General features: G+C 34.3%; 2 long non-coding RNA genes across 3 annotated transcripts; one reads left to right on the forward strand and one right to left on the reverse strand.

The window, feature by feature from the left end:
* Window positions 1-12,157: 12,157 nt before the first annotated feature.
* On the forward strand, window positions 12,158-57,960 carry LOC120220085. 2 transcript variants are annotated; one of them, XR_005525456.1, is made up of 3 exons: window positions 12,158-12,217; window positions 13,136-13,315; window positions 57,904-57,960. It is a non-coding gene; the product is annotated as an uncharacterized LOC120220085 (long non-coding RNA). The 2 variants fall into 2 exon arrangements; XR_005525455.1 differs by lacking the exon at window positions 57,904-57,960 and adding an exon at window positions 15,630-15,774.
* A 12,008-nt stretch (window positions 57,961-69,968) lies between these two features.
* Window positions 69,969-95,015, reverse strand: LOC120220083. Its single transcript, XR_005525454.1, has 3 exons — window positions 94,899-95,015; window positions 72,197-72,362; window positions 69,969-71,190 (listed from the first exon to the last, which is right to left on the reverse strand). It is a non-coding gene; the product is annotated as an uncharacterized LOC120220083 (long non-coding RNA).
* Between the last annotated feature and the right edge of the window lie 49,164 nt (window positions 95,016-144,179).

The raw sequence follows: 144,179 nt of genomic DNA on the forward strand, positions 1-144,179 counted from the left end.
ATTATGCTATATTCACTTTAAGTTAGCTACCATATATTCCCATACATTGCTATTATAATGTCATCGACTATATTTCTTATGGTCTGCCTTTTATTCTCATGATTTATCATGCTGTAACTGGGGGCCTGTATCTTCTTCTCCCTTTCACCCATTTTACTCATCTTTCCACTTCTCTCCCCTCTTGCAACCATCAGTTTGTTCTCTGTACTTATAAGTCTGATTTTTTTGCTTGTTTATTTGTTGTGTTTTCTCTTAGATTCCACTTATGAGTGAGATCATATGGTATTTGTCTCTCATTATGACTTATTTCACTTAGCATAGTACCCTCTGGGTCCACTCATTTTCTCTTAAATGACATAATCTCATCAGTTTATGGCTGTGTAATATCCCTGTGTGTGGCATGTGTGCATGTGTGTACACACCACATTTTCCTTATCCATTTGTCTATTGATGGACATTTAGCTTGCTTCCATATCTTCACTATTGTAAATAATGCTGCAATAAATATAGGCATGCATATATCTTTTCAAATTAGTGTTTTCATTTTCTTTGGTTAAATGCCAAAGAAATAGAGACCTCCATTAACGGAGGACCATAGGGGAGGAGAAGGGGGAAAATGGGGGGGCAATAGGAGAGAGGCAAACCATGAGAGCCTCTTGAATGCTGAGAACAAACAGGACTGATGGGTGTGGAGGGGAAGGGGGGAAATGGGCATGGAGGAGGGCACTTGTGGGGATGAGCACTGGGTGTTATATGGAAACTAACTTGACAATAAACTATTTGTAAAAAAAGAAAGACTAATAACACATTTAAATAAAAAATTATTAGTTTCAAAGCTAGTATTACTGTAACTCTGTTTGGTAACTACAAATCTTGTTTTCTACGTAATTTAAAATACTAATAAATTTAAAAGAATTGTTAGTTTAAAAAAAAGAGTCTGCAAAATAAATAAATGCCAAAGAAATAGAGGACTTTCTGGGTCATATGGTATTTCTATCTGAATTTTATATTCTGGGTGCTGCTGAGATCCAAGTATGTCTATTGGTCTATTAGCAAAGAGATGGGAGAGATAGAATCTACAAAAAATCAGGAGTACTTTACAAACCAACCTCCTCAAAGGGAGCTATTAAATTTCGGCAGACAAAAGAAGATTCACCTCCTGAAATGGACAAGAGGGCTGCAAAGGATGCTCAGCAGCATTAAGAACTCATGTTCTCTAGCTTCATAAGACTCCACTAGTATGTCCCCTATCTCAATCAATGCCCTCAAGAAAAGAGGTGCTGAAAGGCTGGAAATTAATTTTTGCATTAAAATTCAGCCATGTGCCGCACTAGGCTTTTAGTTCAGTTCCCAGAAATTTCAGTCTTAGAGCCACAGATATTATTTTTAGGGCAGTCATATAAGCTTTCTGGGTGCTCACTTGAACTTTAAGCTGAGGACTTAAAGCCCTGAGCACAATCCTCTTCTTTACTCAACTTCTTCAGTGTACTTGGATGCAACCAACCAGGCCAGTTGTTCTCGTTACTATACTAAGTGTTTTACTTGGTACTCAAAACTCTGCCTTGTATAGGCACTTGATTGGAAGTAGCTATCAGTGATAAGTAATTGTTCTGTCACTACTTGTCATCAGTTAGCAGTCTTTATAAATGCAAGGATCACTAATGCCTTTAAATCTAACAAATCAGACATTCACTTATAGACAAATTAGTGTAATTTTGGTGAATTGTCTGAATGTTCCAAATGGTCAGCCCTTGAATGGTTTAATTTTTTAAAAGGATTCCTCAATGGTATGATATATTTTGTAGTTCTGACTTCAATATATTATAATACATTTTTTATTCTTTTTGTATTTTTTTTAATGTTTATTTATTATTTTTGAAAGAGAGACACACACAGAGCATAGGCGGGTGGGGAGGAGATAAAGAGGGAGACACAGAATCCAAAGCAGCCCCCAGGCTCCAAGCTGTCAGCACAAAGCCCAACAGGGCCTCGAACTCACGAACCTCAAGATCATGACCTGACCAACATTCAACGCTTAACTTACTGAGCCATCCAGGCACCCCTAGTTTTGTATTTTTATTATTATTATTATTACATTTTTTAACGTTTATTTATTTTTGAGAGACAGAGAGAGACAGACAGATAGAACGTGCGTGAGGGAGGGGCAGAGACAGAGATGGAGACACAGAATCTAATGCAGGCTCCAGGATCCAAGTTATCAGCACAGAGCCCGATACAGGGCTCAAACCCATGAACTACAAGATCATGACCTGAGCCTTACCCAGTTGAGCCACCCAGGAACCCTCCTGTTTCTGCATTCTTAATTGGAGCTATTTGAGAAAAATCAAGGATAATTTTGACTACTATTTCTCCTATTGTACCTAATTCAGAACTTATAAGCGCTCTAAGAATCATATCCTCATATATGTGATACAAAGATGTCATTATCTGATAAAAACAACGTTCATGAAATGTTTAGTAGTATTTTAATTAGTAGAATCTAATTATTAATCTACTAAATCTGTGCCAAAACTCCATTACACCACTCTCCTACAGAAAGTTCTTTCTTTTTTTTAAAGTTTGTTTGTTTATTTACTTAATTTTGAGAGAGAAGGAATGAGAGTGTGAGCGGGGGAATGACAGAGAGACAGATGGGGAGAGAGAATCTGAAGCAGGCTCTGAGCTGTCCGTGGAGAGCTCAATGCTGGGCTCGAACTCACAAACCATGAGATCATGACTCAAGCTAAAAACAAGAGTCAGACCATTAACCGACTGAGCCACCTAGGCGCTCTTCACACAACTTTCAATAACCTTCCAGATGATTTCCCAGTTAAAAAAATATAAAATCTAAGTTGAGATGAACTGGAGGGAATAAAATCCATCTGAAAAGAGAAAAAGCTTTAATGTCATTATTGAAATGCTATAGCTAATAGTTTGCTATAGATTTTTTTTCATTCACCATCTTTCTTTGCTTTTTAGATTTAAACATATCTTTATTGTATATTTAAAATAAGCACATAATCATAGTAAAGGAGAAAAGATTAGAAACATGAATCAGATTTCCTTCAAATTGTCAGTATTTAATATTCCATGTGTACACTCAATAAGATAATTGAGGCTCAGAATTCTTACAGATAATGAACAGAGAGATGGGAAATATAATTTGAGGCAAATAACATTTGAGATTACTTTTTTGTACATCCAACATTTAACTTTTCCCTTTAGATTTTATTTAAATATTTGTTGAACACCTGGGCCATATTTTTGTCTCCGCTTTTGTGTTTAGTCTTTAGATTATAGCCACAATACAGGGTTCTGTCCTGAGCACATTCTTGTGCCTAACATAGGATGATTCTACTATTAACCCAGGATCTTGTAATTCCATTTCCATATGATGACTTCTATTGGTATCAATGTTCTTCTATTGCCACTATATTTCTTCTGAGTTTCAGATCTGCACTTTCAACTGAACATTTAATATGTTCTTATTCAATATGTCCAAATTAAACTTATCAACTCAGTTTTGCTTACAAACTTAAGAAATAATATAATTATGTGAATAGGAATATTTTTTTTAAGTTACAAACTCAAGTCTTCTATTTTGAATAAGTAGAAAATGTAATCTGCTGATCCACTGCAAAATAATATTTATTCACTGCAAAAAATTCTGTATTTTATCAAAGATACTTATAACTGCTAAATGTGAGGTAGCCATATAATTTCAGTTATGTAATAATATAGAAAACTGCTAGAATGTCAGGGCCTATCAATGAGGAAACTACATGTCCATTATCAGTCAATATCTCCTTGGAGGTATAACTGTTTTCTAAATAATTTGTAACTTATGTTTCACATTTGAGATTCATTTTGAGTTCATTTTGTATATGTTCATTTGTATAAGTTCATTTGTGTAACTTTTTTTTTTTTTTTTTGGCCTATAGATGTCCAATCTCCAGAACCAGTTGTTGAAATACCCTTTGGTTGAAAGTAATCCACTGTTGAATGAAAGTAAATTCAAAGTCCCATCCTGAGGCAATGTTAATTTTGTTTATACTTAAAAGAAAATGTAAATATTTAAAAGCTATTCTACTAATATCAATGTTAACTCATCCATAACTTTGAAAATACATGTAGTAATTTTGAATATCCATTAGACACATTTTCTCTTTTTCATTTGAAACACATAATCACAAGAATTCTGTTGCTTAGATAATACTGCTATTAGGTGATTAATTACGTTTAAATTTTCAAACATAGGCTTCTACTATTAAACTTTAACATTTACCTTATTTTTTAACCTGCCCTAAATCATTTTAATAGAACACCAAAATCTTTGCATTTATGCCACTATTTTAAAAAGTAATAAGGAAGAACAATAAGTAGAAACATGAACAATTTCTATAAATAATTTTTCTTATATTGTCACTTTTTCAATCACCTTGCCACTACTCAAATTGGGAGTTCATTTACTGTTAACCCGAGCCTATGTTATACTTATACACAGGTCTCTTTGCACCTCTCTCTCTTTTCCACATCTGTCTAATAATCATTGAGTCATCAGTGTAGGACAAAGCCTTTCTTCATCTTTGTGTCACTATGGCTTTTGCAGAAAAGTAGTCACTGTTTTAGAGATGGGGATTAAATGAATTTCTGAAAACTGAATTGAGAACTTCTGCTTTTAGTAATGGTAAATTGGCATATTGAGCCAAATAATCTAATGAAAACAACCAGAATATGCATTACATTTTACTTCCAATTGATATAGGTGCACACAACTACCATGTTGAACTATTATGTGTTTTATATAAGATAATCTTAAATTATATAAGTGATTGGCATATAAATACAAATTAGCTTTAATTATCATATCATCCCTTCATATGTTCTTTTTTCTTTTGCAAAGGAAGTTTTACTTTTATTTTATTTTATTTTATTCTATTTATTTTAATGGGGTCCAATATATCAATTTTTTTCCTCTTTGTGGTTCATGCCTTTAATATCAGGTCTAAGATGTTTCATAAATAGACTTTAAATGTGTATGAGGTTTATATCCTTTTATATATCTAGAGTGAAACTAAAAATGCAGTGTCATCTCAGCAAAGAACTTAATGATTTTCTGCCTTGTTATCACTTTCTGAATAAATGAAGCACTCTATAGAGTTGAGTTGCAATATTCCTGCCAGATGCCTACAGTGTCTTATTGAGCCACTATAATACAGCATTCTGTACCTATTTAGGTTAATTATGATTAAATTTAAAAGCTGAGTTGGTTGAATTGCTTCATCATTTAATTACGATGGAGACAAATTAATTGTTTTTATATGCTTCTTTTTTGAAAGCCTGTGAGTTTCTGATTGTTGGCTAAGTTTAGTAGTACTTAAGATTTAGAATTTAAAGCTTCAAGTGGAAAATTTAACTACTTCATGATTTCAGAAAATGTGTCTTTTGTGAGAAGATTCTTTAAACATTCCAAAGATGATATCTCATCTCAGGGATTAAAATTATTAGTAGAGAAGTATTCATACCCCCTTTTTACTAACACAACACACATGCATACACCCACATGTGTGCACTCACACACACACACCTTCTATGGATGATCATTTGTTTGATTAGCTTCTCTGTTGGTCTTCTATTGAATTGATCTTGATGAAGTCTAGATTGGAGTTTAAAGAAGGCAAGAAAGTAAGAATTTGTCTGCAAGAAGTAAGTGAAAATATAATGAAGAACAGAATGAGAGACGGTTTTGAAAAACACACTGGGGTTAGAAGGGGTGGGTGGAGAGAATTATCAGTCACAGAAGGGAGTGTCAGTGAGAAAAGCTTGCTAAGAAAGACAATGTAGATTGGGATAATAAAAATACCACTTAGGATTGAAAGGGTACACTTTTCTCTGAAATACTGCATACTGATGGGTCTTGAAATAAAATCAAGGAGGCCATTGTTTGTTGTTTTCCAATTGAATTAATTATAACTTCATTGACAAGAGTTTGCACATTTTTATCTCCTATAAACAAGTAGTGTCAATAAATACCCCCCTTTTTTTTTTTATTATTACAAGAGCATAATATTGGTATTGGTTCTTCCCAGAATACAAAGTAACACTAATTGGTAGTAGAGGGAAGAAAAGGTGAGTTCTTTATCTCCATTTTTTTTTTTTTTTAGGTTCTGTTCCTTTTAGATTCTAATCCCATCTTTTTTGCTACCTTAGCTTCTATAAGTTTATGGGGTTTTTTTTGCATTATAAAAGAGAACTGTTCCACAAAGTCCCAAAATCTTTGGCTAGGCAAAGCCAATATTTCTAATAGTAATGGTCCTCTGATAATGTCCAAAACTGCATGGCTGGCTCTATCTGCCTGGTAAACTTTAGTCTCCATTTTCAATCTTTTTCTGAACTCTATTACCAGCATCTTAAGCTCAATCTTTTCAAACTTAACTCACTCAGTTAAAGTTATATTTTACACTTCCCTCTTATACAGCCCCACATTTCACCAGAGAAGTGTGTGATTTATTTCCTCTGTTGATATTTACTCTATTTAGCTCTTGTATTTTCTTCCTTTCTGCTAAGGTCACATTCCACAAGACCATGGTCAGTCACCTGAATTACCTTAACAGCCTTCTAATAATGAGTCATTTAGCTGTTCTGGCCCATTCTGCATATATCAGCCGGAGTGATTTTGTGAGTCTTTATTAAATCACCTCTCTCCCTTACTTGACAATTCTCTAAAGGCCTCCCTCGCCATTACGATGAAGTCCACAGCCCCTACTCTGGCACACAAAATCCAGTGTAATCTGTCTGGCTAATCTCTCCAACCATCTCTCCCATGGATTTCTCACTTCCTTACTGTGTTTCAAGCACACAGACCTTTTCTTTTTTGATTCTCAAATTCAGAATCATGTTTTGAAATATTTGTTAAGGCTTTTGCACTTGCTTTAATTCCTGTTTGGAAAGCTCTCTCCTAAAATACCTGCATGATTACCTCCTCCTTGTTAGTTTGCTCTCAAGTAAAATATTATCCCCTCAGAGTTATCTCCCAATAAAGATAGTTCAATGCAGCTTTCCAGATCCACAATTCTCATAAGCCATTTATTCATTTGCATCTTTATTGTCTCTTTCCAATTCTCACCCCTAAAGTAGCATGTAATTTTGAATAAAAGACTAGGTATTCACCCAATCTGCATTGGAAAGGATCTGCAAAGCTTGAAATTATTAAAGACCTCTTCTGATATCAAAAACATGTTTCTTATCTATACCTATAGCCACATCTGTGGCTATATCTGTCTATATAATTCATTTATTTGTCTACATTCCAGCAAAATGAGACTAGTTTTCTAAACATATCTAATGTTTTGATTCCATGTATGCATTTTCAAAGTAATTTTTCATAGGGATTTGAAATGTAAACATCCCTGTGTGATTGCTAATCCCTAAATGCCATTTTATATGAATTTAGATGAATTTTGTTTCTTCTGTTCAGTGGCTGAAATAATTATCTGAATAATGCAAAGATTCCTATACCACATGCTGTTCATTTTTCAGAATCGTGTTGTCATTAAATTAAAAGGTTTATAAAATAGGTTATACTTTAAAGAATATTAAAGGAAAACTGACAGAAAATTCTAACTTTATTCTTTATATAGATGAATAGCTATTTTTAGAGTAATGTAAGCTTTAGATTTATATATGCCTATCTGTTTTATATGTCATCTGGATAGGATATGCTATTCCTTTTTTTTCTGATGACAAGATAATAGCAAAACAAAGTAAGATCTACATTTACTGTAGCCTTCTGTTATAGGAAGAAGTATAAGTTACAAACTTCATGTGTTCTTTTATCAGGCTATGTTTGATTTTATCACATGTTTCATAAGCAATAAATATTTGCTTTACATTTACCAATGACTATATTTCAGGCAGTACACAGAGCAGGGAAAATAAGAAGGAGTCTAAAAAGTGTTTTTCACTTATAATGTGGTAGATGCCGTGCTATACAATTTGTTTCAATAAATCACTTAATTCTTATAAAGCCACATAAAATAAGAAGTAATTGGTCATTTTCCAATCTTCTTTGGCCACTTGGGAAAACAGCAGAGTACAACAGAAGGAGACAGACAAGTCCAAATTTAAATTGTTTCTATCCCTTACAAGGTGTGTGACTTTAGGACATTTATGTATTCTATCAGTTTGGGATAGGGCTTATTCTATACTGGTTAGGGCGCTTACCTTAAAGGATTGCTCCCTCTTGCAGCAAAACTCCTTAGAAGAGCTGCATATATTAAATTTCTCCAATTTCTCTCTTTCCACTGTTCTCTGAGATCTGTAATCTAAGGTGCTTCCGCACCTCCTATACGCTGCTCTTGTCCATTTCATCAGCGACATCCACATTGTTAAATCAATGATTAGTTCAGTCTTCATTTCAGTGGATCTTTTAAGCAGCACTTCACACAGATTCTCACGCTCTTTGATACATTTCTTCACTTCTCCTCTAAGATACCACTATCTGTTGTGTTTTCTCCTGCATCACAGGTATCCCTTCTTCATCCTGGCTGTTTTATCCTAATTTCCCTAATCTCAACTGGTAGAAAATCTCAAGGTTCATAGTTTGGTCTTTTTTTTTTTTTTTTTCTTCTTGAATGTCCCTCTCTTGGTAAGCTCCTGCAGTCTCATGACTTTAAATACCACGCATGTTAATGGTTCTCAACTTATATCTTTAGCCTGATATTCCTTTTGAACTTGAAACTTGGTTATCAGCTTCTTACTAACATCTTTATATGGGTGTTTATTGATATTCTCAAACTGAATATATGCAGTATTGACTCTTGTTCCCCTCCCTCCAAAATCTGCTTACACCCAAGTGCATCTCTGCAGTTGCTTAACCCCAACATTTCTGGAGTCATTATTTATCTCCCCCTCTTACCAGTGTCCTACCCACCCCACCCTGCAATGTTGGCACTTCTAGAATCTGGCAGCTTCTCTCTTGCCTTGCTGATAATTCCTTCCAACAAGCCTTTACCATCTCTTACAAGGATGACCACAATAGCCACCTAACTGGCCTTTCTGCTTCTACTCTTAGTCCAATACAGTTAATTCATATATAGAAGCCAGTGATGTATGTGTATGTGTGTGTGTGTGTTTGTGTGTAGGAAGAGGAGGGTTCCTGCTAAACCTAAGTCAGACTATGTCACCCCTGAGCTCAAATCCTATGATAATTCACTTGTTCATTCAAAAGTAAAAGCCACAGCCCTTATACAGTCTATAAAGCCTTAAATAATCTCATGCCCCACCAGTCCCCCTTAATGCTTTGATTTCTTTTTTTTTTTTTTTAAGTTTATTTATCTTTGAAAGAGACAGAGAACAAGCAGAGGAAGGGCAGAGACAGAGGGAGAGGCACAGATTCCAAAGCAGGCTCCAGGCTTCGAGTTGTCAGCACAGAGCCTGATGTGGGGCTCTAACCCACGAACCGTGAGATTGTGATCTAAGCCGAAGTCGGACGCTTAACGGACTGGGCCACCCAGGCGCCCCTTGATTTCATTTCCTATTCTTTCTTCCCGCCTCCCATCAAGATACTGCAGCCATGCTGGCTTCTTTGGTTCCACCATAAAGACTGTGCACTTACTGTTCAATTCTTCTGGAAAGAATCCAAGAACTCAAATGACTACACCGCTCATCTTCTTAGATCTTTGCTCGAATCACATCATTTCAAAGAGAATTGCCGGATCACTTTAATATTACAATCTGTACCTCCCTGGATTAAGAGTGCCCTGATACTCTTAATCCCATGTATACTGATAAACTTATTTTTAGTCTTCATACTTATAAATACTAGATAATTCATTCTCTATATCTATTTTTATTATCTATCTCTCCTTGCTAAAATATAAGCTCTATGATGCATAAATATATCCAAATGCCCAGGAGGATTTCTGACACATTATATCCACTTAATAAATACTTATTAAATGAAGGATGTTATCTAAAAATTATAAGAACATGGTAAGGCTTCAGCCTGTATCTATTCTGATTTTTTTGATATGTGTAAAATAGGTACTGATTCTATCCAAAAACTATATACACACACACACACACACACACACACACAGAATAAGAATATATACACATACACACACACATACAATGTTCTCCTATAAGGAAATATTAATACTGTTGTCAGAAGAAATTTGACATTGAACTGCAGTGCGTGAAATGGGAAGTTGCTAGTTTTTCTATTCTGATAAGTAGAAAAACAATAATGGAAGCAGGCTAGCTGTTCACAGTTTTTATTTTACTTGAAATTGGCATCTGCCAAAATAAATAAACAAATAAATAGCTAAGTTAAAAAATCAAAAGGTTCTCCCTTGGGTTGTCAAGAATATCAGTATTAGAAAATGGCTTGAATGCAGTGTTAACTAAGAGGTTAAGTTAGTAGCCTAATACAGACAGAAGGCCTCGAAGGAGTAAGTGGACACCACAGCTCCTAATTCTCCTTGGAAGGCAGAAAAGGGCAGAAGGCAGTGGTGTTTTAAACAGACATCTTTACCCCTATGAGAAAGAGCAGCTTAGGCATTTTTAGTAAAGTAGCTAAGGAGTTTTGCTATGTAAGTCATGCATAGGCCAGGATCCAAGAGGTTTATAACCCTGAACCTTCGAAATCAGTTCTCATTTGCTATGGATGGACATCAGTTAAAAAATAATTTACACTATTTTCAAAAAACTATTTTTTCTTAATATTAACAGGTAAGTAAGTATGGCTATGATTTAATCAATATGGAAATTGTTAATATAAAAATGTAGGAGACTAAAAAAAGCTACATCTAATAAAACAAAATACACTGTTTTGAGTCAAAAATTAAATTTACTCTTCCTGAGGAAAAAATTAAATTCACTCTTCCTGGAAAAGGCCTAAATTACTTGTTCAACAGTCCCAGTAAAACAACTGCTACATGTTAAACAAACTACCTAAACTTCACCATGAAAACTTTGCTAAGGGGCGCCTGGGTGGCTCAGTCAGTTAAGCAGATGACTTCAGCTTAGGTCATGATCTTCTGGTTTATGGGTTCGAGCTCCGCATCGGGCTTTGTGCTGACAGCTCAGAGAGCCTGAAGCCTGATTCAGATTCTGTGTCTCCCTCTCTCTCTACTCCTCCCCCACTTGCAATCTTTCTCTCAAAATAATAAGTAGACACGAATAGAATAGAATAGAATAGAATAGAATAGAATAGAAGAAGGTTCTTCTGAGTCCTATCATCTCTCTAAAAAAATCACTGCTAAAAACATTCATACTTTTGTATACTGTATTTTCCTGAAGTATAGAAAGCATGTCCCAATAATTTTGTATCTTTACTGTCTGGCAAAACAACAAGCACTTTAATAAGTTGGTCTAACAACATGAAGATTGAATATATCTTCCTTACTAAGTACTATATCGATATATTTAAGAGAAAAAAAATTATCCCTTATGCATATTTATGTCCACTCTCTGTATCTGAGGAAAGTTGACCTAATATCTATCTGATTAGAGCATGAAAGGTGACCGAGTATCTGACAGAATGAGTTGATTAGTTATCTTTCTGGATACACACGCATACATACACAGTCTGGACAGCTGTGCAGCTGCCTCTGAGGCAGTACGAGAGGATATGAAAATACGAGTCTTTCTAAATCCCAATCCCCTGGGTAGTTTCTAAAGGCAACTACTGCTAACAGATTTCAAATTTCCATATCTGTAACTATTAATTTATCATATGCTTAACTCTTTGTCAGTCTATAAATTTAGGTAATAGTGTAGTCCCTCGTTTCCCATGGAGGATATATTTTCAAGACCTCCAGTGGATGCCTGAAATTGCAGATACTATGCATACTATGTGTTTCCCCCATTCACATCTATGATAAAATGTCATTTATAAATTGGGCACAGTAAGGGATTAACAGCAACAGCTAATAATAAAATAAGACAATTATAACAATATGCTATAATAAAAGTTTCATGAATGTGGTCTCTCTCTCACCTGAAGTGTCTGACTGCACTGTATTCACTCTTCTCATGATGGTGTTGGATGATACAAGGCCTATGTGATGAGATGAAGCGAGGTGAAAGACACACACATTGTTATGTAGTGTTAAGGCTGTCACTGACCTTTGGACGATCTGTTGGAAGGATGATCACCTGCTTCAGGATGTAGTTGATGCAGGTAATGGAAACTGTACCAGTGAGACTGCAGGTAAGGGACCCATGTGTCTATTTTCTTTACTCTGTTAAAAAAAAAAAAAAAAAAGATAAGAAAAATGTTAGTGCACTTACATTTCACTTTCCTTCTACTTTTCCCTCTCAGTCCCAACTTCTGCCTAGTGTGTTAACATTTTTCTATTGACAAGCTTTAAAATGGGAGCAAGGCTTTAACTGGGAATTTTCATTTTATGTCTAAGGCACCAAACCTAAGATAATGGGTGGAATTACCGGCACATCTTTAAGTATAGTTGCAGAGCTAGATGCCAACCTTGCAGGGCATAATAGAGACAGTAACAAAAGCCCAGCACACATAACTCCCAATAACCCTCAGAAGTTACATATTCATTAGAATAATGTTGACTAATTGAAGAGATTCTGTAAGGTTTCAGGGTGCTATAATGTTACCAAACTTAAGGATACTTCCTCCCTCGCAGACAAATTGGTAGGAGTCAGAAAGAAAAACAGACATTTCAGATGTCCCTGAGAAGGAGAAGGCTGGCTCTCGGCTCCCACTAGGACATATGCTAGAGCACAGAGATTGTAGGGCTGGTCCATGCTATCGTTAAGAGAGTGTGGGAGGGCTCTTGTGAAAAACTCCCAGGAGTTCCAGGAGTGCAGAGACAGGTGTGAAAACAGGTACTGTGGCCAAACTCTCATGCCCAGAGAATACGGACAGCTGGAGTCCACCAGTTGGACCAATGCACAGCAGCAGTGGAAGAAGAGGGAGGGAACTGCTTAGTTTTGCAGACCAACTATCTATGATATCAGTAATCAATCTATCCGCATCAATTCAACGCAGTTTCCCATAGAAAGGTGGTCTTCTCACATAACACTCAACCTTTGTTCAATTATGATAGTGAACAGCCAACCCATGCATGATGCTATTTTCCTTTTTGGTTATTATGCCTAGTTCCTATGCTCTGATCCTGGAAGAACCAGAGGCAGCATAGTGAGGGAAGATGGAGTGTAATAGAAAAGTGGCAACATGATGAAAGAACAGATCAGCTCCTCCTTTCTCCATTCTTGGTCCCTGGTTCAAAGCCACAGGCAAGACCTCAACCACAGGGACAGGAGTAGCATTGACCCAAAGGTGAGGATGTAGTTATGGAGTCATCTCTGGAGCACCTTCCAAAATGTGTTAATTTGGTGTACTTTTTTGTTCAAGTCTCAATAAGATTATATTGGATTTCCAATTAATAATGAATTTAAATTATGTGAATATTATCAATCATTTTTTTCTAAGAAATCTAAGGACTGTAAGTAAAGCAATGGTCCTTGATCCCCAATTTAAATATAATTTCTTTTCTGAGACTTTGGTGACACATCTGATTTTTTTTCATTTATATTTTTCTAATTCTTTCTACAATGCACTTATTTATTTGAACATGTAGAAATGTATTTCACAAGAGCTCCTAAGTACTTCTGATTAAAAACAAACAAGCAAAAGTCCCTCTCCCTAATTGATTTCTAGTAATCTCAGTTTTCATAAGTTTTCTGCCATTGAAACGGATCTTCATAATAGTCAATGTATACATATCCTGAACAAGAACCTCTTGAAGTCATTAAAATATTTGTACACACTCTTCAAGTTAACATCTTAAATTTTAAGCTTCTAAATGGTAGGTTTTTGTGTATCCTCACTCAGTAGCTTTCTGTATTGTTCCCCTTTTAATCCTAGAACTAGGCATATTAAAAAATAATTCTGCATGTACTTTCTCTCTCAAAATAAACATTAACAAAATCTAAAATAATTTTGCCAGTGCCACATAAATATAAAATGATAAAAAAAATAGATGATTCATAAGATGGACATTGAAACTTTGAGAAGTTGACTTGTTTCCTTTATCTTTCCGATTCTTCCTTTCTTTTCTCTTTCTTTCTTTCTTCCTTTCTTCTCTCTCTTTCTTCTTCCTCTTTTACCCACCCACCCTTCCTTCCCTTCCCTTTTTCCTTTCTCCTCCCTTACTCTAAATCCTTATTCCATTATTTTTCCCAGGATCATAGCATTGTTAAAGATAGGAATGACTGTCTTGAAGAATAAAATGTTAATGGCTACCTTGAATATACTGGGAACTTTCCTGGGAGTAGATTTTTAAGTGATGCAAAACATGTTGCTTTCCTGAGCACAGTTTTGGCTTAAAGTATTTAATAGATTTCAATGTTGTTGTAGTAGTTGTTGATGTTGTTGTTTTTCCTTTATGCCTTCTTTTACATAACCTCTTTTTCTTGCCTGATTTTTCTTAAAATAAATACATATGTTGAATCTTACAAGTCATAAACCCTAATGCTGGCTTAGAGATTCAAATAAACATTGATATGCCCAATACTATTTTACAAAAGTAAAATATAATTAAGTAAAACATATTACACTATAAAATCATATTGATATATCTAGGAAAAAACACAGTAACCCAGCTATTGCTAAGCCCCATGTAATAAATACCTAGATACATAAAAATGATTCATAAATATTTACCTTTGTAAATCCTGCTAATAAGTCTTTGTTTTGACATGGAATCAGAAAACTGTCTGGCAAAATTTCATTTTGCTGAGTAAGTAAAAAATTTAAGAAAATAACCAAATCTACTAACATCATTAATAAGGCTTTATTTCTTTAGATATGGGGCACCTGGGTGGCACAGTGGGTTAAGCGTCTGACTTCAGCTCAGGTCATGATCTTGTGGTTTGTGAGTTCAAGCCCCATGTCAGGCTCCGGACTGACAGCTCAAAGGCTGGATCCTACATTGGCTTCTGTATCTCCCTCCCTTTCTGGCCCTCCCCCTACTTATGTGCTCTCTTTCTCTCTCTCTCAAATAAATAACCATTTTTTAAAAATTAAAAAAAAGAAATACAATTTGTATCACACATCAATAACATTATTTGAGGTCCCATCAGAATGAGTCCATTAACAGCATATTTTTGTAAAACAAGCTATTTTAGTTTACAATTCATCTTTACCCTGTTGATAATAGCATACGATTGTAAGTAAAAATGTCTCCTATTTTTTCCCCATTAGAGGCTTTATTTAGTTCTCTCTTTGTCACTGATATAATGTCATCATTATGTCAAATGTCACAAATATTGTATTAGCTCTGGAATACCAAAGCATAGATCTCCTTCATGACTGTTGCAACATGGAGAGGTCCAATATCTAAGAATGTGGTGTCCAGAGAGGGTTTGAGAAGTTTTAGTATAATCCAGGATAAGATACCAGCCACTGTGCATCCTCCCTGTATTGTATTCTTAAATGAGGAATTTAGTTGTCTGCAAAAGTTACTTGTGTTTTAAACTGACAATTTCTATTTCCAAAGTTAAGCATATAGATTTGTGGACATCAATGTGTACATTTTTCCCTCTCTCTCATTCTAGTATCAAGTAGTATCAAGTAGTATTTCTCGTTCTAGAAAAAAAATGCTCAGCTTGAGTAGCAGAGACCAGGTGGAAGATTGGGGGAAAAAAGGACTTGAGATATTATCATCTCAAAGTTATCCATCAAAGAGGAATTTCTTCTCTTGCAAAGAAAGTTTTTGCTCTTCATGTTAAAATTTCAAGGACTAGTAAGAATAAACAATTCTTAAAAAAATAAAAAGAATCAACAACTCTTGGAAACTCTTGAAATTCATAACTCTTTGTTGTAACTGAAGGGTAGTTAGTTGATTGGAACTGTCGGAAAGTTAAGCATCATTAAGTTTCTTGGTTTGGCCAAACAGATTATGCCTTCCTGGTGAAATCATCAACTATTCAATTTACTTATTTCATGATTACCAAAAAATAGACAAAAAATTACTGCTTTTACCGTATAAAGTGAGTGGCTAATATATTGCAACTGGAGGAAAGCAGGCTTGACTAAACTTTTAACTTCTAACAGATTTTGGGTAACCATCTATACTACTTAAAACAGTGCTACTGAAAGTGTATGGTTCAGTCTTTTTTTTCTATCTCACATACATGAAATACAGCCAGATCAACACTAAACCATACCATCCTGCACACCTAGAAAACTGACGTGAGGATGAACACAACAATCTGCACAACCTGAACCACAGAACTCAGCAGGTACATGACATGGAGAGATGAACTGGGGAGGAGAGGAGACCCAGAGGGCTGGGAGCTGTTTTTGCTTGCGGAGAGAAGAAGGAGACCGGGAGAGTCCAGGAAAAGCACTCTCCAAAAAAGCAGCTGGAGAAAGTGGGGGAAAAAAAGGTGGAACAATCCGCAGGGACTGAACTAAAAAGGGAGAAAGGAGAAAGGAGAGAGTTTAAATTCCATTAATAATCTATGAACAGGGGGAGCGCAGAGTCCGAAACTCTGCGGCTCAAAATACCTGGTGAGAAGGGTAAATTCCCAGAAGAGTGGGTCTGGGAGGTCCTCGGCCCCCGCGACTTTTTCCACAATCCAGGAAACGCTGCTGCTGTGCAATCACCTGAATTTTTTCTGGGTCAGGCTGACACCCAGCCACAAGAATCTGGACATAGGAAGCAACAAGGTCTCGGTAGCATTCCCGGGTGCTGCTGGCACTCGGCCATTGCTCAGTGAGACCCTCCCCCAGAGGATCTCAGCCCAGCAAAGCCTCGGTCCCTCAGAAGTGAGGGGTTGGGAAATATAGCCACATCTCAGATAAAACTCAGGAGAGTGGTGCCGCCTGGCAACCTGACAGCATGGCTGCAGACAGTGCAAAAGCAGGGAGTGAACTGAAACCGAAGGCAAAGGACGGGTGCTCGAGTCCCGGTCGGAAAACAGAGATGTCTGACGCAAGCCTGAATATCTCAGTGACGCCATTTTCGCCCGACCCACGCATGCGCATACACAACTACAGGTGCCTCGATAATCTACCCCAGTAAGCTAAGCATCGCCATCTAGTGGAGAATGGAGCCATTACACTAAGCCCTGCCCAACGGGACCAGCCTCGCTCTTCAGGAACACCACAAATCTCTCCACCTGGTTACTTCAGGGACTATAAAGTGCTTCATAGTTTGATTTCTAGAGTAAAACGATGCAATATCAATCGTATCTCAGTCTGTTTGCTGGCCCATCTATTCAATTTTTTTCCTTTTTTTTATTCTTTCCTTTCCATTTCTTGTCTTTTACTTGAATACAGAAAAATAATTAAAATAATTATTTTGGAGGCACCTGGGTGGCTCAATCGTTAAGTGTTGGATTTTGGCTCAGGTCATGATCTCACAGTCTGTGAGTTCGAGCCCTGTGTTGGGCTCTGTGCTGACAGCTCAGAGTCTGAAGCCTGCTTTGGATTCTGTATCTCCTTCTCTCTCTGTCCCTCCCCCACTTGTAATCTGTCTCTCTCTGTCTCTCAAAAACATATAAATGTAAAAAAAATTTTAAATTTTTATTTTCAATTTTTTATTAAAAATAATTTCCTTTATTGTTTCTTTTTTCACTTGATTTTTTACTTTTTGTAAAATTTTCAATTTCTATCTTACTTCCATCATTTCAAGTTATTCTATTTAATTGCTTTCATTTTCTCAAATTTTCAAACGTTTTTGTTTGTATGTTTGTTTTTCGTATTTTGTTTTTGTTGCTTCTGTTTTGTTTCCTTTTTTCCTTCTCTTTTTCCCTTTTTTTCTCTAATCAATCAAGCTCCCTTCAATAACCAGAATAAAACACACCTAGGATTTAGCATCATTTATTAGATTTGTGCGTGTATGTGTGTGGTTTTTAATTTTTTAATTTTAATATTTTCCCTTTTTTCTCTAATCAATCAAGCTCCTTTCAATAACTAGACCAAAACACACCTAAGATCTAGTATTTCTTATTTGATTTTGTGTGTGTGTGTTGTTTATAATTTTTAGTGTTAAATTTTTCCCATTTTTACTCTAATCAGCCAAGCTCCTTTCAATAACCAGACCCAAAAACACCTAAAATCTAGCATCATTTATTTGATTGTGTGTGTAGATGTGTTGTTTTTAATTTTTTTAATTTTAAAATTTTCCCTTTTTTTTCTCTAATCAAGCTCTTTTCAATATCCAGACCAAAGCACATCTAGGATCTAGCATCATTTATTCGCTTTTTCTTTGAGTGTGTTGTTTTCGATTAAATTATTTTTTACCTTATTAACTCTTGTTCTTCCTTCAAAATGACAAAATAAAGGAATTCACTCCAAAACAAAGAGCAAGAAGAAATGTCAGCCAAGGACTTAAGTAACACAGATACAAGAAAGATACCTGAACCAGAATATAGAATTACGATGATAAGAACACTAGCTGGGGTCAAAATTAGATTAGAATCTCTCTCTATGGAGATAAAAGAAGTAAAAGGTAGTCAGGATCAAATTTAAAAAAGGCGATAACTGAGCTGTAGTCTAGAATGGATGCCACAGAGGCAAGGATGGATAGGCAGAGGAGCAAATCAGCAATATAGAGAACAAACTTATGGAGAATAATGAAGCAGATAAAAAGAGGGAGAGTAAAACAAAAGCACTATTTAAGAATAAGATAAATCAGTGACTCATTAAAAAGAAACAACATTAATCACAGGAGTCCCAGAAGATGACGAGAGAGAAATAAGGTAGAAGGGTTATGTGAGCAAATCATAGCAGTAAACTTTCCTAACCTGGGGAAATATACAGATATGAAAATCCAGGAAGTACAGAGAACTCCCACAAAATTCAACAAAAATCAACCATCAACAAGGCATATCATAGTCAAATTCACAAAATACTCAGGCAAGGAAAGAGTCATGAAAGCAGCAAGGGAAAAAAATCCTTAACATACAAAGGAAGGCAGACCAGGTTTGCAGCAGACCTATCCACAGAAACTTGGCAGGCCAGAAGAGTAGCAGGATATATTCCATGTGCTGAATCAGGGAAATATGCAGCCAAGAATACTTTATCCAGCAAGGCTGCCATTCAAAATAGAAGGAGAAATAAAAAGTTCCCCAGAAAAACAAAAATTAAAGGAATTCATGACCACTGAACCAGCCCTGCAAGAAATTTTGAAGGGGACTCTCATAGGGGAAAAAAGACAAAAAAAGACCAAAAGCAACAAAGACTAGAAAGGACCAGAAAACACCACCAGAAACTCCAACTCTACAGGAAACATAATGGCAATAAACTCTCATCTTTCAGTACTCACTTTAAAGGTCAACGGACTAAATGCTCCGATCGAAAGATACAGGGTAACAGAATGGATAAGAAAATAAGACCCATCTATATGCTGTTTACAAGAGACCCACTTGAGACCTAAAGACACCTTCAGATTGAATGTGAAGGGATGGAGAACCATCTATCATGCTAATGGGCACCAAAAGAAAGCTGTAGTTGCCTTCCTTTTGTCAGATAATCTAGACTTTAAAATAAAAACTGTAACATGAGATGAAAAAGGACATTGCATAATAATTAAGGGGTCTATCCACCAAGAAGACACCACAATTGCAAACATTTATGCTCTAAATGTGATAGCACCCAAGTATATGAATCAATTAATAACAAATATAAAGAAACTCATTGATAAGAATATCATAATAGTAGGGGACTTCAACACCCCACTTACAGCAATGGGCAGCTCATCTAAACAGAAAATCAACAAGGAAACCATGGCTTTGAATGACACACTGGACCAGATGGACTTAACAGATATATTCAGAACATTTCATTCTAAAACAGCAGAATATACATTCTTCTCTAGAGCACGCAGAACTTTCTCCAGAATAGACCACATACTGGGACACAAATCAGCCCTCAACAAGTACAAAAAGATCAATATCATACCGTACATATTTTTAGACCACAATGCTATGGAAATCGAAATCAACCACAAGAAAAAATTTGGAAGGATAACAAATACTCGGAGACTAAAGAACACCCTACAAAAGAATGAATGGGCTAACCAAGAAGTTAAGGAGGAAATTAAAAAGTAAATGGAAGCCAATGAAAATGGTAATCCCACCACCCAAAACCTCTGGGACACAGCAAAGGCAGTCATAAGAGGGAAGCATATAGCAATCCAGGGCTTCCTAAAGAAGGAAAAAAGGTCTCAGATACAAAACCTAACCTTATACCTCAAAGAGCTGTAAAAAACACAGCGAATAAAACCCCAAACCAGCAGAAGACAGGAAATAATAAAGATTAGAGCAGAAGGCAATGCTATTAAAACCAAAACCCAGTAGAACAGATCGATAAAACCAGAAGCTGGTTCTTTGAAAGAATTAACAAAACTGATAAACCACTAGCCAGTTTGATCAAAAAGAAAAGGAAAGGACCCAAATAAATAAAATCAAGAATGAAAGAGGAGAGATCACAACCAAAACAGCAGATATAAAAACAATAATAAGAAAATATTATGAGCAATTATACTCCAATAAAATGAGCAATCTGGAAGAAATGGACAAATTCCTAGAAACATATAAACTACCAAACTGAAACAGGAAAAAATAGAAAATTTGAACAAACCCATGACCAGTAAAGAATTCAAATTAGTAACAAAAAATTCCCAAAAACCAAGAATCCAGGGCCAGATGGCTTTCCAGGGGAATTCTACCAAACTTTTAAGGAAGAGTTAACACCTATTCTCTTGAAGCTGGTCCAGAAAATACAAATAGAAGGAAAACTTCCAAACTCTTTCTATGAAGCCAGCATTACCTCGATTCCAAAACCAGACAAAGACCCCACTAACAAAGAGAACTATAGACCAATCTCCTTGATGAACATGGATGCAAAAATCATCAATAAGACATTAGCCAAGTGGATCCACTAATACACCAAAAAAAGTATTCAACACGACCAAGTGGGATTTATACCTGTGATGCAGGGCTGGGTCATTATCCACAAAAGAGTCAATGTATTCATCACATCAATAAAAGAAAGGACAAGAGCCACATGATCCTCTCAATAGATGCAGAGAAAGCATTTGACAAAATACAGCACCTTTTCTTGATAAAAACCCTTAAGAAAGTAGGGATAGAAGGATCATACCTCGAGATCATAAAAGCCATACATGAAAGACTCAATGCTAATATCCTCAATGGGGAAAAACTGAGAGCTTTCCCTCTAAGGGTAGGAACAAGACAGGGATATCCACTCTCACCACTGTTACTGAACATAGTATTGGAAGTCTTAGTCTCAGCAATGAGAAAACACAAAGAAATAAACGGCATCTAAATCAGCCAGGAGGAAGTCAAACTCTCACTCTTTGGAGATGACATGATACTCTATATGGAAAAACCCAAAAAATTCCACCGAAAACTGCTAGAACTGATCCAGGAATTCAGCAAAGTGGCCGGATATAAAATCAATGCACAGAAATCGTTGCATTCCTATACACCAATAATGAAGCAACAGAAAGAGAAATCAAGGAATCGAAACCATTTAGTTACAACAAAAGCCATAAAGTACCTAGGAATAAACATAACCAAAGAGGGGAAAATCTACACACTGAAAACTACAGAAAGCTGATGAAGGAAATTGAAGAAGACACACAAAAAAATAGAAGAAATATTCCATGCTCCTGGATAGGAAGAACAAATATTGTTAAAATGTCAATATTACCCAAAGCAATCTACATAGTCAATGCAATCCCTATCAAAATAACACCAGCATTCTTCACAGAATTAGAACAATCTTAAAATTTGTATGGAATCAGAAAAGGCAAATAGCCAAAATGGCTTTCAAATAGCCAAAGCAAACTTGATAAAGACAACCAAAGTAGGAGGCATCACAATCCCAGACTTCAAACTGTATTACAAAGCTGTAATCATCAAGACAGTATGGTACTGGACAAGAACAGACACTCATATCAATGGAACAGAATTGAGAACCCAGAAGTGGACACACAAACATATGGCCAACTTATCTTTGACAAAGTAGGAAAAAATATTGAATGGAATAAAGATAGTCTCTTCAGCAAGTGGTGTTGGAAAAACTGGACAGCAACATGCAGAAAAATGAACCAGGATCACTTTCTTACACCATACACAAAAATAAACTAAAAATGGGTGAAAGACCGAAAAGAAAGGCAGGAAGCCATCAAAATCCTCGAGGAGAAAGCAGACAAGAACCTCTTTGACCTTGGCCACAGCAACTTCTTACTCCACACGTCTCCAGAGGGAAGGGAAACAAAAGCAAAATGAACTATTGGGACCTCATCAAAATAAAAAGCGAAGGAAACAATCAGTAAAACTAAAATGCAGCTGATGGAATGGGAGAAGATATTTGCAAATGACATATCAAAGGTTTGCTATCCAAAATCTATTAAGGATTTATCGAACTCAACACCCCCCAAAACAAACAAACAAAAAACAAATAATCCAATGAAGAAATGGGCTAAAGACATGAAAAGCCACTTCTCCAAAGAAGACATCCAGATGGCCAACAGACACATGAAATGATGTTCAACATCACTCATGATCCAGGGAAATATAAATCAAAACTTCAGTGAGATACCACCATTCTGATTTTACTCAGCATGTCTAAAATCAACAAGTCAGGCAACAACTGATGCTGGCGAGGATGCTGAGAAAGAGAATCTCTTTTGCACTGCTGGTGGGAATGCAAATTGGTACAGCCACTCTGGAAAACAGTATGGAGATTCTTCAAAAAATTAAAAAAAGAACTACCCTAGGACCCAGCAATTGCACTACTAGGTATTTATCCAAGGGATACAGGGGTGCTGTTTCAACACATGCACCCCAGTGTTTATAGCAGCACTATCAACAATAGCCAAAGTATGGAAAGAGCCCAAATGTCCGTCGACAGATGAATGGATAAAGAAGATGTGGCATTATTATAGAAAGGAGTATTACTAATCAATCAAAAAGAATGAAATCTTACAATTTGCAACAATGTGGATAGAACTTGAGTGTGTTATGCTAAGCAAAATTAGTCAGTCAGAGAAAGGCAAATATCATATGATCTTATTCATATGAGGACCTTAAGATACAAAAAAGATGAACACATAAGGGAAGGAAAGCAAAAATCACCTAAAAATAGGGAGGGGGCAAAAACATAAGAGACTCTGAAATATGGAGAACAAACTGAGGGTTACTGGAGGAGTTGCGGGAGGGGATTTGGGCTAAATGGGCAAGAGGCATTAAGGAATCTACTCTTGAAATCATTGTTGCACTATATGCTAAGATGTAAATTAAAAAAAATTTTAAACCAGTAAAAAAAAAGAAAAGAAAAGAAATATCATACAATTAGTGACTAGCTGGTGTGACTGAATTTAGCAAGCAGAGATTCTCAGCAAGATGGAGCACCCCCTGTTCTCTCCTGTGAGTCCCTGAAGCAGATTCAACCCCATTTAATAAACTTATTACACCTAAAAAAAAAAAAAAAAAGAAAAAGAAAAAGAAAAGAAAAGAAAAAGTGTAGTTCCCAGACCTGCAGGATATGCTTCACCTGGGAGCTTGTTAGAAATGAACACTGTTGGCTCCTACTCCAGACCTGCTAAATAGGAATTTCTGGGAGAGGGGCTAAGGAATTAGTGCTTTAAAAAGCTGTTTAAGTGGTTCTTATGCATGTTTGAGAACTCACCTAAGAGTTAGGTAGGAGAAATATTTGAGAACAGGATTTGATTTTTAGTTAGGCAGCTGGTATAAGCCAGAAACTATCTGATGAACAAGTTAAAAAGGAAAACACTGGGACTCAGGTCAGAAATTGATGACTATGGGGAACGATAAAATGAGATAGAACCCAGCCATGCAAAATACGGACACTAAGGGAAATATTCCTTCATATGTTGATGTTACTATTATTCAATATAGTGACGTCATTATGAAGCTTAACTGAAGCAAATTAGTCTTCACAGAAAGTTTTTATTTTACATTAAAACATGTCGTATCTACAGAAATTGCCCCAAACCTCTCTAAAACATATTTGTTAAGATTTCTTATGCTCTAAGACTATGTGTGTCTTTTACCAACTTACAGTAAGGGTGTCAGCATATTTATTTATTAGTAAATGTGTAATACATATAAAATATAATAGTGTATATATAGTATCATTTTGTTACATATTTTAAAAGCTTAATATATATATATATTTTTTTTCAATTAACAATTGGGTCACATTATCCTGCTTTTTTAAATTTACAAAACCAGTGAGACAATATAATGGAAATGATTCTGGAAAACTGTCAAGTATTGGCAATGAGCCACTTAGAAGACATAAACTGACCAGCTTTATATAACAGTGACTGAATATTATAATAAGCCACTTTATTTAATAAAATAACTTTTATTACTTTTATTCTGAGATCTAGTATATTAAATAAAGAAGAGGATATTTTTAAAGTAAAAAAAAATAAAGAACTGAATTTAAGAAGAGAAAAAAAATTTAAAGTCTTTATTACTGTCTAATTTCAAAGAAACAACACATAATTTTAAGATTGGAGAGAGATTAATCAATGTCAACACGATAAGTACCAGAGAACTGAAATCTAGGTAGATCAAGTGCTTTCAGGATTCATGGGTTTCCTTGCCATATTGAATGTCCCTAAATACATATCAAAACTTATTTAAATTGTACTAGTTGTATGGTTTATTACACACATTTCAAGGCAAAACTTCACTTGATACTAATAGTCTTTCTTTGACGTTCTCTACAGAAAACATAATTAGCACATGTCTAGAAGTTACATTTTCTTTGACATTGTAATTTGAAAAGCACCACTATAATCTTAACCATTATCACTTTATTTTTTTAATGTTTATATATTTTTGAGAGAGAGAGAAACAGGGTGCAAGTGGGGGAGGAGCAAAGAGAGAGAGGGAGGCACAGAATTCAAAGCAGGCTCCAGGCTCTGAGCTGTCAGCACAGAACCCGACGTGGGGCTCAAACTCAAACTGCAAGATCATGACCTGAGCTGAAGTCCCACACTTAACTGACTGAGCCACCCAGACACCCCCTCATTTCTAATTTTATTGAATTCTTATCCATGATCTACAAAGATCACCACCAGTTAACTCTTTTTTTAAAACTGAATTATAATTCACATACAATGTTGAATTGGTTTCAGGTATACAACACAGTGATTCAACAACTATATACGTTACTCAGTGTTCACCACAGTAAGTGTAGGCACCATCTGTCACCATACGACATTTTTACAGTATTATCAACTGTATTCCCTATGTTGTACTTTTCATCTTTGTGATTTATTTATTCCATAACTGGAAGTAGCCAGGAAAGATATTAAGAAAACAATCCTATTTACAATTGCACCAAAATACCTCAGGATAAATTTGACCAAGGAGTTGAAAGACCTATATCCTAAAAACTCTAAGACACTGATGAAAGAAAATGATACCACCTCCAGTTAATTCTTGCCTAAGATTTTTCTGGGACTTGCCTTTAAAACCAAATTAAAATCCGAACTTTTCTTAATGATTTACCAGGCCTGCATAAGTTAACAGCCTGTTTACCCAAATATATTTTACCTCATCCCACTGATGGGTTACTTGGATGCCCACCTGCTCTACTCTTTGTTCTCCAGCACGTCAACTTCTCTCACTCCTGAGTTGTGCAGACTGTCCCCTAGTCTCTCCCCCAGTCTTTATAAAGTTTCTTCCTGGTGTCCAAAGCTTAGCAGGTAAACCTCTTGAAAAATTTTGGTTTTCTGAACGTCTAATATATCAGAGCATAGCAAGAAAGAATAGCTTAAAATGAAACTGGAGAGGGTTGCAGGGGTCAACCACAAAGTCAGTTTGGGGGGTGAACTTTGTGTGAATGTTGGGAGATCATTTCATATGAAATATGATTCCCTTGTTCACATAAAAGTATGCATTCCTATAGATAATAGTTAGAATGATATCTAATGAAGGGTACGATAATCTTTTATGTCATTTAGCCAGAATAGAAAAAAAAATACTTAGGCAGAAAACTGAGAGCATGCTTGTGAAGAGGACTTATTAAGTGTATGTTTCTTGGCTTAGACAGTTGGAAGACCAAGATGGAGATGTTTCAAGTAGTTGTAGTTGCATTTAGAGAGGTTATGGTTACATGTGGTTACCATGTGCAGGAAGATCAGGAACTATAAACAGGGACCCACCCCCTGCCCCTTATTCTTATATCAAGGTAAGTGTCACCTAGAACAGTGGAAGAGCAAGACAATAAGAGTAACCTTTGGTTATCTTATCAAAATTATTTTTGATACTTCCACATGGAATATTGTATATTTTTAAGGACCAGGCAATACACTAATTCTTAGGCACTTACATGATTTCTGACAGCATCTATGTGAAATAAGATGGCAATTTTACGGTTGAGAAAATTGAGGCTCGAATCTATTGAAACATGACCAACATCACATAGCTATAAAAGATATAATTTTGGATTTGTCTGATTATAATTCCTTTATCTTTCTAGTAACTTTTTCTCCCTTTTAAACATAATAATAATTAGTATTTGCTCTTGTTTATATGTTAATGAATCATTTTCCATACAACCTTTTTAAAAATAACATTTTGAAACTCCACCGATTGTAAGAGTTTTACTGGAAAGCACTGAATAAAAAAGCAAGTTAATTGCTATGTGTCTGAAGCATTATATGGAACACAGACAAATATATAATCATGTACCTGCTTTTACTTCCTATCTTGATGTCCTTCTTATCTTCTGCTCTTTGCCAATGCTAACTTAGCAATTTCACATCTCTGTTTCATACACTATGAAGGTCATTGTTTATTGGTGGTTTGATGTTGAGCTTGCATATTTTTCTGCATAACAATATCTGACTGCTTGTATCTGTTGATTTTTCAAGGCAACTTGCTTTCTCTCTCTCTCTCTCTCTTTTTTTTTTTTTTAGTTCCTAGTCAATCCTTAACCATATCTTACCTATAGAAATACATCTATATAGTCACTTGTAGTAACTTTTATGCTGCAATGTAAAAGGGAGAGAAAACACACCTCTACATTAGCCACAATTTCCATTTTCCTGAACACCTACCTAAACTTGGATAGTGAATTCATAAACACTGCTACATTTATATATCTCTTAACTTTATAAAGTTTAGCATATGTACCACAAAATATACATGAAAATATACTGTAAAACTCATTGTAAGATTAAAAATTAAATACCTGTGAAACCACCACCCAGGTGAAGAGAGAGAATGTTATCAGCACCCCAGAAATCACCTCAGCCATGGCCAGTCATTTCCCTCTCCCTCCTGTCCAAGATAATCAATAGCCTCAAGTAATTATTAATTAGTTATATCCTAACTAATAATTCTAAACTAATACTGATACTACTTTTGCCTTTAATTAAGAATCATAGGGGCATCTGGGTGGCTCAGTTGGTTAAGCATCCACAGTTTGTGGGTTTGAGCCCCACATCGAGCTCTGAAATAACAGCTCAGAACCTGGAGCTTTGGATTCTGTGACTTCTTTTCTCTCTGTCTCTCACCTGCTTGTGCTCTGTCTCTCTCTCAAAAATAAACAAATGTTAAAAAAATTTAAAAATCATGAATTATGCTACTTTTTGTGTTCTTTTACTTGGGATTGCCTTTGTAAGACCCATCCATGTTGTGGCATAAAGTTGTATTTCATTTATTTTCCTTGACAGACATTTGAGTTATTTCTAGTATCTTAATTCTGAATAACACTGATTAAAACAACCTTAAATAAACCTCTTTATGTACACAGTTCTATTGGAGATAGACCCAAGAATAGAATTATGGAGTCATATTGTATGGATATATTGGTGGTTTATAAGTTAATAGTCCTCTGAAAGTATTTGAGTGGGCCTACTGCTCCTTATCCTTCCTAATAATTGACATTATACTTTTTGTTTCCTTTTATCAGTCTAGTAGATTTGTAGTGATATTTCATTGTGATTTCAACTGGAATTACTCTAATTTCAGGTGACTTTTAGGAATGTTTTCAGATGTTTATGAGTCACCTGGGTATTGTTTTATAAACTACCTATGTCTATTGATTATTTTTTTCTACTAGGTTGTTCGTCATTTTCTTATTGCTGTTAATGAGTTACTTATAACTTATTCATATGCAGTGACTTGGCTCCCTTTTTTGGTTACATGTGCTAGAAAGTCTTTTCTCACTATTGTGTTTACTTTTTCTTTACTTCAATGGTTTTTAATTTTCATGTAGTAAAACTTGTCGATATTTTCCTTTACTTTCAGAGATATGTGTGTTCCAATTAAGTAGTTGCTCAATGGGGTACCTGTGTGGCTCAGTTGGTAAAGTGTCTGACTTTGGCTCAGATCATGGTCTCACGGTTGATGGGTTCAAACCCTGTGTTGGGCTCTGTACTGAATGCTTGCTTAGAGCCTGGAGACTGCTTCAGAGTCTGTGTCTCCTTTTCTCTCAAAAATAAATAAATGTAAAAATAAAAATTAAGCAGTTACTCAATACCACAAAATCATGAATGTATTTTTCTGTAGTATGTTCTAGAAGCTTTATGTATGTATATATGTATATTTGTATCCTGTATTAATTTATTTTTTACATTTATGATCAGATATTTAGTGTACTTGGTATTTATGTTTATATTTATCTGTGAGGTAATATTCATTCCAGTTTTTTATAGAGATAAATTTTCAGAGTACTTTTTATTAAAAATATTGTCCTTTATCCCAGATCAAAATGTTTACCATTTTCATGAATGATTTGACTATTGTAAACCCTTTGCATTTTTGTATAAATTTAAGAATCAAATTTTAATTTACACACACACATACATATATAAAAACAAAGCTGCTGAAACTTTTACTGTAATTGCATTCAATGTAAAAAATTGGATTAGGAGAATTGGTATCTTTGAAATATCTTGCAAACACAATATACTTTATTTATAACTTATCAATGGTTCTCAAAAAAATGTTTTAAAGTTTTCTTATCATCCTGATATTAGCTCTATTCCCAAGTATGCCAGTATATGGGAGTGTTGTTATGGTGAACAGTAACATTTTAAATTTATTTTTTTGACTTTTGCATATAGAAATATAATTAAATTTCATATAGTGACTTTGTGTCCAATGACCTTATTAATGCTCTTTCTCTAATTATTTTTCATAATTAAATACTGGTATTTTCAGGTTATCTTCTTAGTTTTAGCTTAATTCTCTCTAAATAGAAAATACACTCAGAATTTCAATTTTTAAACATTGCTTGATATTTCCTTTATGGCTTACATACAGTCGATTTTTTTTTTTTTTGAGATGTACGTGTTTATTTCAGAAAGCTATTTGGAATTTATTTTATTTTATTTTTATAAATAGTGTATTGTCAAGGCGGTTTCCATATAACACCCAGTGCTCATCCCAACAAGTGCCCTCCTCCATGCCCATCACCTCCCTTCTCCTCTTCCCCACCCCCATCAGTCCTCAGCTTGTTCTCGGCACTCAAGAGTGTCTCATGGTTTGCCTCTCTCCCTCTTTCCCACTATTTCCCCCCTTCTTCTCCCCTATGGTCCTCTGTTACGTTCCTCCTAATCCTCCTATACGTGCAAACATATGGTATTTATCCTTCTCTGCCTGACATACAGTCAATTTTTAATGCACTGACTTTTTAAAACATAAATATGTGTTAAATTTCGTAACAAGGTTGTCCAAATCTCTGTCCTCACTCTGTCAAACTGTCCATTGTCAACTATCCATTGTCACTATTTTCTACCCAGTGTCACAGATGCTGGGAGCCACAATCCCCAAAATTCCCAATCAGAGTCACTTCAGTGAGCTGCAGTTCCTCGCAGATTTCAATGACACTGCCTTACATGCTCCTTTACCTGCTCATGTCTTGCTGGGTTCTGGGAACCATACACAGTACATCATAGATATTATCTGAGCCTATAACTATCAAGAATGGCAGCTGGTCAAGAGTTTCACAACTCTAAATGCTCATGTTTCAAAACTGAGTCATCACTGCAAAGGTCAGTATTTGCCTACTCTATCCTTAATCCTGCCATTAGGCTCTACAAAGTCACCCAAAAGGATGTGTACGATTCTCAGTTGTCTCCTCACCTGACAGACCCTATGCTTCAAAACTGATATCCATAGTTCTTCAGGGCTCTTGCCGTCCAGTTCATCTCTTCCAGACATGTGATATGCTCTTATTGCAAAAGCAGCTAGCAAGCTGGGCTCACTTAGCTGGATTTCTTCTCTTCTTATGTCTTATAACCATACATTTTAGGAGATTGCCAGATTGTCAATGCTTTTAAGTGAATTTAACAAAATTTTCCTAGTTTATTCACTGAAAGACAGAGTCTAGATAGACCTAGTCTGACACTATGGGGAAAGGGGAGCCATTTACATGTTCCGTTCAATATACTGTTGAATACCTCAATGAAATATTTGTTTATCATTATGGAAAAAAATTTTTTAAAGAATATGTTTTATGGAGACACAGATTATGTCATTATTAGTTACAGCTGTAGATACAATGCCTAGCAAAGATAAAAGAATAAGAATAATTCATTGTTTTATGTAATTTACATTATGTAAATTGCATTATGTAATTATATATATTCACCTGAAATAATTAGTATTTATTAACAAGTTAGTAACAAAAGGTATGCCTTATTTATGATATCTAGTGTATTATATTCATCTTCCTGGTTTATCTTTTAATGTTAATAATTGGACACATATATACAAAACTCAACTGTCCTCGATTATTTCTGAGTGTGTAAGTCCTACTAATGAAATTCTCCAAGGTATAAGGATATGCCAAATTACTTCAGCCTTACAGTTTAAAAATAAGGACAAATGGGGCGCCTGGGTGGCTTAGTCGGTTAAGCGTCCGACTTTCGCTTAGGTCATGATCTCGCAGTTCGTGGGTTCGAACCCCGCGTCGGGCTCTGTGCTGACTGCCAGCTCAGAGCCTGGAGCCTGTTTCAGAGTCTGTGACTCCCTCTCTCTCTGACCCTCCCCTGCTCACGCTGTCTCTCTCTCTCTCTCCTAGAAATAAATAAAACATTTAAAAAACAACAACAACAACAAGAATATCGGACCCTAATTTTCTTCTTGCCCAGCATTTAGAGATTATTCTGCATTGGTGCCTATGGATCTGTCTGCCTCATTCCCTTCANTCTGTGACTCCCTCTCTCTCTGACCCTCCCCTGCTCACGCTGTCTCTCTCTCTCTCTCCTAGAAATAAATAAAACATTTAAAAAAATAAAATAAATAAAATAAAAATAAGGACAAATGATCTCCTTCCTAAATTTTCTTGAAAAATAGACTTCCTTTCTCAAAATATAGTCCTCATATCTTGCCCTCTCTACTATTACTGATAAATTACATATCTTCTACAGTCAAAAGACATTGAAACATTTAGACTTACTTTATAAGATCATATTTTTATCCTAGCATTATTATCTAACAATAAAACATCTTGCTGCATTAACCTACAAGGAGATTAGAAAGTCAAAATAAATTTCCCTGAGAAGAAAAGGAGCTTATGAATTGACTTGTCCTATATTGAGACAAACACTTAGACTCTGTATTAGAAATGAAACATGGTTATAAATTTCTTCAAACATTTTTTTTTACATCTGTCAGTGTTCAAATAAATTGCTGAGTACTACATTTCACAAAATCTCGAGAAATGTGAGTAAAATGGTTGTCATTCATTCTGTTTGATAGTGAAGTGACTGCACTGAATGAAATATAGACACATAGGAAACAATCATTCTTTTTTTAAATCAGCCACACATTTGTTTAAATTCTACCATCTTATTCATGTAGAAATATGTTCTAAGAAAGGATATCAATCTATACTGGACTGTGCTAATGTTCATTTACAAGTATTCTTAACAACTCATCTAGGTTATCCTTCCATTTTCACTTGGTCTCAACCACCCTTACTATCTGGCTGCTTCTCCAATCAAATACATTCTCAAATCCACATCAGGTATTTTTTGTTTCCTCTGCCTGAAGGGTGCATTACTCAGAAATACTTCTGGATCCCTCTATACTTCATACAGACCCCTCCCCTGTCATTTTTTACCTAATTTGAAAGTTCTTCACCATTCACCTCCTCTAACTTAGTGCTTCTCTTCCTTTCTTCTGTTTTATTTAACTTCTTGACTGTTATCACTCTTTATCATGGTTTACATGTGTTTATTGTCTGTGACCCTACACTGGAATGCAAGTTTTATGAGAGCAGGTTTTTTTTTTGTTACTGTTGTTCTAAATCCAGCACCTGAGTAGTGTCAGGTTCAGAGCAGGCTCTGAATACATATTTGCTCTTCTGTGAGGCTTGAATGAGGCTCTTGACTTCACAGTCAGTCACCTCTCCAAAGTGTGGGTTCCTGCCTCATTACTGCCAGTCTTGTTCTTATAGTTTCCTCTGTCATTGTTATACAGAATGCCTTATAGTTTATGCTTTGCCAAAACCTTTTTCTGTACCTTTTCTTCCAAAAGAGGGCTTTAATCTGTCCCCATGGATTATAATCTCCAAATAACCTTATGCCTAGGATTTAGATGCACTGATTACCAAGTTGGATCTGGCATTTCTTGGGTCTAAATTTCTCCTATGCTCCATACCCGATGAATAACCAACAAATCACCATAGACCTAATGTTTGCATATAGTTACTACTATTAAATATTAAATTTATTTCCAAGCTAACTCTTGAAGGGTCAAAAAATTACACAAGTAACATGCCTATGACAAAAAGAAGCAAAATAGTGTATGTCCTACACTTTAAAAACGTGTATTACATTTTTTATTTAAGAAACTTTGAACCACATTAAGTAAAATTTCTTTAACAAATGAAAAACAAAAATGTTCCTTGCATGATTATGCTTTGTTTGATCTGAGGTAAAGATTTGTCTTCAAGTTTAGTTGTGAAATGTGATTGGGGATTTAATGAGGTAAAGACATAGAAGTGGTTAGAAAAAAATCAAGAGTATAATATGTGAATTATGCCCTAAGAAACATACATCTTCCATATGTACATGAACTTCATTCCTGGAAAAGGACAGCATGAAAAATGACACAGATGTGAAAGTGATTTTGATTTGTTCAGCAAATAAGATCTAATCCAGTTTTTCTGGCAAGTTGAATGATGTGAGAGTTGGCCAGGGAGGATGGGTGAGAAGGAAGGATCATATTCTGTCTATATCACAATGTAAAGGATCTTGAATGCCAGCTAAAAAACTATATCTACAGATTTGGAATGGCATCAGAATCCCTCAAACAAAGAAAGTTATGGTGCTTTTTAAGATGAAATCACAATGTCAGCTAAGTTGTATGAAACAACATTGAATGACAACTTCTTCCAAAATATATAGTTTAAAGAAATTGAGAAAGACTGACACAAGTTTAAATAGCTGTATAGTAGAAAGAACTTAAAGAAGAAGTTCCGCTTTTAATGAGATTTAGAGTGTGTATTTAACAAATAAAATATTTATAGTTGGACATAAAATAGGTTTATATTTAATACCTTTTCATTTATTCCTGTTATAATATTTTGGAGTCATGTTATGTCTTTTCCTCTATCCAGTGCTCAAAATCTTCTCATCTTTCTGTTGCATTGTACTTAAAACAGATGGGTAAGATGAAGCAAAGTTGAAATAAATATTTCACTACATATATATGGGAAATGGGTAGATGTGTTATATAATGAAGTAACATTAGGAATAAAGGCTTCAGAAAATATCACATGATATGTTTAATAGTTATTAGCTTCATGTAAATTGTTTTACATTAAATTTTTAAATTTTTATGAGAAAAAAGTAGTCATGGCAATTCTTTCTTTCAGTATAAATACTGGTCCCCTAGATTTGGGGGATTCCTTTGGAAATTTTTACTTAGGTAGACATGAGCAAAAAAAAATTTTTAATTAAAATAATAATAAATTAGATTACAATTTCATGAGAACAAGTACAATGTTTATTATATTCACTTTCTAACATCAGGTTCCCCAAATAAATATTCTTGGAATGTCTACATGAGTGAATTGTTGATATTTGTTATGGACAAAATGTGTCTCCCCAAATTCATATGTTGGAGCCCTAACCCCCAGTATTATGGTATTTGGAGATAGTGTCTGTTGGAGATAATTAGGGTTAGATAAGGTTATGGGCCCTGGTCTAATGGAATTTATGTGCTTATAAGAGGAGACAACAAAGGGCTTGCTCTATCTGTATCTGTGCATGCACAAAGAAGGGGTCATGTGAGCACACAGAGGTGGCTGATGCCTATAAGCCAAAAGACGAGGCTTCAGAATGAAACCTATGTTACCAGCACTTTGATTTTGGAGTTCTCAGTTTCTGTCACTGTAAGCCATAAATTTCTGTCACTGTAGTCACTTCATCTATTTTGTTATGGCAGTCCAAGCTCACTAATATCACATTCTCAGCTAATTTTGAATTATCACATTGCATTGCATACTCAACACAACTGAATATTGAGATACAACTTAAAATTATATATATAATTATACACACACATATATTTCAACAAACCGAAAAAAATATATCTGCATATATCTTTAACAAACTGAAATGGTGAACCCAGTACATATACCCAGAATTTAGAACTATTTATTTCATAGTGTCTCATGATAGCATTTAACTTTCCTGTCAGAATTTGCAAAGCCTACTGTTTGGACTACCCAGATTTTCCACATGAAAATAAGCTATATTCTTATTGCACAACTAAGTGCTTTATGGAAAGATTAAATGTGCATGTGGGAAACATTTTCTGAAAATATGTTTTCTACCTCAGTGATAGAATTGGAAAACATAATTAGAATGATTGTTAGATGTTAAAATAATGTATCACCTTTATGCTATGTTTTTAAAGGTGTTATTCCTAATGGAGCTTCATTTTTTTTGTTACATGTTGTATAAATAAGTTGCTTCTTGTTATTCTTTAGGAGCTAAGTATGCTCCTAATTCCAGATGCATTCATTACACTTAATAAAAATAATTCAGGTATTTCAAAAATGAGAAGATTTGGATACAGTATGGGAGGAAAAGTGCTGTATTGGGAGTAGAAAGGGATCTTTCTATTCTCAGTTATTAAAGTGAAGAACATTCTGTACGAACGTGTTTATTGCGAAGGACCATGGCTTTGTTTTGTCTTCCATAAGATATGTATATAAAGTAAGGCCTCCATCACTTTGGTATGAATGGGTTTCTTGCAACAAGTCATTAGTTTCTTACCTTTGGACATATATATATATATATAGAGAGAGAGAGAGAGAGAGAGGGAGAGAGATAGATCCTACTCCTGGTTATATTTCTAAAGATTTTTTTTTTAATGTTTTATTTTTGAGAGAGAGAGACAGCATGAGCAGGGGAGGGTCAGAGAGAGAGACAGAGGGAGACACAGAATTGGAAACAGTATATTTCTGAATCTATGCATCATGACTTCTGCTTCTATAAAATTATAACATAAATAATATTAATTCATAGACTAGTCGTGATGATAAATTGAGATAATTAGGAAAAGTCCTTTCACAATGCAAGACATAATGCAGGATTTCCAGCAGCGATAGATGAAAGATGTAGGCAAAACTTCTCCTAAAAAAGGCAAGAATAAAACTGTGCAGCATTGTTCAAAATAACCATGTCAGGCTTCTAAACATTGATCAAAGGCAAAAACAAACTGAGAAGCATTTATTGATTAAAAATAAAACAAAACAAAACAGAAACCGAAAATCAAAACCTACTGAAAACCTCTGATGAAAAACAACCAGACTTTCTGGCCTCTTTGCTTGGGGCTGCTCCTGTGTTGCTCTTCCCCCTCCTTACAGCTGTCACAGTGACTTTTTAACCAGGGTGTGGCTGGCCAAGAAAACTAGCAACCTGTTGATAAAGGCAGCTGATTGGATTTGGAGCAGAGTGAAAAACTATGCTGCATAGTCAGGAAAGTAAGTAGCAATCTAAGGAAGCATGGGTGGAAACCTGAAGCTCTGCTAGCCTGACTGAGGTTATGGACTGGACTGGGGAAAGTGGCAGACAGCCAGACTTTTCAAAGGAAGAATCTAGAAATAAAAGAACCCTGGAAGTAAGCAATGGGTGAGCTCTCCGAATATCCTTGGCTAACTCGAAAACAATAGGCATGCACAGAGGAGACTGAAGTGGGCCACAAGTAAAAGCTAAGAAAGCTTTGAAAATTGTTCAAACCCAGCCAGCCCCAGCCCCAGATCCATCATATGACAGTGGAAGCCTTAGAAACAAAGAGTTAGAGCACAGTTTCTGTCCAATCATTGCCTGACAGGTAGGCCACCCAAACACAGGATATCTGGCCTTATGATAGAAGGAAAAGAGAAAGTAAGAGAAATATTTAGTAACACTTTTGTTAGTTTTAAGATATATACTTTTTGTTGATATAGTTTTGTTTCTAAGGTGGGAGACCTGGGTTTTTAAATTTTTATTTAATAGGATTCTGAAGGTGTTCAGATGAACTATGAAGTAGTTTAGTCACTGTCTTTAAAATAATTTAATTTCTAATGCCCCAAAGAAATATATGGGGATCAGCAAAAAAAAAAAAAAGACAGAATGAAGTTAATCTTACTCATTTTTACAATCACTGACTTTAATTTTTTTTATAAATTTGAGATAGTTAACCAGTAGACCACTATCTAAATGTTGAACTGTACACTGCTTTAGGTTATTAAAAGTCATGGTGTTCTGTGACTGAGTAAAACAGCTGGTGAGAGCATCAAGATCATTACTATTCACTATGTGGGTTAGTTTACTTTTGCAATGTCGTGGTTATAGATTTGACTCCAGCCCAACAATTGCCTTTTTTTCTAAGGATAATATAACTAAATGTCAAAGCAATCTCAAAATTCTCCCAGGAGACTTGTGTTATCCACATTCATAAAGAAGCATGCACATTTTTATATACAGTCAAGAAATCCTCATATTCAATATTTTATGCTTAATTGTGTACACAATCTTACTTTAAGCAAGTACCCTTCTTTCCCCCCATATAACCTGATATTGAAGAGCCAAAAATTAAGTCCTCCATTAAGAGAAACCTCGGGCTGCACATAGCCCCAGTCCCAGTCCCAGGAAAAGCCTCAGACTGTTCAAGGCTAAAGCCATCCTCAGACCGCCCTCAGTTCAGCTAATCAAAAAGAAAAAACAGACACATTCCTATGGTCTGAGTCAAGGCTGGAAACTGCAGATACAAACTAGCCAATTTCTCACTGATTGTCTGAACCCCATATGGGCCCTTTAAACTCACCTCACAACTGGTCATTTTCAAAGGATTCTCAAAAGTCATGATTGGGTCCTGAGGGGCCTAGACAAACTAAACCAAAAACTCAACCAGCTTTTCTGCTTCTGTACAAGTGCTTGCACTATGGGAAACTAAAACCTAACTAGCTCCTTCCGCTTCTGTACCATTGCTTAAGGCTTGAGTTTCAGCTTCCCCGGAGCTATCAGGCAGCAGCACACTGCCCAAGGCCGGAGAAACTGGCCACCACATCACTCCACCACACTACCTTGGCAACACCTAATCAGGAAAGGCCAGCAGCCACCCTCCGCCTTACTGAAGGAAGGGCCTAGGGAGAGAGAAGTTAACCTGTTAGTTGCCGAACAAGACTCTAGACTCGCTCTATGATTGGCTAAATTCAAAGTATCCTAAATGTTGTAATTGGATCCCGCCAAAAACCTGATAGCGGGAACCAATCAAATATGGTATATATTCACATTTAAATATTAACCAATGACAAACCTGTAACCATAGAGATCTCCTGTCCCTCCCCACGACTTGTTTACTCCTGTCTATAAAAAGGCTGCAAAGGCTTTGTTCAGGGCCTCTCAGTGTCACCGGCGACGAGTGCGCCGAGGTCCGGGTTTGAACCTGCAAATAAACAACCCTTGCCGATTGGTTTTGACTCTGGTCTCTGGTGGTCTGTTTTTGGGGTCTCTCGAACTCTGGGCGTTTCAATATGAGATGTTCATACAGTATGAAAGCCTGGGGTCTTTAGATTTCAACCATGACATTCGGGAAAAATTTTCCCACTGTGAGACCTAAATCTATCTGACTCCATTTCAGAAAAAGCCTCCATCTTGAGAGTGAATTAGGCCCGGACCCAGTCCCAGGAAAAACGCAGGAAATACTTGAGCAGCCTCAGCCTGCCCTTAGTTACTCCCCTAGCAACAGCAACAGCCAATCAGTTTAAAAGAGGTGCCTATGTCCCAAGATGTTTCAGTTGGCAGTTTGCGATCAGGCCAGATGGGCCAAACCAATCGGGTACTGACAAGACAGCCTGTACCTATCAGGAGGCTGCCAAGCTGGAACGCCCGAATTCCACTGTAACCGCAATAAAAATCCCTGCGATCACGAGTTCGGGGCTCCACACCATCACCACTCCGTCGAGGTGCGTTGGAGACCCTGCTCGAGCTTGAAGAAAGACCCTCGTGTGCTTGCATCAGAATTGGCTCCTTGGAGGTCTTTGGGGTTCTTGCAATCTGGGAATAACACCACTACACAGCATAAGACTGACATCAACTTTATAATTTCTCATCATGCCCCCAAAAAGTTTTGTATGCAGAAAAGAAAACAAAAAACAAAATCAGCGAGAATCCTGCTACAACTGGGGCACCTGGGTGGCTCAGTTGATTAAGCGTCCAGCTTCAGCTCAGGTCATGATCTCACTGTCTGTGAGTTTGAGCCTTATGTCGGACTCTGTGCTGACAGCTCAGAGCCTAGAGCCTGCTTCAGATTCTGTGTCTAACCTCACTCTGACCCCACACCCATTAATGTTCTTTCTCTCAAAAACAAACAAAAATAGTAAAAAATAAAATAAAATAAAATCATAATAATTTATGAATAAGCCAATGTTGCATTCCCAGATCAATGTATTTTCTTTCTGGCATCCTTCATTGATAAAAGCCACTGCTAACATTCTGTGGTATTTCTTATGCAGAGGATACACTTGAAATGCTGGCCTCTGCCTCAGTCTCAGAGAGTTTGATCTATATATCACAACTCCAAGGGAAAAATTTGGCAGGGTACACAACAAAATTGGTTCCCATTTTCCAGAAGTTTACAATCTTATGAGAACTTAAGACTTTTCCAAGGAGGTAAAAGAAACAAAGAAACAAACAGGGTTTCAGATGGAAGCAGGTGACTTGAAAACATTATGGTAGAAGGATTTTCCCCAGATTATATGGAGACTTCCTTGGTGTGAGAAGAGAAAAAGGGAAAGATTTTCAGATCTGGAACAACAGGAAAGCAGAATCTGCTTTACCGCAGCACTATCGATGGGCAGTCTGCTGGACATATAGGCACCAAGGTTTTACAGAGAAATGATTATGCATTGAAGAGCTTGAAATTAAGGCCTCCATTAAGAGCAACCTTGGGCTGCACGTAGCCCCAGTTCCAGTTCCAAGAAAAGCCTCAGATTGTTCAGGGCTAAAGCCATCCTCAGACCTCCCTCAGATCAGCTAATCAAAAAACATTACTATGGTCTAAGTCAAGGCTGGGAACTGCAGACAGTTATTTTATACAACTAGCCAATTTCTCACCGCTTCCCTGAACTCCACGTGGGTCCTTTGAACTCACCTCATAATTGGTCATTTTCAAAGGATTCTCAAAAGTCATGATTGGGTCCCACCAAAAGTAATGAACACCTCACAGATACTAAATGGTCAAAGCTGTTACCATGGGTGCTGTACAATTGTAATTGGTGCTTATGTGATGTTGCTATACGTACTGTAACACCCCCATCCCTTACTCCTTAAAAACCCTGTTCGCTATTGTTCTTCAATTCACTTTGCTGCCACTACACTGGTAGGCGGGTGAGCCCCTGCTCAAGCTTGTAATAATGACCCTTTTGTATTTGCATCAGTGCCGGCTCCTTGGAGGTCTCTGGGACTCGCGATTCGGGCACAACAGCATTACTTCAGGCTCTAGGCATAGAAGTTCAAAACTCAATGAAGATTTCCATGTACAAAAAAACTTCACCACAATGACAAGACTGCCACCAGACCTAAAGAGAATTTATGTGTAGGACATTTGGTGACCAGTGTAGATAACTAAAAACCAGAGCCATCTCTGATAATGTACTAGTGTCTTGGAATCAGGATAAAAGAGGGGAGGGGACATAGCAATTACTGAGCTCTATTGCAAGGCCCATCCAAGAGTATGGGGGCTCAACTGAAAAAAAGTAAAGTTGTACAAGTAAGTAAATTACATTTCTTTTATAACAGAGCATACAGACTGATAGGTATACCTGTTGTGTCTTTTTAGCTTTGATTTTATCATGGATATGTATTAACTTATTAAATTACAAAATATCAACTATATAAATTCCATGTGAATACCAAATAATAAAACCCTTTAGACTAAGCATATATTTGTTCCTCTTTCTATCTATGATATTGGAGCCAATCAGTTCTTTGTTTTTTTTTAAAATAATATTTAAATGAATTTTAAAAGCACTATAATGAAGGAGATAGACTCTCATCTTAACCCTTATAGTTATAGTATTTCCCACACAGATTAAAATTTGACAAAATGGCAAATGTCTTTTCTTAGAGGAATACATGTGGCAAAACAAAAAAGGAAAAGGACAATTTGGATATGATGAAACATATTCTTCACATCCTGAGTATTTGGACAGATGGAGGAAAAATTAACATGAAAAGAGTGAATATTCCTAGGACAAAAATGCTTTCAATCAAGCATAAATTCATAAGCCTCTAAAAATTTGAAGATGAATTCACTTCATTACTCTCATCAAATAATTAGAAATGGTACAGTGCTCTCTAGGAAAGAGCTCACTTTAAAAAAAAAAAAAAAAAGGAAGACACTTAGGTACAATAGTATGGATTCATACAATTAACTATTTTATAGGAACAAAATTTTGTACTAGGCAACCAAAGTTAAGTTCCCATATGGCATTTTACTATGTTATGCAGATGTCCTTTGGTAGTAACAATAAAATTCAGGAGACACACTGCCATTATTATATTAGTGAAGACCTTGTTACCTCTCACACAGACTATTTTAACAGCCTTCTGATTGCTTACTTCTAGACTCTTCTAAAAAGAAAAGCACTTTTCATCTTACTGTCAAATAATGTGTTAAGAGGTTTATCGCTCTGGAGATGGTCCTGTCCTGCAAGAAGACTCCCATTAGATGTTAAATAAAAATCACATTTCCAAGTTTGACATTTAAGGACCACAAATTTAATCAATCTAAGCATGATTTACTGTACAGCACTACAAAATACATTTTAAGATTTATTGAACTTACTAATGCTATACTACTATATAATAAAAAATTCTTCAAGAGGAAAAGTTCTACATGAAAACCATACTACACAGAGATCAATCTTTAACACATTACAAGAGATTTAATCCTAGTTCTATAGAAATGAGATGGATGACATTCAGTTGTGTGCTGGGAAAGCGGCTCCCTGAAGAGAAAGCTCTGATTTGTTTGTAGCATTTGCCAATTTCTGTGGTGTCAATAATCCCACCATGGCCATCAAGAAGCTACCATCCTTGTCACAAAATTTAACAACTGGCTCCACAAGCTGATACAAGTTCACTCAAGCACATCATCAATCTGGTGGATATTCTTAGGACTAAATTGACCAAAATTTATTTTACTTCTTAACAGGTTTTTTTTTAATTCATAAAATTGGCCTAACAATCTCTATATTATAGTATTGTTCTATAATTTAAATAAGATAATATTTTATGAAGTAAAATTACTCCATACTATCTCAAAATAAAGACTAAATAGGTATTTATTTATATTATATCACTGAAGGTATATTAAATGTATCGAATGCTAGGGAAAGAAAAATTAATACTATATGGCAGGTACATTTTTTAAAAAGTAGACTTCACACCCAGCATGCAGCTCAGTGCAGGGTCCAAACCCACGACCCTGAGATCAAGAACCGAGCTGAGACCAAGAATTGGAAACTAAACCAACTGAGCCACCCTGGTGCTCCTAGTCTAGTGAAGTTCTAAAATGTAATATAAATATGAAGATTGACTATAACTTGATCAAGGCAGAGACCAGGAAAAGAGGAATCACAACATAGTGGCTAACAAATTGAATTTCTCTCCATAAGTGAGTATGAAACTTCCAGTTCATCTCGATATCCACAACTCCTTATACAAGCAGGACACCAAACCTATTTAGATGTATACATGGTTACTTTGTCTCCTGAAATTATTTGAATTTGTTGCAACTGGTAGAATTAGATAATGTGAAAAGGGTTTTGTTTTGAAGTAAGATTAGAGATTAAAGAACAGAAACTAACAAATAGCAGTGCTTTAATTTTTGCCTATTATTACTAGAAAAATATGGGGTATTTATGTATTTTTTCATTACTTCCAACTACAGGCATCCTGAGCTGTATGTAACTGTAGGGAAAAGAATCTTAAAGACTGTAATCCAGGAAAGGATTCAGATTTGCATTTCAAACTTTGAATTAAACAATAATAACTTTTTCTTTGCCCCTTAACTGTTAGAATTCCAGTAACACCTTCATTTACAAGAGAAAATCTGTGTTTTCAAAGATTTCTGTCTTTTTTTCTTTTCTCTTTTCTTTCTTTTGTTCTTTCTTTCTTTCTTTCCTTCTTTCTTTCTTTTTTTCTTTATTTTCTTTCTTTGCTATTTGTATCAGCTCTCAAGTTAAGACTCACCACCTAATACGTTGCAATCAATAGCCAAAGTACAGAGTGAACTGGCCTGCAAGGTTTAGAACTTGTGATCTCATTAACATTAAACTCCCATAAGGTTTGCTTAGTAAAATAAAATGATAGGTGTGATGCTGAATTAAAATAATTATTTTGTTTATATGAAGTACTGGACAATACCTGATGTCATTAATTTTGGCCATTTTTCTAACTGTGTATACAATTGTATCAATGATGTTTACTAGACTGAAGACTGTTATGGGAATACTGGGGAAGTCTGATTCAAAACATTATTGAGGGTAACGGTATGATAACTTTCTTCTGATTTTATGTTTCAATTTATCAGTATTATTAATAGAAAAATTTTATTAAAATCTGTTTTAAGGATTAGCAACTCTTGTTTGACAAAATAACACATATTTTTTAAGAATTAGAATAATCACTAAATTTTTATATAGAGACTTCATTTTTCTTTCGTTTTTGAAAGTGTGAAGTGTTTCATACTTAACATAACCATATGTAGAATAATACAATTAAAATTCTGGTAATTCTACAGATTAAGAAAAAAACTGAAAGTACTATTCATTCATTCATTCAACAAATATTTTTGAAAACTTCCTTTTTGCCTACTTCTGTTCAAGGAACTGTGGATGACACAGGGAATTGAACATTTTGAAAAATAACCTGTTATTGAGTTATTTTCTTGATATCCTTTGTACCTTCAATAGGAATCCATTGTTCTGTTAGGGAGCTTATCATTCTGATGCATAGTTTATGCACATCCACATCTATTTTAAATTATTATTTTGTAGAAACTTAGTAGCTTGGTTTTTTTTCCCCTCAATATTATACTTTTGTGGTCTCTTTATGTTGAAAAAGGCACCTCAGTTTATTCCATTTTACTGCTAAAAGAATATTTAATTACATATCACTACTAAAATTTAGGTATTAATTCTCTTATAAACAAAAGTGAATTCAATATATTGGTGTTACAGAGGTGCCTGGGGGTCTCAGTAGGTTGAGTGTCTGACTCTTGATTTCACCTATGTTATGTTGCAGTTTGTGGGTTCAAGCCCTGCATCAGGCTCTGCTTTGACAGTTCTCTCCCCTCCCCTGCTCTTTCTCTCTTGCTCTCTTTCCCTCTCCAAAAAATATATTGCTATTACAAACAATATCACAATGAATATTCCTTTATGTTTTCTTATTAATATGTTCAGAAATTTTGCAATTCTTGGAGGAAGGAGGTGGGTGAGAAGTTCTAAACATTTTTAATATTACTAAATAGTGTCAAATTGTTTTACAAAATTACATTGCCCAAGTCCATTCCTAACAGCAATGTCCCAGAGTTTCTGGTGCTTCATATCGTCCCCAACTTGTGGGAATGTCAATCTTCTCTAATTCCTTTCCTTTTCTTCTTTCAGTTTTCCTTTTCTTGTGTTTCCTTATCCATTTCCTTCCTTCTTTCCTCCCTCTCGCCCTCCCTCCTTCTCTCTTCTCTACCCTCCTTTCTTTCTTAATACTACATTTTTATTCAAATATAATTAACATACAGGTGTACAATATAATAATTCAACAATTCTATACATTGCTCAGTGCTCATCGAAGTAAATATACTCTTAATCCCCTTTATTTATTTCATCCATCCCCTAGACACTTTTCTTTTACTGTCCAGTGAATTTGAATCTTATATGAATTAATATTTTCAATATGATACCTAAGGCAGAGCAAATGTTCTTGGTCCATTTTTTTTTTCCTCTGAATTGACTGTCAATATCTATTGATTATTTTTCTACTGGATTCATTATTTTCTATTTCTATCTAGATAATACTGATAGATTTACATCTATCAGAAAGATAGGTATAAATATAAGCTAAAATCACAGAATCATATGCCAAGTGAGAACAGTATGCATTATGAGAATTTTCCCCTTTGCTTATTAGTAGGAATATATTTATATGTCTATTTGAAAACTTTATTTCCTTTCCTTCCCCCATCATTTAGCATGATATCTGTTAATAATAATGAACCCTATATTTTACTATGTATGTTATAAAATATCAAAGAAGGAGAAGGAAAGCACAAGGAATTTAATTTTTCTGAGGAAGCAGACCTAGTAAACAAGACCAGTTTAACCTAGGTTATATGGTCTCAGGGTACTTGTGCTTACCTATTTTGGCATCCATCTTTGAAATTCTCATGGAAAACAATTTGAAATACCTCAGCCCTACAAGTCAGCTTCTCAGTCATTTTAACCCCAATTGAAAACACTCATCGGCATAAAAGACTTCAGATTTCATGCCTGCCTCTTTTAGCCTTACCTCTTCTCCATATAGCATGGCAGAAATTCCTCACATTCTTACAGGCAGCCTAATGCATTATATTTGTCTAGCTTTCCTAATTATTCTCAGTGGGAAAGCGGTCTGAATTACTTGATATTCATTACAAGAAGTGGGAGACCAGAGTCAATTTTTGAACATCTACGTCTTAACATCAATTTATTTTTAATAGTATAGATTTCCTTACACATTTTAAAAATATAAATCTGGATTTGCACATTTGTACCTACATGTTGATGAATATACATATATATAGTCTTATGCTTTCATGTGGTATGTATGCACGTGTGTGTATGAATTTACTTATTATGTGCTGTCTACTAGAAAGTTGCCATTATCACTTACCAATCTAAAAGTGAAAATTAAGTAAAATGATGTATTATTTTGGATCACATATACTGGACTACCTCAATCAAGATAATCAATGCACCATCATTATTATGTCTAAACTAATTTGCATCTCTAAGACATAAAATATGCATATTAACTAATTAAGTAAGAATATTAAGGTTCTGGATGTTACATATGAAATAGGTGGCATTGAATTTGCTTTTTCTTTTTTCATGTTTTTTTTTTTTTTAAATTTATTTCTAGGAGAGAGAGAGAGAGACAGCGTGAGCCGGAGAGGGTCAGAGAGAGAGGGAGTCACAGACTGAAACAGGCTCCAGGCTCTGAGCTGGCAGTCAGCACAGCCCGACGCGGGGCTCAAACCCACGAACCACGAGATCATGACCTAAGTGAAAGTCGGACGCTTAACCGACTAAGCCACCCAGGGGCCCCTGAATTTGCTTTTTCAAAATAAGTGTTCATATTGTTTATTAGTCATAATGTAGAAAAATCCTTATCAAGCCTGATGAATAAATTAATAAGTGAATTTAAAGCAGAAAATGTTTTTAAATAGAACTATTTAAATTACTCAAAGGTGATGCATCATTTATTAACTTAGTACAAATAGTATATAGCTTTAAATATTTTGCCCAAATCCAACATCTATCAAAATCTCAAAATACTACTTTTATATAATAACAAAAAGCCATTTGACAAAATAGAAATTTCAATCAACTAATTATTCTGTCAGTGATCTAAATCTATTTTAGTGAATATTTGATTAAAAAGCTAGATTAGCTTTACCAATAACCTCAGGTTATTTGGTAATTATGTTAAAGTTCTATCATAGTTTATTCTATGCCTGATTTGCTAGTCATAAATTATGTATACAACTTCTGTAGACTTTTAGTTCCTTTTACTAAGATTGTCTTCTCTGTGGTCTGCACATTAGTTTTGATGAGCAAATTTATAATTTAACATTCAGATTACAGTCTTCGTTCTGGAACAAGTATATTGGTTAGAAAATCACAAATCTGTGCTTGAGTTTCGGTAGACTTAAAATCATTAAAATAATCAAACTTTAGGCAGTTAGTATATATCTCTAAGTCAGTTAAGCAGAATACCATGAAATTGCATTTCTGCTACTTTGAAATGCAAGAGCCCTTTAGATTTGATGTAAACAATATAAAAAGTAAAAAGTCTAATTAACTCATTCTGACAGTAGCTTACTCAGTATTCAGAGATACTGCTTATTCTGATGAAAAGAGAACTTTTGACTTATAATGAAGCATTTTACCACCATAATACAAATACAATCCCCAGAGTTGTACCATTTACAGCCAAGGCAACTGATTTTTGTTTTATGATTATGCTATGATATACAACTGATATCTGAATTTGTTGACCAAACTGTTTTCAGTTGATGTATAATCTTAGATTCTCACAGTTGACTTAGGCCTTTAAAACGAGAGAAATAAGATTACAGGGACAAATATTCTTAGATCCATATTCAATATCCACCGTTTCTTATTAATAGAACACCGATTTTATTTAGATGCCGTATACCTCATTAAAAATGTTCATGTATGCACAGGACCTTATTGATGGGGTATCACAATCATTGCTAATGATACATGACAGATATCTACTAGCTTCCTGTATTATTTTCCTTGTAAAAGCATAGATGCAACCAACTAACCTTGTGCCTTTACCTTCTTCATGCCTATAGGACATACAGGTTATTAGGAGCTGTAGCAGCTGTCTTGCATCTGGAGGGATAAAACATTCATTGGAAGGGTGCTGGATTGTGAAGATACTTGGTAGTGTTTTGAGTAGTTAGTTGTAACTTGGACTGCTTATCTCTGAACTTTAAAAAAACAAAAATCACAGCCTTACATGGAAACCCATTGTAATCAAATTTCTCTTTAATGTGATCAAATTTACTTTTAACTAACATAGTCATAACTAGTATAGCATAACTGGCAGGACTTGAACTCAGTACTCATAAGTCCTAATAAAATAGTTTTCACTTAACTGTACTGTCTATAAGCATTTCTCTCAGTGGTCACACTTTTACATAACATTGATGATAAAAACTAAAAGCCTAAAGCAAAAATCTTTGTAAAGTAAAATTAAATTATAATAATGAAACTACAGCTTCTATATACTTTTTGAAGAAGACAATAGAATGGAAAGATAAATTTTTAAAAGCTCTTTCATCAAAGATACATAATCATTATTTTCTAGTGTTCTCTTCCTTATTTTTAGTTTTTCTTTCCCCTAGACTGATAACACCAGACCCCTCCCTGACTCCTATTTTTTAAGATTTATTTACTTATTTTTGAGAGAGAGAGAGAGAGAGAGGAAGGAAGGAAGGAAGGAAGGAAGGAAGGAAGGAAGGAAGGAAGGAAGGAAGAAAAAGAAAGAAAGAAAGAAAGAAAGAAAGAAAGAAAGAAAGAAAGAAAGAAAGAAAGAAAGAAAGAAAGGGAGAGAGAACCAGTAGGAGAGGCATAGAAAGAGAGGGAGAGAGAAAATCCTAAACAGGCTGTATTTTGTTAGCACAGAGCCTGATATGGGGCTTGATCTGTGAGATCATGACCTGAGCAAAAATCAAGAGTCAGCCACCCAGGCGCCCCCACCTTTAACTTTCTTAACTTATCCAACAATTTACTTTCTAATCCTTTTATTTATTTCTCAGTTTTTAAACATTTTTAATGTTTATTTTTATTTTTCAGAGAGAGAAAGAGAAAGAGGGTCAGAGAGAGAAGGGGGCACAGAATCTGAAGCAGGCTTCAGGCTCTGAACTGTCTGTACAGATCCCTAGGCTCGAACCCATGGACCACAAGATCATGACTTAAGCCGAATTCTCTCAACTGCCTGAGCCACCCAGGCATCCCTCTCAGTGTTTTTTTAAATGGGTGCTATCCCCTTTTATCATGTTCAGTCAAGTGGTCATTATTAGTAAACTAGATCATTGAATTTGTCTTGCTTCTGAGCTTCCTACATTCTATATTTTCCTGAGCTAATCTATTTTGCACAATTCTGCCAACTAAAATATCATCTAAAGGTTTTTATTATGTCAATAGGTGCACTGACTACACCCCATACTCAAACACACGCAAATATACAACACACATAATTAAATTGAAATTAAAATCTAATGTCTAATATCATAGAACATACACTTTGACCACTTTAGAGATATAGTTACAAATTTTTCCTTTCACAGTCACTGATTTATCTACCATTATTCCTTTTCATCCACTCTATAATCCAACCAAAGTAGACTCCTCTTCAATCTGAGTATATTTTTGGATTTTTTATCTCTTTTCCTAGGCTTATTCAATTCCTCTGCCTAAGAAACACTTTCCTTCATTTGCATATGTTCAAATTGCCCATCTATATCAAAGATGGAACACAAATGATATCTCCCTCATAAATCATCTCAATTTTTATATTCTGATGATGAATAATACATTCCATCAACAAATTTTATTAGCTTTTCACACTCAATTATTATAGTTTATTTGGTCTGTTCATTTTATTCATTTATAAAACTAGCATTTTGCAACGTGTTTAAGGAGCACTCAGAAATCCATAGCGCATTTAGTTTTTTACAAGAAGCTTTAGAAATCTCAGTAACTATCTTAAACAAATACTGTCTAAACCTCTTAACATTTTATAAAAGATGTATTGACATCAACAACAAAAGGTGCTTATCAGATACTAAAAAATATCTGGGTGTGAAGTAACTTTTTCTAGCTCTAAATTGATGAAAAAATTAGATGGACTCTGACACATATAAACTGTTTTCCATTTTCTCTTTGAATAAATGGTGGCCACAGATGATAAACATAGAGATAGCATAGTAATAGAGGCTTCAAGCCTAACTGGAGTGCTGCTGGTAAGGGGCAAGAGAAAGACTTTCTCTTCCCACCCTCTTTCTTCCCCAATCACAAGGGACTGATTGCTTTTTGTTTATTTATCTTCAAAACAGGAATAAAACAATATTGAGGAAAATGCTTTCAGAAATGGAGGAAGCAATTTTCGTCAAAAGGATTGGTATCTCTTCTCTGTACGTTATAATGCTTTGTGTTTAGGATTGCTTTTCTATATTGTCCATTGCTTTGTAAGGATCATAATTCATCAGTTATGCTTTTATTCACATTTTTAACTTATCTCTAATTGAATTACTGAACTAGGTCCTATAATAATAATTAGAAAAAATAGTTTTCATCATATTATACGAGGGGTACCGTTTCATTGATGGTGTTGTCATTGACTTCATCTGGTTTAACTTGGTAAAAATTGCTTAACTGATCACATCACTTGAATTATTTTCTTTTTTAAAAAATTTTTTAAATGTTTTATTTATTTCTGAGACAGAGCAAGAGAGACAGTGTGTGCAGGGGTGGTTCAGTGAGAGAGGGAGACACAGAATCTGAAACAGGGTCCAGGTTCTGAGCTGGTAGTCAGCACAGAGCCTGGCACAGGGCTCGAACCCACCAACCGTGAGATCACGATTTGAGCCGAAGTCAGACGCTTAACCAACTGAGCCCCCCAGGCATCCCCTGAATTCTTTTCATCTATAGCACTATATGATGTCTATCACTAAATTAAATTTGAATTCCTATTTGTAGCTTAAAATGTTTTTTTAATGTTTATTTCTGAGAAAGAGAGAGAGTATAAGTGGGGGAGGGATAGAAAGAGAGAGGGAGAAACAGAATCTGAAGCAGGTTCAGAGATCCTGCTCACAGGCTACGAGATTATGACCTGAGCTGAAGTCAGACATCCAACAGACTGAGCCACCCAGGCACCCCTAAAATATTTTTAAAAAGACATTATAAGTGAAATATTAATTGGTACCATATTCCTAGAACATTATCCAGTTGTTGGAAATGCAATTGATGTCAAATAAAATTACACATCTCTTTAAAGAAATCATACAATTTCCAGAGTTAGAAGAGTTAGATATCACCACTCATGAATCAACAAGGGACATCCTTTAAGCACTGAAGTAAAATCTTTTGAGAGATGTTATTTAGCTTCTATACATATATGAATATTACAATTTTAGCCAAACAGGAAATGCAATAAAAAAATAACCATATGGTATTTCAATCCCAAATGTTTAAAAAAAGTAACATAATATAATAATGATACTATAAATTCCCACCAATAACTAAAGAAATTGAAAAAAAATAGGTTATAAATGTGCAAAAATCTTCGATTTGAATTCTGATTTGGATACAAATAAAAGTAGTATAGTAAAATATACGTGTTTTCATTTAGTTAAAAAAATATACTTTAACAGTATGTCTTCTCTGCTCCTAATATGAATTAAATCAATGCTGAATTTTAAAATAGGTCACATGTGCTATTAAAGTGGTTTTAATGGTCTTGGGGAAGGAATGTGTCATATTCTTTTATGTAGATTTGAGGCCTAAAGGCACATGAAACATAGTCAAAAAACGTCGTTTAAATGAACACAAAATGTTGGAGAAAAACAGTAATTTTATTGGAAAAAGTGTTATTGATTCATCTCAACATTATTTTTATTTATTTTTTGTGTATGTGTGTGTATTTTCCATTAAAATATTTAATATAGTTATCCCCTCCTACATTTTCTATGTCCTTTGTCAGGTATTTTAATTTTTAACAAGCCATTCTTCTTCATATTTTATATTTTCATTTTATTTGAATTTACCATATTTTTATTCTTTCCAATGTTCTTTATTCCTTTCTTCATCACTACCAATACAATTGAGATACTTTTTTCTTCTGTCTTGAGAACTTCCTTCAATATTTTTTTTTTAATGTTTATTTATTTATTTTTAAAGAGAGAAAGAGCAAGTGGAGGTTAGGCAGAGAGAGAGAAGGAGACAGAGAATCCCAAGCAGGCTCCACACTGTCAGTGTAGAGATGGACATGGGGCTCAATCTCATGAACCATAAGATAATGACCTGAGCCAAAATCAAGAGTCAGATGCTTAACCAACAGAGCCACACAGGCGCCCCAATCTTTCAGTATTTCTATTAGTGCAAGTTGGCTATCTATGAATTCCTTTTTAGGGAGATGGGGGGATCTTAAGTATAATTCATTTTAAGTATGAAATATGTTTTAGGTGGATAGCAAATCATAGCTTAATAGTTATTTCTTTTGAAGAATTTTAAATATATCATCCATTATCTTCTGGTTTTTATCATTTCTGCTTCAGAACTAGGTACCATTATTATTGCTGCTTACCTGAAGACAATGCTCTATTTTTCTGTGACTGCTTCTAACATTTTTCTATTGCTGACTAAATTTTAGTGATTTTGCTATAGTTTATCTTTCATATTTATCTTGCCTGTCTCTATAGCTTTATCTTTTTGTCAATTTTAGAAAATTCACAATATCCCTTCAAACAAAACTCACTGCATCCTTTTCTCTTTCTTCTTGTAGGACTTCAATTCCACATCTAGGATTCTTCATTTTGTTCCATGTATATTTTACACTATTATCTATATTGTTATTCATGTTCACTTCATTATCAGTCTGTATTTTCTATTGACTTATCTTTTATTCCATTAATACTTTGTTCAGCTACCTTGGGGTGACCAGTTGAAAACCTGAAGTATTTTCCGTGTCTTTTCCTCCTAGTCAGGACTTGCACAGCATTTTTTTTTTTTCGGTTTTGGCTATATAAGACTCCTCCACTCTTTAGCCTCTTAGCTCTTGCCTTCAGCCTGCCTGACCAGCCTCTCACACTCTTCAGATTAGGAGCTAAGAACTACTATAAAGCCAAGACTCACATCATTTCAGGCTCACCTCTCTATTGCTGCTTTTGCTCTGAAGTTTTTGTGTTTTAGTTCCAAGCAATTGTGGTAGTGCTGAATTCTAATTTTTGTCTCCACAGTTGTGTGCTACTTAACAAAGCTCTGAGGCTGCATTTTCACTTGGCCTATGGCCCATTTTGCAGACAAGCTTGCAAATGCCTCAAGAGAAGTGACAGATGAATGTTGAAGTCCTTTTGCTGTGTTTCTTTTCTCTTGGGAATTTTGAACCCTGATGGTCTGAGTTGAAATCCAATATCTTCAAATAGTAGTCTTCAACTTTAATCCAGGTTTTATATTTCCTCTTTCTTGAGAGACTATTTTTCTGATATAAGCTATTCCACTATAACCAGAAAAATGAAATTCTCTGAACCTAGTTTTAAAACTGGTTTTAAAGAGTTGGTGGAGTGGAATAATCAACAATTAATTTAATAGTTTATATTTTATATAAACTATTTTATTTTTATATAGTTTATATATATATATACTATTAAATATATATATGTAGTTATATATATACTAGCTATACATACATATATATATATATAACTTAAAGACTTCTTAAAAATGAAAGCATAATCTTTTATGACACATGCCGCTTTTGTAATTAGCCAAAAAGATTCATGTTTTGCTGTGTAGGAAAAATCATTACAGTGTATAATTAGGAAAAGATACACATCACCTGAATGAATCAATAGCTTTTAAAATTTCTAAATCTATTTAATAGTTCAATAGTTTCAGTGACCTAAGTTTATTATTAAGCTAGTGACCATCTTGATGTTATCAAATGAAATATTTTTTCAATGGCATCAAACACTGATATTTTCATTCCATGTTCCCTCAATTATGTTATGGTGCCTCTCACTTTTTTATAATATTTAACCAGGTCATTCTATTTCATGATTATTCTCCATCATGTAACACTTATACTTACTTCAGCTAAAATCTGTAACATGGTGGCATGACTTGCTCACTCTGGATAAATATGGGGAAGTTTCTGCGTTTGCACTTCATCCACTGGTTGCATTTTGCTCATGGCCCTCACACTGCTTCAGTTTTTGTATTTCTTTATTCTGCAAAAAGATACACAATATGAAAGTGGATAAAGTTCAAGTATCAAGTCTTGTTTTGTTATTCTTATCCTGGAAAAACCTCTCTTTAACTTTTTGGGTAAAATGCCAGTTTGGGGCTACATTATGAGGCCCATTTCCCTTTTATATGGCATATTCCAATACAATGATGCTTATAGGGTTCTTTGGACAAATGCAGATTGAGTGCTGAATATATATTTCTTTAATTAGTGAAAACAGAAATTACATTCTTTTACTTCCATTATTTGAGATATGTGACCCATGTAAAACAATTTTCTATGAAAATAATACTTATGTGAAAGCTTTTATTTATTTTGTAAGTTTATCAGCAGGGAAATTTTAAACCTATTTAAACTCAAACTAAAAATAAGTATTTTATTTTATGTTTTAAAGTTTATTTATTTTGACAGAGAGAGTGAAAGTGAGAAAGATTGAGCACGAGTGGAGGAGAGGTAGACAGAGGAAGAGAGAGAATCCCAAGCAGGCTCTGCACTGTCAGCAGGTTTTTCAAAGTGGGGCTCAAACTCATGAACCATGAGATCATGACGTGAGGTGAAATCGAGTCAGACGCATAACTGACTGAGCCATCCAGGTGCTCCCAAAATAAGTATTTTAAAACAGATATTAAATTCACATGGTTTAAAATTCAAAATGTGTTAGGAGTTTAAGAATTATAAATTTTAGAAAATTAACATTAAATTTGTCATGTTACTTGAATGAGTAGACCTATAAAAGTGAAAAGAGGATGCAGATGCCATTTAATAAAGTGTCAAAAATATTTTGAAGGATATTTATTTAAAAACATAAAAATTGGAATAATTATGTGATCAAATATGGAACATGCATGATATTGTGAAATGTCTAGTAACAACCTCAATTTTTGACACTACGTCCTTCTTTGCTCAGGTCAGGAGAGGAAGAAAATGGACTTCCTCTGGGATACCCATTAAGAAGATATCCTTAATATTAGATACTTGGATAAATTTTAAAAATTGAATCTTTAAGAGAGAAGTCTTTGTTATTTAGAATACTAGCATCCCTCTACATAGTTAAGTTAAATCAGAATAAATGCCTTGGATTCATACAATGCTTTTCAATTACTAAAAATGTTTCACCCACATTGTTTAATTTTTATCTCTATGGCAGTCACGTGCTATATTAACATTTCCATTTTGAAGGTCATTTTTGTTGCCTAACATTACATGCGTAATAGACAGCACAGTCTTAACCTGAATTCATATCCTTTGACTCTATATTCAATCTCATGTGCACTGTATTGAGTTTAAAATTTCATTACAATTAACCTAAAGCTACTAGAGAAGAATATTGAATATCCATAATTTTTGGAATTTAGCAACAAGCATATATTAAAAAATACGTATAAGGTTACAGAATTGTCAAGAATAATTTTCTTCTTTTGTATAGTCCCATGTGACCTCTCTTACAATGATCATTTCTGTGTACTGTATCAACTATGGCTAATGCTGCTCTCAAATAATAGGGCAAAGTAAGGGCTACTAGGTTACAGGCTAATTTAGAGGATCAACGTATTTCCAAGCACCAGTTTACATATTTATTCTCTTCTTCACTTGGCTTTGTGTGCATAATTTTATTTTGATAGAAATAAAACTAGTTCATGGTAAGAGATGAGGCCCAAGCACGTTGTGTCATCTGTCTCACTCATTACATATTTCTAGAAAACATTTTGAATTCCTTAGATTTTTTTCTTAAAAACCTTTATTGTTCCAATTGTCTATTAAGTAAAATCTATCACTTGATTTAGAAGCTATCAAAAACTGCATAGCTAACGTAACAAGTAATTGGCAATTTGCATTCATTTCTCTGTTTCCTCCCGTTTTCTGATCATGCTTTTTATATTATACATCTAACTGCTATTCATGTCATGGGTCTTCCAGGAACCGCTCCTCTCTTCCCATATTACTTTCTCTGACCTACTTGTAGCTAGTTTTCTGGCAATGCTTATCACCAAATATGATGAATATCACATTTTCAAGCATAATCGTCTTGGGATCATAGATAATTGCCATTTTATGCATTTATATCATTCTGCCAGTTATTGATTTGACTCTTACCTCCAAATTCAAAAGTTTTCTTGCTTTGTAAAAATGGATCTGTGACCTTTAAATAGTCTTGCTTTACCAGGTGACATGATGATTAACTTTGTCTATAGAGAGTATTGGAGAAACCTTGCAGGAGATAAGGATTTTGCTCCTGATTCCCATGAACCCTCTTAATGGGCTCCTCCAGGGAATAAACCTTGTCCAGCACCTGGCTGTGGGAAATCAGATGGCTATATCCTGTGTTAGGAGATTGTAGGGAACACATTGCAAAGCAGAACATGGCTTTCTGGCCTTGCTGAAAAAAGTGGGCTGTGCCTCACTTATCTAGTTCAAGTATGTCCAGGGTTTGGGTCCTGCCTAAGCTAGGGAATTTCTTAGACCATGTTATCTATGGAATATGTTATCTTGTTTTCCACCCTGCTTTCTACATCGTCTCTTTTGTAGTCTTGGGAATGCCTTAACTTGTTTTTCTGCATGCTAGCTATACGTTCTTACTGCCCTGTAGCCCACTGACATATTGCACAATGTTTCCCTAAATGAATACTTAAAAAGTAAGGGAGCTTGAGACCAGCTTGGGGAGTCTTCTCTTATCCTTCCTCTCACCTCTGTTGACTTGCAGAGTCTTGAGTTATCCTGTCTGTCCTCCTCAGCTTTGCTGGACAAAGTTGAAAGCTGAACCCACACCTGGCCCCTGCAGTACTTAAGGCTTCTCTGTTCCTAATTCCTGCAGTACACAAAAACCAGCAGTATTCACTGGCCAGCAGCTCCCACCATATACTCTCCTTGAATGCTTTTAAGCAGAGTGTCTCCAAGGAGATACCTCCCATTGGAGACATTGCTTTAGTACTTTAGTGAATGAATAACCAGCAAGTGCTAGAAGATAGATTCCCAGCAAATTTTGTCTGTTACATCAAATTGACTTCTCTGCCACCCAGTTGGCCATGGCTGTATCCTCCCATATAGGCTGTACCTCAGCCCTGTAGGGGACTTTCTCTTGAGTGTTGTGTCTCAACCACAGAAAGAGTGACTATTCTTTATTTCTGCTGTACCTTTATACTTTTTTTGAAGAGTTTATTTTTTAAGTAATCTCTACACCCAATGTGGTGAGCAAGAGTCACATACCCCACTGACTGAGACAGCCAGACACCTCTCAATATTCTTTAATACTTCTTTAGTTTTTACAAGCTTATGCCACATTACTCCAAACTTGTTATAGCCAATATTTCTTCACATTGAACTTTTCTTGCTCAAATTACTGTGTGGATTCTCTCTCCTGAGTGGACTCAGACTTGTAATAAATACTTGCTAATGGAATAGAGTTCACTTAATTCAAACCACAATTTAAATTACTTATCTCAAGATTCTTCTTGTAGAATCCACTTAGATGAGAGTAAGAAAAGTAAATTATTGGATATTCTCTATTGGTGACAAGGATTGAGGAGCCAGCACATAAATCACAGAACATATATGACATGAGGGTCTTTCAAAGGTAAAATTACAAATTTAACAATATTCACTGAGTAATTCTCATAAAAACGATTATTGTTGCTTGTGAACATAAGTGGGCAACTCCTGTTTCTTATGTGAATATTTATTTCTCATTAAGTATTTTATTGAGGATATTTATAAGGTAGTTTTTAATCAGCTGAAAAGTTATTATACTTTAATTTTTTTTGAAATTTAAAATCTCAAATGAAATTTAACTCTTCAGTGAAGATTTTACTTAATTTTTCACACATGCTCTTGGTGCATTATTAATTCTGGCTGAATATGCCATAATTCATCATGAAGGAATTACTTGGAGACATAAAAAATGCATTAAAGAACAGCTGTTGTATTGCTGAAAGCAATGCATCAGGGCATGCACATGGTGTTATGAAACACAGAACTGATTAATTGTATATCCTTGTTACAGTAATTTCTTCACTTTATGATAATTGCTGTCTATCTGAGAGCAGATTGTAGGATTTCCTTTATGCAATAAACTTATCAAAACAAACAAGAAATAATTAAGTTATTAACAGATATGTTGATCACTGTAAGTTGGAGAATCTTAAATTGTAAATAGTGTATTGAAGTTACAATATCAATAAAAACTCTAAACTCTCATAAGTTAATTATATAAAAATTATTGAAGCACCCCCAAAATTCCATATTTGAATTTCTTAACTTTTGTATCATTCTAAAGTTGTATCATATCTATATAATCATTTTAGTATATATAATGAGTTCTCATCATGCAAGTTGTATTCCTTCACATGTTATTGCCTAAAAACCGTCACTAATGCCAAAATGATGAGTCATGTGAATCACTGAAGAAACTGGAAGCAACTCTATTGAATGTTCTTGACCATTATGTATTTATTCAATGATAGAAAAGATTAAAACTTGAATAACATGTGAAAAAACTTATGATAATGAAAAGCTGTATAAACTTTTTTATTATTACTCAATATTCAACAAATGTTTGTTTTCTACTTTATTTCAGGCTCCCTGCTAGGGTTTCATGGCAATAAATATCTATTGTTTTCAAATTCAAGAACCTTAAGACAAATAGGTAAGATATAAAAACATATGTCACCTCTGAGTTTATTGGAGATTCTGCTCATTAAATATCTTCAATTTGGTTACCAAATTATCTGTGGATTAATATTCAATTAACATTCAGGTTTTTTAAAAAATGTTTTATTTATTTTTTTTTGAGAGAGAGAGTACAAGCAGGGGAGGGGCAGAGAGAGAGGGGGACAGAGGATCTGAAGCAGGCTGGCTCTGAGCAGACAGGCTGACAGCAGAGAGCCCAATGTGGGGCTCAAATTCAAAACCTCAAGATCATGACCTGAGCTGAAGTCAGACTCTCACCAACTGAGCCACCCAGACACCCCAACATTTAGTTTAACTGTGTTGAGTAATTTCAAGATATAATTCTACTTAAGTAGCCAAACTACAATGTAAAGAGAAAATCATTATTATATTTATCCGATTTAAAAAAAAAAAAGATGCTTGTGTTTGTCAAAGTAAATAATAGCTGACGGTAGTGCACAAGTTAAATTTCAGAGCTAGGATTTATATTTAGTTCTTATAACTCCAAACTAATATTTCTTTTACCATATTACTACGGTTTGTATTAGAATTTCAACAAATGTTTCTTTAAAGTTGAATTCCTAGGTAGTAATTGAAAGTAGTTTTAGATTGTTTCACATAGTTTTCCACTTCTGTAAATAATCTCTAATGTTTTAAACATACCCTTCACTCCTAAATCTTCTTTACACCTTATAAATGAGACTATTTTTTAGAGCAGTTTAAGTTTCATAGCAAAACTAAGCAGAAGGTACAGAGATTTCCTATGTACCCCTGTTCCCACACATATATACCCCACCAGAGTAGTAACTTTGTTACAATTGATTAACTTCATTGACAAATCATTATCACTAAGAGTCCATAGTTTATACTGAGGTTCACTCATGGTGTTACACATTATATGGGTTTGGACAAATTTATAATGACATGTCGCTACCATTATAGAATTCTACAGAGTAGATTCACTGCCCTAAAAATCTTTTGTACTTTGCTCATTCATCCTTCCTTCCTCCCACTCAATCACTAATCTCTTTGCTATTTCATAGTTTTGCCTTTTCTAGATTATCATATAGTAAGAATCATAGAGTATGTAGCCATTTCAGTTTATTTATTCCTACTGCAAGACATCTTGTTTCCTTCCAATTTTTGGCAATTAAGAATAAAGCTGCTAAAACATCCAAGTGAATGTTTTTATGCGGACATAAATTTTCTACTCATTTGGTAAATACCAAGGAGTGTGTTTGCTGAATAGTATGGCAAGAGAATGTTCAGTTTAGTAAGAAACCACCCAAACTGCTTTCCAAAGTGTCTGTACCATATTGCATTCAAACCAACAATGAAAGAGAGTTCCTGTTGCCCTACATGTTTACCAGCATTCCACATTAGTGTTCTTGATTCTGGCCATCCTAATAGGTATGCAGTAGCATCTCATTGTTATTTTAAGTGCATTTTTCTGATGACATATGATGTAGAACATCTTTTCATACGTGTATTTGCCATTTGTATATATTCTTTGGTGAGGTGTCTGTTAGCATCTTTGACCCATTTTTAATTGGGTTGCTTGTTTTCTTAATGTTGAGTTTTACGAGTTCTCTGTATATATACAGTTCTCTGTATAGACAGGAGTATATACAGATATGTCCTTTTAAAAAAATGTTTCTGTATTTATTTGTTTCTTTGAGAGAGAGAGAAAGTGAGAGAATAGGGGAAGGTCAGAGAGAAAAGGAGACAGAGAATCTGATGCAGGCTCCATGCTGTCAGTGCAGAGCCCAATGTGGTTTTCAGACTCATGAACTGTGAGGTCATGACCTGAGCTGAAGTTGGACGCTTAACCGATAGAGCCACCCAGGTACCCAACAGATAAGTTTTTTGCAAATATTTTCTCCCAGTTTAAGGCTGGTATTTTCATTTTCTTAATAGTACCTTTTAATAGTATCATAAGAATATGTGGTGGGGCGCCTGGGTGGCTCCGTCGGTTAAGCGTCCAACTTCAGCTCAGGTCATGATCTCACGGTTCATGGGTTCAAGCCCCTTGTCGGGCTCTGTGCTGACAGCCAGCTCAGAGCCTTGAGACTGCTTAAGACTCTGTGTCTCCCTCTATCTCTGACCCTCCCCTGCTCATGCTGTCTCTCTCTCTCAGGAAGAAAAAAAATGTGGTGTATGTGTACTGAAATACTACTTATCCATAAAAAAGGATGAAGCTTGCCATTTGTAATGACATGGATGGAGCTAGAGGGTATAATGCTAAGACAATGTTAAAGACAAGTACCATATGATTTCACTCATGTGAAATTTAAGAAACACAACAAATGAACAAAGGAAAAAGAGAAAGAGGGAGGAAGAGAAACCAAGAAACAGACTCTTAGATATAGAGAACAAACTGATAGTACCAGAGGGGAGGTGAGTCAGGGGACAGGTGAAATACATGATAAATATTAAGGAGTGCAGTTGTAATGAGTACTGGGTGTTGGATGGAAGTGTTGTATATCCATACAATTGCTATATTGTATACCTGAAACTAATATAACACTATGTTAACTATACTGGAATTAAAATAACACAGCACAAAATTTTAAAAATGAACAAATTAAAACAAACCAACAACAACAAAAGAAATCTTACCAGGGTCTTACCAAGGTGTAAGGTCTGTAGTTGGTGTCTAGATTCCTCTTTTTCTTTGTTTTTCAGGTGGATGTCACTGTTTTAGCACCATTTGTCAAAAGACCATCTTTTCTCCATGTTTTGCCTGTGCCCCTTTCCCAAAGATCAGTTGATCTCATTTACTGAGGTCTATTTCTGAGCTTTCTAACTGTTCCATTGATCAGTTTTCTGTTCTCTTGCTAACATGACATTCTTTTGATTCTTATGACTTAATAATAAATGTTTAAGTCAATCAATGTCAGTCCTCCAACTTTATTATTCTCCCTTAAATTTGTGTTGGCTTTTCTAGGTCTTTTACTCTTCTGTATAAATTTTAGAAACGTTTGGTAGCCATCATTCCAGTTTACTAGAATTTTGATAAGCATGTGATGAAAATCTAGATCAAGTGAGGAAAAACTGACATCTTGATAATATTGAGTGTTCCTATCCATGAACATGAAAAGCTCTTAATTTACTTAGTTATTCTTTGTTATTGTTCATCATAGTTTTGTAGTATTTCTCATATAGATCTTAAAACTATTCTGTTAGATTTAAATTAAATGTTTCATTTTGGGAATGCTATTATAGATTATATTGTGCTTTTAATTTCAAATTCCACTTGTTCATTGTGGTATATAGGTGTGCTCGCTTCGGCAGCACATATACATTGTGGTATATAGGTAAGTAATCAACTTCTGTATACTTCAACTTTGCTATAACTGCTTATTACTTGCAGGAGTTTGTTGCTGTCGTTGTTGTCATTGATTTTTTTCAAGTTTCTACATAGACAATTATTTTGTGAACAAAGACAACTTTACTTCTTCCCCAATTTGTATACCTTTTATTTCCTTTTTTGTTGGTCTTATCATATTAGTTAGAATTTCCTGTGTGTACAATTCTTTTTATACATTGTTGAATTAGATTTGATTTTCTTTGAGAATATTTGAATATCTGGTCATGAGAGATATTGGTTTTCTTTTCTTCTAATGAAAAGATAAAGTTTTCTCTTAATATATTTGATTTGGTATTAGGGTAATGCTGGCCTCATCAAATTAAAAAGATTATAGAGAATTGGTTTAATTTCTTCCTAAATGTTTGGCAGATTTCATCAGTGAACCCATCGGGGTTAGATGGTTTCTATTTTGGATGATTATTAATTATTAACTCAATGTATTTGATATAGACCTATTCAGATCTTTCTTCTTGGGTGTGATTGGCAGATTTTATCCTTCAAGGAACTGGCCCATTTAATATAGGTTATCATATTTGTGGGAATAAAGTTGTTTATAGCATTATTTTTTCTGGGATCTGTAGTAATGTTCCTCCTTTCATTTCTCACATTAGTAATTTGTGTCCACTATCTTTTTCTTTTCCTCTCCTCTCCCTTTATTTCTTGCCTTTTATTTCCTTTTGTTTTCTTCTTGGTTATCCTGGTTAAAGGCTTATGAATCTTATTGATCTTTTCAAAGAACCAGCTTTTTAAAAAAATTTCTCCATTGATTTCCTATTTTCAGTTTCATGAATCATTTCAGCTCCAAAATCATTATTTATTTTCTTCTGCTTACTTTGGATTTAACTTTTTTGTTTTGTTTTGTTCTTGTTTTGTTTTTGTTTTTGTTTTGTTTTCTGGTTTCCTAAGGTGAAGCTTAGATGATTTGATTTCTGCCTATACTCTCAGGCATCATTTGTGTGATAATTTCTTATGGAACCATATAGTTGCTAATAGGGTATGAAATGATACATAAGATACTGAGATTGTTATGGGACACCCTTGTGTCCAAGGGTGCAAGTTTATTGTTGTTGATAAATGACAAGTGGAAAAGAAAATTTGAAGTAACTGTGTTTAAGAAAAACATCTGTAGTGCACTTTATTTTGTTGTGGCATCTAGTAAAATAATATTTAAGTATTTACTATTCAGAGATGAACAAATTACGAGGAAAGTGAGAGAAGACAAAGCAAAAATGCTCATGATTGCTTTTCAGGAGGAACTTAAACCCCAGTTAAGTGGTTCCTGATTTTTTTTTTCTCTCCCTCTCTGATACCTACCTTCAGATGCGGCATATTCTAATAAGCAGACACAAATTTGGATTGTAATTCTCTGACATTGTTTCTCAAGCCATTTAGTCCATATCTATTCTTAATAAACATAAAAAATATCCTCTTTAACTTGATAAAGAATATCTACAAAAGCCTGAAGCTAACATCATACTTAATGGTGGGAAATTGATAGCTTCTCCACTAAAATGAGGTATAAGACATGGATACTCTCTCTACTCATTCCTTTCCAACATCATATTGGATAGTCTATCTGATGTAATAAGACGAAAAAAAAAAAGGAAATTAAGAAAAGTATATAGATTGGGAAACAAAAAGTAAAACTGTCATTATTCACAGGTAAAATAATGGTCTATGTAGAAAATTTGAAAAAAAATCAATAAAAAACTCTTGCAAGTAGTAAGCACTTATAGCAAGGTTGAATATTTATGGAAGAGAAAATAAGGAAGAAGGGAAAGAATAAATAAGAAAGAAGAAAAATAGGAAAGTTCTGAAATAGATAAATGATTATATTGTAAACTACATAATATATAATAAATATGTTCATTGGACATTTACATTTGTGTACAAACAAATTTATATTTACTACTCATATCCAGCTTTGGCAAAACCTATACTCTTATTTTCTAAGAAAAAAGACAAGACAAGAAAGATTATGGAAGTATAATGAGTAATTAACATAAGATTCAGGTAATTTTTTTTTTATTTTTTCAAACTCCTTGAATAATAAGTGAAAAAAGTATTTGAAAATATTTATCTCAAATACTCTTGACATTATGTCAAGTATAAATAACATCTTTTGTAGTTAGGAAAAAAATTCCAATTGAGGGCTTTGTAGCAAATGCGAAAGTTGAATTCATCTGCTTTTTAATTAAAAATATACCACAATATTAAATACTGAAATAGATTTTATTCAGAGAACTGAATGCTAATTCATTTGCTGTGAAAACAAATGTATCATTATAAAGCGTACTGAAAAATAATCTAGTTTGAGGTTTTGTTTTAATTAAATTATAAAACAGCGTATCAGGAAAAATAAAATAAAGAAATACTCCAGTAGACAATTGGAAGATAAAATAAGGAAAATCAGAAAACAACATTATTTTATGGTTTCCTTCTCATATAATATTTGGAAGAGGTAAAATAATTTTGAGGGAAAGTCCATCACTTACATTCTTTTTGAGAATAAGAATATTTCTAAATATAACTATTAACTTCTAAATTTTGAATAGATATAAAATAACAATATCATAATGATTTATCTTTTATGATCTTATTTGTGATCTTCAGAGCATTAGGTGTATATGTAAAAGTACAGATTAGGCATAGGTATGCATGCTTATATATTAGTATAAATATATATTTTAGATGAGAATAAAATTTGAAACTTATTGCTTATATTATCTTATTTTTGAGAGTTCCTTTTTAAGACATAGTAAACCCCCCCCCCAAAAAAAAGAAAAAAAAAAAAGACTAATGACTTAAATAGTTAAATGAAGAAGCAGGATTTCTGGGATAAAATTTTCCTTTGTTTTATTAGAGTTTTATTCGTGTATATTTATGTTCATTATTCTTCCTTTAATTCATATAGTTTCATGTTTCCTCAGTCTGCTTTTGAGCAGTAAAACAATAAAACTCTATTTTCTTCAAAGTGGTAGAAGTTTGAAAAGCTTTCAAACCATGAATCAGATATATACTAAATAAAATACAAAAATAATGTAATACAAAACTTTTTTTTCAAGTCCAGAAATTGTGTGTGAAAATTCTGCATTAATCAAATAATAATGTACATAAATTGATACTACTGCATGTTTAAAGATCCTGACATAACCTTTTTTTTTTATATTAAAACATATGAATTTTTGGTCTAGGTGGCCAGAGAACAAAAGAACTTTATGCACTCTCATTCATAGGTAGTATTGAAAAAAAAAAATTAACTACAACATTTATAAATGAAAGAAAGAAGAGATTCTAAGAGTCAAAATAGAGAACTACCAAAGAATCAAGGATGATTAAACAGGACCATGGAACTGATAGAAGATTCTCCATATAGCAGGTGAGGTGGAGTGAGGAGGCAAGGTTCCCTGGATAATCCCTAGAACCCAAACATCAGTGTCCACTAATACCCTTGGCTGAATTACCTTTGTTCTTCAATTTTAGTGGAAGCCATTTTGTGCCAGTTCGAACATACAGAGAGCCAAAGTAATTGAACCCACAAATAAGTATTTGGTTTGTGTCACATGTGGGTATAGGGTCAAGACTGTTGATTTGCAGAGGATACGTTTCTGGAAACAAACTGATAGTGTGATATCTGCTTCTTATATCATAAAGAGCCTAAGTAAAGGTGGACGATGAAGAATATACTTTCAATATCTGTAATCCAACAACAATTGCAACAATACCTGCAATCCAACAGGTAGGAAACTTTATGTCTATAGAAATAGAAATCAAATAATTATAAATACAATATTTTATAAAAAGTGAGCTTAAATCCTCAAATGCAGAGGTGTTATTAGTATTCAAAAAAACAAATAAGAGTTATAATTTACAGAGAGATTAAAATTGATCACTTGAAAATCTTGGAATTGAAAACTGTAAGTATTGAAATTATATTTTTAAAACTTTCAGCAGGAGTGCTAAAGAGTGGATTTAATCTTGCTAAGGGAGAATAAATGAACTAAAACCAGAAGTAAATCAAACAGGTCCTATGGTCAAACTGATTTGGTCTGAATATTTAACCTTGTTACACTCAGATTCTTCACCTGTAAAACACAAATTGTAATAGTCTTTGCACCTTAGGCTGTTGTGATTGCAAATGTGTACTGAGTAGGTACTCAACATCCCAACATCCCTACGTATCTGTTATACCACTATAATCTCATAAGGATATGGTAATGAGAAAGAGACTGGAAAATAAAAGCAACTGAGGCACACAGGATCAAATGCAAGTCTCTAACATATATCTAGTAGGAATTCTAGAAGGATAAAAGAGGAAAGGAAAGGAATGAGGTGGCAGAGTTTGGTGATGGTGGCTTTGCGGCAGACTCAGACACACAGATCTTTGTGAAGACATGACGGACAAGTCCAGCCCAATGATATCACTGAGAATATCAAAGTCAAAATCCAAGACAAAGAGGGTACCCTGTCTGACCAGCAGTGTCTGATTTTTGTGGGGAAAACAGAGGGAGGATGGCCACACTCTCTGAGATGACAGTACCCAGAAAGAACCCCACCATGTGGCTGGTGTTTCTCCCTCAGGGCAGCATTACCAAAGCCTTCTCCAACTCACCCATAAGTACAACTGCTACAAGATGCTCTGCTGCAAGTTTTAATGCTCCCCTGCATCCCTGAACAGTCAACTGACACAAGAAATGCAGCCACACTAACCACCTGTGCCCCAAGAAGTTTAAAGAAGGACCTGCCACCAGCTCTTCCTTTGCTCACAGGGCAGCCTCCTGCCCAGCCAGTTTGACCTGGGATCTCAATGTTTTTCTGTGGAAACACTTGGAAAAAAAGAAAAAAGAAAAAGAGGGAAGGAAAGAGAGGCAAAACTCAGGGAAACTATGGAAATGTATTTTTGGTGTTAACTTGTTTATTATGTATCAAGGCAGTGAAATTAAGTCAAGGAATTGTCAAAATAGGTTTTATGTTTTAAAAGTTAAGTTGCTGCTTTCATTAATTCTGATTGGTACCTCTAGCTTTTGATCAACAATTTGGAGTGAACTTTGAATTTCTGATCTGAACCTTTCATACTTTTCCCATGAATTGAAAGCTGGGCACAAAAGTCTTTCTGATCTATGACAAGTTCAAATCCTAGTTCTGGTATTTTATAATTTCATGATGTGTAAGTCACTGTGACTTGGTTTCCTCATCTCACAAAGCTAGCATTAGGAAGTTTTGATAATTAGAATAATATTACACATATAAAACATTTAAGAAGGTGTCTTACTAATAATAGGTATAATTATACTGCATAAATACCAGTTTAATGGCTCATCTGAGGAGTATTTCAACAAAGTTAAACATTTTATTGTGAGAATTCTAGTAAAATACTCCTAGGTTAAATATACTCTCTCTCTCTCTCTCTTTCACACACACACACACAGCTCATGATGTAAATAATGTAATATGAAATAAGTTTGATGAATGAATTGAAAGTAATTAAATTATAAATAGAAAATATTTCTATTTTTTTCCAAACACTTGCTTCAGTCTTTGAAATCTTCCCACTGTGTAGTTGATTACTATAATTGCTTCTCATTTAAGCCCATAAATTTGCAATTATTTTTTTAACTCCAATCATATATTTGTTCGAAGTTCTCCTTCTACCTGCTTGGTGTGAGTGGAGACAATATCTGCTCTTATCCAAAGACCCCTTCTTGCACTTATTCCTCTCATTGGAAAGATGCAGAAGAGGTAAAAATGAAAACTCCACAATATTGGCAGAGAAACTCTTTTCCTCATTATGCAGGATGGTACTAATTCTCCAGCTAATACTAACTGATTTTCATTTACTTTTCTGTGGCTGATTCTCAAATGCTGGCTCCCTTAAGAAATAGATGTATGAGGGGCGCCTGGGTGGCTTAGTCGGTTAAGCGTCCGACTTTCGCTTAGGTCATGATCTCGCGGTTCGTGGGTTCGAGCCCCGCGTCGGGCTCTGTGCTGACTGCCAGCTCAGAGCCTGGAGCCTGTTTCAGTCTGTGACTCCCTCTCTCTCTGACCCTCCCCTGCTCACGCTGTCTCTCTCTCTCTCCTAGAAATAAATAAAACATTAAAAAAAATTAAAAAAGGAAAAAAAGAAATAGATGTATGATTGTATAGAGGGTATCACAGGACTTTGATCCTGCACAGAAGATTTAAGCTATCCCTCCTGTCTTTATTCCTCACCCATGCCTATTAAAATTATTACAAGAATATTTTTTTTTAATTTAAATGCTCCTCAGATGAGCCACTGATCTACTGACTGCGTAGCTTAACATTTGTTGAACAAGGGTGGTCTACTTAACGGGTTGTAGGTGGTCTACTTAATAGGTTAGTTTTGTTTTGATTCATGTTTTTTGTTTGTTCGTTTGTTTTTGTCACAGGGGCATTTTGCTAAGGAGGCACCTCACTTTGAAATAATGATAAGACAACCTAAGTTTTATACCAAACAAGATATTCCTTTAATCAGCGGAAAACCCATATATTCTTAACATGACAAATAGTGAGATACAGGCTGCCCCTTGGTATTCCTGCACTTGGCCAAGTTATCTTCTGGGTTTTCTCCAAGCCCTGGTCACCTCAGGACACTTTTGCAGTTTCACTAATTTTACATATTTAATTCACCTAAAGTTTGCTCCATTTTGCAGTCTGAATTTCATCTCATTGATATTAGGAAGACCACTTAAATTTTCTAAGCCTGTTTCTTTGTATGTAGCACACATGAAGGATACTTAATTCATGGAGTTTTAATGAGGTTCAGTTGAAGGAATATTGGATGGACTATAGGAAATTCAATTAATATTTTTATATATGAACATACTAAGAAGAATTAATCCAGCTCAAAAGCCTCCTTCTCTCAAAGAAGACTCTGGCCTACATGATCCTACCCCGCTGACCCCGTCAACACTCAGAGCACTCGGAAAAGAACACCACACACATCAAAGAGTACTGCAGCTCTGCGGAGAGTGAGAAGTGTTACTGCACCAATTTACTTCGGCCACCTTGATGTGTCCCTTCTCCTCACGACACTGGGCCTTCTCTGGCCTGGCTCCTCAGAGCTTGGGGACTCGCCTCCTCCTGTTTCCAGCCCGGCAGAGAGGAGCAGAGACACCAACGGAAACAAGAAAAAAAAAATTTAAGAGAATGAAAAGACAAGCTACAGACTATAATAAAATACTTCCAAAACACATATCCAACAAAGGACATGTATCCAGAAAACAAAGAACTCTCAAAACTCATCAGTAAAGACTATGGAGCCCAAATGTGCTTTCAATACTGTTTTTTAATAACAGGAGCCAGAGCTTCTTGGAGAAACAACTGATTCTAGGACTAAAACAGGACAAACCTGGAAAACCTTCTAGTGCCAGAAAGTAAGGGGAGTAAAAAAAAAGCCACACACACAATGATGATGGAGGTGTGTCAAAAGGACACAACTGAGAGAGCTCCCAATGACCAATGCAAAATAATTGGAGGAACAAAATAAATAAGGTAGTATTAGATCATAACATAAAGTATAAAATAAGTATTTATGAGTCCATACTGATATAAATGATTACACAAATGAACAAATAAATGGGAGAACAAATTTCCCTTGTAGGGAAATTCCAGATAATTTATATAGATAAACATTCTCAACGAGGTGTAGGATAACTCCCAATTTCTTAAGTGTGGAGCTGCATATAGGGACTTCCTTCCAAAGAGTGTAGTATGAAAAAGGGAGGAAAAAGTAATTTTATGGTGGAGAAACCCAACAAACACTACCTCAACTAGGTGATTAAGGTTAATGTCAACAATATAAGTTATGTTGACAGTATCTATACACTTATTATATGATGAGATGGGCACTTTCCATCTCTGTGGTCTTCCTCTCAAAAACCCACAGCCCCACTGCATATGAGAAAAACATCAGACAAATCCCAGGTGAGGGGCAGTCTACAAAATATTTGACCAGTACTCCCCAAGACTGTCACTGTCATCAAGTAAGATCTGAGAAACTGTCACAGCCAAGAGGCTCTTAATATATGATGAATAAATGTAATGCGGTATTCTGAATGGGATCCTGGAAGAGGACAACGAAGTCTGGTAAAAACTAAGGAAATCTGAAGACAGTATGCATTTTAGTTAATAAGAATGTATCATTATCGGTCCACTAATTGTGTCAAATGTACATCACTAATTTAAGGTGTCAATGAAGTGTGGTGTATACAGGAAAAAAAAAAAAGAAGAAGAATTAATCCAAATCTTTCTCTCTCATGCACACACATGCACACACATATGCACAAATTTCAAACCTATCCTGTATGTAATGTCTGTCAACAGCTTTATAATATAATTATAGGGTCATCACATCAATATAAAGTTAGAAAGTATAAAGGGAATAATATTTCATCTCCCACCAATTTGTTTTTCCTTTTGCTGATCCAGCTTCCTAGATTCCTTCTGTAACTTTCCTTCAGGGACAGGAAGGCAAATACACCTTACAGCAGGAGGAGGATGTGACTCTATTTGTTTTCTATTATTGCCACAACAAATTACCACAGATTTTGCTGCTTAAAACAACACAAATTTATTACCTCAAAGTGTCTGTGGGTCAGACTTGTCATGGATCTCCCAGAACTAAAATCAAGATGTTGGCAAGGTTTACTGGAGACTCTGGATCGAATCCAATTCCAGACTTATTCAGGCAAAACTCAGTTCCAAGTAGATGTAGAGCTGAAACTCCCATTTCTTTGCTGGCTGTCAACAAGAAATCTTTGCTCCTAGATAGGCCCCATCACTCCTTGTGCTTTCCAAGCGGCCTCCTTCCAGCAATAGTGAGTCTAGTTGGTCTCAAGCTTCAAACTTTGTCTCCTATCCATGCTTCCACATCTGTTTGACTTACTCATGTTCCTTCTTCTTCTGCTTTTCAGGGTTCATGAGATCATATTGGGCCCACCTGGATAATCCAGAACAATCTTCCTCTTTTGCAGTCAGCTGCTGAACAACCTTAATGCTACCGGCAGGTTCCCTTTACAGCAGCATCTAAATTACTGTTTGAATAATCAGGGGACAGTAATCTGGTGGGGGGGGGGAGGATGCATCCTTAGAATTCTGCCTACCATAATGGCAGTCATGTTATATACAAAAGGGGTTTGTATACATTAAAGAGGAAGAGGGCATTTTGTTTTTGAGAGGAAGTACCAGAGAGGGAGAGCAGGGGCCAGTTAGACCAGTTATTTTCAGGTATCTAAAAATAGTTAAAAAGGCTGGGAGAGATGGGTAGGAGGTCAGAAGCACAAGAAGCTTCTTGGCCTTTTTCATCCTCAGGCTTGGTACTTAATCTGAGTAGTGCATATGGAGCTACTACACTAAGGAAGGCTTGGGAAATCTGAGAACATCTGCAACATGCCTTAAGCAAGGTGAGAAAGTAATGATGGGGGAATATGCCTGGCTTAGCATTTATAGAATTCTCTACAGTGCTGTCTAGTAGAGGAAAAGCAGTCCAGAACCTATATCCTCTCAAAAAAAAAAAAAAAAAAAAAAAAAAGAATTTCTGGAAAGAGATTTGAGAGGAATAAGGAGTAATTTCTCTTCTCTTTCAGTATATTGTATCTTCCCAGGACTTGTACCTCTTCTGTAATGGGTACATTTACATGTTCTTTTCATCCTTGGTGCCCTTCAGCTTGGAGGAAAGAGCTGGAAGTTCTCTGAACCTGAAATGTGAGTAGAGTTCTCCATACTTCCATATTCTTAGATAAAGTTGTTAATGATAATTCTCAGAAACTAGGAAAATTTCATTGAGCACTTCCATTTACTTTGATACTGTTGATAAGGAGAGCAAGTAATTATTCACGGATGAGAACACTCAAGCATAAAGAAGTTGGCCAGCACATGGCATTCTAATCAATCATAACACCTGGAACATCACCCTTAATTTCCTCAGTAATCTCAGGGAGGTTAGGGACATTGTCGTTTTGCTCCATATTTTATTTCTGTGTCTTTATCATTTAATAAAGCCCATTCCTATCACCACTCTGGAGGTGGACATTTTATTTGGATTTTTCTTTCTCTACATATCATTAGCATAGGGGACTATTTTGAGAACTGATACATTTCAAACGAGCGTGTTTATCTTTACTGTGCCTGAAACAAAGATTTGCAAAGAACCTCGTATTAATTAGTGCAGGCCCACGTTAGGCAGGTAGATGTTATCATTCCCTTAATTGGAAAAGCAACGGAGGCCCAGAGCAAGAGGGCTGGATGACCACCCAGCCAGGGAGACATGGGTAGAAGAACACAGTGCAAGTTTTCTGACTCCCAAGACAGCACTTCCTTCACTTCACCACGTTCCTCAAGAATAAGCAAGCTGAAATGGTTGCTTTCACTTCTACACACCAGAGTATTTAATCAAAAAGGCAGACAAAAATTAAATCAGGGTATCCCTCCCAGGATACACACTGGCTTGTCCTTTGATGAGACGGAGAAATGCTGAACACAGAACAATCTCCTAATCTCCAAAGAGAGTTCTACCAGGCCATCCATGGGAATTATCAACATACTAACCAGCCGATACGTATGTGGAGGCAGTTGGCTACCCGGTACAGATTAAAAACACAGCCAGGTGGCATTGTGCTAATAAGGCTATGTACCTTGAACTAGAATAAAAAATGAGACCCACAAAATGCAGGATAGGGACACTTCAGTTGAGAGAACAAAGCATTAATGAGTAAAAGGGAGAAACGAAAACAAAACAAAAACCTTCTTGAAGTCTATTCTTCAATAAGGAACTGAAATGTGGCCAGTTCTAAAGGACAATCTGTTCACTTACCTCCTCTCCATTAAAGCTCCCCAGCAGCCTGCGGTAGCCTTTCCAATTTCTCAGAGGAAGAATCGACACTCGGACTGTGAGGCATGTACCAATCAGCAGCTGGACGTGTGTCAAGGCTTCCCCTGGGCAGGCTGGCGCTCTCCTGAAGATGAGAAGAATCCCAGGGCTGCCAGATTGGAGAAGCAAATCAAACTGATGTCGGTGGATTTGTTGTTGTTGTAAATACGAAGTGTTTAGTCATAGCAAAGTGAGGTGAAATTATAGAATACTAAGATCTGTGGACTAGAATTATATTGTCCTCAAATTTGATTGTGTATAGTACATTCTTTTTCCTCAAAGCCAAGTTTCTAACCAAAAGTTAATGTGGAAGATTGATATCATTATTTGGAAAATCAAAATGAAGAAAAACAATCCAGTTCCCATCTAAATACTCTGGGGAAAAACCAACAAAGAGTCCCACATTTGGCAATTTAGACATGCAATAGCTCTGCTTGATTTTGTAGACGGTGAAACTTAGTCATGTATGCACATAAGAAAAAAATAATTCCTATTCCCTTCTGTGAATGCAAACTATATTAAGGTACAGGGTTTTTGCTTCATTCATGATGATAATTAAGCTGCATTCATTTACTTTGCTGTTCAACTCTCATCATGGGTTTGAATTTTTTTTACAAGTAACCACATTAGTTTATTTTCTATCCCTAAGAATATATTTATGTACAAATATATTTTATATACCAATTTATATCTAAAATTAAGTAAATTTGAATATGTTTCTATTTTCTCCTTTATTGACCAAAAAATGCTTATATACAATAAAAACAATGGATCCTGAATATCTGTCCATCCCAGAAGACAGAGAACTCCTACAGCTACATTTTATTTTATTGTGAAGATAAAATCATGGTAAATGTAACTCTTCCCTCCCCCATTAATGGGCATGTGGGCTATTTCTAATTTATTACTATCACAAAAAGTGCCATAGGTGTCATCAATGTACACATGTTATTTCCCTTTCTTCTTTTCTTTTCTTTTGCTTCCTTTCTTTCCCTCTTCTTTTGTTCATTCCTCCCTTCCTTTATCAATCTTAGCTGAATTTCTTTTTAAGTTTATTTATTTTGAGAGAGAGAGAGAGCAATAGCACATTTGCACATGCAAGCAGGGGAGGAGCAGAGAGAGGAGAGAGAGAATTCCAAGCAGCCTCCAAGCTCCACACGGAGCCCAACATGGGGCTTGATAACATGAACCGTGACCACATGACCTGAGCTGAAATCAAGAGTTGGCCATTTGACCCACTGAGCCACCAGTTGCCCCTCAGCTGAATTTTTTTTTTAATGACTTGAATGCAACTAGTGTAAAAACATTTTCTTTTTCAGTAACTACTCAATGCCTGACAACATGATGCCTAATTGAAAATGACCTATTCTTTCAAAAGACTTTTCTATATATCTGGGATGACAGAAACAAAAATAAATACTTATAATAAGAGAGATCTTAGAACTGAGTTACTAAAGTACAATGAGAAGACAGATAAGAAAGCAATTCAGGGTGAGGAATTATGTTAAGTGGGTCAGATAAAACATAGATGGAGGTAATCTATTGAGCTGGGTCTTTTAAGATAAGTAAACTCAGTATTTTATATGTAAAAGAGAAAAACTTTTCCTAGAGTTCAGTGGCCTTATTAGATGAGAGTATTATAAAGATTACAATGAAGTAATGTATAGTAGGAAGTGGCCAGTGAAGAGAATTATAATAAAGATTGTATTAGGTAGGTGTTGTGAAACTCAATAGAGAAATGTGAATAAGAAGAAAAAGACCAGGTGGCTGTACAGAAAGAAAGAAAAATGGCTTGTGATTAGTGTAGGCTTTCTAGGTAGTGGGTCAGCTAGATAGATTGGTAAGAAGGCATCAGTAAATGCAGAGAATTCAGCAAACTAGGTAAACTAGAAAAAAAAAAAGGGAAACAAGAAAAACTGATTTTGCTCTACTGAAGACAATGATAAAACAGAAAGAACTGACTATGTCGCTTATAGCTTCTCCTTTGCCCCTTAACCACACTAAGCCTTTTGCCTGCTGTGGTCTATTTCAGTATTCTTGTTTAGAGAACAATAACCACCCCCCCACGCCCCAAACACTACTCATCATTTTGAAAGCTGAAGCTACATAGACTTGAGCAGAAACTTTTTTTTTTAACAGGAGTTTTTCTCTAAACATTCAGTTTACATAACTTACATAAAAGAATTTGACTACAGTGACAAAACTAATGCTATTTTTTAAATGGGTCACATTAACTGAGACAAGATATGTCACAACATCAGATTTAGTCTGTTTTAAATTAATTAAACAAATTATCTTCAATGATTCATGTATTCTTTCAATTCACCAAAAATTTTTGAATGTTGATGACATGCTTGCCAGAGAATCTTCTAGGACTAATGGATGTATATATATGTATGTGTATATATATATATATATATATATAATAGGATATATATGTATGTATAATCCTATTATATATAATTATTATTAAATACAAATTATAAATATATATTTACATAATCAATCAGCCTATAAATGTATATACATATATATTTTATATACCTATGTATACCTATAAATATATATAATATATACATATATATCTATATATGTATACAATGTATATACATTATTATATGTGTATATATACACATATAATATGAATTATTTTGAAAAATTATAAAGCTAAGTAAAAGAAATTTTAAGAAATAAGAAAATAGCAGTTTTATAGAGAATTTGCCAGAAAGAATTCACTGAATAGATGATAATTGAGTGAAGAAATGAAGCTGATGAATCAATAAGTTATAAAATATCTTGGTAGGAACAACCACTTAGAAGAGCAAAGGCTATAGTGTATTCTAGGAGACTGACTAGTAGGGTCTAGATGTCCTCAAGAGTCCAAACAGCTAAAGCAAAGTGAGTAGAAAAGAGAGCCAGACATTAGCAAAGAAGGATAATAGTGTCCAGATCAGAAAGACCTGCAAATCATTTTTCAAATCATTATGCAGACTTTGAGTTTTATTCTTATTTAGATGAACAGTCACTAAAATCAACAGAGAAACAACGTTATCCATCCTACATTTTAACAGTGTTATTGTAACTGCTATTGAGAATATACTGAATATTCAAACAAGAAGCAGAAAAACCATTTATAGGACTGTTGGGAGTCATTCTGAGCCCACTAGTCAAGAACACTCCTTGTGAGATTAAGGCAAGTTTGCAAGGCTATTGCCATCAGATGACGAACTGATATCTGCCCCTACTCAATTATTTCTGCTTGAGCATTTACCCCCAAGGTACCTTGTTGATTGGTATCAGGAGTGACTTGTTCCCTTATTCTGTCCTTGGTATGATGATTGCACCTTGTGAAGGAACTTATTGTGGGAACTTCTTTTATGATTATGGGAACAGACATCGTGTCTCCAGCAGGTTCTGTTTCCCTCCATACTTCCCTTAAGCTATGAACAAGCTAACGACCCTTACTTATAAAAGACTGACCTTTATGTGTACAATTCTGTTCTACCATTACATTATTCCAAGAGGTTCATACAGTTCAACATGTAAATCAACTAACCAAAAATGTTTCTTCATGCCCTAGCTATTCAAAAAATCATAGACAAAAAACTAAACACAAAGGTAAATGCTCTTGAAGAGGCTATTCTATGTATTAGAAATGAGCTAAACTCTTTAAAGGTACAGTTGTCTCTCTGATGCCATAAGGAATATAACTGGACAATTAAGTCTTGCCCAGAGACAAAGAGCCTAACTTAGAGAGAAGGGACAGATAAGGGCAGAACCTAAGTTACTACATATACCTTTGCTAACTGGTGATGTATAGCAGTTCCTTCCCTAATGTCTACATTCCACAAACACCTTCCCTTACACTGGTAGCTATGATGAGGATGGATAAGAGTATCTACAAACCTATGACTTAATCTTAGCATTATTAAAATGTGTATGTTATCCTGTTTTTCACTAAGAACACCCTGTTATTTTCTTAGTTACTCAACCTCACTACATTTGGGGCAGTTCTGCAAGAATACTTCTGTAAAACCTATTTCTGTACACTTTCCAAAGCATCTTATCACAGAGAAATATCCATTGTAAAAATTCCATTTTCTGATGCCATGTTATCATTTGACCTATAAATAAAGACACCAAAACTGACAGGACAGAGATATCTGCCTGGTGATCAGAAAGAATCTCGGGGCTCTTTCACACTCTCTCGCCGACACCATCTGCAGGGACCCCTAGACTGGCTGGAGCTGGACTCCAGCATAGGACTACTGCAAGAGTCAAGGTGTCTGTAATATAGCTTGGACTGGAGGCATTGCAATGAAGGTAGTAGTAGAGTTATGGAGAAGTAAACAGATTTTGAATTAATGTTGATTAGTATTCTGCTCTAAACTATACTAAGCTCATAGAATTGTTAATGGGTGGCATATGAAATATCACAAAAGGCAGAATCAATAAAGGCTACAAATTTTGACTTGAGCGATTAGAAGAACAGAGTTACCATTTAGTGAGATGGCTAACACTATTCGGAGATGGAGTTAGGAGGGAATATCAAAGACTCAATCTCTAAACATTAAGTTTTATTTATTTATTTATTTTTAATGTTTTCATTTATTTTTGAGAGAGAGAGAGAGGGACAGTGTGAGCAAGGGAGAGTCAGAGAAAGAGAGAGACACAGAATCTGAAACAGGCTCCAGGCTCTGAGCTGGCTGTGAGCCCAGAGCCCAATGCGGGGCTCGAACCCACGAACCGTGAGATCATGACCTGAGCCAAAGTCGGACGCTCAACCGACTGAGTCACCCAGGCGCCCCTAAATGTTAAGTTTTAGATGCCTATTTAACATCAAATAGAGTTGTTAGGTAAATAATTAAAAATATGAGTTTGTAGTTTAGGGCAAAAGTCCAGTCCAGGCTAGAGATTCAAATTTAGAATTCATTAGCTATTACATATTTGTTCCAATTATTTCCTTTAAATGTAGCAGACAATGCTGGAAAAACAGAAATGGTCTTGTCTGCAATGAGTTACAGCCAGATTCAAAGGACATAATGTATGTTAGTAAAATAGTAAGCAATCAATTCCAAACTCTCATGTCTAATAGATATCTAAAATAGCAAATGTTCAAAACATAACACCTTTCAACTATCTCTACAAAAGTATCTTCTTTACCCCCCATCTTCCACAGGTGTCAAGTCTGTTTATCTAGTAACACAGGTCAAAACAAAATGGTGTCATCTTTCTTACACTGCCTTATATGATTCTTGAGCAAATTACTTTGTGTCTCCTTTCAGAAATACATCTAATGTTTGACTTCTTATTCCAGTTCTACTATACTCTACCTATCACTCTCATTCATCACCTTGAACTTGGCCACCTTGTCTCCACTGTTGTTTCACTGCAGTCTGTAAACCCTGTGACAGTCAATGTATTTCTTTAAATGTTTAAATCAGATCATCTCATTTATTTGCTATTAATCCTCATTGATTCTTTTCTCATGAAGAATACACCTAGATATCTTCCAGTAGTGTGCAAAACCTCACATAGCCTAACAATCAGCTACTTTATGGAGTTTGTCAAGGTAGAATCTCCTATAGCACAAATTCACAATGTTCTAATCACATCAGTCTCATTACCCATGGAACTGGAAAGGCTGGTTCGTATTTTGCAAATCTTATATTTTTGTTAATTTTTTCTGTGATTCTCTTCCTCAAAATATTCACAAGAATAACTTCTCATCATTTGAATTCTTTAAGTATCAGTTTTTTAGAAATTTCCTCCTGGTCACTTTATCTAAAACACTCTAATCACTGTCCATTAATTAACCTGCTTTTTTTCTTTACAGTATTTGTATTACCTGAATTAAATCATTTACTATATACTAATTTATCCAGTAGTTTTTTTTTCCTGTTAAATCCCACCGGAATACTTAAATCCATGAAGCAGAGTATTACTCTGTCTTATTTACCACTATAGGTAGAGGTTTTAGATAAATTGGTTTGTAGTAGCCAGTTAATAAATGTTTGTTCAATGAAGGAATTTATAGGTGCTTGGATGAAATATAACTTCTAGAATTTAATTTCTGCATCTTTTCTTCCCTGACTACTGCTTACATATAGACTTTGACATTTCCCTAATTTACGTCTATACTCTGTAGTATGAAGGTGTGTGCGTGTGTGTGTGTGTGTTAACACCAGCAAATGAGCTATCTATTTTTAAAACTTTTGATTTATTATCTATATGTTTCATATAGCAAGAATCATCTATCCTATATTTCTCCATTATTTCCTTATCTGATAAAGTTACTGACAATGAAGTTTCTTAAAGATTTACTTTCTCTTCATTAATAGAGACAGTATGTTATTTATTAGTTAGAAATATAGTTATTACATGTACCTTCCATTCTAGAATGATACACTCTTTACCCAGTGATTTCCCCTTTATAAAACATCCTCAAGGCAATGAAAATATCTCCAACAAAATATCCTAAAGGCAAGCCAATTAATTTAGGCTTACATCTCCTGGGGAAATGTCTAGGTCAACAACTTCCCCACAATATTTTTTTCTTCTTCTTCCCATGACCTGGATTTCAGACTGCTATAAAAAATTAAAATAAAAATGAAATATCACTTGTAATGGAATGAGAAATACTTTATTAAACACATTTATTTTTTATAATATACTTTATATTTTTGAACAGCTTTAGATTTATAGAAAAACTTAGCATATCTACATAGAGCTCCCATATACCACCTCCCCCTCCCCCAAACACAGTTTACTCTATTATGAATGTCTTATATTGCTATGGTATATTTTAAAAATTAATGAAACAATGTCAAAATATTATTTTGTTAATTCACAGTCCATAGTTAATTCAGATTTTCTTACTTTTACTTAACGTCATTTTCTGTTCCAGGATGCCATCCAGGATTTCAAAGAATATTGAGTTGTCAATGTCTCCTTAGGTTTGCTTCTCTGGCTGTGACAGTTTCTCACACTTTATTTTTGATGATCTTGACAGTTTTAAGGAATACTGAAAATATATACTGTAGACTGTCCCTCTATTAAAATTTGCCTGATGTTTTTTCTAATGGTTAGATTGGGGCATGAATTTTGGGGACAATTACACAGAAGTTATTGTCATTTTCATCACGTAATATGTTAACATAATTTGACTTTTAACTTTGATAGAGGTTTGTTAATCAAGACTGTTGACTTTTAACATCAAGTGTTTCTCAAGTTTCTCTGATAGAGATTTTTTTCTCCCCTCTCCCATTTCCATGCTTTAGTCTTTGAACTGAAGTCACTGTGCAGCCCACACTTGAGTGAAAGTTATATTTCTCTTCCTTTAGGGTAGAAAATCTACATGAATTATTTTGAATTCTTCTATATAGATTTATCTCTTTTCAACTATTTGTTTAATTTATTTATATTGGTGTAGAATCAGGAACATTTAATACCTCTACAAGTTTTGCCTTTTCTGGAATATCATATAATTGGAATTATGGAGTATGCAGCCTTTTCAGATTGGGTTCTTTAGTTAACAATATACCATTGATGTTTCTCTCATCCTTTTATGGCTTGCTAGCTCATTTCTTTCACTGACGAATGAGATTGCATTGTATGTGTGTAACCCAGTTTATCCATTCAAATATTGAAGGACATCTTGGATGCTAACAGTTTTAGGCAATTATGAATAAGACTACTATAAACATTCATGTGCAGGTTTTTGTGTGGACATAAGCTTTCAACTCAATTACATAAGTACCTAAGAGTGTGATTGCTGGATCATATGGTAAGACTAAAGCTTTGTGAGCATTAAATGGATGATCCTAAGACGATCTCTGTATATTGGCCTCCAGGTTCTTTTTTTTTTCTTTCTTTCTCCAGGTTTCTTTCTTTTTCTTTTTCTTTTTTTCTTATGGTATGAAACCCTATCATATCACAAGTTCAGCAGCTATAAACTCAATTTAAACAAGTAAATGTTTAGTCATTTATACATTGCCTGTTTTGCATAAATGAATGTGACTTAGAAGGCCCAGGCTGCCATAACAGAATACTATAAATGGGGTGCCTTAAATAACACAATTATTTTCTCAAAATTCTGAGGACTGAAAAGTCCAACACCAAGGTGTGAATCAATTCAGTCGAGGTCTCTTCCTGACTTTCAGTCTTCTTTCTGTGTACTCAAATGGCTGTGAGAGATGGAAAACAATTTCTCTGGTACCTTTTCTTATAAAGGTAGTAATTCCATCATGAGAGTCCAGTCCTCATGACTTATCTATACCTAATTATTTTCCAAAGGCCCCATTTCCAAATATCATCACACTGGGGACTAGGCCGTCCGTCAACATATGAATGGGGGAGGGCACCATTCAGGTCTTAGCATTATGAAAGCTGATTCAGTGTTCATTGGTCACTGATAAGATAGAGCCTAGCCAGGGTGCCTGGGTGGCTCAGTTGGTTAAGCGTCTGACTTCGGTTCAGGTCATGATCTCACAGTTCGTGGGCTCGAGCCTGCGTTGGGCTCTGTGCTGACAGCTAGCTCAGAGCCTGGAGTCTGCTTCAGATTCTGTGCCTCCCTCTCTCTCTGACCCTCCCCTGCTCATGCTGTCTCTCTCTCTCTCTCAGAAATAAATAAAAACATTTAAAAAATGTTTTTTGAAAAAAAGATAGAGCCTAGTAACTCTAAGACCTCAAGAAACTAATGCCCTTGTACTGAGGGACATCACCCACATATGGCCCACCATGTACTGTGGGATATCACCTAGACACACAAATCCCCTCTCCCCCCATTGCAGTAGATTCCAATCTATGAGCATGGAATGTCTTTCCATTTCTTTGTGTCACCTTCAAATTTTTTCTTTGGTGTTTTATAATTTTCATAATACAGTACTTTCATCTCTTTTGGTAGGTTTACTCTTAGGTATCTTATGTTTTTGGTGCAATTATAAATGGGATTCATCCAGGGTGCCTGGGTGGCTCAGTCAGTTAAGAGTCCAATTTTGGTTCAGGTTATGATCTTGCAGTTCATGAGTTCAAGCCCCGTATTGGACTCTGTGCTGACAGCTCGGAGCCTGAAGCCTGCTTGGGATTCTGTGACTCCCTCTGTCTCTGCCCCTCCCCTGCTCATTCTTTGTCTCTCAAAAAAATAAATAAATGTCAAAAATTTTTAAAAAATGGGATTGACATTGGTGCCTTTTCTTTTTGTTGTCTGACTTCTGTGCCTAGGACCTCTAGTACTGTGTTGAAAAAAAAGTGGTGACAGTGGACATCTCTGTCTTCTTTCTGACTATAGAGGAAATGCTTTCAGTTTTTCTCCATTTAGGATGATTAGCTATGAATTTTTCGTGTATGGACTTTATTATGTTTAGGTATGTTCCTTCTAAATATACTTTATTGAAAGGTTTTATCATTATCAATGTCGTACTTTCTCAAATGTTTTTTCTCTCTATTCAAATAATCACATAGTTCTTATACTTTATTTTATTAATGTGCTATCTCACACTGATTGATTTGTGAATATTGAACAACCCATACTACCCAGTTATCAATCTCACTTGATTGTAGTGAATATTTTTTTAATATACTGTGGGATTCCATTTGCTAGTATTTTATTGAGAATTTTTGCTACCGTGTTCATGAAGGATATTGCCCTGTAATTCTCCTTTTTAGAAGTGTCATTATCTGGTTTTGGTATTGGGATAATGCTGGCCTCATAGAATGAATTTTGAAGTTTTTCTTCCTTTTATAGTTTTTGGAATAGTTTGAGAAAAGTATGCATTAATTCTTTAAATATTTGGTAGAATTCACCTGTGAAGCCATCTAGTCCTGGACTTTTGTTTGCTAGGAGTTTTTTGATTACTGACTCAATTTCTTTGCTGGTTATTGGTCTGGTCAAATATTCTATTTCCTCCTTTAGTCAGTTTTGGTAATTTATATGTTTCTAGGAATTTATCCATTTCTTCCAGGTTGCCCAATTTATTGGCAAATATTGTTTTTATTTCTGTGGTGTTCATTGCTACTTCTATTCTCACATTTCAGATTTTATTTATTTGGATCTTTTCTCTTTTCTTTTTGATATGTCTGGCTAGATGTTTATCAATTTTATTAACTTTTTCAAGGAAACAGCTCCTGGTTTCATTGATCTGTTCTGTTGGTGTTTTTGTTTGTTTGTTTGTTTCTATATTTTTTATTTCTGCTGCAATCTTTATTATTTCCTTTCTTCTGCTGGCTATAGGGTTCTTTCCTTTTCCTAGCTTGTTTAGGTGTAAGGTTAGGTTGTTTGAGATTTTTTGCTTTTTAAGGTAGACCTATATTGCCATAAACTTCCATCTTAAGACTGCTTTTACTACATCCAAAGGTTTGTGGTGATTATGTTCCCATTTTCTCTTGTTTCTATGTTTTTTTTTTTTAAATTTCTTCTTTGATTTCCTAATTGACAAATTCATGTTTGGTAGCATGTTGTTTAACCTCTGTGCATTTGTGGTCTTTCCAGATTGTTCTTGTGGTGTCTTCTAGTTTCATAGCTTTGTGGTCAGAAAAAGTATATATGACTTTAAGCTTTTGTTGTTGTTGAGGCCTGTTCTGTGACCTAATATGTAATCTATTCCAGAGAATGTCCCATGTGCACTTTTAAATAATGTGTATTCTGCTGCTTTAGGAAGGAATGTTTTGAATATATCTGTTAAGTCTATCTGGTACAATGTGTCATTCAAACCCAATATTTTCTTGTTCATTTTCTGTTTAGATGATCTGTCCATTGATGTAAGTGGAGTGTTATAGTCTCTTACTATTGTATTACTGTCAATTAGTTTCTTTATGTTTGTTATCAATTTTTTTATATATTTGTATGCTCCATGCTGAGTGCACAAATATTCTCAATTGTTATATCTTGTTTCTTAAATGTTTATTTATTTCTTTATTATTTCTTTTTGAGAGAGAGAGCAGTGAGAGAGAAAGAGAGAGAGAGAGAGAGAGAGCATAAGCAGGGACAGAAAGAGAGGAAACAGAAAATTCCAAGCAAGCTTCAATCTGTCAGCAAAGAGCCTGATGCAGAACTAACAGTGTGAGCTCATGACCTGAGTCAAAACCAAGAGTTAGACACTTAACCGGCTGAGACACCCAGGGGCCCCTATGTCTTCTTTATTATTATACAGTGTCCTGGATTGTCTCCCGTTACAGCCTTTGTTTTAAAGGGAGGTTTGTCTGGTATAAGTATTCTTACTCTGGCTTTCTTTTGAAATTCATTTGCATGATAAATGTTTCTCCATCTCTGACTTTCAATCTGCAGGTGTGTCTAGGTTTAAATGAGTCTCTCATAGGCAGCATATAAACAAGTCTTATTGTTTTTATCCATTCTGACGCCCTATGTCTTTTGATTGGGGCATTTAGTCCATTTACATTCAGAGTAATTATTGATAGATATGTGTTTATTAGCATTTTATTATTTGTTTTGTCATTGTTTCTGGTGATTTTCTACTATTCTTTCTTGTCATTGTCACTTTGGTCTCTCCTTGTCACCTAAAGAATCTTCTTAAATATTCCTTGCAGGTTTGGTGGTCATGAATTCTTTTAGTTTTTGTTTGTCTGGAAATTTTTTTTATCTCCCCTTCTATTCTGAATGATAGCCTTGCTGGATAGAATATTCTTGGCTGCAGATTTTTCCCATGCAGCTCTTTAAATATGTTATGCCACTCTTTTCTGGTTTGCCAAGTTTCTGTTCTGAAATTTCCAGCTAGCCTAATGGGTTTTTCCTTGTAAGTTAAGGATTTCTTTTATCTTGTTGATTTTAAGATTTTTTTCCTTTTCACTATATTTTGCAAAATTAATTGTAATATGTCTTGGTGTTGGTGTCCTTTTGTTGATTTTATGGGGGTTCTTTGTGTCTCTTGGATCTGGATGTCTGTTTCCTTTACCAGATTAGGTAAGTTTTCATCTATTTTTCTTCAAATAAAATTTCTGCTTCCTTTTCTCTCTGTTCTACTTCTGAGACTCCTATAATATAATATTATTACATTCAATGGAATCACTGAATTCCCTAAATCTACTCTCATGTTGGATAATTCTTCTTAAATCTCTCTGGCCATGACCTTATCTTATTATTTGGGATAAATTCCTCCATTTTGGCACTTTTTCTAAGTCTCTGGCCTTTTCTGTGTTTCAGATGAGCCAGTTAGGTCTTCTGCTCCTTCTTCAATGTGGCCTCTTCTCTGCATTTAATTGTGGAATTTATCTGTCTCTCTTCTGGTCAATTTCTGGGGTATTTAAGATGATATGATAGTTATCTAGTTGTGTTAATGGGCCAAAGCAAACCTACCCTGCCATCACCTTCCTCTCTCTCAGACCCACTGTAGCCTTATACTAAGTCTTAGAGTCTGATAATGTCAACATTCATTTTTCTTTTTTTTTTTTTAATTTCATCAACGTTGTGTTGAATATGTGTGTCCTTGATTTTCCATATAAAATTTAAAGTCATTTTGCAAAACTCCATAAAATAGCTTCATTTGATTGAAACTGCATTAGTCACATTAGAATAATTGGCATCTTTTATTTTCAAATGTTTATTTTTGAGAGAGAGACAGAGAGTGAGCAGGGGAGGGGCATAGACTGAGAAAGAGAGAGATAGAGAGAGAGAGAAGAGAATCTGAAGCAGGTGTCAGCACAAAGCCCAATGCAGGGCTTGAACTCTTGAACCACAAGATTCTTATCTAAGCCAAAGTCGGGTGCTTAATCCACTAAACCACCCAGTCGCCCTGAATAATTGGCATCTTAACAATGTTGAGTCTTCCAATCCATAAGCATTAAATATGTCTCTATTTAATTATTCTTTGAGTTTCTTTATCAGAGTTTTGTATTTTTCTAAATATAGAGACTGCATGTCTTGTGTTTGACTTATACTTAAGTAATTTGATTTATACTTAAATGTTTGTAATGGTACTGTTTTTAATTTCAAATTCTAATGGTTCATTGCTGGTGTAAAAGAAAGCAACTGACCTATATGTATTAACTTGAATCCTATGCCCTTACCATAACTCACATCAATTCCAGAAGTTGTTTGTTTGTTTTTTGATAATTTCTTTATGATATTGTACATAGACCATTATGCCATTAGTAAACAAAGATGATTTTATTTGTTCTTTCTCAAATTGTACACATTATTTTACTTTCTTGCCATACTACACTAGGTAGTAAGACCTCCAATATGATGTTGAACAGAAGTGGTAAAAGAGAATACCATTACTTTGTTCACAGTCTTATGGGGAAAATATTCAGCTTCTCATCCTTAAATACTATGTTAACTGCAGGGTTTTTGTATATGTTCTTTGTCAATTTGAGGAAGTTTTTTCTCTGATCCTAGTTTGATGGGTCTTTTTAATTGACTGGACTTCATCAAATTTTTTTTTTAATCAATCTAAATGTTTATATGGTTTGCTGTCTTTACCCTGCATATTAATTGGTAGGTTATATTAATTGGGTTTTGTATGGGCAACCAGGCTTGCATGTTTGGAATAAATCCCCCTTAGTCTTAAATCTTCCTTGTTGAATTCTATTTCCTAACATTTTGTTGAGAATTTTTGCATCCATGTTTCTAAGAGTTACCAGTCTATAGTTTTCCTTTCCTACAATATCTTCATCTGCTTTTGTTATTAAGATAGTGCTGGCCTCATGGAATGAGTTACAGTGTTCCTTCTGATTCTGGAAGAGATTGTAGAAAATTGGGATCTTTTTTTCCACCTAACATACTTGCTAGAAATCACAAGTGAAACATTTGAGCCCTAGTGCTTTCCTTTTGGAGAAGAATCTTAAGTGTTAATTCAATCTCTAATAGTTATAGTCCTACTCAAATTATATAGTTTTCTATCTGGGAGTTTTAGTACTATATGTCTTTCAAAGAAATGGTCCATTTTACCAAATTATGTGTGTGCACAGAGTTGCTCATAATATACTTTTAGGAAAAATTATTTTCATGCCCAATATCAGTAGTGATTACCTCCCAGTAGTGTTAGTAATTTGCTTTTTTCTCTTTTGTTATCTAGGCTATAAACTTACCAAATCTAATAAACTTTCAGTGAAACAGCTTTTGCTTTCATTTTTTTTTTCATGTATTTTTGTTTGTTTTAAGTGTCAAAGTTTTCTTAGGAAAACTTTTTTTCTGTTTTCCTGAAGTAGAAGCTTAAATTATGACTTCAGCTCTTTTTCATTTTCTTTTCTAATATATGCATTCATATTGTATAATGTTCTCACTAATCATTGCTTTGGCTGCATCACACAAATTTTAATAGGTTACATTTTCATTTAGATTTAGTTTAAAATATTTTAAATATATATTTTCCTTTTTTAAATTTTTATTTTTAAAAAATTTTTAATGTTTATTTCTTTTTAAGAGACACACAGAGAGAGAAAAACAGAGAGAGAGAGAGAGAGAGAGAGAGAGAGAGAAAGCAGGTGAGGGGCAGAGAAAGACAAAGACACAGAATTCAAAGCAGGCTCCAGGCTCAAGCTGTCAGCATAGAGCCCAAGGTGGGACTCAAACTCACAGTCAGATCATGACCTGAGATGAAGTCAGATACATAACTGACTGATCCACCCAGGCACCCCCATTTTTTTCATAATACTTCTTCTCTGATCCACACATATTATTAAATTTGTGTTGTTTAATCTCAAATATATATATTAATAATGTATATTGTTACATACGTTATACATATTATATAATATATAATCACATATATAATTGTCTCGCTTTCTCTTACAGATTTCTATTTAACTCTATTTTAGTCTAAGAGCATATTTTGTATTATTGCTCTTCTTTTAAGTTTGTTAAGGTGTGATTTATGAGCCAGAATGTGGTCTATCTTGGTAAATGATCCATATGATCTTATTCTGCTGTTGTTGGATAATGCATTTTATAAATGTCAATTAGATACAGTTGTTTAATGGTGTTTCCCAAGTCACACCCTTACTGATTTTCTGTCTACTGAATATGAGTTAATGAAAAATAAATGGGTGTTGGGGCGCCTGGGTGGCTTAGTCGGTTAAGCGTCTGACTTTCGCTTGGGTCATGATCTCGCGGTTCGTGGGTTCGAGCCCCGTGTCGGGCTCTGTGCTGACAGCCAGCTCAGAGGCTGGAGACTGTTTCAGTCTGTGACTCCCTCTCTCTCTGACCCTCCCCTCCTCACGCTGTCTCTCTCTCTCTCTCCCTCTCCTAGAAATAAATTAAAAAAAAAAACATTAAAAAAATAAATAAAAAAAAATTTAAAAAAAAAAAAAGAAAAATAAATGGGTGTTAAAATCTTCAACTAAAATCATGGATTTGCTGATTTTTCCTTCTATTTCTGTCAGTTTTTGACTTATGTAATTATTTTCTGTTTTACCGTTTATTTTTGAGAATGAGAGAGAGAGAAAGAGTGTGAGCAGAGAAAGACAGAATCCGAAGCAGGCTCCAGTCTCTGAGCTGTCAGCAAAGCCTCATGCAGGACTAGAACCAACAAACTATGAGATCATGACCTCAGCCAAAGTCAGATGCTTAACTAACTGAGCCATTCAGGCACTCCTGACTTCTGTAAATCTTATCTGATGCTCTAATGTTGGATGCCTACATATTAAGGATTATTATACTTTTTTGGAGAATTGACCATTTTATCATCATGTAATGCCTCACTTTATCTGATAATTTTCCTTGCTTTGAAGTTTGCTTTGTGTGAAATTAATATGGCCATTCTCCCTCTCATTAGATTACTATCAGCATGTTATATCTTTTCATAACTCTACTTTAAACTGATCTTGGTTTTTAAATTAAAAGTAGGTATCTTAAAGACAACATATAGTTGAGTCTTCTTTTTGCTTTTGTCTTACATCCATTCTGACCATCTCTGTCTTTTAAATGCTGTATTTAGGACATTTACCTTTAAGGTGACATTATTTTCTGCCCTCACTGGTTATAAATGAACATTTTATATTATTCCATTTTCTTTCTATCCTTATCATATCAATTATACTCATTTTATTTTATCTTTTACTGATTGTTCTAGTGATTGCAATATACCTAATATACATTTACAGCTAGTATAAGTCTACTTTCAAACAACACATCATGGGAAATGTAAGTAATTTTTAAGCTTCTGTCTCTGTCTTTATGTTTTTCTGAGTCTCTGACCCATATCTCTTCCTTCTCTGTGAGGAATTTTCAATATTTTTTTCAAAACAGGTGTACTGGTGGTAAATTTCCTCAATTATTTTCCAAGAATGTTTTTGACTTCTTCACTTTTAAGGAATAATTTTGCTGTATTCAGAATTGTAGATTGGTGTTTTTTTTTCCACACAAGTTTAAATATTTCATTCCATTCTATTCTTTTTTGAATGATTCATGAGGAAAAGTCAGATGTAATACTAATCCTTGTTCTTCAAAAGATAAGGCATTTTTTGTTTTGTTTTTACCATGACTTCTTTCACAATTTTCTTTTTATTTTTCCAAAATTTGTGTCTGACATGCCCAGATGTAGAATTGTTTGTTATTAATCCTACTTGCTGTTTTCTGAGCTTCCTATGTTTGCAATTTGGTGTCTGTCATTAACTTTGGAAAATTCTCAGTCATTATTTCTTCAAATATTTCTTCTGTTTCTTTCTCTTTTCTTTCTGGTATTCTAATCACAAATATGTGTCTGTGTCACACTTTTTGTTATTGCTCCATAGGTTTCAATTTTTTTTTTCCTTTTTAACTCATTCTATTTTCTCTTTGGTTATAGTTTGAAAATTTCCATTCATCTAGCTTCAAGATCTTAGATTCTTTCTCTACAGTGTCCAGTCTACTGATTAGAACAACATTTTGTTATAGTGTTGTTGATTTCTAATAATTTATTTTAATTTTATCCTAGAATTCTCCTCTCTCTACTTACATTAGTCATCTGTTTTTGCATGCTATTTTTTTCCATTATAGCTCTTAACATATCAATTATATTTAGTTTAAATTCCCTATTTACTGGTGATTCTAAATTTGTGTCATAACTGAGGCTGATTCTGATGCTTGGTTTGTCTCTTCAAACTTTGTGTTTTATTATTTTTCCACATGACTTGTATTCTTTTTAACTTTAAAAATTGTTTTTGTCAAATGCCAGACATACTATATTGGGTAGAAAAAGTAAGGTAAATGGGATTTTAGCTAACTTTTAATGATAATCTAGATAGGCACATGACTGTGTTTAATATTTGCTGTAACTATAGATGTCAGAGGCCTGTTTCCTATAGTTGCTTGGATATTTTTTTTCCTCCCTTGTTTGCGGGTTTCTCTAAAAACCTCTTCTTCACTCTTGCAGCTCATTATAACCTTCTATTATTATAATGGATCCCTGTTGATGTGGTAAGGTGTAGTGTACAGAAAGTTTTCTGTTAGCTTATGACTAAATCTCAGTCTCTTAGAGGGTCTAAGTATATGCCCCTGTTACAATCAGAAGTGTTTCTTAGGACTGTGCTTTTCTTAGGCAAGCTGAAAAAGCTAGAAAGGCTGAAGTTGGATGATATCCTTTTTTCTAAGTTAATAAGGCTCTAGTAAATTAGTTTTCCTTTTAGAACAAGTATTTGTTATATAGAATGCTTTGGATATATTTTCAAATGTTTATACCCCATCTATCCAAAACAGGAAACATAAGGAGATTTTTCTAGGATCATCATATTGAGAACCCGATGAGTTTCCTGTAGGTAAATCCACAAAACTAAAGCCCCCCCCCCACCAAAAAAATCCTGGGATTTTCAGGGTTTCTTACTCTGTCTCCAGAAGTTTGTTAAAATTACCTTCTTAAGTGTTCCTATCAGTATACGGTGAGTTGACCTGAACTAGGAATCTCATGACTCTGCTGTATTTCAGATTTCTGTGTGGTAGTTTGCCTCATGACCTCAGTTCTCTAATGAATTTGAGAAAAGTCATTAATGTCCAGTGAGTTCATCCTTTTTTTCTTATAGAATGCAAATTTATAATTTTGTTTTAGAAATTTTAAGATATTAATGAAATTTCACCTTTGCAGTAGGCTGATTCATACTGCAATAAGATCTTGATGCTATGGATTAAGTCTTTTTTTTTTTTTAAATTCCCATGTGTCACATTGCATATAACTTTAACAAATTTCAATCCTCTCTCGTCCTTTTTCACTATTCCTTTGTACCTTACTTCCATTCAGTCTTGCCCTCTCTTCCCTTTCCTTTCTCAAAAAACTCCCACTCCCTCTTCAATAACCTGCCTTTTCCTCTCTCTCCCATTCTGAACTACTCTCTCTTCCAATATCAGGAGAATAGTTTCTCTATATTCATTTTCTCTTTTCCTCATAATTATCTCCTCATTGTATTTGAAGTGGAAAAACAGAAAGTTAAAAGAAATTAAAATGAAGTCAAATTAGTTTTAATGAGTAGTGTAATCATTCCCAAAAGCTTCTGAAAATACCATAAAGTGACCTTCAGAATTTCTACAGAATCTTGGGTGATAATTCCTTCATCTTTTAATTAAATGTTTTTCAGTCAGCCCGATAATTCAATAAAGAGAACTAATTTTTATTCTACTTTTTCTGTTTTGTTTAATTGGTAGTATTGCAACAGTATTATTTCCCTACTATTTTCCGTTGCAATTACACATTATTTCAACTACATTATAGCCTAAATAGGGTTATGTGGGCTTGTCTGAGGAACTAGCTACCATTTATAGCTTTGTTTCCATGGAAAATTACTCCCTAGGTCTAAACAATTAACTACGCAAAACTTTTTGCATAAATGCTGCAAATGTGATACATTTACAGGTCTTTTCTTACCTACAGGGTAGGTCTTTTCTTCCCCACTTTGATCTACCCCTTCCCATTAACCAAAGAAAAGGCTAAATGCTAATTTGTCTCAAGAGACCAAATAACATTTCATATCTAATAATAAAAATCACACTCTTTTAACGAATACCAGTCTCTGGGTCATGGATAAGTACAATATAATTGTTAACCATTTTAATTTTCAAAATAATCATAGTAAATACATATTACTATCACACTTTATGGGTAAAGAAATTGAAGTTCCTATTGATTAAGGAAATTCCTCAAAGTCATAATAGAAATTCCAACTTTGAATAATTTGAATTCTTGCAAGGGAAGAAATAAATATAGAACTTTATTATTCTTATTAATTTGGTTTTCAGTACGTGATATCATTTAGATTTATTCTTATTTTTACAACTGTAAAAGAAGTATAACCACAAAGTAAGTTATAGCTTGACATACTATTTAAAAAACATCATCTTTTAAATAAATATTTTGTACTATCACACATCTCCATGTGTGATATTTTTCTTCTTGTGAGAAAACCCAGGTGGTACTCAAGCTTTAAAAATTCTGGTGGTGTAAAAAGAGGTAACAAAAGAAGAAATTACTGCAGCACCTACCCAATAGAACTAAACAGTTTCTAATTTTATCATTAGTTAAGATGGGTAATCTGAAAAAAGCCTCAAGGACATACAGATTTTTATTCCATAATATAAGAAAGAAAAGACTCTCACTAGAAATAGCAATAAATAATAGTCCATATTAGAAGAAAAATCCACCTGTCTTTTTTGAAATCAATAAAGACTCAAATATAATCAACAGAACAGAATAGGAAACAACAAACGGTGTTGGGAAACTGCAACATGCAGAAGAATGAAACTGGACCCCTTTCGCACACCACATACAAAAATAAATTCAAAATGCATGAAAGGCCTAAATGTGAGACAAGAAACCATCAAATTCCTGGAGAAGAACACAGGCAGAAACCTCTTTGTCCTTGGCCAGAGCAACTTCTTACTAAACATCACCAAAGGCAAGGTAAATGAAAGCAAACATGAACTACTGAGACTTCACCAAGATGAACAACTTCTGCATAGCGAGGGAAACAATCAACAAAACTAAAATGTAGCTTACAGAATGGGAGAAGATATTTACAAATGACATATCTGATAAAGGGTTAGTATCCAAAATCTATAAAGAACTTCTTGAACTTAACAGTCAAAAATCAAATAATCCAGTAAAGAAATGGGCAGAAGACATGAATAGACACTTTTCCAAAGAAGACATCCAGATGGCTAACAGATACATAAAAAGATGCTCAACTTCATTTATCATCATGGAAATAGAAATCAATAGAAATCAAAACAACGATGAGATACCACCTCACACCTGTGAGAATGACTACAGTTAAAAATACAGGAAACAATAGGTGTTGGCAAAGATGCAGAGAAAGGGAAACCCTCTTACACTGTTGGTGGGAATGCAAACTGGTACAGCTACTGTGGAAAACCGTATGGAGCTTCCTCAAAAACTAAAATTAGAACTACCCTATGATCCAGCAATTGCACTATTAGGTATTTACTCAAAGGATATAAAAATACAGATTCAAAGGGGTACATGCACCCCAATGTTTATAGCAGCATTATCAACAATAGCCAAAGTATGGTGAGAGCCCAAATGTCCACTGACTGATGAATGGATAAAGAAGACTGGTGTATATATATATATATATATATATATATATATATACACACATACATATTCCATTATATATAGTGTGTATATATATATATCCATTGGTTCCATTATATATATATTATATATATAATATATATATTATATATAATGGAATTGGTATTTATATGGGAATATATATCTGTATCTATATACACTATGTGTAATGGAATATGGTATATATATAATGGAATATTACTCAGCCATCAAAAATGAAATCTTGCAATTTGCAATGATACAATGATATGGATAGGGCTAGAATGCATTATGCTAAATGAAAAAAGTCAGAGATAGACATATCCCATGATTTCACACATATGTGGAATTTAAGAAACAAAACAAATGAATATATGGGGAGAGGGGACAGAGAAGGGGAACAAATTACAAGAGACTCTTAACAATAGAGAACAAACAGGGTTCATGAAGGGAGGTGGGTAGGAGTTGGGGCATTTAGATAATGTGTATTAAGAAGAGCACTTGTGAATAGCACCGGGTGTCATATATAAGTGATGAATCACTGAATTCTTCTTCTGAAATCATTATTGCACTATATATTAATTAACTTAAATATAAATTTTAAAAAAGTTAAGAAGCTTGGAGGCAAAAAATTTAAAAGTAACTAAATTATTCCACAAAAATATATTTCTCCATCAAAAGAATACACTATTCTTTTGTGTATTATCTTTACTCTTATCTGTAGTAAAAAGCCGATTTTGTAACACAATAAAAATCAAAGCATAAATTGATATAATTATGAAAATTATCATCAGCATAAAAATGACACTATAATTTTATTTTCCTGGGAGTGAAACATACCACTTACATCAAATTTTAGTAGACCTAGTAGTATTCATCAAATTTTATTTTACACTTAAGTTAAAAAGATACGTTAGGGGGTGCCTGGGTGGCTCAGTCAGTTATGCATCCGACTTCGGCTCTGGTCATGATCTCACTGTTCCCAAGACAGCCCTCCGTTGGGCTCTGTGCTGGCAGCTCAGAGCCTGGAGTCTGTTTCAGATTCTGTGTCTCCTTCTCTGTTTCTGCCCCACCCCTGCTCATGCTCTCTGTTCTCTCAAAAATAAATAAACATTTAAAAATAAAAAAGATACATTAGAATTTAGAGCATGTCATGGGGTGCCTGGGTGGCTCAGTCGGTTAAGCATCCAACTTTGGCTCAGGTCATGATCTCATGGTTCACAAGTCTGAATCACATGTTCACTATGTGCCGACAGCTCAGAGCCTGAAACCTGCTTCAGATTCTGTCTCCCTCTCTCTTTGCCCTTTCCCCACTCATGCTCTGTCTTTGTCTCTCCACAATATATAAATGTTAACCATTAAAAAAAAAGTAATTTAGAGCATGTCCTTTTAAAGTAAACAGAAAATAGTATAATATAATAGTTCAGCTGCATAGTTCCTAAGGTCATAAGACAATAATTATGGAAAGATTGAGTTTCACAGATGTTATTAAGAAAAGACTGTAATCAGAAATGTTACATATTTCTATTTAGTTGGTTATGTTAAAAAAAAAAAACCTGAATACCACTATAGATGAGAATGATAAAATTGGGAAAAGCAGTATTAAAATACTTGGCAACTTTCAAACAGATCTAATTTATTGACTCCTCCAACACAGATTTCTGGGATTTAAAGATGAAAAGCAGTCTTTTCTTTCTTTCTTTCTTTCTTTCTTTCTTTCTTTCTTTCTTTCTTTCTTTCTTTCTTTCTTTCTCTCTCTCTTTCCTTCCTTCCTTCCTTCCTTCCTTCCTTCCTTCCTTCCTTCCTTCCTTCCTTCCTTCTTTTTTTTCTTTCTTGGCTTATGAGGAGAGAAGAAATTCCTTCCATATCACTTTTCTCTTTAATAATGTTCTTAGCATACTATGCACTCCAATCAAAGCAGTCAAACTGTCAATGTCTTTGCTTATCATCATCCTTTTTTTTAGTATGCCTTGGTTGATTACCAGAGCCACGTGTATTTATTATTTTTGTGTTTTTGTTTACATCTTTAGCTGTTTTTGATTTATTTTTTAGGTTGTCTATTTATTTTTATTTTCTAAGTGAAAGATACAAAGTAGTAAGAGGGTTATTAGTATGCTAGATTTTAGTATAAACTTAAAGCTAGGTGCTTTTTTTACCTTCACTTTAGCAAACTCTACAGTAGATTATTCCTTGATGGGTTCTCTTCAAGTTTGATGATTTGATCACCAAATGAACCTGGGGAGGAAAGAATGAAAGCAGTGGATCTGCACCTCATTTATTCTCTTTCCTGGGACACACACCTAAGAAAACAAGAGAAAGTACTGGTTACATATTCAATATATCTTTGCCAAGTGGAACTCTGGATGATTAAACTAATATTTGCAAAAATTCTAATCTAGAACGTTATTAACAAGACAACAGGAAGATTCCTATAGTTGATAGCCAGGATCTATGGATTTAGGAGACATGGTAAGTTTTAGAACTTTCTGAAGTATAAAATGGAGATATTTCAAAACTGAAACCCTCTCTGGCGTGTGACATGACTGTATGGACTTTTACTTGGGGACCTCATGCATCATTCTGGGCAAGAAGTACATACCCAGGGTGAAAAGACAAGAAGCTGCTCTCAATGACCAGGTATTTTTTTCTATTTCTTCTGTGCCTCATGACTGTCTTTAATCTTCAGTTTATTACAACCCTTGATATTTGGTGATATTAAGATTTTTAATTTGCATGAATTTTATTTAACAATTCATTCTGAACATTAGCTAAGAATTTTACCTAAAATAATAGATTCTGTTACTCAGGCATCCCCTAAGACTTATTGAGGAAAATACTTTTCTTTTCCAGATAATACCTGAGTGTAAAATAATATAAAAAGAGATTTGAAAAAAAGTGAAAAAGTGTTGTTCCATAATTTCAATTATTTGACTTGACATTTAATATATTTTAAAATATTTTATTGAGCATAATTAACATATAAAACTGCATATATTAAAGTATACAATGTGATGATTAGATATACATATACATTGTGAAATAATTACCATCATCAAGTTAATTAATATATTAATTGCCTCACATAGTTCCCTTTCTCTTCTGTTGGCTGAGAATGCTTAACATTTAGTCTTATAGCAAACTCTGAGTATACGATACAGTATTAATAACTATAGCACCATTCTGTACTTTAGATCCTCAAAGTTTCTTTATCTATAACTGAAAATTTGTGCCCTTTAACCAATCTCTCCCCATTTCCTCCACTCCTCTATCCTCTGCCAACCATCATTTTACTTTCTATTTCTATTGATTCAACTATTTTTTTTATTCTACATGTAAGTGATATTATATAATATTTGCATTTCTCTGTCTACTTTGTTTCACTTAGCATAATGCCCTTCAGTTTCATCATCTTGTAAATGGCAGGACAGCCTTCTTTTTCTTATGTCTGAATAATGGTTTGTAATATACATATGAAATATTATATATAATAATTATATATATATAGTCTCTATCCATCATCCACAGATGGACACTTAGATTGTTTCCATATCTTGGCTATTGCAATAATCATGGGAGTGCAGATATCTCTACAAGATACTGATTTTGCCTCCTTCAGATATATACCCAAAAGCAGGATTCCTGGATCATATGATAGTTTTATTTTTTATTGTTAGAGGAACCTCCATATTGTTTTCAACAATGGCTATACTAACTTACCCACCAAATGTGTACAGGGATTCTGTCTTCTCCACATCCTTACTAAAATTGATTTCTTGTCTTTTGGTAATAGCCACCCTAATTGGTAAGCCCATATCACATTGTGGTTCCCATTTGCATTTCTTGATGATTAGTGGTAGTGAATGCCGGAAGCCGCACCGGCTTCTCTGGATGGCAGTCACAGCAAGGAAATGGCAGTGTTTGCACAGCTCCTGCCATAAGAAATGAAAACTGGTATCTTCTTCTGCTACTACTGGCTCATGTTGGAAATGAGGCTGCTAGTATTGACCAGGCCTCACAATATTCCATATCAGACCAATATTCTGAACACAGATACCTCATAAGGAAAAGCATATTCCTGCCTTTACAAAAAGAGATTTTAGATGAAAGCTCTGTGGGTAATTGTCAAAAGGCTCTTTCTATGGGTCTTGCAAATCCAAGACTTAGATAATAAAGGGGGCTAAGAAAACAAGAGTACAGGGCCGCCTGGGTGGCTCAGTCAGTTAAGCGTCCGACTTTGGCTCAGGTCGTGATCTCACAGTTCATGGGTTCGAGCCCCACGTCGGGCTCTGTGCTGACAGCTAGCTCAGAGCCTGGAGCATGCTTTGGATTCTGTATCTCTCTCTCTGACCCTCCCCTGCTCATGCTGTCTCTCTCTCTCTCAGAAGTAAATAAAAAACATTAAAAATTAAAAAAAAAAAAAGAAAACAAGAGTACAATTGAGTCTGGTCCCATGTCAGAAGAACCTAATTTATAGTTACTTACTAACTGGTGATGTATGGCAGTCCCTTCCTCAAGGCCTACACTCCACAAACATCCTCCCTTACACTGGCAGCTGGGATGACGACAGATAAGAGTAATTAAAACATAAACCCAGGTGCAAAGACTGATACATATAGAGCCCCCTTTGGTAGTTTCCACAGGCAAACCAATTCAGAAACACTCATCCTCTTGAGAGCCAGACAGAATAACTCCTAGCTTATCTATATACAACTCAACCTATATGTTATCCTGTTTTTTAATAAAAGCATCCTGTAATTTCCTTGGGCATAAATTCACTATGATTGGGATAATTCTGCAGTTCTCATCGCAAAAGACCTTCCATTGTAAAAGAATTCCTTTCTCTGACCTCATATTGTTTTTGAATCTGTAAATAAAGTCACCAAAACCGACAGGACAGAGATGCCTGCCTGGTGATCAGAAAGAATCTCGGGGCTCTCTCACTCTCTCTCTCGCTGACACTGTCCATCCTTCAGGGACCCCTGGACCTGCTGGAGCCAGCTCTGCCTCCAGCAAGTGAACACCGTTTTGTGTAGCTTTTGGGCATTTTTATATCTTTTTTGGAAAAATGTCTATTCAGGTCTTTTACCCATTTTTAATTTTTTTCCTATTGAGTTGTAGGAGTTCCTTCTATAATTTGGATATCAATCCCTTATTAGATATATGGTTTGTGAATATCCTCTCCTATATCATAGGATGACTTTTCATTCTGTTGAGAATTTTCCTTGATACTTTTTTTTTTTTGCTTTTCCTTTAGTTTGATGTAATCTCAAATTTATTTTTGCTTTTGTTGCCTTTGCTTTTGGTATGACATCCAAAAAAATGATTGAGAAGAACAATGTCAAGGATCCTTTCCTTTGTTCCTAGGAGTTTTAGGGCTTCATGTCTTAAGTCAAAGTCTTTAATTCCTTTGAAGTTAATTTTCAAGTGTTAGGAGATAGAGATCCAATTTCACTCTTTTGCATGTGGCTATTGAGTTTTTCTATCACCTTTTATTGAAGATAATATCCTACCTCCATTGTATGGTCTAGTCATCTTTGTCAAAAATTGGTTGATTGTACATGTGTGCGTTTATTTATAAGATCTCTATTATATTCCTTATGGATCATATTAGACTTAAGGAAGAATTGTTTCTTTTTATATGTGTTGATTATACAGTTCAGATTTCAAAGACTGATCTTATAGAATTTGTTTTAAAGGAAATATTGCTGTTCTTCTAAATCAAAAGTTTACAAATTCTGTAAATAAAAAATACCTAGACTAAAAAGTGGGTTAATACATATACTTGGTAAATTAAGTTGAAAAATTATCTTAAATTCTTTGATCTCTAAGTAAAGGGAAACATACTATATATACATAGCAAATTGTAAAATGAAAATATGACTTGTGTTTTGTTTACTTTATGGAACTCACAATCCAGTTGCAAGGAGAAAATCCTCAGTTGTAAATTTCATGACGTTTCTAGATTTAAAGAAAAGCAATTGTGGCAATATAAGACATGGGATGAAAAAGTACTGAATCTTCCAAATAAATGAACAAATGTAAAGTACAATTTTGGGAGACATCTTGATTTTATATTAAAGTAGTGAAAAAAATTAAGTAAAGCATGGTGTCAATTACAGTTGGTTATCACACATAACAAGAGGCTTAATAATTTGAAATATATGAATAATTTAGACTTTTTCTCAATAATTTTGATACAGTGAGCAGAATAATCTTATGACATAATAAACATATTGCATTATAAATGCATACAGTATAAAGATGGACAAAAATGAGCACAAAGCCATAACTACATATTGAAAAAATTTTGGAAATTAAAAGAATCTCTGAATTTGGTTAAGACCAGAGTTAAAATCAAGGCACATAAAAAGTTTAAAACTGTTAAGAAAAAAACAAATGTTAGCAAAATTAAGTAAAATTTAACAAATTCATTAGTATCAAAGAAAAGTCCAGAGATGAGGAAATTCAAAGAAAATTTAACATCAAAGTAAAGGTGCATTTGTGTTGAAATCACCCCCATAAGATCAGTATGTGATCATCTTGCCTGTAAGCACCCCCATACGATCAATATGTGATCATCTTGCCTGTAACTATTTTTTTTCTAAGGAAAACTTGTGCATGGTAACTTAAACCATAACAATTCATTTTTCTATACATTCCATTTATTTAAAACTATTCTCATTGAGACTTTCCTTTGCACAAGTTAGTTTGGTCTGTTTACCTTGATACAATATGATACCATTGCTAAGACCACTTTAATTTGATTTGATTTAATAAGACCTCTTCCCTGCATTGTATCCCAGGCAAGTGGAAATGGATGAATATATGGAGAGGGGACATTTTAGGGGGAAGTTCTTGCAGTTTAATATGGAGTACTGAGAAGCACTGGTGATTAAGCTGTAATTGCATTTTAGTTACAAATGGGGAATTTTTCTTGTGGTAAAGAAAATGTTTCCAAACATTTTAATCTAGAGGATGACATGATAAATTTTTAATTTAAAAAGATTACACTGTGTGTAGCAACACGGATGGACCTTGAGGGTGTTATGCTGAGCGAAATAAGTCAGGCAGAGAAGGACAAATATCATATGTTTGCACATATAGGAGGATTAGGAGGAACTTGACGGAGGAACAAGGGGGAGAAGAAGGGCGAAAATGGTGGGGGAAAGGGAGAGAGGCAAACCCTCTCTTGATTCATGAGAGACTCTTGAATGCTGACAAAAACTGAGGACTGATGGATGTGGGGGGGAGGGGGGGATGGGCATGGAGGAGGACACTTGTGGGGATGAGCACTGAGTGTTATGTGGAAACTAATTTGACAATAAACTATTTGTAAAAAAAAAAAGATTACACTGGGATTTATATAGAAAATAGATTGATAGGAATTTGAATATATTCATGAACATGAGTAAGGAAGTTCTTATGATACATAATAGAAAATGAAGTCCAGAAACAAATAAATAAGTAGTTGTAAAATAGAGACAATAAACTATAAGAAAGAATTATATACATACATGCGCGCGTGCACACACACATACAGACACACACAGAATTGGCCTTGTTATAGGGAAATTAACAAATTGCCATTTTGCTAATCAAGTCTCAGTATGACCCATCAATTATATACAAGACTCTGAGAAATATAAGTATCTTTCCTAATATCTTAATTTTTGGATATCTCAGTTTTCAAATTTAGGGAGCTTTCACCCAACACATTCTAAAGAAGTGTAATTTTTTTCATCCTTCATAGTCATTGTCTAAAATAATCTAAAAATAAGAATGAAGATATAAATAAGAAACCACCTCCCTCAGGCTTATATATATTTGAATTCAAATTCGATCTTAACATCTCAAAATGTAATCAATTTTTGAAACAAATGTAAGTGAGTTATTTTCCACACCTTTTGTCTTTTTGTGCTAAGTCTAGGAAATCTGGCATAGACACAAATAACAAGTAATTAAACGTGAACTAGTTTTCCCTGGTTATCTGAGCTGGAGGATTTTAATATTTGTTATAACTGAAAATTTATAGCAAAGATAGCCTGTTATTGAGCAGTAATGGACTTTTCATCTGTCAACAGATTAAAACTGCAAAAAAAAAAAAAAATTATGCCTTCTCAATGCAATGCCTAATGTGTGCCTCACAAGTGCCACAGTGCCTCTTTCTTACAGGAAAAACTGAGCTAGCCGGACTAAACAAGTTCAAAATTTTTCAGGCAGTAGTATTTGGATATTTATTCTTTTTCCCATTCAGCCATATCTTGAACTAAACTTTTCACCTCTCTTGACCCTATTTCTACTCCATGTCCAGTTCAGCTGATTTTCTGATTTGTGGATCTACCATTGAACCCAAAATGTTTCCACAGACGCTTATTTCATCCTCCCGTTAAATTGAGAACACTGTACTCCATCAGTACACCATGATTGTTAGATGGGCCTTCCTAGAAGTCTACTCTTAAAATATGCAGGTCTCTTAGGGGTAGCAACTCCATCATTTCACTCAAAGAAACTAATGTCTGTATAATTAGTGTGAAAACAGAGACTTCAGGTTTTAGCATTTTTTACTGACCTGGATGGACTGCGTTGCCCACTACGACTCACTGCTTTCTTGCTGAATCAAGAAAGAGAAAGAGAGAGAGAGAGAGAGAACAAGCTTATTGATGAGAGAGAGAGAGAGCAAGCTTATTGATGGTAGAAATTATATATACCAAAAAGATATGCATTATGTTTTTGTTACTGAAGTATGTAACAAATTGGCACACACTTCATAACTTAAAGCAACATAGTTCATTACCTGACATTTCCATAGGTCAGAATTTAAATACAAAATCTTAAACAAAGTAACTAAAATCAAGATGTTGGCAAGACCATGGTCCTCTCTAGAACTCTACGGAAAAATCCCTTTCCTTGCAGTCTCCAGCTTCTAGAGACTTCTCATATTCCTTTGCTCATTGTTCTCTTCCATTCATCTACAAAACAACAATTATATACCTCTCTGACCATTGACCAATAGTTACTTATCCCTCTGATGCTGACCTCAACCTGAAAAGGTTGAAGGCTCATGTGATTAAATTGGGTTCACTTAGGTAATACATGATCAACTCCATATTTCAAGGTCTCAATTTTATTCACATCTACAAAGTCTTTTCTCCATATAAAGTAACATTTTCACAAATTCTAGGAATCAGGACTCAGGTATCTTTGGAGGGCTGTTATTCTGCCTACCATAGAACTGCTTTAAAAGGTATTGAATAAAAATATTTTAAAAATAATCCTCTTCAAATGTTGCAACTAAAATACTAGAGACGTTCTGCCAGATGGAATTCCACTGGGTGGGGTCTCATCTTTTGAGGGTAATGGAGTAGAGTGGTTAAGACTGCACAGCATAGGGGCACCTGGGTGGCTCAGTCGGTTACCGTCTGACTTCAGCTCAGGTCATGACCTCGCAGTTCGTGGGTTCAAGCCCCGCGTTGGGCTCTGTGTTGACAGCCAGCTCAGAGCCTGGAGCCTGCTTCAGATTCTGTGTGTGTCTCTCTCTCTGACCCTCCCCTGCTCACACTGTCTCTCTTTCTCAGAAATAAATAAAAAACATTATTTTTTTTTTTAAATAGAGTGCACAGCCTAACCCAGACAGCAATCTCACAGGATATAACTGTCACCTCTAATGAACCAATATTGATATGTTATTATTAATTAAAGCCCATACTTTATTAAGATTTCTTAATCTTCACCTAATGTCATTTTACTGTTCCCGGATCCCATCCAGGTTTCCACAGAATATTAATTTTCATATCTTCTCAGACTGTGGCATTTTCTCAGATTTTCTTTTTCTATTTTTTTATGACCTTGGTAGTTTTGAGAAATGATGGTCAAACATTTTATAGAATGCTCTTGTGTGGAATTGGTTTAATTTAGTCCTGATGATTAGATTATGGCAATATAATTTTGGGAACAAGACCATGGAAGTAAAATGCCATTCTCATTACCTCGTGTCGAGCATGTATACTATCAATAAGACCTTCTCCCAATTGGGATGGATAAAGCTCCATTAAAGTCTTTTCCTTGAATCACAGATCTTTTTTTTTTTTTTTTTTAATGGAGAATGCTATGAGTACATTACACAATTGGTATTTTTCCTTTTCCCTGCCTGAATTAAGAGACCGTTAGTATTTTCATCATGAGAAACTGGTGAGGTTCCTGAAGGTACACTCATGTAGGTACAGGACCCCCTCCTCCAAGTCTGTGAAATCAGGAGTTTCTCAATCTCATGCTATTCCATTCTGTTTTCAGCAGTTCATTAAAATTACCATAGAAATGGCCCTGCCAGTTTATGACTCCTTATGAGTAGATCTTAGCTACTTTTCCATATTTCAGGTTGGATGTTTACATTATGATCTCAGTTCTCTAAGAGGTCTGAGAACCAACTGTTGATTTCCAATTTTCTCAGAATTTTTCTTGTTATAAAGCAGAAGTCATAACTTCCAAGCTCTTTATATGTTAGAGCTACTGTTTAAACTCCAACCAACTCCACTCAGTGTTCAATCTTCACCCTCAAAACCACTTGGATAAAACAAAACAAAAACAAAAGCAAAAAAGCTCTAGAAAGGGCACCAAAGTTTCCTAATTGTCCAAAGTCTTAATATGGCAACTCTCAGCATGTTGACTCTGTTCTCCATTTTTAAAAATTGTGTTGGTCACTTTATTATAAAGTTTTGAAGATTATACATTCTAGATACAATCTTTTATCAGATATGTGATTTTAAAATTATCCGAGCATTCTCTTAACGACTTTCAAACAGAAGAATCCTTCATTTTGATGAAATCCAATTTGTCCATTATTATCTTATACAGATTACATATCTAAGAAAACTTTAACCCAGTGTCACTAAATTTTATTCTATGCTTTCTTCTTAAAGTTTTAAAATTTAGGTTAAACACTTAGGTCTATAATCTAATTTTGGCATGTTTTTTCTTTTTCTTTTTTTAATGTTTATTTATTTATTTGGAGAGAGAAAGAGAGAAAGTGCATGAGCAGGGGAGGGGCAGAGGTAGAGAGAGAATCCCAAGCAGACTCCATGCTCAGTTCAGAGCCCAACATGAGGCTCAAATCCCATGACCATGAGAGCAAGACTTGATATGAAATCAAGAGTCAGAAGTTAAACAGAGTAAGCCACCCAGGTGTCCCTCTTTTTCTTTTAATTGTGGTATATGTTGCTAGTTAAGAATCAAAGTTCATGCTTTTATGTATGACTATCCAATTTTTTCCAGCATCGTTTGTTAAAAATCATATCCACTTTCCATGAAATTGCTTTTACTTTATTGTCAAATTTAATTAACCATATGTGTAAGTCTATGTATGGACTTTCTGTTGTGTACCGTTGTCAATTTGTCTATCTTTAGACTGAGGCTTCCACATTATAATTTCTGGGGCTATATAATAAACTTTGCAATCAGTAGAGTATGTTCTCCAATAGTTCATTTTCAGAGATGTTTTGTATATTTTAAGTCCTTTGAATTTATATGAAATTTAGAAGTAATTTGTCAGTTTCCACAAAGAAAATCATGCTAGAATTTTATCACTGCATTGAAACAATAAATACTTGGATAAAATGATATAATAATACTGAATCTTCCAATCCATAAATAATGTATATTGTTCTACTTATTTAACTTTTCTTTATCTGAGCACATGTTCTCAACACAGTTATAATAGCTATTTTAAAATTCTTGCTTCCTATTTCCAAATCTGGGCCATCCTGAGCCCATACTGATATGATAGCCTTTTTAAAATCTCGATCATGTTTTCCTGTTTCTTCCTGTACCCAGTACTTTGGGAATGCATACTAGATTGTATAGGCTCTGAATTTTATTATATTTCTCTGAAATATGTTAATTTCTCTTTTTAAGAAAATTGGTTAAATTGGTTAGACTCAAATTCTAAATCTAACTTCCCTATAGTGGCTGCAGCAGAATTTCTCTGCTTATTTCTTTTGTTCTTTGATGGGCTTTTTAAAGTCTTCCCCACACAAACATAGTTTAAGAGTCAGTCTGGGATTTGGGCAGAGATGTTTTTTTTATTTTCATAAAATTTGAGACGCCAATTTATGACTCTCTTTTTCTGTGATTTTTTTTCTCTTCCTTTCAGCTGCTATTTTGCTCTATTACTGGTCCTCTTGTTCTTAGAGCCAGTGAGACTGTGTTTACTCCCTAGAAAGAATTGGGAAACGATCAGGATTATCAGATACCATTGCTGTTCCCTTATCCCAAGTGTAGACTGCCATCCAGTGACTGCTTACTTTTGATTGTTTTCAAGTAGTTTCAAGTAGGTATTATTTATATTTGACCAGAGATTATAGTTATCTGAATGAGAACTGGTACAAGAGAGGTTATTTCTGGATTATATAGTGAACCCTGTGCACTTTTCCTTGAAATTGATAATGAAGTGAACTGCACTGGCAAACTTGTAACATAAAAGTGTCTTTGAATAGAAGCAAACACTTCTTGGACACTGATATTTGATTAAGTGTCAGTATGATTTATTGGTGTATATTTTGGGATATTTGTGATATTAGTCTATGAAAGTTCTAAAGAGGTATTGGTCTCTAGCATTGTTTTGCTATTCTCTCCTTTATTCATTTCAGTTCCAGGATATGTTCAATTCATTATCTGTAATTTTCCAACATATTTTCCCCCTATGCTTTGAAACTCTGCTTATGAGATCTAAGTGTCTGTTTCCTTAAGACTGGCTAAAAATAAATTCTATAGCCATCAAAGCTTCAGTGCCTGTTTGTGTACACAATTTATAATTGCATTTTTGGTGACTGTTCATGTTTCAACTTTTCTATTTATTCTTCAGTTACATTTTTTTGCTATTTAAATTTATCTAGAAAATTGTTTTCTTCATAATTAGATTTTAAAATTAATTTTTATAAGGCAGAATGTTTTTATACATTGCAAATCTTTCATATCTATAGCTATATCATTCTTTCTAGATATTAATATTTACCTTCTATCCATTTATAAAAGTAATTGCTAAAGTTTATTTGACTTTTTAAAGAAATATTCTTATTACTTAACTGTGATATTATTATAATTTCTAGTTAATTTTCATACATTGTTATTTCTGTATTACTGCTTCCCTTCATGTTGTTTAGCTATTTTTCAACCCTATTTATAAGAAAGTGTATTCATTTTTTTCTATCTTGTAGATTATTGGCTTTCAATCTATAAATTTTCTTCTGACTGTTATTTTGTTCACAGCTTTTATGTTTTATATATGGAGGGTTAGTTGTTGTTTCTATAAGGTAACATAATTTTTGGTATTTTTAATAATTTGAGATTATGATTTATTACCTGAATAATAAGTATTTGGATTTTTTGTCATTGATATTTTATTTATATATATATTTATATATTTTTTAGTTTTTGTGTTTGTGGTATGTGTTACTCTCTGCTGGTCTCTGGGATAGTTTTTTTAGAAGTCTCAGCATTTTTCAAAATAGAAAGGAATGCCATGTGAGGACACAGCAAGGAGGTGGCCATCTACATGCCACAAAGAGAAATTTCACCAGACACCATCCCCAGTGGCAATCTGGTTTTGGAATTCTAGTCTTCAGAATTATGAGAAAATAAATTTTTGTTGTTTAAGCTATCTAACCTGTGGTAATTTGTTAGAACAACCTTAACAGTCTGATATAGGGGAAAGCTTTCAGTCTTTCATCATTGAGTATGATGTTTCCTATAGGTTTGTTATAAATGCCCTTTATCCTTCAGAAGTCCCATTCTTTACTCACTTTTGTGTTTTTTTTTAAATCATGAAAAGGAGTTGTTGGATTTGATCAATGGCTTCTCTGCATTAATTGATATTATCATGGCATATTTTTATTCTACTTTTATTAATGTGATGAATTACATTGGTTTCAACCTGATGCTGAAACCTTGAATTCCTGGGATAAATTCCACCTGGTCATGGTATATAATCCTTTAATACGCTGTTAGATTTAGTTTGCTAGTGTTATGTTGAGGATTTTTGCATCAATATTCAAAAAGCATGGTAGTCTGTAGTCTTTTATTCTTGTGATGCTTTTACCTGGCTTTGGTATTAAAATAATGTTGGACTCATACAGTAAATTAGGAAGTGTTCCTTCCTCTTTTATTATTATTATTGTTATTTTTGAAAATGTTTGAAAAAATTGGCATTAAGTATTCTATAATTGAATTCAAGACTGAAGCCATCTGCTTTTGGGCTTTGTTGAGAGGTTTTTGATTACTGATATAGTATCTTGTTATTGATATGTTGAGGTGTTCTATTTCATTTTAAGTCAACTTAAGTATTTTGTGTGCTTCTAGGAATCTATCCATTTCATCTAGGAAAAAAAAATTGACATAAAGACAATGTTCTATGCCAAAAAATTATCCTTAGGATTATTTAATAATCTCTTCTCTTTAAAAAAAAATATCTATAAGGTTGGTAGTAATGTCCTCAATCTCATTTTACTTATTTGTGTATTCTTTTATTTTTTTGTAAGTCTAGATAAGTATTTGTCAATTTTGCTCCTCTTTTCAAAATCCAAATTTGGTCTTAGTGGCTCTCTCTATTGTCTTTTCTATTCTCTATTTTATTTGTTTCTGCTCTCATCTTTATTATTACCTTCCTTTTAGTAGTTCTGGGTTTAGTTTGCCTTTTTCTTTTTTTTCCTGCTTGAAGTGTAAAGTTAGGTTACTGACTTAATATCATTCTTCTTCTTTAATTTAGGACTTTATAGGTATAGAATTCCCTCTGACCACTGCCTTTGTTGCATCCATGTTGGTATCTGCTGTTTGGCTCTTTATTTAATGTACTTTCTGATTTCTCTTATGATCTCTTTTTTGACCCACTGGTTAAGAGTGTTTTGTTTAATTTCCACACATTTTGGGATTCTCCAGTTTTCCTTCTGCTACTGATTTTTTGCTTCAAACCATGGGCACCTATTTTGTAGCCTAATATATCTCTCCTGGAAAATTTTCATGTGTACTTGAGAAGGATATGTATTTTGCTTTATGTTGTTGCGTGGAATGCTCTCTATATATCTGTTAGATCTTGATTGTTTATGTTTCAAGTCTTCCATTTGCATAATATTTTTTTGTCTAGATATTCTACCAATTTTTGAAAGTAGTATATTGGAGTCTCCAACTATTATTGTTTAACTGTCTATTCTTCCTTCAAAATCTTTCAATGTTTCCTTCATACATTATGGGGCTCTGACATTTGGTGCTATATTTATAAAATTTATTTTTAGATGATTTCACACACTTATCAATATGTAATATTCTTTTTTGCCTTTTTTAACAGTTGTGGAATTAAACTCTATTTTGTCTGATAATGGCAGAGCCAACCCAGCCCTATTTTGTTTACAATTTGCATGGAATATCTTTTCTTATCCTTTTGCTTTCAATACATAGCTATCTTTGTATCAAAGTTAGTCTCTTACAGACCTCATATAGTTGAATCTTGTATTTTTCCCAGAGAAACTTATTTTTTCACATGGCTTTGAATTACTGTCTAAAATCCTTTTCTCTCAACCTGAAGGAATCTTTTTATTTTTTTAAATGTTTTATTTATTTCTAGGAGAGAGAGAGAGAGAGAGACAGCGTGAGCAGGGGAAGGTCAGAGAGAGAGGGAGTCACAGACTGAAACAGGCTCCAGGCTGACAGCTGGCAGTCAGCACAGAGCCGACGCGGGGCTCGAACCCACGAACCACGAGATCATGACCTAAGCGAAAGTCGGACACTTAACCGACTAAGCCACCCAGGCGCCCCTGAAGGAATCTTTTCAACATTTTTGTTTTATTTTGTAGGATAGGTTCAGAGGTAATGAACTGTCTTATCTTTTATTTATCTGGAACTGTCTTCATTACTTAAAGGAAGTAAATCAAGATATTTAGAAAAAAGAGAAGTTACCAAAAAAACAAAACAAAAGAACTGAATGAACTCATAATGATAAAATATGTAATATCTGAAATGAAAAAAATACTGTAAAGATTAGAGCAGATTAGCATCTTTGGGGAAAAAAAATCAGTGAAATTTAAGACATAGCAATAACCTCTATCAAAATAATCACAGAAAGGGAAAAGATTGAAAAAGAAAATAAATCCCTGTGGCTTATAGGAAAATATTAAATTTCTCACATATATTATGCGTTCAAAAAGGGAGGACGAGAAAGGATCGATAAAATATTTGAAGAAATAATTTCCAAGTATTTTCCAAATTTGATGAAAACTGTGAATCCACAGATCCAAGAACTTCAGTGAAACCTAAGCAGGATAAAAATGAAGAAAACCATACCAAGACATAGCATAACTAAATTGCTTAAAACCAGTGAGAAAGAAAATTTTATGAGCCAATGGTAAACAAGCACATTTCATTCAAAGAAAGAAAGAGAGCAATGACAGAAGACAATTTTAAGAAATATGGTGGCATGAAGTCAGTAGAACACCATCCCTACTCAGAAAAAAAACCTTTCAAAAATGTGTAAAACACAGGAATTTTCATAAAAATAGTAGGTGAGATATAGTAGATCAGTATTGTAAGAAATATTAAATTATTCTTCAAGAATAGAAAAATGAACCCTGATAGAAAACTGGATCTACATAAAGGAATGAGTAACAAGGAAATGATAAAACTGGGAGTAAATATAAAATATTTTTCTCAATTATCAATTTTTAAAACATAATTAATTATTAAATAATAATAAGTCTTGAGGGGATTATCTGGAATCCACACCCTAAAGATCCACAAGAAGAAAGAAGTGCACATTTCCAGGTAAAAGTACTATATATTTCCCTCTCTCTCTGACCCTCCCCTGCTCACGCTGTCTCTCTCTCTCTCCTAGAAATTAAAAAAAAAAAAAAAAAATGGGGCGCCTGGGTGGCTTAGTCGGTTAAGCGTCCGACTTTCACTAAGGTCATGATCTCGCGGTTCGTGGGTTAGAGCCCCGCGTCGGGCTCTGTGCTGACTGCCAGCTCAGAGCCTGGAGCCTATTTCAGAGTCTGTGTCTCCCTCTCTCTCTGACCCTCCCCTGCTCACGCTGTCTCTCTCTCTCTCCTAGAAATTAAAAAAAAAAAAAAAAAGTACTATATATTTCCCTCAATCTCTACTTTCCTACACAGATACCTGGCTATCAGTTTCAAAATATACATATGAACCATCTAAAAGATAGGATAAAACAATAATTTTCCAATGTACATAATTATCTTCAGAAATAGACTCAGATATTAATGTTGAAAATATCTGACCAGGAATTCAAAAGATGATACATTTAAATTGGGTATCAATATTCATATTAAAATAGGCATGGTTTAAATGTACCAGTTAAAAGAAAGATTTTCTGTCTTTTAAAGCAAGACCCACCTAAATACCATAAACAAGCAATTGATTATAAAGATATATCTAGTTTAAATGTAAAAGGATGGAAAGAATATACTATGAGTATACTATGAAAATGCACAGACAAAACAAAATTAAAAAAACATTATGTAAAATAATTGACCAGTACTCTTCAAAGTACTGAAGAGACGAACAACTAGGAAACATTACGGAACATTCTGCCAAGGGACGTAAAATCTAAATGCCATGTGTGTGGTCTGGCTTTTATTCCAGGACAGGAAAATGCCATTATTAAAAAACTGCTGTATTCCAAATAAGTTGTAGTTTAGTTATAATACTGGGCTGGCATTATTATTATTATTTTAGTTTTGGTAATTTTAATCTGGGTATATAAATTATTTAAATTGATGGAAGGCACGTGAAAGATATATGGGTACTCTGTGTGCTATTTCTGCAACATTGCAGTAAATCTGAAATTACGTCAAGGGAACCATAAATAACATTTTAGAAAATGCAGTTAAGTCCATAAAAACAAAAAGGAATTTCTTTTTCATGGATGAAAACTTAACCCTGGCTTAGATTTTTATTGTACATTTCTTTCTATGAGTAGTTGTTATTCATGTATAGTACATATAGTCTTTGTAATATCATAATAATATTGATAGTACGATGATGTTCAAAAGTAAAATAATTGATTGCTACTGCCTAATGAAAACTTCAGTAATGCTTCTTCTTTAAGATTACAGTATTTTTCTGAATAGCATGAAACTTTGCCAATAAAAACCAGAAACAAGTTCCTTCTTATTTTTTGGTTACCTGCTATCAACATACAATCTTGAGTAAACAAAATATATATGCTGTGGTCATTATTCCATTTTTAAATTTCCTTATGACTTAGGAATTTTGTATTTCTTTTTTTTTCTTTTTATATAGCTTTGGTACTTATTTTACTCTTTTTTCCCCAATTTTTTAGTTAAATTCTAATTAGTTAACATCCAGTGTAATATTGGTTTTAGGAATAGAATTCAGTGATTCATCACTTACATATAACAGTCAGTGCTCATCATAACAAGTGTTCTCCTCAAAACCCATCACCCATGTAGCCCATGCCCTGCCCATGGACCTCCATCAACCTTTGTTCCCTATTATTAAGTCTCTTATGGTTTGCTTCCTTCTCTCTCTTTCTCTCTTTTTTCCCTTCCCATGTGCAACAATGTGGATGGAGCCAGAGTGTACTGTGCTAAGTGAAAAAAAGTCAGTCATAGAAAGACAAATACCATAGAAATTTTGTATTTTTATATGGAAGAAGGAATTTTTACCTGTGACTTATATGCATGCATACTGAAGTATCAAATTATGGATAGAATGAGAATATTTTATTTTGAAAGAGTAAGGTAGAACAGTTTTCAAACTTATCTGTATATCACAGTAACCTGAGGAGGATTTTAAAATTGTGTACTCTATGATTCCCCCACCCAGAGATTCTTATTCATTAAAACTGAATTGACATAAGAGAATATGTATATTTAATAGCTCCTCAGGTGATTTTGATAAAGACCCATCACTGTCTGAGAACCAATGTCAGAAACCAAACTTCAAAAAGTGACTCTTAATAAAACAGCACAGAATAATAAAAATCAGAGAGCTTTGAAGTCAGGAAGTGATAGCACATAATTCTGTAAGCAGTGCCTGGGGGATTTTCTAAGCTTCTTAAAACCCACTTTTCTTATCTCAAAAAAATCTAGATAGCAATCTATACCATTTAATGTTATAACTATTAGAACAATGCAAGTATACCATGTTCCTGACACAAAGTCAATACTCTGTAAGTCATGTAACTCCAGTTTTTCACTCAAACACACCTATTATGAGTCAATATAACCAGATTCATAAGACTGTCATGCACCACCACCCTTTAAAACAAGGTAAATGCAGGATAACTCTATACATATGAGGTGCTTCAAAACTCTTTAGTTAATGACCATCTAAAGAAGATGACTTTTCACTGACAGAGAATAACAAAATAGAGTAGTACAGAAGAAAGAGAAGAAGAGAAGACATGAGCTGCTATGACTACATCTCCTGTGGGAAGATATTAATAATTTATAAAGGGTGGGAGTATGCTCTTAGAAAACATAAATATTATCATTAATTTAATGGGAAATATTGCTTTGATATCTCTAACACTAGAAATTAAGCCATAATGTACATAATCTAGACTTTAGAGATGCTGAGAAGAAACTACCACCTCAAAAGAGAAACAAATTGGGGTCTTGTGGTGGAAAGGGAACATCAGAATTTTTAGGGCAAGGATAAGATTTTTATTTTTATTAAAAAAACCTGTAACTTCAAAATTTTAAGAATTACTGATGAATAGATATTGTATGGTTTATGGACTGCCACTAGTTTTATGCTTTTTTGAGAAAGGCTTGATTTTTTTAATATCCTTATTAAAATTTGAACATTAGATGTACTTCATAATATTCTCCAGGTATTAATAATTATTATATGCTAAAATTTATTGATATAATTTAAAATTTAAGTATTTTATGTATTTCACACAAATATAAAAATAAAAATATCTAAGTATATAATACATATAAAATAAACATATATATGTGGTATATAAAGATCTTGATACATGTGTTTGCTTTAGCAGCTAATAAAACATGTGCCAAGCTGAAGTATTTTTGAGAACAGAGTTGACTTCCTTTCTGTACCTCTGTTACTGTAGTTGGATGAGTAGATAAAAAGATAAACATGGTTTATCAAAATCATCTTATAATAATTTATACTGTGTATTAACCTTTTATTTTTTCAGGTTCTACCTCACTGATTTGATTACTTAATCGATTTCTATGTTTGATAGTACCTTTGGTACTAAACTAAAAGCATAACTGACAAAAATCTAATAGCCCTCAACAAATACATATGTGAAGGATACAAAGAAATCCCAAGAATAATAACAAAATATATTTATGTGTGTACAGAGATGAGATTTGTCTGAGGAGATTTTATTGAAAAGAAATAAAAATCCTTTATTTTTTTTATCGTTTTAATTTTTGAGAGACAGAGAGACAGAGTGTGGGCAGGGGAGGAACAGGGAGAGAGGGAGACACAGTATCCAAAGCCGGCTCCAGGCTCTGAGCTGTCAGCACAGACCCCAACGCATGGCTTCAACCCATGACTGCAAAATCATGACCTGAGCCGAAGTCAGATGTTCAACCAACTGAGCCTCACAGGGGTCCCCAAATGAGAATGCTTTAAAACTTGATAGCTTTACAAGTACTAAAGGAATAAAACTTTTTTTTTCCTTGAAAACCACTTTTAGTTTCCTTCAGACATAGTTACAATTTTTCCTTTAGTGGCAATTAAGAAAAATATACAACGGATAATATACCTAGAGATAATATATCATTTTTTAAATGGTGAAAATACTAATTAATATACACTTTTATTACAGGGCCAGCAGAAATCAGGAAATTTCTAAGGATCAGGAAAAATGAGGGAATAGACCTTTCTATTAGTATTAATAATGAGTAAAACTAACAGTATAACAACTTAAAACTATTTACCACAGGAAGCTTTTGTTTTGCTTTGGTTTGTTTTCCATTTTTCTGTGTGGTTGTTCTTTCATTGTTAGTTCAAATTCATTGTTATGTTAAGACTATTGTAATCAATTTTCAAAATAAAATTCTATATATTTCCTGGAAGTGAGACACTGGTGATCAGAAAATACCTTGCTTCTTGGAATACAAATATGATATAAATGCACTGTTATACTCATATTGTTGAAAATGTAGAGATTAGTGATGGTTTGAAGACTCAGGAGATGATGTCATTATATCAAGGGAATTGTACATAGGGAGATAAACATTTTCAAATAGCAAAATCAGATATTAAATCTTTAAATTTTCACTTTATTCTGAACCTATCAGTAAGCAAAATAAAACATAAAGTAATTTGAATACATTCTACTCTGTACTGCAAATTTCATGAAAGATATTTGTATTTAATCCTTATTTTTATCTATAAAACATAATTTTCAACCTTAAATAAAGAAAAGCTCTTATAGAGTTCAAAATATTGTTCTTGAGCTTAGTTTTGACGATATTTTCATGTTTCAAGTCAACTGCTTTCTTCTGTGTAAAATAATCTTTTTAGAAAAGTGTGAACAATTCTCTTGTTTTCACAATTAAAAGAAAACAATAAAAAGAAAAAAGAATTGATTTTACTCATAGTCTGTGATAGTTAATATTCTTTTTCTAAAAATGATTAAACCCTATCTTATATTTCATGTCACTTATTGAGGTTAAACACATATCTAATGCTCACATATTTCATGGCTCCAGTGTTCACTTAATGTTTGTTGATACACATTTTCTTTAACTAAAAATAATTATGTCATGTGCAGATATGGCACACTTAGAAGAGACAGCTCTGATCTCAAATAATTGAAAACCAAGTTTTAACTTACTGACTACCATGAAATTTACCACATTTATAAATACCTTGGTGTAATAGACTAAAGTGGTTTAGGTACATTAAAAGATTGCTCATTAGTACCAAATGGTGAGACACTATAATTGACCTGTCCCAAGTACTAGTTTTGGATTTTAAAATAATCATAGTTCTAGCAAATATTTACTGAGGAGTTAGTATGTTTCAAGTACTGTACTCAGCACTTATCTGTATTATCACACTTAAGCATGAACAACTCTATAATAAAGGAAATATAATCTGTTCTATAAAAAAGGATAATTATCCTGTTCACAGTGTCATAACTGGTAACCAATGGAGTTGGTTTCCAAACTGGATGTTTGGATTCTATGGTGCATGGGTTTCATAAGTCTGTATAGTGAAAAGAGCCCTAGAAGAACAGTGTGCTAGGGAGATAATTGTTTATGATGAATGCACTCTAAAGTAGTTCTAAATATCCCACCATTGAGAATCTCTTTGTCCCCTTTTTATATGCCCACGAGGGATATAAAACTATAAACTTCACTTTGCTTTTTAAATGATTGCCCAGCAAGTAGAAAGTCTTTTTAAGTCACGAGAAGGAAATGAACTAGCTCAAAATCCCTCATCAGCTTCACACAGAAAAGGCAAATTCTTTTGTACAAATGCATTTTGCTGTAAACAGCTCCATTATTAGCTGCTATCCTTTCCCAGCAGCTAAAATGTGACACAACAATAAATTACTATTCACCATATAACTTCTGATGAAACAATAAACATTGTTCAAAAGGCAGAAAGGCCAATTATTTTCTACTTCTTAACTGTTTGAGGAGCAACTAGACAGAAATAGGTGACATGATGTCTATTATGGCTGAGGACAAAGTACAAGTAATTTAAATCTTGATGGGAAAAGTTCTATTCCAGAATTTTAGACCTAGAAGGAACCACAGAGATTAAATTGCCCATATCCCTTAACTTGTAGGTAAAGAGATGTAGGTTCAGAAAAGTTAAGTGGCTTATTAAGGATCACACAGCTAATTACTAACAATTTTGGGAATAGAATGTAGGTGTCTTGAGGACTTTTCTGATGCACTTGGTTCTTTATAAGGCTGGCTGAGGCACTAGCTTAGGCTTTTAATTAAAATTGAATTACTTGGGGTGCCTGGGTGCCTTAGTTGGTTGAGCATCCAGCTTCAGTTCAGGTCGTGATCTCACCATTCATGAGTTCAAGCCCCACGCAGGGGTCCGTGCTGACAGCTCAGAGCCTGGAACCTGTTTTGGATTCTGTCTCCCTCTCTTCCCTCCCCCACTCACACTGTCTCTATCTCTCAAAAATAAATAAATGTTAATATGTGAAATTGAATTATTATTTGTTTCTTTTCTAAATCTCTGCATAAAATAACTTTGCCTTTTAGAAAAGTGTGAACAATTTTGTTTTCACAATTAAAAGAAAACAATAAAGAGAAAAAAAGAATTGATTTTACTTAAAACCTGTGATAGTCAATATTCCTTTTCTAAAAATGATTAGACCCTATTTTATATTTCATGTCACTTATTTAGGTTAAACACATACCTAATGCTCACATATTTCATAGCTCCAATGTCCACTTAATGTTTGTTGGTATGCAGACAGTTACACTTTCTGTATCACCAAAATCTTTAGTCATCTTGAATTTCTTTTTCACTTCATAAATAATTTATTTGTACTTGGAAGAACATGTTTTATGTATTTACTTTTATTTTATTGTTTATTTTTGAAAACTTAAATGTAGGGTCTTTAAAGCCAGCAGCTTTATCTATGTCATTTGCCATTCTTTCCACGCAGGTGACCAGTCATCCTAATTTGTCTGAGGCTGAGTGTCCCCGGATGTAGGGCTTTTAGTGATAAGAGAATGTCCTGGGAAAGTGGGACTAGTCAGTCATCCTATCAGGGCTTCTGCATAGTTTTACAAGTTATGCATTCCACTGTTCCAAGGAGTACCATTAACATCAAAATTATCACAGGTTTAATTATTACCAACATATTCTGAAAGATGGTGGCAAATTGACAGAATTTGCAAAGAGTTACTGTTTGAACTCCAGTAATCCTGCTTCTACCCTCATTTAGGGACAATGTGTGTTATACTGTACACACTCAAGTAGCATGTGTTGCCTGACACACCTGTTAAAAGTATAGCAAGCAAGAAAGAATGTTTGGTTATGATTTCTTATGAGAAGTGGTTTATCTATACAGTTTCTCTATCTCAAATTTGGGGCTATATCTTTTTGGAAGTGAAGTTGCTTTATGCTTTGTAAGATCATACATACATACACAGGTAAATATATATATAACCTACAAATTATGCATACATATTCATACATATATACAATAAAACTAGTAAACTATATATATATGCATACACATTGTCTTTAAATGCTATTATTTTATTTGATTGTTTGAGACGGGATTGTCAAGTGACACCAGTTAGAAGAAAGTACACAGAAAAAAATGAATCAACAAAAATGCTCTTGGTTTCAGGAAATAGACAGCAAATCCCTTCACTATAAAAATAGGATTCTTTAAAAATGGTTTTTAGATTAATCTCAACAGAGTGACCATCACTATAATGAGTGAGGCTTGGCAGAACTATCTCCAACTCCATTCCCTGCTGTGACAAACAACAAACCCTATACTTAGTACCTGCTTGCATTGTTGAGATGAAATTTGTCATGTCACTTCCCATGCAGCCCCTGATTGTGTTTGTGGTATGGAATGGCTCTACAAAGTCTTCATAGAATTGCAGTTATCAGCTATTCACTGCTATCACAAACCACAAAATTACTGTTTTTTTTCGCAATCATCCACTTCCAATAGTTCTTCCCACACCCTTCAATGACTAGTTAGGTATTTGGTAATTTTCTTTGGACCCCAACATCCACTTTGTCCACAGCCAGACTTTTTTTTTTCATTGTTATGAGAAATGTCTTTACAAAAGCCTCTTTAATGTGTTTTTTATAGAGACTATTTTGTGGCTTTGTTAGCCCTTCCTCTTGATCTCTTGATCAAAATAACTCCAACAAACTTGTGATGGCATACCCTGCTTCAATTTCTCGGGTCTTACATTTTACCTGCCGCTCTATACACTCAACCTACTTAATTGCTACAATATTCTTAACCCAATTTAACTGCAAAAGTCTAAAATATCTTTGCTTCACCTTTCATAAAATCCATCAAAGTGCATCTGAGGAAGCTACATTGTTTTATGCTTTTATAGCTGTTCTATGTATAACTTAGAATTTGTTTTAAGCCTCCATTTTTAAAAAAAGGCAAATATTTTATTTTATTTGAATGCTTATTTTTATTTTTGAGACAGAGAGAGAGACAGAGCATGAGCAGGGGAGGGGCAGAGAGAGAGGAAGACACAGAATTTGAAGCAGTTCCAGGCTCTAAGCTGTCAGCACATAGCCTGACATGTGGCTTGAACTCACGAACCGCAAGATCAAGACCTGAGCCAAAGCCAGATGCTCAACCTACCTAGCCACCTAAGCGTCCCATGAAGGCAATTATTTTCTAAAGGAACCAGTAAGGTTTTCAGCACAAATGAAAAACTGGTGAAATTAATTTTGTTTTCCTTTCTTATTTTGCTGTTTGCTTCAGATTTCAGGCACTTACTAATGAGGTCAACTATATATTGTATTAACAACTTTGCTTGTAGCCAAACAGCCTTCAAGAAGCAAAAGTAAGCCCTCTATAGACAAAGGCAAAATAGTACAAAATGTAATATTGTCTCTACAGTATTTCATACATAATGTGATGCATTTACTCACAAATCATCACTCATAAAAGGACTAAAAAGCAAGTAAAAAGACAACAGAAACAGACCCTCAGAAAAATATTAGAAATCAATTACTTCTGTGAAATAAAATGACAAAATTGATGTCTCAAGGATCACAGTAATATCAAAATAAATAAAATTAATGGCCTTATTATCCCCAAATTACAAATATATGTTGATGACCCTTCGTCAAAGAGAACAGAATGCAATAGAGTTGAAAAAGGTGAATTTATTGGCTCCCTAAAAGAAGAGAGCAAGCAGAACATGGGGTAGAAGTGAGAATGGGAAGTCTCATTATGAGGGTTCAGGGCAGGTTTCTTATAGTGTTTTGGTTTTTGCTTAGTGATTTTGAGAGGGTTCAAGAAAGCATAGTTTTATTCTGAATTGGATGTTGTCAGAAAAAAAGGGGTTAAGGAATTGGGTATGTTAATAATTTGGGGAAGTTGGGAAGAAGCTAAAATTGTAATTTCTAGAAAAAGACCAGTCACATCTGGGAGAGGGAGACTTTTTTTTTTCCTTTTAGTTGTTTGACAATGTTCTTGTTTCTGTCTTTGCTGAAACACGATTATGGACTGCTTTTGTTTTGGTTTGGATTCACCTAGGTCTCAGAGTAGCCTTGTCTAATATTAATTTATTGTTCCACAAGAAAACATCATGCCATAACAGTCATCAGGGGCCCAAAGCAAAAATCTGAGACATATAGCTATGATTTGGCTGAATGTGAAGGAAATCCATATCCTAATCGATAGTACTAATACACTGGGGAATATTTTTGTTTCTGTTTCCCTCCTGTATACCTGGCTAATTTGAAAGAATTTTGACCTCTATACCAATAGACACTAGGTACACAATAAGCACGTCTTTTAAAGCATGCCTGTGCTTACACAAAATAAAAGGAAACAATAGCAGCAGCAACTACAACAAACATACTTGGCTTACACCAATCACAAATGTGGCAAAGTGGGCTTACTCCTAACATCCATTTTCTCATTCTATAGTAGTAGGAGCCCAAAATGTGTGATTGGGCACAGGTCAAAATGACTATTACTGTAATCTGTACTGTAGTTTATTTTGAGGTAAATATAGCCATATAACTTTGGTCAATAAATTATAACAAAAAGTGCTATGTGGTCAAGTGTAAGGACCTTTAAGAGATAATTGCCCTCCTATACTGTTTGTCTTCTTCCGTATGTTATAATTTGCAAAGGGAAACACCTGGAGACTTAAGATAAAGACCACATATCTATCTGTCGTAGCCTCTGAGTACCCATTTGTAGACTCTACCCTGCATACCACATCTACGAAGTTATTTTCAGTATTTCACAGAAGATGAGTATTTGAGATCTCATTGAAACAGATCTGTCCTTCTGTTTCATCTGGATAATGCTTATATTTTGGTGTTCTTTAATATTTTATGTTTTATTCATCCTAGCTAGAATCATATATTTGGATTACTCTTGCATCTACTGAATATCAACTTAGGTAATATTTTATTCTATTTCTCTGATCTACAGCAAAAAAGTAATAACTGTGTTTTGCTTTTAGTATAGTTCTTATTTATGGCCTATTCATCCAGTGACCATTCTTGTAGGCTAGTTGGGATATTCTAACCCAAAACTTTGTTTTCAGACATACTTACTTGTTAAATAATTTAGTATTTAAGCCTCCTACACTGATACTAGGAGTGAGATAATTTTGGACCCAACCTACCTTGAATTATGTAAGAACACCACACAAACCTAAAAGTAGATGTATCCAGAAATTGTTAAGACTTATTGGTGTAAGCTACAAGCTATGAAAAGTATATAGAGGTATATAAAGACATACATATAAGAACACTTTCTAGGTGCAAGGTGTAATTGGCAACTATCTCAATATTTGTTTTCTCTCTGAATGAACAAAGATGGGAAATGGCTGTTTTCGATGCATTTTTAAATAAGACAACCAGAAATAACTTCCCAGTTGAGAAAAATATAAAATTTTGGAGTATGAGGGTGGTACATAGAGGAAGAAATATTTTTCTTATTTTTTTATGTTTGGCTGGCTTTTCAGGAAATTAACAGAAATCCTCAGAGGATATATTCTAGGAGATATAGGAAATTCATATAGGTCACTGAGCACTAAGGACAGCTTTTGCCCTTGGGCTAGGCAGTTTTGGTTACAAGGGAGACGAAAAACCTATGGGGGAGCTCTGCAAGCAAGAAGTTATATTATAGATTTCTCAAAAAAAAAAAAAATGTCAGTTTCCTGAGCAAGTGAATTAGAATAAAAAACCAACAAGTAGAGGCAGGGTTATAGTGGGATTTATATCTGGCTCAGCCTTAGCTGGAAGTGAGAAGTAAAATAAATATCTACTGGGAAAAATCCCTAGTAACACACTCTCAATTCATACCACCTACTTGCCTTTAAAAAACCTGCTAAAAACATATGTTAACATAGTCTCTGATTGGTAGTAGGCAATACCTCTAAGAGAGGAGAGGAAAATTCTTTCTGGAGGAATGGATGTTACAACTGGGATTCAAAGAGTTAACTCTAGGTACAGGGCAAAGTGTCATGCAATTAAAATCACCAAACACAGAGACAAACTCAAAAGCTAAGGATATAGTTGTCATTATAGAATATATATTATAAGGATAAATGAGATGAGGGACTAGTATAAATTGTATATTTAGGTTTCATAATTCTATAAATACATGGTTTTTAGGGAAATTGTGTGCAAACATATTATTCAATCATTTTCATTCATTTTTTTTCTTGCTTAACATTTAGCTCACTGACAAAAATATATCTAGAGAGTTCCCACCAAGTCTTCCTGAACTGTGCTAAATTTGGAGGATATCCACATTTATGGATACCTCATACACATTTTTTTTATTAATATCTACCAAATTTTGCACATCTGCCAGTAAAAAGAGAAGGTCTTGAGAGGGGTTAGATGCATGATCTCTAGCACCTGTTACTGCCTCATACAATAAAATAAATTACAGGAACATGCTTGAAACCATGAAAAAAACCAGTATAATTTTGTGGTAAGGTAAGCTTTACTCTTCCATACTTTTATAAAACAACTTGCTTATAGACATCATTTTTAAGGAGATATGGATATTAGATATATTTCTCTAGAAATTTTGTCAGTTGAAACATAATAGACAAAATATTTACAAATGGTAATTACCTACTGGAACCATAGAAGAGACAATGATACCAAACAATTAACTGTTTCATATAAAATTCCATGGTGTTATTTTCAAAATATGACATTCTATGTATGGTTTTCTCAAATGTACATTATCAGCTACATCTAAAAATAACCTAAACTGGAAGGAGTTAAGATGGCAGAATGGTAGGAGGACTCTAGACTTACCTGGTCACTCCAAATTAGCTAAGGAAATATCAAATCATTGTAAATACCCAAGAAATCAATCCAAGGACTGACAGACAAACTACACATCTAGGGAAAGAAGAGGCCACATTGTGGAAAGTAGGAGGTGCAGAGATGGGATTTAGGGGAGAAATGAATCATGCGTGCTCTGGAGGGGAAGGAACCCTGATCACAGAGGACAGAGATAGATACAGGAGAGAGGAGTGCTTAGGTACAAGTAAAACACATCCCTAAAGCCACTGGCTGGGAGAAAGAGAGGTATTTCTCTCATTTTGGAGTTATTTAAAGTGTATTGTAAGCCCTGGGAAAGTAAATGGGGTGATTCCTGAAATGTCAGAGATGTTCTGGTCTCAAGGCTGTTAAACGCAACAGCACTATGAGAACAGAGCCCCATGATCTCCCAGGAGCCAATTAGGGAATAGACCCACTGTAATTGTTTAGCAGTCCTTGAAACTGCTCATCTTCACTACATGCTTTCATGTAAACACCAGATGTGTGTTTGGTCTATGTCTGAAGGGTTCTTGTGTTTTCCTTTTCCTCCCATGCTTTAACATTCTTTGATGTTTATACCTGGTGCACATGAAATAAAGACTATGTGCAGTTTGCTGCTGCTGTCTCGCTAGCAGAAGTAGCCCTGCATGTTGGCTCAGTCTAAGTATCTGAACTTTTTCCTCAGTTCGTGTCTACAGAGAGGGGCTTATTTTTGTGAGTTTTTACAAACAGTGGAACTCAAAAACTGGAGCTTTAGAGATCCACAGTGTGGTCCACTCTGCAGGTGCTGCTCTTCTTGGGCAGTGTGCCTGAGAACCAGATCAGTGAGCCCCTCCCTCAGAAGACAAGTACAAAGATCCCTGCATGCAGCACACCTGGTGACCATAGAGATATGCAAAGCTTCAGTTATGCAAAGACACTAGGTCTCTTTATACAAGCAGACCAAAGCACACCTAGTTAAAACTCACCACACTCTGGCCAAGGTCCAAACACTCTCCACTGCAGTAAAGGAGAAATTCTAGAGGACTGACCTGAGGGAAAGAGCAGCCAAACCACAGCAGCAGAGTGCACACAGCATACACCAGAGAAGTCCTTCCTGAAGTGCCTTCCTGAAGTGCCAGGTCCTGGACAGTGTATGCCTTCTTCTTTATAAAGCCAATACTCTCAGGAGCAGGAACCATAACAGGATTTCCTAATACACAGAAGACAGAGACCCAGACAAAATGCCAAGAGGAAGGAATTCATCCCAAAAGAAAGAACAAGAAAAGGTCACAGTCAGGTATCCAAATTAAGCAGATATAAGTAATATGCTTGATCCAGAATTTAAAGCAACAACTATAAGGATACTAGCTCAGCTTAAGAAAAGCATAGCAGACACCATGGAGTCTCTTGCCACAGAGATAAAAGACCTAAAAAGTAGTCAGGCTGAAATAAAAAATGCTATAACTAAGATGCAAAACTGACTGTGGTAATGACCACAGGATGGAAGGAGTAGAGGAAAGAATAAGTGATACAGAAGGTAACATATGGAAAACAATGAAGCTGAAAAGAAGAAGGAAAGAAAAAGTCTGGATCACAAATGTCAACTTAATGAACTCAGCAACTCCATAAAGCATAACATTTGTATCACAGAAATCCTAGAAGAGAGAGATAAAGGGGAAAATGGTTTATGTGAGGAAATTAGACAGAAAACTTCCCTAATCTGGGGAAGTAATTAGGTATCCAAATCCAGTAGGCACAGAGAACTCCCATCAAAATCAACAAAAGCAGGCTAACACCAAGACATATCATAGTTAACTCTGCAAAATATAGAGATAAAGAAAAAAATCATAAAAGTAACAGGAGAAAAGAATTCCCTAATTACAAGGGAAGACAAAAAAGGTTAGCAGCGGATCTTTCCAATGGAACTTGGCAGGTCAGAAGGGAGGGGCATGATATATTCAGCATGCTGAATGGGAATAACATGTAGCCAAGAATACTCTATCCAGCAAGGCTCTCATTTAGAATAGAAGGAGACATAAAGAGCTTCCCAGACAAATAAAAACTAAAGAAGTTTGTGACCACTAAGCAAGCCCTGCAAGAAACATTATAGGGAATTCTTTGAGTGAGAGAGAAATACGAAAATGACAAAGACTAGAATGCAACAGAGGAAATCATCAGAAATAACATAGTGCTGGTAATAAAATGTCACTAAATTCACATCTATCAATAAATAGTCTGAATGTACATGGACTAAATGATCGAATCAAAAGCCATGGGGTGTCAGAATGGATTAAAAAACAAGACAGATTTATATGCTGCCTATAAGAGATCCATTTTAGACCATAAGACACTTAACTGCTTATTGAAGGTGAGGGGATGGAAAATCTTTTATCATACTAATGGACATTAAGAGAAAGCCAGAGTAGCCATACTTATATCAGACAAACTGGATTTTCAAACTAGACTGTAACAAGAGTGAAGGGAGGGCACTATATCATAATAAAGAGCTCTATCCTACAAGATCTAACAACTGTAAATATTTATGCCCCCAACTTGGTAACCCAAATACATAAATCAATGAACAATAAACATAAAAGAACTCATTGATAGTAATATAACTTACACCCCACTTACATCAATAGACAGATCATCTAAGCAGGAAATCAACAAGGAAACAATGGTTTTGAATGACTCACTGGACCAGATGGACTTAAAAGATATGTTCAGAACATTACATACTAAAGCAGCAAAACATATATTCTTTTCAAGTGGACATGGGACATTCTCCAGAATACTCAATACTAGGGCACAATAGGCCCTAACAGGTGCAAAAAGTTTGAGATCATATCATGCATATTTTCCAACCACAACACTGTGAAACTTGAAGACAACCACAAGAAAAAAAATTGGAAAGACCACAAATATATGTTGATTAATGGATATCCTACTGTAGAATTATCGAGTCAACTAGGAAATTAAAGAATAAATTAAAAACTACATGGAAAAAAAAAGATAGTAAAAACACAGGAGTCTGAAACCTTTGGGATGCAGCAAAAATGGTCATAAGAGGGAAGTATATACCTCAAGAAGCATGAAAAATCTCCAATATGCAACCTAACCTTACAACTAAAAAAGATACCAAAAGAACAACGAATGAAGCCTAAAGTCTTCAGAAGAAAGGAACTTGTCTGATAATGACTAAAGGAGAAATACATGATATAGGAAAAAAAAAAAAAAACAACAAAAACAATAGAACACATCAATGAAATCAGGAGCTGTTTTTTTGTTTTTTTTTTTTTTTAAAGAATTAATAATATCTTTAAACCCCCAGCTGGACTTATTAAAAGGAAAGAAAAAGGAACCGAATAAATAAAATCACAAATGATAGAAGAGAGATCACAGCCAACACCACAGAAATACAAACAATCATAAAAGGGTATTACAAAAAATATTTGCCAACAAATTGGGAAATCTGGGAGAAATCGATAGATTCCTAGAAACATATAAACTATCAAAACTGAAACAGGAAGAAATAGAAAACTTGAACAGACTAAGAACCAGCAAAGAAGTTAAATCAGTAATTAAAAATCTCCCAAAAAACAAAAGTTCAGGGCCACATGATTGCCCAAGGGAATTCTACCAGAAAATTAAAGAAGAGTTAATACTTCAAAAATAGAAATAGAGGGAAAACTTCCAAACTCCTTCTATAAGGCCAGCATTACCTTGATTCCAAAACCAAGAAAGACCCCACTGAAAGGAATTACAGGCCAATATCCCTGATGAATATTAATGCAAAAATCCTCAACATAATACTAGCAAATAGAATCCAACATTACATTAAAAAAATCATTCACCATGATCAAGTCAGATTTGTTCCAGGGCTGCAAGGGTGGTTCAATATTCATAAATGAATCAATGTGATACACCATATTAATAAAGAAAGGATAAGAACCATATTAGCCTCTCAACAGACAAAGAAAAAGCATTTCACAAAGTACAGCATCAATTCTTAATAAAAACCCACAACAAAGTAGGGATGGAGGGAACATACCTCAACATCGTAAGAACTATATATGAAAGACCATAGCTAATAAAATCTTCAATGGGGAAATCTAAGAGGTTTCCTCTATGGTCAGGAAAAAATCAGGGATATCTACTCTCACCATTGTTATCTAAGATAGTACTAGAAGTCTAGCCTCACCAACCAGACAACAAAAAGGAATGAAAGGCATACAAATCAGCAAGGAAGAAGTAAAACTTCTGCTATTCATAGAGGGCATGATACTCAATGTAGAAAGCCCAAAAGACTCCACCAAAAATTTGCTAGAATTGATACACAAATTAATCAGTTCCATTTCTATAATCAAGAATGAAACAACACAAAGAGAAATCAAGGAATCAACCCTATTTACAATTGTACCAAAAGCCATAGGATACCTAGGAATAAACATAACCAAAGAGGTAAAAGATCTGTACTCCCAAAACTATAGAGCACTTATGAAAGAAATTGAATATAACACGAAACAGAAAACACCTCATGCTCATAGACTGGAAGACCAAATATTGTTAAAATGTCTACAGTTCCCAAAGAAATCTAAATATTTTTTTAAATCTCTGTTTATTTATTTTTGAGAGAGAAATAGAACAGGAGCAGGAGAGGGGCAGAGAGAGAGGGAGACATAGAATCCAAGCAGGCTCCATGCTCTGAGTTGTCATCACAGAGCCTGATGTGGGGCTTGAACTCATGAACCATGAGATCATGACCTGAGCTGAAGTCAGCCACTTAACCAATCGAGCCACCCAGGCTCCCCAGAAATATACACATTTAATATAATCCCTATCAAAATACCACCAGCATTTTTTCCCAGATATAGAACAAGCAATGCTAAAATTTGTGTGGAACCCATAAAAGACCTTGAATAGTAACGCAATCATGAAAAAGCAAAGTAAAGCTGAAGGCATCACAATCCTGAACTTCCAAGGTATATCATAAAGCTGTATTGATCAAGAAGTATGGTACTGACACAAAAACAGACATATAGCTCAATGGAGCAGAACAGAAAACTCATAAATGGACACACAACTATTTGGTCGACTAATCTTCAATTTCAATATAGCAGGACAGATATCCAAGGGAAAAACAAAAGACAGTCTCTTCAATACATGGTGTTGGGAAAACTGGACAGCAACATGCAAAAGAATGATACTGAACCACTTTCTTATACCATACACAAAAATAAACTCAAAACGGATGAAAGACCTAAATATGACACAGGAAACCATCAAATCCCAGAGGAGGACACAGGCAGCAATCTTTCATATCAGGTGTCACAATTCTTAACTAAATATGTCTCCTGAGACAAGGGAACCAAAGCAAAAATGAAATATTGGGACTTTATTTAAAAAACTACTGCACAGCAAAGGAACCAATAATCAAAACTCCAGACAACCAATGAAATGAGAGAAAATATTTGCAAGTGACATACCTGATAAAGGGTTAGTATCCACAATCTATAAAAAACTATCAAGCTCAACACCCCAAAAACAAATAATCCACTTAAGAAACGGGCATAAGACTTGAATAGACATTTTTTCCAAAGAAGGCATACAGATGGCTAAGAGACACATGAAAAGATGTGTAACATCACTCATCATCAGGGAAATACAAATCAAAACCACAATGAGATACCACCTCACACCTGTCAGATTGGCTAAAATTATCAACAGAAGAAATAACAGATGTTGTTGACGATGCAGAGAAAGGGGAGCCCTCTTAAATGGTTAGGGCAAATACAAAGTGGTGCAGCAACTCTGGAAAACAGTATGGAGGCTCTTCAAAAAACTAAAAATAGAACAACCATAAGATCTAGCAATTGCACTACTAGGTATTTACCCAAAGGTACAAAAATACTGATTCAAAGACACACATGCACCCCGATGTTTACAGCAGCATTATCAACAATAGCCAAATTATGGAAAAATTCCAAGCCCATCAACTGATGAATGGATAAAGTAGGTGTCATATATATAACAAAATACTACTCCTCCATCAAAAAATTAAATCTTTCCATATGCAACAATGTGGATGGTGCTATAGAGTATTAATGCTAAACATATGAACATAGGGGAAAAATAGACTCTTATCTATAGAAAACAAACTAAGGTTGTTGGAGGGGAGGTGGACAGGGGTATGGGTTAAATGGGTAAAGGGTGGTAAGGAGGGTACTCTTTGTGATGAGCACTGAGTGTTGTATGTAAGTGATGAATCACTGAATTCTATTACTGAAACCAATATTACACTAAATGTTAAGTATCTGAAATTTCAATAAAAAACTTGAAATGAAATAAAATAAAATAACATGTTTTGCCACTAAATTGTGAAATAAAAGTAAAAATAACTTAAATTTTTGAAAGCTTAAAAAGTAAAATGTATTATATAATATTCTATTGTCAATTCCCAATTTTCTCACAGAAATAAATTTAATAAAGAGTAATTTATATTTCTCTCTTAATTGCACTGGACTATATTTAACATTTTTCTGTGCACGCCCATTAGAAATTATATACATGCATTTTTTCCAATTCTTGAAAAATAATTCATTGATTCAGATTAAATTTTATCAAAGAACAAAGATCTGTGCATGGTATGACCGACCACCTCTAGTCTTATATATTTACACTTCTACATTCTCTTCCATTCTGTTTAATTCTCAGCAGAAGGCATTCATTATTTTCACATAGTTTTCCTTCTTACTACACCCTTAATAAAGTAAAAAACTGATCATTTTGTTTTGGAGGTTGAAGGAAGCTCCTTGGATGTTTTTGAGAGAAATATTTTTGGTTTGAGAAATTAGCTACACTGAGTTAGCAGTTCAGTGAGATAATTGCTAAATTTAGTTAGAAATATTGAAATCATCTTTTAATATTTCATTTAGAATTTGGAAAAATTCAAAAAGTTTTCAGATGGTTATCAAAAAATCAATAATTAGATTTTAAATGGGTTTTATCATGGTTACTTTTTTGGTTTTAAAATGAGAGAGAGAGAGAACAAGTAAGCACAAGAGGGAGAGAGAGAAAGAGAGAGAATCTGAAGCAGGCTCCATGCAGAGAGCAGATCCGATGTGTGAGATCACAACCTGAACCAAATTCAAGAGTTGGTTGCTCAATGGACTGAGCCATCCAGGCGCCCCTATAATGGTTAGTTTTATGTGTCCTCTTGACTAAGATCAAGGGGAGTCTAGGTAGCTGATTAAATGTTATTTCTTGGTTTACCCATGGGGGTGTTTTTCGAAGAGGTTAACATTTGAATCTCAATAGACTGAGTAAAGTAGATTGCCCTCCCCAGTGTTGATGGGCATCATCAGATCTGATGAAAGGCTGAATGGAATAAAAATAATGGGAAGAAAGACTTATCTCTCTGTGTCTGACCATTGAGCTCAATGCCTATTTTCTCCTGTCCTTGAACTGGGACTTACACCACCAGCACTCCTAGTTCTCATAAGTTTGAACTTGGATTAGAACTTACACAATCAGTTGCCCCAGTTTGCAGCCTTTTAGACTTAGGCTGGAACTACACTACCCACTTTCCCAGGTCTTCAGTTTGCAGGACAGCAGATGGGACTTCACATCTTCCATAATCCTGTAAGTCGATTTTATAGTAAACTTATAACATATATATATGAGTTATATAAATTTTTTATAAATACAGTAAAACCTTGGATTATGAATAACTTGTTTGGTGAATGTTCTGGAAGACAAGCAAACATTTCTAATAAATTTCAACTTGATAAATGAGCATTTATAAGGACAGAGAGAAACAGTGGCTAGTTGTGATCATATGATGCTCGGCATCATGTACGACTTGTAAGTTGGAAGTTACCCACAACAGGCACTAGTGTATTTTTTTTTTTTTGTCACTTTAAAACATCTATGGACAGTCCTTTGTGCTTTTCCACACAAGAATAAGCTTAGGAAAGCTTAGCTTCATTCTAGGTCAGGCTGCTGGCAATAAAGACCCTATCCTCTGCTGCCTTATTGCCAATTATAGTAAATGTAGTATATGACATTAGTTTATTAATACTATATAGTGGTCAACATCTGTGCAAGCATATACAATGGCCTCCATGCAGAAAAAATATTCCATTGAGCCATCGATAGCAGTGATTCCATTAGTGATAATGAAATCGTCCTACATAATAACCCTCCTCTCTCTTGCCTCTCCCACACCAGCCAGGAAGGTTTCCAAAGGTAAGTGGAGGCTAATTTGTTTATTTTTCTTTACATTTTGTATTTTCTTTACTATTTTGTATTATATTACAATATGGTAATCATTTTTTATGAATATTTTTGGGTTGTAGAATGAATCATCTGAGTTTCCATTATTTCTTATGGGCAAATTTGCTTTGATATTCAAGTGTTTTAGATTGCAAGAATGTTTCCAAAATGAATTATGCTCACAATCCAAGGTTTTACTGTGTATCTATATAGATATATATCCTACTGATTCTCTGGAAAGCTCTGACTAATACATATTTCAATAGACTTAACATTATTCATAGATAAAAAGGTAGAAATATTGGTCAAAATTATTTAAAATAATGGCATGACTATTTTGAAATAATATTTGCTTTTAAATGTATTGCTATGCTAATAATATTTTTAAAGTTCCTATCACAGTTCTTGTTGATTTAACAAATGTTATTTGCATTCAATGGATACAGATATGCAAAATACTGTTTTTTATGTGAAACTCTAGGAATTAACATTTATTTAAAAATTAATGAAGACAAAAATTGAACATATCTTTCTTTTCCTTTATAGAATTGTTTGTCTTTTTACCTGTTCTTGGATTACACATTCATTAAGACCCATATCTTTTCTTTAATATGCAAACCTTGGATCACTCTTTTTGCCAATTAATAGTTTCCTTTTCTTTGTTCTTGTTATCATTTAAAACAACTTTATAATACAATTTATCATGATTTCATTGTACTTATTTCTGCTTGAGTGTTTTTAAGCTAGGTTGTGAGACATCAAAGATTCTAGACATTAATGGTGTTATTCAGCTTCATATACTAATTATGTAATTATGGGATGATGAATGAGTGATTTGATAGTGAATAAAGAAAGTAGAAAAAATTTCCTGGAGTCACCTTTCTACCCCGTTTTCCTGCTTTTCACTACGAGGCATGAGCAGTGTATCCTCTGCAAGTCAGGCCAGACACAGGCATGGAAGAGAAAGGGTCTCATTGCTCAGCACTTTTAAATACCTTTTTCTCCTAGTCTTGTTCACAGAATATTTGTTCAGAAGACATGATGTGATCAGCAGGAAATCAAATTCAACAGAGCAATGAAAGGACAACCTTTATACATTTAAAAGAGCTTACTATGTTTTGAAGAGGAATAATAGAAGATAAATTTGATAATTATGTAACGTAAATTCCTTAACCAGATCAAATATGCTAGCTTCTTAGTTGAATTCATGTATAAGCCTCATGTTTTGAAAAAGACATTAGTCTCATATTGATACTGATCTTTTACCTTTTAAATATAATCTGCGCTATACTCAATGCAATTCAGGGAAATCAATATTAATTAGTTAATTGAACTCTCATTTCAAAAATAATTAAAACATAAAATACGCTTATGAAATTTGATGATGTTGTTATTGAGAATGAGGTATTTTTACTTAAATCAGTTAAGAATGATTAGTTAGTGGGTGCCTGGGTGGTTAAGTGTCTGTTTCTTGATTTTGACTCAGAACATGATCTTAGGGTTTTCAGATCAAGCCCCATGTCCAGCTCTTGCTGGGCAAGCTCTGTGCTGGGCAAGCTCTGTGCTGGGCATAGAGCCTGCTTAAAATTCACTCCCTCCCCCTTCCTCTGCCTCTCCACTGTTTTTGCACTCACTCTCTCTCAAAAAAAAAAAAAAATGCTTAGGCAGTATGGTCTTCATTAATTTGTAAAAAAAAGAGCTGAAGCCTCGCAGACATAAGGTAAAACATCAATTTAAAACTACAATTATGATTGAATAACTTACAACTTTTGTACATGTTTCTGGATAATATGTAAAGCAGAAATACATTTGACCTTATGCTTTCACACATAAATGCACTTTTAATTAAGATAATATTATCCTTTTAAAACTAATTCTTTCCAGAACAATTCAATTGAATAAAATTATTATTTAAATTTTTTTAATAACACTATCTGAAGGTCAATGGTTTCTCATAGACATAAATGTTGAGGCAAGGCTTACGATTGTGTTTTTCCTCTGGTAATGGCATCAGTACAAATAAGTCTCAGATCTGTAAATGAGAAATCTGCATTTCGTAATAACTCAAAGATATTTTTCCCAATATACAAGGTCTATAATTACTAAAGTTCAGAAATTTCCTTCCAATTGTGCTTAAATCTATTGAGTAAAATAAATAGAAAGCAAACATACAGATTATATCATACAAAAAATAACAAAAATCAGATATTTGTCCTCCCTTCCGCAGTTAAATAATAATAAAAAAAGAATATGTACAGTTAATTAAATATTTTATAGAAGAAATTCTCACTGGAGTTTCATTGCCTTTTTGTTGTAGTACCCACCACTAAGTTACTAGGCTTTTCAATATATGAAGTAAATTCTTACTTTTAAAAGGAATTAGTGAGAAAGATAACATTGTAGTTAATAGTGTAAAATTGAAAAGTCTCACTGCAATCAGTGCAGTTATTAAAAGAACTAGTTTGCATATATATTTTTTGGACTGTGTCATTCTGATTTTTTCCTTATTTTACTTTTTTCTCTAACTTTGTTTTAAATATACTTGTTTCTCAAGATATTTAGGTATGAAATTTTTGATATTTGATAGGAAAATATTTCTATCAAAAATAACTGTTAAAGTGTCTATTATCTCTTCTAGGCATACATAATTCAGATTAACATGACACTGACAAATTATAAATTAAAAATGTTTTAAATATCTCATGTTGGATACAGAGAACCAATTTAACACCTTTTAAGAGGAGCTCATCTCAATTCATTGAAATGCACTTAGGGGAAAAAATTGTTTTTACTGAAACTTTTTAAATTAACTCTACAAGGGTTTGAAAAATTTTTAAACATTCTACATTAAAGTTTGGTGTTTAACAAAATACCAGTATTTTCAATGTAATAAATCATTTATATGTTCAAATTTTAAGAATACTTTTCCACAAGGTGGCTAGATTATTACTTAAGTAGTATTCTTTTTATTAGTGAATATATTGCTTCAAATTCTTAATTGCAATGAACATATTGATGGAGATCTCAGTTATTACAGGTTTTTTAAATCACTTGGAATTACTTTATAGGATATCCAAAGCTGAATTATGTGAAAATATATGAATTTTTGACACTAAATATACTAATTTTTCAAGTGCTTTCCAAAATAATGTGTTTGCTTATTCTGTCACAACAAAGAATAAGAATGCTTGCCTTGTAACATGAGTTATAAAAATTATTTTATTTTGTTTTAACCATAAGTTTTTTCAAACATAAAACATATATATGTGTATATACATATATAATTTACTCAATATAACATATTCTAAATTTTTACCTTAATTTTTTTTCAAGGTGATGAGTATTAAAGAATCTCTCTATTGGGGTGCCTGGGTGGCTCAGTAGGTTAAGTGTCCACCTCTTGGTTTCGGCTCATGTCATGATCTCACAGTTCCTGGGATCAAGCCCTGCATTGGGCTCTGTGCTATCAGTACAGAAAGTGCTTAGAATTCTCTCTTTCCCTCTCTCTCTACCTACTCTCTCTCTGTCTCTCTCAAAATAAATTAAAAAACTTAAAAAAAGGATTTTTATCATGGCATTCAGGATTCTCTGCTAAATTACTTAAATTCTCTTCTAATTTCCTCTTGCTTATTCATATTCCTTGCCTATTTTACTAATATTATTTTCTTTTTAGTTAGGTATTTTAATATGTTGTATGCTAACTCAATTCTATATTGTTATGTTTTAAAATATATTGTCTTAGGTACATCTTCCTTCTTTTTTATCTGCATAGAACATGCAATTATAAAATAATACATTAATTTTTCATTGTTTATATGTTGTGCTTTCCACATCCTATTTTGGATGTTTCATATTTTCTTCATGAAAGTGTAAATTTTGTATCTCTAATCAGGTATTAATTTATGTTTATTGGATGACATAGGAACACTTATGTTTTTTTCTTTTTTTTTTTTCTTTTACAAATGGATACTTGCTGGGAAAAGCAGCCATGTGAAGACAGTCTCTGTACCTCTGCACAGCTGCATGAAATGTTCTTTGGGATGTGAACGTCTCCTTACAGAAAGGTTAAAAAAAAAAAAAAAAACAACAACTTACAGCCTGCACTGAGCATATCTCTTTGGGAATGCCTTTATCTCTTCTAGTGTTGATGTTTGTTTCTTTGTTCTCCTTAAGTGTGTGCATCATGTGACACCTGGCCAACCCCACTGGTATAACCATTCTCAGCAAGGAGGGGTGCATGTAGACCATCTCTTTGCTTAGCTGTAGGAGAACCCCTTATGGCCATGGGAGACTAATGTCTACTATAGAAGCTGATCTTGCTGTGTCTCTTCTTTATGTGAATAAAGCATTGTTCCATCTAGTAGCTGTGTGGGTTCTCTCTTTCTTGGAGACCTGATGCCTACAAACCATGGAATGGGTTGACATCTGGGGACTACTGCTCCTATACTTAATGCCATGCAACTCCTCCCCTGAAGCTAATAATAATAGGTGTCATTTGCTAGTAGACAGTATTCATGGATTCAAATTCTGTTTAGTAAATCTTTATTTGTACCATTTACAGCATTGTCTAAGTTTCTTTAGAGCTCTTAGCCTGTATCTGAGTTTTCCATTCTGTTCCATTGCCAAATAAATATTTATTTATTTTTTTCATACTAATAACAGCCTTAATTGCTGTCATTTTAATAGTATTGCTATTTCATAAGAGTCTCTTCATCTTAATGAGGCTCAAATCTAGACCAAGGTAGAGGTACAAACATGGGAAAAAAGATGTTAATATTTTTACTATTTAAAAAGTTTAGTAGTAAGTTTACTATTTCTGTCTCTTGCTGGGGTCGTGGCCATCATAAATAGAGGTTATATAAAAATTATAAAATTATGTCTTCTATAATCATATTAATTAGAAAAATGTATCCCCCTTTCTACCTTTCTGAAAGACAGATTCCAAATGAGCTTCTTTCCTCTGAAATGGGACAGCCCTGCACCATATTGCAAAGGTTTATTGCACAATCTTACTTGAATGTTTTGTACTTCACTCATCCACATCTCTTCTCCCAATTCATTATGCTTCCTCTGGCGATATAGAATTGGTGTGGGAGGGACAGGAAAGGAAGGGATGTCCAAGACTGGAAAACTTTTTCTTGACCAATGCACTTATAATCTAGTACTGGCTTCCTTTAGATAAGACTACACAGTCAGACACTAAACCCTTTTCTTGTTGCAATGAATTTTGCTGTTTTTTCAGCCTCACGGTATACGAACATTTGATTCCCCACAGTTTCTGCATCTCAAAAGTCATATTTATTTAGCTATGAAATCTTAGATGAAAGATGGTTATTGTCCATGGGTCCCACTGACCATATGAATGAACTTAGAGTTGTTTTCCATGATGTGTCTGACAGCAGTGTGCTTCCAGTACTCTGAAATATCCTTCTTGGTGATTGATGCCCGAGTATCAAGGCAATCTTTTTTCTCCTGAAAATTATCCTGCTGTCTGTCAGGTTTATTTTAAGGGTTCACTTCTTGGGTTTTGGTGATGACAAAAAGTACCAACATCCCACGCTATATAGATATTAGAGAATGGGATAAAGGTTGCATATCACTCTCGCACTCTCTTCAAAGAAATACTCTTCATCAGGTTTGTCCCCCAATCACATATGCTTCTCTACACATCTTAGAGTAGCGCTTTTCAATAGAGCTTTCTGATATTTAAGTAACTAAAATAAAGTTAAATGTGCCATGGCTACCATCATAGAAAGGAAAGCCTGGGTGCTCTTTGGGCTAGATAGACTCAAACTCCATTTGTATGGTTTGTATGGCATGACTAAGTTGTCTCACTACTTAGGGATGCTTGAGTGGCTCACTTGGTTAAGTGTCCAACTTCAGCTCAGGTCATGATCTCACAATCCGTTTCATGGTTTTAAATCCTGCATTTGGTGGTGTGCTGACAGTTCAGAGCCTGGAGCCTGTTTCAGATTCTGTGTCTCCCTCCTCTCTGCCCCTCCCTTCTCATGCTCTCTCTCTCTCTCTTTCAAAAATAAATAAACATTATTTTTTTAAGTGAGGCTACTTAGAAAATATTGTTCCCAGCTCTGGGGCTGCAGACAAATGTTTAAATTGTAAAAGTTCCTATAATATCCTTTTCCAAAATTATTTAATAACTTTCTGGATGAAGAGAATCATATAAATTTCTCTATGCTTTTACTTTAATGTAGTATACATGGATAAATTTCCTCAAGTAAACCAACACTGCATTCTGGGGACACTCTATTAATGATTCAATATTTTGATACACCCAAATGTGATTTGTTTGAAGATTTTTGGATACATCTTCATGAGCAAGAATAATTTATCATTTGAATCACTTGCACACAACTTGTGCACTTTAGAATTAAGATTATACTAGTTTCATTAAATTTGTTTAGAAAAAATGTACATTATCTCTTCTTTACAGATTTGATAAAAATCATCTGATCCTGATTATTTGTCAGAAAAGGTTGAAATACTTGTTCTACTAATTTATTTAGTGATTATCATTTATTTAGATTTTATATGGCTTACTCAATTCAATTAAATTCTAATTTTTGAGGAAACAATTTATTGCTATTAAATTATACACATTTTTTCTTTTGATTCTTCCACTTGTATTTTATAGGTCATGCCTCTACTTACAATCACATTGTGGTTGATAATAATAATGCTTATCAATCACAGGGCCTAATTCCAGAAATTCTGTGATGCCTAAGGTTTATTTGATTAATATTTTATTCTTACAGGGAACCTGGGTGACCAGGTGAAAGTATTTAATTAATATTCTCACTGTCTAGAACTTTCTCATTTTGCATTTTGGAGATGTGGTGATTAGTACTATTTCTTCAATTTTCATATTCAAAGTATGTATTTTCATGTTTAAATAACCATATGTGTCTATATGTACACACACATATATGTATATATTTGTAAATTATTTGTACTTTAGTAATCCTTGTTAGTTTTAATTAAATTAAAATTTGGATATCTGCAATTAGTAGATAATTGATATATTAATATTCTTCCTGAATGTTTCTGTGCCATGAATGTAAGATGGCAGTTATATTAAGCCAGTGCACATAGCAAAAAAAAAAAAAAAGGTTTAAAAGACTGTAAAAATAGCCTTATATTGGATTTAAGATCCTCATGTTCAGGTAGACTATATATCAGAGGAGAAAGCCTGTCAACCAGAAACAGCATGCACACATGTGCAAAACAAAATAAAGATCATATTCCCAACTTCTTGTTTGTGGTTTCAGTAATTCCTGAGACTTGTTCGTGTTTCCATGTAGGATCTGCATGACACCACTATATTCTCATTCTAACACTCTTTTGCTGGAACTAATCTAAATTGGTTTCTTTTCTTTGGACCCTAAATTTTCCCAACTAAAACAATTCACCACTAAGATAAAAGGAGAATCAAGATTAATAGTTCCACTAGTTTAAAATATTGGTTATAGAAGTCAAATGACAGTGCTACTCCATTTCTAATTTCCCATCTCTGTAAGAAGATATATGGGAGGGATAGCTAATGAGGCAAGATTCTAAACGATGAAACATATACTATCACTGATGTGTCATCTATTTAAAGTAACAGTAGCAGGATTTAAGTAATACATGTGGAAGGATAGTATGAAACATACATCTGAAAGACACCATTACAATAATGGTGGGGCTCTTTTTCTTATGAATTTGATGCAGGATAGGAATTTCCAGAAAGTATTTCTCATGATTCATACTGAATAAGGTCTAGCCACAGAAAATGCCATGTCTCTGAATAAGGTTTTGTGGTTTCTCAGTAAAAGGCCCTTAAAGAATTAGAAATACACATATTTCAGCTTTGGGGACCCACAAAACACTTTCACTGCAGAACTCACTGCCATAAAAAAAAAAATGCTCTCCTCAGGAATCTATAACTTCTCTGCAACACAGAAGGGAATGATGAAACAGAGCTCTGAATGATGAAACATCCTAGTAGCTAAGACACTTAACATCAAAGGCCAGAGACATTCGCAATTGATAGTGGTTCAGATAATGATAGCTAATATTTATTGATGCTTGCTTTGTACTTACAATTATAAGGTTGTTTCAATATGATAATTCTTTTCAATCATGTAGCAACTATATGACACTAGGAATTCTTATCACCTCTAAGAGACAAGTTGTAATAAGTGACAGCCCCCAGATCTCTAACCTGACAGTGGAAGAGCCAGGATTTGAATCTAGGATGTCTGGCTCCACAAGATGGTCACCAGATAGGAGTTTTCTCTCTGACTGCTATGCCAAGAATAGACAGGTGAATAACACAAGTATGCATTCAAAATAATCTCCAAAGGATGTATTTGCTTGCTAATCTTGTTGTAGTCATGCAATTTTGTCCCTTACCTTCATGAGACATGCTGCAATGACAGATAAGTCATTCAAACCTGCAGTTACATATGCACTATAATTTGAAACATTTCTTTCATAAATATTTGTTGAGTACCTCATCCAAAGTTAATTACTGTGCAGGGTACAACACCATATAAAACAGACTGTATCCTAAGGTTTCTAATGAAAATAGGGTGAGACAATAAACAATGAGTTGTAGAATCAAACATCCATGACAATCAGGAACAATGGTTGCTAGACCTACATAAATGTGAGGGACAATCCATCAATGAACTGGACTACTCACACAAGATTTCTGCAAGGAGCTGGGATTTTACCTGGTATGTGAAGTAACTGCCTTTGTCTTTGATTTACAAATGGAAAGCCCTTGTGAAGCAGCCAGCCGAGCCACCATATTCTTCATCTACAACTACTCCATGACTACCCAAACCTATGGATTAGCAAAAGTCAAAGTTCTAGAATTAAGAATTTAACTTTGCTTAATAGAGTTTATTGACCATCTGATTTTTTCTCCTTTACTCTCTGTTACCTGCTACTTTAGGTCATAGTTGATCTTGACATAATTTACACAGCACCTGCCTAGTTTGGCACTGCTGACTTCTCTGATTATCTCTCTTTTTTATTTTATCAATTGTTTTTTTTTTTTCACTTTTAGTTACTTTTGAGAGACAGAGACAGAGCACAAGTGGGGGAGGGGCAGAGAGAGAGAGATAGAATTGGAAGCATGCTCCAGGCTCTGAGCTGTCAGCACAGAGCCCAATTCAGGGCTGGAACCCACAAACTGTGAGATCATGACCTGAGCTGAAGTTGGAGGCTTAACTGACTGAGCCACCCAGGCACACCAGCAATTGTTATCTTAAATAGTTTCCTAAAGATTTCCTAAGCTCACACAATTAGCAAAAGAAGCAGCCAAATTACTTCACAGTTATGTATGGCTCAATGTCTATTCCCTTCCCACAATAACTTGTTGCTTTTTTGCATTGGTCTCAAGGTTCTGGGACATCTCAGACTTATAATATTTGGGCATTATCTTTACTTTGAAAATTTTCTCCTCTATGTAAGGTACCAGTTTTCCACTGCTAACAACTTATTACACAAGGATGTGTGACAATAGGTCATCTAAGCTTTCTAATTCATTTGGCTGGATAATTCTCCTCTATGGCATTTTAGATGCTATTCTACAATGTAAGAGCAGTGTTAGGGTTAGCTTCCATAAAGGTTTCCATTGTGATCTTTTCCAGGAATATAACTAATAGATTATCAGCAAAGAAAATAAAATATTTAAGTGACAATAGAAATTGGGTGTGAACTCCTGAAATTACCGGAATTTTGACAAAAATTTCCAAACCAGGACCCGAGATTGACCAGAAACCTTTATATTCTATTGTGTAATGAAAGAAACTATAATCTAGGAGGTATGCCTTTAGACTTTCATAATATTTTGTCTGGGAGCTATTATAGCCATTTTACAAACTGTTGAGACTCTGTCACAAATCAAAATGCAACCAGAAAAATGATGACTACCCTTAATTATCCAGAATTTTAACAGTTACAATATATGAGGACAGCACTTATATGGCAAAAGTCATCATCAGGTATTAAATCCTCTAAGTCAGTTACCTCTGACCTCTCCCAACTGTGCCTATCCTAGATCAGAATGATTTAAACACTCACTCAACTTTGATGTTCACCTTTGTAACCACTTGAGTTCCCTAAATGTTAGCACTTCTACACTTTAACTATATTTTGTTTCAGTCATCTTTACTTATTTGAAATCCTCATCTTTATGTATAAATGGTAATAACGCAATCCATATGTGAGCTGGTGGCCCCTGACTCTCTTGGAAATTTTGTTAAAGTGAACACAAGCTCCATAAAACCTGAGCTCCACTTGCTTTCCTTATCCTTCTTGTTTCCTCCTTATTCTGACTGTCCTGTGAAGCTTCAGATTCTTTTTCCTCTATTCAATGGAAAAAGAAAGTTCTGCTCATCTCCTATCTGCAAAATAGCATATTAAACATAGTAATTGGTTCAACAGAATAAATATATACCTGTAATAACGTCGTTGAATGGCAGGCACAATTAAGAATTCTGCAGATCACACTAAATTGCCAAGGATGTAGGTTAAGGCAACTTAAGTTCTTATATAAGTTATTTGTGTGTTTATATGTCTTCATAAACGTATGCAGATCTTCATATGCAAATACATGTCAAGGGTCACACCTTCAGAAAACATAAAGTATATACGTTTAAGATAATTCAGAAGCAAGAAAGAGGCAAATAGTGACATTAAAATCCTCAGGTGGTGGCAGTCCCTAACGTGCTTTTTCTATAATTATTTCTGATAGAATGTGAACTTAATCTCGATGCTAGCTAAAAATATTAGTATGAAATAATTTAGGAAAACAAAACCCAGGTACATAGAAGAACTGGCAGATGTCTGCTAAGGTAATGTGATATAGGACCTCTTGGATGGCACTTAAGAAAATTTTTGAAAACAAAGAGGTAATCTCCAAAGTCAGATGCTACCTACAAAAGTGCAGGAAAAAAAATACTAGAACGTTCCTTCTTCCTTATTTTATCGATTTAGATGTCCACTTTTGTTTATAATGTATTAGTACAATTGTATGAACATAACATTGCTAAGTAAAGAGTATGCATGTATTAGGGAAATGTGCTTAATTTGTCATTATCATTACCATTATTATTTCAAATAAGCAACATTTAAGATAAAAAAAAAAACTGAGTTACTGGCTGAAAGGCATTATGCAGTTAAAAGCAAAAATAGAGGTCCTTAACCAGTTTTAAAGTCCTAAATTGTTCTTAACATGTCTGTCAACCTGACATGCACAATAGATTATCTATTTTGCAAAAGGAAAAGCAAAGTATGAGTGGCTTGCTATTCCAATGAAAGTCCAAATGTATCTCTACAGATGCTTCCATTTAACATGCTCTATTTTAAAATATGATTTTTGCTTACTTCTTATAAAATTTGTGTTAATATGCACACATACATAAATGAGATTGTTCATGACACCCAATGGCTGTAGTACAAATAATAAATGTCTGTACTGGAAACTAGCAAGTCCATTTTTATGCAGAGAGTATATCTTATGAGCTAAACTTCTGTGAAATAAAAATTAGAGAGAACTCTACTGTATACAGTAGTGCAATATTGTACTGTAGGGTCATATTTAATACAGTCTGCTTTTGAAAATCCTTTGACTTTTCTGAGGCACTTAGTAATAAATGATTCTTTAGAATTTTATAGGATAGATATGCCACACATTTTTGGTTCTACATTTACACTTCTCAGTAACATTTAATATTACATGGCACTGTTTTGAAGATTTTAACTGCAGCCAAAAAAATCACGTTTTATGAATTCTTAATATTTTAAAATGAAAATGCTCTTTTTCAATAATTTGTTGTTATAAGGATTATATGCAAATCATCTTCATATCTCAGGAGAATCTAGGTAAATATATTGGGATAATTATGTTTACTATGTATTTATATAAGCCAGTTTTTAAAATAAAATTGGAAATTTCACTACTGTCATACTATTTTTTATAGACTGAATGATATTTTTGCAAAGTACAAAAGTAATCTGATAAATAACTTAGATAACATTCAAATTTAAGAATGATAGACTTGGGATGCCTGGATAGCTCAGTCGGTTAAGTGTTCAATTTTGGCTCAGGTCATGATCTCATGGCTCATGAGTTCAAGCCCTGCCTTGGGCTCTTGGTTTCTGTCTTCCTCTCTCTCTGCCCCTCCCCAACTTGAGCTCTGTGTCTCTTCAAAATAAACATTAAGAAAAAAGAATGATAGGCTTAATATCAAAATCATGCAACTGTATTTACCTAATATCTTGAAAATTTTTGAGTTATTTTTAACGTTATTGCTGATGTAGATTTCCTTACCGGTTTCACTAATGGCAGTGTGTTACTAATTAAGATTCCCCTTACATAAAAACTATTATCTAGGGATATTTTAGAAAATTAAATTTTACTTCAATGCCATTAGTGTACAGGTGTAGCCTCACTTTTAAGAATTACAAACATTTAAAAATCTTCTGAATAAATTCAAATAAATTCAACAGATGAGTGATAATTATACTTATCCATAAATGGATTATTCAGCTAAAAACACCTATCTCTTCTTTATATTTTTAAATAAAAACTTAATTCATACAAACTTGTCAAAAATGGAACTGCTGGGAAACAGGAAGTACACCTGAATCAATAATAAATTAAATTACTGTTCTAATGCACTTAATCATATCCTAGAGGCCTCAAACTACTAACTCTGTTTTCACAAAAATCTAATACATTCTAAAGAGAGTAGTTTCTTCACTATGAATCTCAAATTCATTTTGTTTAATTATCCCACTGATATTTGACAGTGTGTTTAGGGGCATATTTATATTTAAATGTCTTTTTCTTTAGTTCATTATGAGCCTTTTGAAGGTAAAAAAAATCATGCTTCTTTTATGTTGTAGAAGATAAGATTGATCTCTATGGTATTATTTAATTGTTGATAATAACACTTAATACACCACCTACCTACCTCCAAGAATGTTTTGGTGATTAATGAGGTATATTTAACTCACGTGAGATTCAGAAATGAAAGACACTATATAAACATAACACTTCATGCTATTATTATTAAAATCCAGTCATTTCTGATATAATTTCATAACAATTTCACAGGATTTATTGGCCAAGAAAATTACCTGGGTAAAATATAAAGCACATTTCAATATTTCTAAGATTGAGTTTACTGAAAAACTTTCTCTGATAATCTATGCAAACAAAAGAAATAGATTCTATGGCACAATTACAGTGAAGGATATCTTCATTTTAGAGATGAAGAAACTATGGTCAAAACCATAAAAATAAAACAAGAAACTCAAATATAATATCAGGATCATAATAAGTTAATCAGTTATTCCTTCCACTCCCAGAGACTCCTCTGCTTTCCATATTTTCTTCAGTTGGAAAAGTCTAATCACTGCTGAAAAGCTCTTGAATTAATACAATCTTTGCAATTCTTTTTTTTTTTTTGTTCTTGCTACTAGATTGCTTGCCTTTAATTAGCCCACTGCCTTATCAGAAAGGCATAAAAATTGTTCTTTGTTCTTCTTGGTTCTTGGCAGGTTACTGAGCTTTGTTCTGTTTGTTCTGCAGAGTGATGCTTACCATCAAAACCTCTCTCACTTTCTGACTTAACACCCCAAACAGTTGACAATATTTTTCCTTCATAAGAAATCCTATTTTTCCCCCAATTTAACTCTAATTTTGCTTGGTTTTAACCTATTCTTCTTCCAAATCAAATAATAGCTTTTATTTTTTATTTTATTTTTCTTAAACAGTAGTTTTTAAAGAAGGAGTTTGCAACCAATTGGGAATGTCAGATTCACTTGATTGTCAAAGAAAATTTTATAGCTTACATTAATATTTGTTAAAATTTAGAAAATAACAAAACTTATTAATATTTTGTAAATGGATTGGCCCTAAAATCTGTACTTTGTCCATGTATGAAATTGTCAGATTTTTTTTTTATAATTTGGAAAACATACAGTGGCAGGAACAGGATTTGTATAAGAGAGGGGATGGAAAATGATACTCCTATTCATGTGTTGTTTTCAGTATATTGTGAGCTATATCATTTTATAGTTAACGATTCAGGTGAATTAATGAATAGTATTACTGGGATCTTTAAAATATTCCATAATAAAATAGCAACTAA

Source organism: Hyaena hyaena, unplaced genomic scaffold (assembly GCF_003009895.1).
Source record: "Hyaena hyaena isolate Hyena2069 unplaced genomic scaffold, ASM300989v1 scaffold_672, whole genome shotgun sequence".
NCBI lineage: Eukaryota > Metazoa > Chordata > Mammalia > Carnivora > Hyaenidae > Hyaena > Hyaena hyaena.